Source organism: Aquarana catesbeiana, linkage group LG09, assembly GCF_042186555.1.
Source record: "Aquarana catesbeiana isolate 2022-GZ linkage group LG09, ASM4218655v1, whole genome shotgun sequence".
NCBI classification, from domain to species: domain Eukaryota; kingdom Metazoa; phylum Chordata; class Amphibia; order Anura; family Ranidae; genus Aquarana; species Aquarana catesbeiana.
The window spans coordinates 291,228,839-291,373,017 of record NC_133332.1 but is presented as its reverse complement, the minus strand read 5'-3'; the positions used below and the strand labels follow the sequence as shown (position 1 = coordinate 291,373,017).

The 144,179-nt window shown below is 44.7% G+C and overlaps 3 protein-coding genes across 7 annotated transcripts in view; 1 reads left to right on the top strand and 2 right to left on the bottom strand.

Moving 5' to 3' along the window:
* The window catches only part of EEIG1 (estrogen-induced osteoclastogenesis regulator 1), a 131,171-nt gene extending 129,197 nt beyond the window's left edge, over positions 1–1,974 (bottom strand). The window contains exon 1 of the mRNA XM_073600411.1: positions 1,760–1,974. The gene's annotated coding sequence lies outside the window, so the exon portion shown is untranslated. The remainder of the gene's footprint in view (positions 1–1,759) is intronic.
* A 52,623-nt stretch (positions 1,975–54,597) lies between these two features.
* Positions 54,598–75,165, bottom strand: NAIF1 (nuclear apoptosis inducing factor 1). The gene is made up of 2 exons (XM_073600410.1): positions 74,595–75,165; positions 54,598–55,475 (listed from the first exon to the last, which is right to left on the bottom strand). Exons 1-2 carry the CDS (start codon positions 75,034–75,036, stop codon positions 55,000–55,002), a joined length of 918 nt encoding a protein of 305 aa, XP_073456511.1. The 5' UTR covers positions 75,037–75,165; the 3' UTR covers positions 54,598–54,999.
* A 401-nt stretch (positions 75,166–75,566) lies between these two features.
* Positions 75,567–117,362, top strand: SLC25A25 (solute carrier family 25 member 25). 5 transcript variants are annotated; one of them, XM_073600405.1, is made up of 11 exons: positions 75,567–75,979; positions 105,227–105,353; positions 106,073–106,160; positions 106,399–106,434; positions 106,565–106,676; positions 107,384–107,542; positions 108,365–108,517; positions 109,189–109,296; positions 109,378–109,545; positions 111,283–111,433; positions 111,756–117,362. In XM_073600405.1, the coding sequence occupies exons 1-11, from the start codon at positions 75,704–75,706 to the stop codon at positions 111,938–111,940; spliced, it is 1,563 nt and encodes a 520-aa protein (XP_073456506.1). In that variant the 5' UTR covers positions 75,567–75,703; the 3' UTR covers positions 111,941–117,362. The 5 variants fall into 5 exon arrangements, with proteins under 5 accessions (XP_073456506.1, XP_073456507.1, XP_073456508.1 ...); XM_073600407.1 differs by lacking the exon at positions 75,567–75,979 and adding an exon at positions 97,738–98,242; XM_073600408.1 differs by lacking the exon at positions 75,567–75,979 and adding an exon at positions 103,672–103,908 and having other exon boundaries at positions 111,756–116,027.
* The last annotated feature ends 26,817 nt before the right edge of the window (positions 117,363–144,179 follow it).

Here is a 144,179-nt window from a genome sequence, read left to right as displayed (position 1 = left end):
GGGGAACCCCAGAAGTGGAGGATCGGGGTTGCTCTGTGCAAACTATTACACATAGCATGGTAAGTAACAGGTTTTGCATTTGTTTTTTTCTTTTCAATCCTGTTACAATCACTTTAAATTAGTGTTCGAACATAAAAGTCTATAGACATCTCCCCATGTGAACTATGAAGTTCTCTCAGGCTTGTTCCCCATAAAGGGTTAAAATGGCAGTGTGCTCTCTCTCTCTCTCTCTCTCTCCTTTCCCCACTCAGACCACAGTTTCAGCAGGACATCCTCATAATAGGCATAGAAATACAGAACACAAATAGACTGACATGGTGCTCACTGGGCACTTTATTTTAAAATAAAGAGAAGATTAAAAATACTTGCATCGGTAAAAAACTCTTAGCGCAATAAGAAAACAGCCACAAATATATCGGCTGAGAGAGGACACTCAGAGGGACCTCTGATGACGTCCCATAAGACGACGACACGCATACGGTGGGGTTCTGTCTGCTGATGAAGTCATCACGCTGAGAGATACCTAAGAACTGAGTTTGCAGCACATATTACCGGGTCCCCAAGTGTCTTCTTTCCTCCAGTGCAGGAGAGAACTTTGTGGTTGTTGCAGATTGTACTGTATATATTGTGTAGTGTGGAGACTGCATGGAGTATGCGGTCAGTACACAGACATATGGAGTATGCGGTCAGCGCACAGAGTATGCGGTCAGCGCACAGAGTATGCGGTCAGCGCACGGACACACGGAGTATGCGGTCAGCGCACGGACACACGGAGTATGCGGTCAGTACACAGACATATGGAGTATGCGGTCAGTACACAGACATATGGAGTATGCGGTCAGTACACAGAGTATGCGGTCAGTACACAGAGTATGCGGTCAGCGCACGGACACACGGAGTATGCGGTCAGCGCACGGACACACGGAGTATGCGGTCAGCGCACGGAGTATGCGGTCAGCGCACGGACACACGGAGTATGCGGTCAGCGCACGGAGTATGCGGTCAGCGCACGGACACACGGAGTATGCGGTCAGCGCACGGAGTATGCGGTCAGCGCACGGAGTATGCGGTCAGCGCACGGACACACGGAGTATGCGGTCAGCGCACGGAGTATGCGGTCAGCGCACGGACACACGGAGTATGCGGTCAGCGCACGGAGTATGCGGTCAGCGCACGGACACACGGAGTATGCGGTCAGCGCACGGAGTATGCGGTCAGCGCACGGACACACGGAGTATGCGGTCAGCGCACGGAGTATGCGGTCAGCGCACGGAGTATGCGGTCAGCGCACGGACACACGGAGTATGCGGTCAGCGCACGGAGTATGCGGTCAGCGCACGGAGTATGCGGTCAGCGCACGGACACACGGAGTATGCGGTCAGCGCACGGAGTATGCGGTCAGCGCACGGACACACGGAGTATGCGGTCAGCGCACGGACACACGGAGTATGCGGTCAGCGCACGGACACACGGAGTATGCGGTCAGCGCACGGACACACGGAGTATGCGGTCAGCGCACGGACACATGGAGTATGCGGTCAGTGCACGGACACATGGAGTATGCGGTCAGTGCACGGACACATGGAGTATGTATGGACTAGTCACCTCCCTGGTCTATGGCCCCCCAGCACTGGGCACACACAGAGAGCCCCCCGGGTGATTATACCGGAGACCAGCCATGTATATGGGGTGTACCTACCTACCTCCTCCTATCACACACTCTCATTAGCACAGTGAGGTGATAGTCGCCGTCACTTACCTGTCCCTTGTCTCCGCTCCGCCGTCCGCACACACAGCTCCCCTCACCTGACTTACGCTATTAGCGTTACCACCGGCACGGCGCCCGCACTCTCAGCATACGGAAAGCCTTTCGCTTACGCAATCTGCGTAATTGCCGCCAACTGTTCATCTTTCGGAATACAGGCTCTACGCAGAAATCAGCGCAGAGGTGACGCATGTCATGGAAGGCGCGCGCGGATTGGCTGTCACGCATGCTTTGGCCGGATTCTATTGGCTGGTAACAGGAGGCGCCGGTTTTGATTGGTTGGAGCTAGCTGCCTGAGGTCCCGCAATTGGAAGAAAGATCAATTGAAGAGGCGAGCGTGTGTTTTGGGCTCAGATACAGGCGCGTGACGTGTCTGCAGCTGAGGAGAATATTAGAAGGGGGGCTCAGGCACCTCAGTGGGGTTATCACAGGCTGTGCTGCTGGAAACCCAAAGAATTCACAATAAAGCAATTTATAGATATTATTTCATTATATTTTTCTTCACATTACCTGCAGACATATCCACCTTTTCTGTCCATGGTGTAAAGAAAACACTCTCACTAACCACTTAAAACCCTTTTGCTTCTCTATAATAATGCTTTTTGCTGCACCCTGTAATATAAATGTTCCTTTATACACATGTCGCCCTCCGAAGAGTGAACAGCGGTGGATTGCTTTTCAGAGGGCATTTGACATGCAGTGGGAAAGCTCTATTTCGCCTCATTGTTATGTTTTAACCCCTAAGAACCCGTAGCACCACACTGAGACTGCGTGAATCGCATGCAGTTGCCGGGCAATAGTGGCGTGGCCCCATGCAGTTGAGTAGGTTTTGTTTGGTAGGCAGTATTGCCTGCTGAACACGAGAGAGGATCATTATTGCCGCAATTTAAAGCATTGTGGTCATGGCATGTGCACACTCCCCCATCTGCCACCCGCAAAGGGGAGCAGCTGTGAGGACCGGGCATTACCAAAGACTGGCGCATGAGGGAAAAATGTTCCATTTTCTATATGCCTACCTAAATAGCACCCCTTACAGTAAAATAATAAATGTAGAGCACACTAATTCCTTCATTTTCTGCCTCGCTGCAACTGAGAGAATTGCACGCTGTTGCGGTATGGCCTCATTCAGTTGAATGGGTTGCATTTGTTGGGCAATATTGCCCGAAAATGGCCCCATAAAGCAAGTGTCAACCTAGCCCAAGAGGGTGGATATTTACCTCTCCAGCGGACAGCGAGTACATTTTCCATTCATTTGAAGAGCTATTGGCACCACCGTTACCTGACACTTCCCTGTGCGTCTATAGCGCATCCCCCGACCACTGGCTTAATGATATAGGAATCATGGCGCCCATTGTGGGACATACTATCTGACACACCCGGAAGTGTGAGGTAGAAGCGCTGTTGCTAACTCTGTGATAGAAGATTGGGCCTGCCATAGAGTTAACATTTCTCCTCTTATATCACAGGGTGCAGCTGCATGAGGGCTGGTTCACAATGGGATGCGGCACGCACTCCTGTGAGGTGCAATTGTGCCGCCCATTCATTTGGATAGTCTGAAATCGTACCACAACATAAAGAAACTTTTTAAAAAACACCACGCATGGTACTGCACTAAATCGCATGGTACTTCTGTACTATGTAATTTGGTGCCCGCAAATGCACTGCATTTGCAATCTGTGTTTGGGGTGTTATTTACATTGGCAGCAGACCACAAAGACAGTGTGATTTGAGCACAGTTCGGGAAAGGAGCATTAAACATACCTTTCCTGCACCACGTTCTGGTGTGAACCGGCCCTGAATGCTTTTGGAGAAGTGACAGGGCCACTTTATCATGCAGGCCAAAGTAACAAGCCTCCGGGAGGGAAAGGAAAGCCCTGCATAAGCTATAAATCGCAGGAGTCACAGCTTACAGAGCCTGTGGACTACCCCTGTGACAATGCTAAGGGGCCCATTGTTATCACATGGAATGAGTCACATGCTCCGGAGATAGCGGGCCAAGCACAGGTCCTCATTATCTGTCATCTTTGCAAAAAAAAAAAAAACTACCCTGCAAAAGTAGACATTTTGGGGGGTGATTAACGGTGGGGACTGCTCCATTAGGGGCGCCTCCCCCCCAATCCACGTGCCCGGCTCCTAATCTCCATGCAGGGTGCCGGACGCATGGATTTTAATGTTTTTTTTTTTAATTATTTAGAAGCACATGATTAGAGCTTGAGGCTCTAATTGGCTTCAAAAAAGGGTGGGCAGAGCACTGCGCCCTGAGACCACCCAGTTGTGGGACATTAACAAATTAATATTCGCTAATATCTTCCTTCTTCTCCTCCTGGCCAATCCAAAAGCGGGTCCTGAGACTTGACTGGGCAGGGAGTCTTAGGACTCCCGGCCAATCGGGTCTCAGGACCTACTTCCTGTTCAGCTGGGAGGAGAAGTAATGGCCTGTCTCTTCCCTTGGCAAGCTGAAGTGAGGTAGCTTCCTAGGCAGCAGTTTCTATAAATGTACAGTTGCATGTGCCAAAATAATGAGGCACTTGCGTTGGTGTTCTAATTTAAAACATTTCTAAAATATACAGCATTATAAAAATGACATAAATACAGCGACGATCAGCACTGCAGCAAGAAGAGGAGAGGGGGATGTGTATGGATGCCCGTGTAGCAATGCAGAAAGGAGAGGAGAAGATTTAGGATGATCTCAGCAAAAGATTACCTCAGATTTGCGCCAAAATGATTGAAATTTTTAGGCACATTCAAACCTGGTACACCACCAAACAATAAATTAGGGAATTGGGATGCACCATTTTTATTACTTTACTGCGGGAAGCAGGCATATAGAAATTGGTGCTTTGTTTGGCATGCACCAGTCTTTTTTATTCCCCTTACCTGTCCCGGCGTTCGTTTGTGGAATGTTCTTTCTTTGAGTAAATGTGTATATGTGTACATCTGACATACTTCTGTGGGTGTCGGATACCTCGTCTGCTGCTGCACACTATGGTTCCAACCACGACCCCTACATTGCTACTTTGTGTCAAAATCTGTCACTGTCACTTTTGCTGGACAACTTGACTTGTCATCTAATTCTATATCCTTTGGGCCCTTTTCCTATATGTGTAGTGCAATAACATACACGTGACCCTAGTTTTCTTAGTTCAATACATTTTTATTGAAAGTTTACAAAAATTTAGTACAAGAAGATAGAGCAATCGCACAGAATGCAGCATGAGGGGCCATACTGCCCCAATACCAGTACCAAACATTCCCATCAACACATAAGACACCACTGGTCCATGAGTCTAGAACCAAAGGAGTCGTACAAGTAAGGACAACATGCCAGACCTGGAGAAAATCAGGGTTCAGTGTCCAGCCAGGAGGGGGCACAGAGAGACCTATACCACTGGGGTATATCAAGGTATGACTCCCTATAACAGATAGAAAGGGGGGTAGGTACCGACACAGTTACTTTCATGGTTGGGTAACCGAAAATATTAAGGAATAAAACAGGTCAGAAACAAAAACAAAAAAGGGGGGGGGGGGGCTGGAAGAAAGAGGGAGAAAAAGAGGAGACGGAAAATAGATAAAGGAAGGTGAGAAAGAGCCTTAGAACAACACATTCGCCTGAACACACAATCCAAATTCTAAGGGGAGAGGGGAGGTCACAACTGCAGTGCTTTCTGGTCTGGTAGATAATAATCTATCCATGGAGACCAGATTTTCAAGAATTTGTCATATTTGTCTTTCAATATAGCCGTCAAGTTTTCATTGACCATGGTGGGTTTTTACTTTCTGAAAGCTAAGAGTGGGAGTCTTCCAAGAGTGAGCAATGGTTTGCTTAGTGACAATGAAAGGAAAGGTGATTAGTCTAGCCCAGCCTTTTTCAACCAGGGTGCTTTCAGTTTTCTTCAGGGATGCCTTGGCAAAGTGCATAAAAATTGCCCAAAAGTTGTATACAAGCCAACAGGTAAATAAAGCCTGCTTTTTAGTTACACAAAGCCACAGATTTTCATTGTGCACTATTACAACCTTCTAGCCGCTGGTGTCCTAACAACCAATCACATCATCAGTTGATGAGGAGGATGCTGGGCACCTGCAGAGCATCCTTGTTGTCCCTTCCACCTGTACCTTTCATGAGCACTGGGCTCACATCAGCTGAGTGAGGAAGAAAACAAATGGAGAAGAGACATTGCAATACTAGTCAGTAGGGATGAGCCGAACACCCCCCGGTTCGGTTCGCACCAGAACATGCGAACAGGCAAAAAATGTGTTCGAACACGCGAACACCGTTAAAGTCTATGGGACACGAACATGAATAATCAAAAGTGCTAATTTTAAAGGCTTATATGCAAGTTATTGTCATATAAAGTGTTTGGGGACCTGGGTCCTGCCCCAGGGGACATGGATCAATGCAAAAAAAAGTTTTAAAAACTGCCGTTTTTTCGGGAGCAGTGATTTTAATAATGCTTAAAGTGAAACAATAAAAGTGTAATATCCCTTTGAATTTCGTACCTGGGGGGTGTCTATAGTATGCCTGTAAAGGGGCGCATGTTTCCTGTGTTTAGAACAGTCTGACAGCAAAATGACATTTCAAAGGAAAAAAGTCATTTAAAACTACTCGCGGCTATTAATGCATTGCCGGTCCGACAATACACATAGAAGCTCATTGATAAAAACAGCATGGGAATTCCCCACAGGGGAACCCCGAACCAAAATTTAAAAAAAAATGACGTGGGGGGTCCCCCTAAATTCCATACCAGGTCCTTCAGGTCTGGTATGGATATTAAGGGGAACCCCGGCCAAAATTAAAAAAAAAAATGACGTGGGCGGGTCCTCCTAAATTCCATACCAGGCCCTTCAGGTCTGGTATGGATATTAAGGGGTCCCCCCAAAAATCCATACCAGACCCAGACCCTTATCCGAGCACGCAACCTGGCAGGCCGCAGGAAAAGAGGGGGGGGCGAGAGAGCGCCCCTCCCTTCTGAACCGTACCAGGCCACATGCCCTCAACATTGGGAGGGTGCTTTGGGGTAGCCCCCCAAAACACCTTGTCCCCATGTTGATGAGGACAAGGGCCTCATCCCCACAACCCTGGCCGGTGGTTGTGGGGGTCTGCGGGTGGGGGGGCTTATCGGAATCTGGAAGCCCCCTTTAACAAGGGGACCCCCAGATCCCGGCCCTCCCCCCTGTGTGAAATGGTAAGGGCCTACCATTTCACTAAAAAACTGTCAAAAACGACAAGAGACAGTTTTTGACAATTCCTTTATTTAAATGCTTCTTCTTTCTTCTTTCTTCTATCTTCTATCTTCCTTCATCTTCATCTTCTTCTGGTTCTTCTGGTTCTTCCTCTGGTGTTCTCGTCCAGCATCTCCTCCGTGGCGTCTTCTTCCCTTCTTCTCCTCGGGCCACTACGCATCCATGGCATGGAGGATCCCGCTCTTCTCTTCATCTTCTTCTCTTCATCTTCTTGTCTTCATCTTCTTCTCTTCATCTTCTTCTCTTCATCCTCTTCTCTCCATCTTCTTTTCGAGCCGCTCCGCATCCATGCATGGAGGGAGGCTCCCGCTGTGTGACGCTTCTCCTCTTCTGATGGTTCTTAAATAACGGGGGGGGGGGGCCACCCGGTGACCCCACCCCCCTCTGACACACGGTGACTTGACGGGACTTCCCTGTGGGGGGAGCCTCCCTCCATGCTATGAATGCGGAGCGGCCCAAGGAGAAGAAGGGAAGAAGACGCCGCGGAGGAGATGCTGGACGAGAACACCGGAGGAAGAACCAGAAGAAGAAGGAAGATAGAAGATAGATGAAAGAAGAAGCATTTAAATAAAGGAATTGTCAAAAACTGTCTCTTGTCATTTTTTAAATTTTTGACAGTTTTCTTATTAGTGAAATGGTAGGGGTACTTTTGTACCCCCTTACCATTTCACACAGGGGGGAGGGCCGGGATCTGGGGGTCCCCTTGTTAAAGGGGGCTTCCAGATTCCGATAAGCCCTCCGCCCGCAGACCCCCACAACCACTGGCCAGGGTTGTGGGGATGAGGCCCTTGTCCTCATCAACATGGTGACAAGGTGTTTTGGGGGCTACCCCAAAGCACCCTCCCAATGTTGAGGGCATGTGGCCTGGTACGGTTCAGGAGGGGGGGCGCTCTCTCGTCCCCCCCTCTTTTATGGGTTTTTTTTGTTTTCAATCTTAGTTTATTTTCAAAAGTAAGAACACAAAGAATATAACAGAAAAATACCATTCTTTACAGTTTGGCAACACATATAGTATACATAGAATAGTGAGGTGTACTTTACCCATGTATAAACAGGAGTGATCATTTTAACATACAGCTTTCGGTGAACTACTGGTATATCATATTGTATATTGAAATCTTTATTCTAAGAGAGGAATAATATACGGGTGGGGGCCAACATATAATGAACCTTGTAGTTTCGCGGGTTGGTGTTATCTGAGGGTTCCCTCTCAACGAATTAGACTGCTGTAGAAGTCTTTTATTCACCTATTATAGATAATCAAGTCATTTAGCTAGTCCAAAGATATGATCTTTAACTATATATGTGAGTGGTCGGTTCAGTACTTAACAAAGAGGAGACAGAAAAAGTCAGAAATAAGAACGTGAGTAGAAGTGTGGGATGGTACCTGAGGCACCAGGCACTCCAGCATGGCTAATCGGCGGGTAAGGGTGGGGTATCTCTGACCCAAAGGGAAAACTCATCAGAATAGCGAAACATGGACCATGAGGTCCAGGTGGCAGTAAACTGCTCCTCCTTTCCCACTTCCTCCGCCAACAGGCGCTCCAGATCTCTTATCTGGTCCACTTCAACCACCCATTCTCCCAAGGAAGGCACATCTGTCGTTTTCCAATGTCGGGGGATCACTGTCCTAACTGCTGCCAGAAAGTGGCGCAGTACATCTTTTTTAATCGACTTGAGGGGGCCTGGGAGTATAGATAATAGGGCTATCTCTGGTGTGGGTTTGATTGATGTCGCCATCAGCCTGCTGTAAAGATCAAAGACCTTTTGCCATAGTTTCCAGATTGGAGGGCAAGCCCACCAGATGTGAAGCATTGTCCCGCTAGAGGACAGGCATCTCCAACACACGTCTGTCAAAGAGGGGTTAAACTTTTTAATATCTACTGGGCATCTGTACCACCTCGTTAATAATTTAAACCCTTTTTCTTGGTTCTTGGTTGCCAGGGAAATCCTATGCGTTAGGATAAAGCTTTTTTGCCAATCAGTGGGGGAGATGGAGTGTTGCAGCTCCGCTTCCCATTTCTGTGTATATGTTGGAAGGTCAGGGGCATATTCGTTCAGTAGTAGGGAATACAACAGTGATACTACATGTATTGGTGGGTCTGGTTGTAAAAGCAGTTCGTCAAAGTCTGATGGGTCGGCCAGTATCTCTGAGATGGATGAGAAAGTGCGTATGTATGACGTTATTTGACCCCTTTGTAACCACATTGTTGAGGTCCCTAATTCCGTCCGAGAGGGTATGTCCGTTCTCAAGGATGGGTCAGCGCGTAAGACCTGTGCTAAACGTCTATGGCTATCCCTACTCCAGGGTCCAAATCTTAACTTGTTCGCTGCTGGGGGGAAAGCCGGAGTCCCGAAGAGAGGGGTCATTGGGCCCTGGATTTTAGACAATTTACTCGCTGAGATCATGCGGTCCCAAATCTGGAGAGTTTGGCGAGTAAGAGCAGTGGAGAATAAGCCGTCCCCACGCCCAGCCATAGGGGTCCATGGCAGGGCGCAAAGATCAGCCTCATTAAGATATTTCTCTAGTTGAACCCAAAGTTTGGAGGAAGAGTGGTGGAACCAATCCACTATACGCACGAGTACCGCTGCCTTATGGTATATAGAGGCATCTGGGACCCCCGCACCCCCCCTGACTTTCGGGAGAATCATTGTGTCATGTTTTATCCTGGGGCGACGTCCCTGCCATATAAATTTAGAGAAGATCTGACGGAGCCTTTTGAAGAACGAGGTGGGGATATAGATAGGAATGGTCTGGAAAAGGTATAAGAATCGAGGGAGAACATCCATCTTCAAGACATTCACCCTACCCAGCCAGGAGAGCTGTTTAGAGGCATATGTGGTCAGATCCGCTTGAGTTCTGGTAAGTAAAGGGGTGAAGTTGCTGGAGAATAGTTGGGATGAGACTGTTGGAATATGGATTCCTAGATAGCGGATAGATGTGGAGCTTGTCTTAAAAGGGAAGGAAGTCGTAAGCTGTTGTAGAACCGCTGTTGGGACTGAAATGTTGAGGATTTCTGACTTATTTAGATTAACTTTAAAATTACTAACCTCTCCATACCTCTGAAACTCCTGCATAATGGAGGGTAGAGAAATTTGTGGTTGGGTTACAAATATGAGTAGATCATCAGCAAATAGGGCAATTTTAGTGTGTAGTGGGCCTACTCTAACGCCATGTATGGCCGGATTGTTTCTAAGGGCAATGGCTAGGTGTTCCATGACAATTACATAAAGAATGGGGGACAAGGGGCACCCCTGCCGCGTTCCGTTGTGTATAGTAAACTTAGGGGATAGGGAGCCGTTTAGTCTAATCCTAGCGGAAGGAGATGTGTAGAGGGACATTATTCTGGAGATCATGTTTTGGCCTAGACCTAGTTGTTGTAATGATAAGCGGAGAAATTGCCAGTCGACACGGTCGAAGGCTTTTTCCGCATCGACTGTGAGAAGGCACAATGGGATATTGTGGGCCCGAGCATAATCAGCAATGAGGAGTGTTTTTAGGGTGTTGTCACGCGCCTCCCTTCCACTCACAAAGCCAACCTGATCTAGGTGTATTAAACGGGGTAACAATGGTTGCAACCTATTAGCTAAAATTTTTGCGTACACCTTTAGATCTACTCCTATTAGCGAAATAGGTCGGTAATTAGCGCAAACATTCAGGTCTTTGTCTGGTTTGGGGATGAGGGTAATATGTGCCTCTAAGGTTTGTGGTGGGAACACTGATCGTTCAGAGATGGAGTTAAATACTTTTGTCAAGAAGGGAGTAAGAAGGGTAGCAAATTGTTTATAGAATTTCGGAGTAAAGCCATCAGGACCCGGGCTTTTACCAGATGGGGTAGAAGTAATGGCGCGGGCAACCTCGTCTTCCGAAATCGGGGCCTCAAGGTCCTCTATCGTCTCGCCATCTAGAGTGGGTAATGCAGTTTGCTCGATGTATAAGGCTTGTGTTTCCGCTGTAGTGAGGGGAGGATCAGTGGAGCTCGCTGCAGGTATATTATATAGGGATTGATAAAAGTCCCGGAACACCTGTCCCATCTCGGAAGGTGATGAGACAGTTTTCCCAGAGCTGTCCCGTATATGAGGTATAAAGGAGTTAGGTTGTTTGGTGTGGAGGGTGCGAGCCAGGGATCTACCACATTTATCTCTAAATTTATATTGATGAAAAGCTAGTTTGTTCGCAAACGTGCGGGCTGATGCCTCATATAACTCTCTAAGCTGGGTGCGAGCAGAAGAAACCTCCGTAAGCAGTTCAACCGTCGGGGAGCGTTTATGAGTAGTTTCTAGTGTCCTTAGCTTATGTACTGCCGTAACTATCGCAGTTGAACGTTCTTTTTTCATGCGAGCACCCATCTGAATAAACCTACCCCGTAATACCGCCTTCAATGCTTCCCATTTCATGGGTGGTGAGGTGTCATCAGATGTGTGATCTGTGAAAAAGTTTGATATCGTCTCTGCTATCTGTGTTTCAAACCCTGGTTCAGTCAAGAGAGAGTCATTTAACCTCCATGTCCATTCTTTTATTGGTGTAGAGGGGATTGTAAGCGTCAGGAATATGGGTGAGTGGTCGGACCAAACCATAGGGTCTATTTCACAATTGGGGGACCAATCTAAGCAGCCGTGCTCGACTAAAAAATACTCTATACGACTGTATGATTGGTGGATGTTGGAGAAGTGTGTGTAGTTTCGTGAGTCCGGGTACAGTATTCGCCATACGTCTATGAGATGCATATTGTAGATGGTACGTTTTAGGGCCCGTATTTTTGGAAAGGATATAGACGAACGGGATGTCGATGAATCCAAAAGTGGATCCAGGGGAGTATTGAAGTCCCCTCCGAGTATGAGCTTGCCCTCCGTGAAACCCGCCAAAATCTTTAGGTATTGCAAGGCTGATGGGACTTGGTGTGTGTTAGGCAAGTATACGTTGGCAATTGTAAATTTAGTCCCCCATAATAAAATTTTTACAAAGACATACCTGCCTTGGGGGTCCGTCACCTGATCAAGCAGCTCAATAGGGAGTGTTTTATGAAACGCAATAGATACTCCTTTAGATTTTTGTGTCGGGTTGGTACTGTGTATCCATCTATTGAAATATCTATTGGAGCAGGAAGGAGTGGAGTCAGAATGGAAGTGGGTCTCCTGCAGCAAGAGTATGCTGACCTGTCTTTTGTGCATCTGATATAGAATTTGCCCACGTTTCGACGCTATGTTAAGTCCGTTTACATTATACGAACAAAGTTTCAGGTGTGGGCGCAAAGTCACCGTGTGAGCCATGCTGGAGTGCCAAAAGCTGTAAAAGGGAGAAAGTATTAAGATATGGAGGAAAGGTATAGGGAGCAGGAAAGAAAAAGAAAGAAGAGATGAAGAAAAAGATAAACAGACAAAGGAGGGGAAGAGAGGGAGGGGAGGAAGAAAAATGAAAGGAGCGTGAGGATAATGGAAGAAATACGATATAAATGAAAAGACACCTAAAAAGATGTGTCTGGAAAACTAATGTGTCCGCGAACGCAGAACACTGCGTGAAAATTCACGTTTTAGGCACAAACCGTGCCTGTCCTATTGTGGGGGAAAAGTCGAGATGAATGGGTCTGAGCCGTGTTCCCGACAGCATATCAGGCATGCAAGTAGTATGTGTGGCACACTTGATATTTAAAACGAGTGTGGGGCATAAGGCAGCTTAACCACAACAAATGATAACAATCAACCAAGTGTGTGCATTGGATTTAAATAAGTAACCCTGAGGTATATATAAAACTATTGCATTGTCTCATGTATATAAAGAAAGTTATTGCGCCAAGACAATTGGGTGGGTATATGGAGGGCAGGGAGAGTGGGGGATCCCTCCATGGGGGCAATCCTCTGCTCCATGTGTAACGTCCTTTAAACCCTATATTCTCTGTAGCAGAGACCGAGTAAAACCGGGTACCAAACCCCCCTCCGAGGAAGGTATCCCCCCACTCCCGCTACACCTCCCCCACTGCATATATCATCATGGGAAGGTGAGAGGAATCAATCTGAGACAATGCAAAACATCTTTAGAAAAACGTCAGATAAAAAGGAAAAAAGAAAAACACAAAAACATAGCATTGGTAGACATTCGCATTACCTGACGCTCTTCATAATGAGAGGCATAAGATTGACTCCAATCTATGTTCTCACCCGAACCCCAGCCAAATTGTAAATTGGCAAAGAGCAGGGAAAGAACCAGTGGAGACAAAACAAGCCATCAGTCTCTAATTAACTGTTGAGTTAATCTTCTGGGGAAGTAGGTCTTCTTATCCCTGGGCCAGAGGAAACTGATCTGGACCTAGGACGTCTGCGGCGCTGTGGAAGTGGACCAAGTCCCACCTGGCCTGATCTATCCTCTGGAGGGTCTAACCAGTTCAAAACTTCCACTGGATCTTGTTCGATAAAGAGGAAAAAGTCGGGCAGTTGGTCTGGATCAGAGAGCGTAAACCTGTTGCCGCCCCGTGTCACCTTGATGCTGAAGGGGTGACCCCATGTATAGGTAGCTCCAGCTTGCCGTATAAGGTCAAGTAGAGGGCGCACCACTCTACGCATATACAGCGTATTGCGAGATAAGTCAGGGTATAGGTGAATAGGGGCACCAAAGAAGTCAACAGGACCCAAGTTCCATGCCTTTCGCATGATCTCTTCTTTTAAAGTGTAATAGTGGACCCGACATAGAACATCGCGGGGGCGACCATCTCGGGCCCCCCCTGGTCCTCCTACTCTGTGAACACGATCCAGTTCAATTGGTGATGTTGCCTCTCTTCCCAGTGCTTTATTGAGGATAGTTATGACAGTGGGTTTCAATTCTGCTCCAGATGTTGCCTCCGGTATGCCTTGCAGTCTAATGTTATTTCTGCGACTGCGATTTTCGCTGTCTTCTATGCGGAGTTGCTGGTGACGTATGCGCCTAAGATGTGTCGCGGATGAGGATTCAAGGGCTGTTATACGTGCCTCGTGGTCATCCTGAGCCGTGGTTAAGACCGATACTGCTTCCTCGTTAGCTGTGACTTGTTGCCTCAGGGCGTTCAGCTCCACGTGGAGGGAATCTTCCATTTTGCTTGCCCAGGATTCGAAATCCATTCTGAAGGCAGAGAGGAGGGCAGCAGCTTCCGATCTAATAGGTTCTCCTGATAGGGGATGCGTAGCAGACTGGGATTCCCCGGTGCCTGTGTCGGACGATGAGACTGACCTTGTGGAGGAGGCTGAGGGCTCTCCCGTAGAATTCTGAAGTCTCTCATTATTGTCCTCTGCCGTGTGAGCTGCTGCTGAGGCGGGAGGCTTGGTCTTCCCCGGGTTGCGGCCGGGTGCCATCTTGTCTTTGGGAGTTCGGGGATCAATCGGCATAGTTCTAAGTAGATACCTCTGTATGGTGCCTTGTTGGGGGTCGGTAAGCTCCGTGGAGTGTGAGCTAGCTGCCGCCATGTATTATGTGGGTGTGCTATGCTATGTAAATAGCCTGTAGCTGTCGGGATAGCACGGGACTCAGGGGTGCGGGTCTTCAGCCATCCATAGTTAGTCTCTCTCCATCAAAACCTATCTTCCACGGAGATGAGGGGGACTGGGGAGGGTGACCAGGCCTGCGGGAGCAGCGGTGTCACCCTATTAACATGGGCGCAAGGCTGGGACACCGTATGGGTTCAAGGGGGAGAGCACCGTCCAGCCAGGGCACAGTTTCTGATAGTGCGGGCCCGTCTTGTAAGCTAGGCCGCAAGATGGTAAGATGGCGGCCGTCACTGGAAGTCTCTAGTGTTACCGGGGTCAGCGATGGGTCTGAGCTGGCTATAAACTTGTCAGATATGCCCAGGGGGGGCCACTTTAAGTGAGGGTGAATTATATGACCCCCTTACCTCCGGTCGTGGCGCCAAGATGCGGTGATGCTGGGGGCCTCACAGGCCTCGGGCCTGCCGCAAGCATCCAGTGCCTGCTTTCTCTGCCTTGTCTGGTGTCCCCTCCGCTCCGGATACAGCCCTCCCGGCCCCAGGGCCCCCGATCGCCCTCCGCGGCACCCGAGACCGGGGATTCTGTGTGTCTCGTAGGCCGCAAGATGGCGGCCGGCGTCTGTGGAGTGAGGCCGGCCGCGGCCCGAAAACAAGCAATCCGTCAGCCAATCTACTTAAATATTCTCAGGGAAGGACTCCTCCAGTGCCCAGTGGCTACCAGGTAGGCTTTGGGGCAGCTTTTGATGTCTGTGGAGGCCGGATGGCTGTAGATTGTAGAAGGCCGGCCGCGGCCTGAAAACAAAGTAGTCCGCCGGCTAATCTGCTCCAATGTCCTCAGTAAAAGGCTCTCCTAGTGCCCAGTGGTTATTAGATAGGCTTTGGGGCAGCTTTTGATGTCTGTGGAGGCCGGATGGCTGTAGATTGTAGAAGGCCGGCCGCGGCCTGAAAACAAAGTAGTCCGCCGGCTAATCTGCTCCAATGTCCTCAGTAAAAGGCTCTCCTAGTGCCCAGTGGTTATTAGATAGGCTTTGGGGCAGTTTTTGATGTTTGTGGATGCCGGATGGCAGTGGATTGCAGAGGGCTAGACAGAGCTCCTCTGCAGTGCGTCCATTCACCTCGCCATTCGGACACGCCCCCCCTTATGGGTTTTTTTTAACAAGGCCTCAATCTGGTCTTTCGTTAGATTACAATGCAGAATTGTGTCAGTCCGTGTATACACCCTAATCCATAGCCTGTGGACCTTTAGGCAGGTCCACCATATGTGAGTCATCGTGCCCTTCTGCTCATAGAACCTGAAAGAGGGGAATGTCCAGAAACAACTTTAGAGATGCAAGCCAGGTAAGACACCAGCGCATGAGGACTTTATAGGAAGTTTCAAGCCCTCACACATTCTGGAAGCATGTAGCTGTGGACGACCAAATTTCCTTTCAGTCTTCTTTCAGAATAAGTACACCAAATTCCTGCTCCCAACCTGCCATATAAGCTGTCTTTCGAGAAAGGGCAGAGGAGTTGAGAGATGGGTATAGAAATGAGATGAATGCGGGTTGGCACGGCATTTACTTTTAAACCAAGTAAGAGTGAGTAAGAAGTGGGTTTGTGCATGAGAAGTGATTGAACAAAATGTCTAAGTTGGATTTAACAAAAGATTCCCCGCCTCATATTTTTCTCGAAAATAGTCAAAAGACTTGAGTCCCTTAGAATCAAGAAGAGAATAAACATCGATAAAGCCTTTTTGGGTCCACCAGGGGAAGACCTGGAGGGCACAATGGGCAGTAAACCAAGTTCAAGAGCGGGAGAAATGAGGCCATTCGAGTATTTGATGGAGTCCCACACTTGAAGAAAGTGGGCCAGGGGAGTATCTAAAGAGGTTGGTCGGCGTGGAGATGGGAGCCAAAGCAGGGATGACAATGCTACAATACAACAATCTATCAGGTCCAGCAAAACCCAGATAGGGGTTTCGGAACTGAAATGAAGTCGGGTAAGTGGAATCAGCTGTGCCACCCTATAATAAGGAAAGAGACAGGGAACCCCCAAGCCCTGACCCTATTTTTCGAATGCAATGGATGGCAACACAGTACTGTTGCGTTAATGCTTTTGGATGCCATTATCGCAATGTGGTAGTGTAAATCCAACCTTACTGTATATCATGTATATCATACTTACAAAATTGTGCCTATTCTGGACCCAGGAGAGATCAGAATAAAGGGAACCATGGTTACATGCAATAACAGGGTATGCATTTTGTAGCAAAAAAAAAAAAAATGAAAAATGTAAAATATAGTGCATATCTGCATGTGATTTAAACCCACTATATATGTTAGAGCCTGATTGTACAATCTCCTTTAGGCTAGGTTCACATTAGTGCTATTTTGTGTGCTACGTTTGCCACGGGTACAGTAGCTCCTTTATTTACATGCATTCCCACACCTGTATTATTGTGAACCTAGTCTTAGATCATACTTTTAAAGGGTGCCAAGATGAAAAAAGGTTGAGAAACACTGAATAAGAATAGAGGGAATATCTTCTAATGGGTACACCAGTTTTGGTGACCCTGGTGACAACCAGAGATTCTTTTACTTTGGAGGGATTTCCGCTCACTTCCAGTTTTGGCTATGGTACGGGAAGTGAAGGGAAATCTCCCAAATGAAACACAGATGGCAAAAAAAAACAACTTCACAGGGGTTATAACCCTTCCTTATTCTAGGCAAAATGAAAACAAAGTTTGAACCTCTGTCAGTAATGATGAATCATTTCTGCTTTCAATACGGTCCCGGTATTGCTCCAATATGATCAAACAGTGATCTCAAATCTTCTGAAGATGTTGCTGTGTGATGACAAAATGCTCTAAGTCATTATTCCTGTGCGTCATTTCCTGTCCACAGGTGGAACACACGCCAGGCTATGGGCAGAATCCATCTTTTTGATTGTAATAGCGGACCATTTTGGATGATATCTAATGGAAGTTGTAGCGATTTTTAATCACTTTTAATAAACATACCAAGAGAAACATACCAAGAGTATTACTATGACAGGCTCCCTCTCTCCGTTTTTATTTTTATCATATTGCCTGTCCATTAATCTCATTGGAGCAATACCAGGACCGTATTTAGGAGAAGAAAGGATCCGTGCCAGGAAATCACCAGGAAGATCAGGATAGGTCTCTCAAATGACCTACGACTGGTAATGACTTCTCTTGTTGTAAAGCTAGGGGGTCACCGACATCTGGTGAGTGCGGTGTGTATCACTCAGCATGAGGTGGAGTATTCACTATAGGGGGCACCCTGGGAACCTGGCACTCAAGATTTCACAATTTATAAAGACATTTGCACTAGTTCACTTTAAGGATTTTTCCACATTTATGTATGTAGCACCCTGGTGCTTAGGCAGGGTTGCTCACAAATTTAGTCTGCCAGGTAGTAAGTGTCTTGGCTAAATTGTTAGAATATCGACCTAACTTTACCTTAAATCTGGGTTTGCTGCACTTCTCTCACTTTTGTCACTGGGTGGCAGTGTTCCAGATGACATTGGATTGACAAGGGCATAGCGAAGCCAGTCTATGAGTGGATAGGACGGAGTCAGGTGATCGCTGTTCGGTGCCACCTGGATGGCTGTCTGGGTGGACGTGTGTTAAAATGCTCCGGGTTGCTAGGCCAGAAGCCTGAGGGCTATCCCGGGAGCACCTGGCTTCTAGGCTGCCTGAGGCCTATTCAGGTGTAGAAGAAGCAGCGTGGGGTTGAGACTTCAGGCTTGGGAGTCCAACCAAATTGCAGAGGTTCAGCCGGACGGGGAACCAAGTTGTTGCTATCGGGAACAATCATTCCGGTTGCCAGCAGCAATCACGGATCAAGGTCAGAGGTAAAAGGGAAGCAGTCGCGACTAAGGGACCATCTCTCCTGTTATCAGAGGCCAGTTTATGGAAGCCTGAAAGAAGTACCAGAGAAGTCTTTTTCACTAGCCGGGCACGGTGAAGATGTGAAAAAGCTTCAGCAAGTGCAAAGCCAGGGACCCAGCAGGTTAGCAGGGGTGACGCTTGAGGAGTATACAGCGGGTTAGCTGTGGAAGAGCTCAGAGGATCTAGTGACGACTGGGATCTGGAAGTCTACTGAGAGACTGGAAGCTCAGTGAGTGAATATCTACAGTGGGACACTGTGAGATGTAAGAGAAGATCTATACCGAGTTACTGTGAGTTACGTGTAAGGATCTCTATTGACTGTTGCAAGTTCAGTTGCCATAAGAGACAGCAGTTCTACAAATACAGTGGCCGTATCCAGCTGGAAGGCCCTCAACCTGTCTGCCTATTAATTTGTCAAGGAGTCTGCCAATTACCATTGCATCTGCCTAAGGGTGTCCTGGCCCTAACCCTCTCTCCCCAATTCTTGTTAAGAGACAATAAGGACACTTTCACACTGTGGCGCTGGGGCATCGGCAGTAAGGCGCTGCTATTTTTAGTGGCGCATTACTGTCGTTTTAGCGCCGCTTTTCAGCCGCTAGCTGTGCAGGAGTGTTTTGAGGAGCGGTGTATACGCCGCTCCTCAAAGCACCTCAAATATACTACTTGCAGGACTTTTTTTAGCGTCCTGCCAGCGCACCGCTCCAGTATGAAAGTACTCGGGCTTTCACACTAAAGTGACAGGAGAGGCGCTTCGCAGGCACTATTTTTAGCGATATAGCGCCTGTAAAGCAACTCAGTGTGAAAGTAGCCTTAATCTCTTCTGTTCGCATCCAAAAAGTGACTGGCGCCCAATTATTGCATCTTGTATTACACCCACTATGCCTAGTAACTCACTCTACAAGGAAGGATGTCAGCTCTCCCTGATTCTGGAGGTCACTATTAGGCTTCTAGGGGTCAGGGCCAGCGCTACACGTGTGTATATATATATATATATATATATATATATATATATATATATATATATATATATATATATATATATATATATATATATATAATTGCAATTCTATACGTGCATTTTTTCTGTTGGCATTTTATTGTTTGATATTTGTAAGAATGCATTAAGGTACACTTTTGATTTACTGCATGTTAATGCAAGCGCTGCCTAGGAATAACTCTACAGTGAATGGTTAGCCTAACCCCCTCTGGTTGGTTGTGGTGCATTGTAATGTGTTTACTGTGCAGTACCATGAATCCCTATGGCAGATGCACCTACTGAAATCTGCAGTAAAAATGCAATGAGCAAGGGTTTCAAGTAACACTTCATTAAATCCATAAATGTGAATTGTACCAAAGTACTAACTTTTCCCAAAAAGAAATGTAAGACAGGAAGTGAGAAATTGTTCTAAATTTCAGATAGATATATCGGCGTTGACAAGGAATGAATCATTTTATATCCTCCTACACTTATAAATGATAAATGCATCATCACTTTACAGATTGTAACAGAAAATTAATGAACTATTCTTTCCTATTTGCATTGTGTCATTTCAGTTTTGGAGTTTTATTTTGTATATTGTGCATATATATATATATATATATATATATATATATATATATATATATATATATATATATATATACACAATATACAATGTAAATGTTATCTATGGTAAATATAATATATAATAACTCTATCTATATATCAAAATATATGTATCTATCTATTATATATGTGTCTATCTAATCTACTTATTGATCTACCTATCTAATATTGTTCTGTCTTTTCAAAAGGACAGGGTAGTAAACATGAAACCACCAACATAGATTAAGCATACAGACGAGAAAAATACAAATGCATGTTAACGTAAATGATCCAAGAAGAGTAATACAATCAATAATGTATGACACTGCTACGTTTGTGTAGAGGCAATTATGAGTAGGACAATTGGCCTTATTGATCTACCTACAGTATCATTGCGGTTTTGGAGTTTATTATGTCTATGTATACACTAATGCCGCGTACACACGGTCGGACTTTTCGTCTACAAAAGTCCGACAGCCTGTCCGACAGACTTCCGGCGGACTTTCAGCGGACTTGCAGCAGACTTTCTAACGAACGGACTTGCCTACACACGACCACACAAAAGTCCGACGGATTCGTACGTGATGACGTACACCGGACTAAAATAAGGAAGTTCATAGCCGGTAGCCAATAGCTGCCCTAGCATGGGTTTTTGTCCGTCGGACTAGCATACAGACGAGCGGACTTCGGGGTCCGTCGTACTTACGACGTAAAGATTTGAAGCATGCTTCAAATCTAAAGTCCGTCGGATTTTAGGCTAAAAAAGTCCGTTGAAAGTCCGGAGAAGCCCACACACGATCGGATTACCAGCCAGCTTTAGTCCGTCAGCGTCCGTTGGACTTTTGTAGACGAAAAGTCCGACCGTGTGTACGCGGCATTAATGTGTATGTTCTTTATAATATATACCATATAATATACTGTACCATCAATCTACATTTATGTATTTATTTCAGTTTTGGAGTTTATTATGTATATGTAGATATACATAAATATATTACATAATAAATCTATCTACATCTATCTCCATATTGCTTAAAGGGTTGTAAAGTCTCAAGGTTTTTCATCTCTCCGTGGGGGCTCCAGATGAAGGGGAGGAGTCAAAAGTGCTGACGGGGCACCCCAAAAGAGGTGGATCGGGTCTACTCTGTGCAAAACCCTTGCACAGAGCAGGTTAGTATAACATGTTTGTTATTTTTATTAAAAAAAGTGAACCTTTGCAACCCCTTTAAAGTGACAGCAGACTCCGGTTCTAAAATAAAATGATATTCAAGTATGTATTCTAAACTCAAAAAAGTCCCTTCTATTGCTGTCAGCCTCCTCCAAATCTCCTTTTCCCCCACAGCATGCTACAGTCCCTCCCACAGACTTGTAGGCCTTGTAGTAGGGTTGCCACCTTTTCTTCATACCAAACCCTAACACTTTAGTGGCGCATGGCAAACATGTTTTTAAGGGGGAACGCTGTGGACTCTTATGTGCAGGAGAACTCTGATGGAAGGTGGTTTCTGCTCACCAAATCTCACTTACACAGAGTCCACAGGGCACCCCTTACATCTAAGTCCCTCTTACCTTAGTGTACTCACTCGCTCGGAGGCAGAAGAGAGAAGTGAGGGAGACTTCAGTCAAAGACATTGGATTGTGAGCTCAGTCACCCGAGGATGGAGGCTCAGGTAGAAAGAGATCGAAAGCAAACATCTCCTCCATGCTGGAAGCAACAGGTCCTGGAAATGCTTTGTACAACTAAGTAATTAGAGAAAGTCCTGGACAGCCGCACTCAAATTGATATATTGCCTTTATTAAATAAAAGTCATAAAAGATACATTCCGCAGCAGAAAATGCAGGAAACTGACGCATTTCACACTGTAGTCAGTGCTTAATCATTAAGGCAATATATCAATTTGAGTGCGGCTGTCCAGGACTTTTTCTAATCACTTTGATGGAGGCTCAGGTGTCAGGGGCCCCCCGTCATGGATGAAAGGTGTCGACACCTTTCATCCATGATGTATCTGCCGGTTCCTGAACTTCAAATTTCCAGACCACACATCCCTTTGCTGAGGCACAGAACGCTGAAGATTGGAGCGTAGGTGGGCAGACAGAGGGGTAGGTTTGGGAGGAGGAGGAGCAGATCAAGCCTTTCTCCTCTCCTGTCTGTGTATGAGGATGGGGCCCATGTGCACCCCTATGCACTCGGCGGTTGTGGTTCTTGGTTACTTGGGGAGCCACAGTCCATTATGAATATTGTGTCCGGGTTTCAGGCAGTCTGAAACCTGGGCACACGATTCGAAACCTGGACTGTCCGGGTAAATCCCGGACAGGTGGCAACCCTACCCTGTAGTGACATACAAGCTGGCAGGAGAAACCATGGCAATATGGCAGGTGTGTTGAGTAGTTATAGCCGCTGGCGAGCAGCAAAGAGGCAGCATTTCAACAAAAGAGCTGCTGGAAATCAAAATATAATCACCGTTCTTTTAGCAGATACTGTGTGTAAGTCTTTATAAGGAGCCTTTTGCTGCCGGGTCACTTTAAACCTGTAATTCTGGAGCTAAATACAAGTTTATGTAAACATGTTATCTATCCCCAGCATATATGCGTGTGCTGCCAAGATATGTGTGTAAGCTAAATGCATGTGCCAAGAATGCCAAACGTCTTTATCTCTATGATGCTGCCAATGGTAAAGGTCAGGGATCTGCAATTAGCGGACCTCCAGCTGTTGCAAAACTACAAGTCCCATCATGCCTCTGCCTCTGGGTGTCATGCTTGTGGCTGTCAGAGTCTTGCTATGCCTCATGGGACTTGTAGTTCTGCAACAGCTGGAGGTCCGCTAATTGCATATCCCTGGTATAGGTCAATGTTGGTGATAATATATCACAGCAGTCAATACTACATAAGGTATTCCAGGTATTGATTGCTGTAGTGTAGGATGAGAAGGGAAATAACATCAATAAATACAACCTGGACATGAATAGAGGTACTTGCACATGGTACTGATGTATGAACATTAGATTCCTGGTGGAAAATTCCTGCATAAAAAGGGAGGATGGGCTTTATAGTAAATGCGTGAATCTGTGCATACACACATAAAAATTCTAGCTTTTGTTGGGATGTGTCATACGCATGTAAAATACTGCCCCAAAATGCAGATTGTTGTATTTTATTTTTTTACTCATCTATATGCAGCACATGTTTTTGTGCCAGTATGTGCAGACACATTAAAAATTAGCTGCATTTACATAGGTAAAAAAAAAAAAATGCCTGTATGCCTAAAAAGTTGCGTTAGACATCAGTGTGCAAGAGGACTTAAGCCGGTCATACATGGAGCGAATCTCTTTCCTGCAACCGCGGGAAATTTGCTTGATTCCCCCATTAACACAGACAATGTTGATGTGGGAATTCCTCCTGCCAAGGCATTGTCTTGGGGAAGCCGACCCAGTCGGAAGAAGACAGTGATTATTGCTGGTGGCTATAGCAGCTGCTAGCAATAATCGCAAGAGAATCTGGCAGGCTGATTGTACCCAAGTGGAACGATCAACTTGGTACATTCAGCTGCCCATTAACGGTTCAGATCTCATCCGGTTCCTGCTGAACTGGCTGAGATTCGAACCGTGTATGGCTGGCCTAACTGTACCTGTCAAGTTGGGGCATACTTAATACTGGCCATACATTATACAATCTTCTTTAGATCTACTGTAGCACCCTGATGTTTTTGGCAGGGTTGCTATTAAATTTATTTGCCAAGTGATAGTTGCATTTGCCAATTGTTAGGAGGTCAATTGATTTCGCCCTAATTCTGGAATTGCTGCACTTCTCTCTTCTGTCACTAGATGGCCGGGTGTCTGGTGACATTAGATAAGACAAGGGCATTGCAAGGACAGTTTAGGAATGAATAGGGGGTCTCAGCCAATGAGCAGGGATTTTCTTGGGTCCCTTGGCCTGCTGGGAGAACCTATTTATTTGGGTGGAGTCAGGTGATTGGGGGTTCTGTGCCACCTGGACAGCTGTCTGTGTGGACATGTGTTGTATTGCCCCGGGGAGCTAGGCCAGAAACATAAGGCCTATCCCGGGGACATCTGGCTGCTAGGCTATCTGAGGGCCTATCCAGTAGTGCAGGGTTGGGACTGCAGGCTTGTAGTCTAACCAGAAGTAACGGTTTCACCGGCCGGGGAACCAGTCATGGTCAGAGTTAGAGGGGAAGCTGTTGCCACAAAGGGACCATCCACCTTGCTACCGGAGACCACAGTGAGTGAGCTGAGGCCAGTACCAGAGCAGACTTCTTGCCAGCCGGTGACGGTGAAGAAGTGGGAAAGCATCAGCAAGTGCCAAGTCAGGAACCCAGCGGGACTGCAGAGGTGATGCTTGTGGAGTGCCAAGCCAGGGACCCAGGGCCGTTTTTAAGGCAGGGCAAAAGGGGCAGCTGCCCTGGGCCCTGTCATTGTTGTGGGGCCCAAAGCAGCTGCCTCATACTTGCCAAGTATCCTGGTTTAAATTACCTCGTCCCTTGAGGTTTTAGTCCTGTGCTGTGTCCCAATATCTCAGTGTGAAGTGCTGCTACTAATGCTGCCCAGCTCTCCCCTATTGTTGTGTACAGATGACTCACCTGCAGACCCTGTGTTTACACACAAATTACCGCCATTCATAAGTAAATAGCGGCGGCCAGCGGCATTGATATGTATATCATGCCCCCCTGAGGGTCATATCCACAGTAATCTTTAGCAACCAATCAACAAGCAGAAATTATTTGCTGTAACCTCTAGCAACTAATCAGTGAGCCATAATGTGTGCTGTAAACTCTAGCAACCAGTCAGTGAGCGGTAATGATACACTGTAACCTCTGGCAACCAATCGCAACGGCTGTCTGATCTTATTCAGTAAACTGATTTTGAGTCTAGCTGCTATTTATTGTATGTCTCAGAACAGGTGGAGAGTAAAACTGCATGGGGGGCCCCAAGAAAAGTTTTGCCCAGGGTCCAATCAATATTAAAGACGGCCCTGCAGGGACCTAACATGTCAGCAGGGGTGAAGTTTGAGGAGTATCTGTGAGTGCTAAGCCAGGGACCCATCAGTGAAGCGGGGGTGACGCTTGAGGAAGATACCGAGAGCTACATTGAAAGAGCTCAGGGGATTTAGTGGCTAGTGGATCTGAAGTCTAGTGAGAGAGACTGGGAGCTCGTTGAGTAAAGACCCACAGTGAGTGAGTGTGGGATAAAGAGAACTGTTCGTGTTGCAGATAGTTGAATACCTTTACCGTTAGTAACAGCTACAAAATTGTTGCCATAGGAGACAGCGGTCCTACCTATACAGAAGTGATGTCCGGCTGGTGGCCTTCACCTGTATAGCTGTCTACCCATAGAACTCTCAGAGTCTGCCAATTAACATTGCATCTACCTAAGGGTGTCCTGGCCCTAACCCTCTCTCCCACAGTTCTGTTTAAGAGACAATATATCTCTTTACATTCAAAAAGTGTCTGGCGCCCACCTGTTCATCTTGCATTACACCCACCATGCCTTGTAACCCATCTACACTGAAGGATGTCAGCTGTCCTCAACTCTGGAGTCACCATTGAGCTTCAGGGGCCTCAGGACTTTGCTACACTACCATCAACCAGGGGTGTCCATTAAGGGCGCATGGGCACAACCCCCCTATCCATGCCGCTGCCCCCCATATCCATGCGTCTGGCCCCTTGCAGGATGCATGAATTCCAATACAGGGGTTGTTTTTTTGAAGAGGCTCTAATAAGCTTCAAAATAGGGTGGGCTCAGGGTGCAGAGAATTAATTCCAAGCCCACCTAGGTGTGTTGCAATAGCGAATTAATATTTACTATTGTAACACTGATCCACTTCCCGGCCAAACAGGACACGGGCCTGAGACCCATCACCAGATTGGCTGAAAGGACAGGTGATCCTATCCCTAGAAGGAGGGGATGAGTCGCACGGATGATGGAGGAAAGGACACAGGAGCCGATGCCTGCTGCCCGCTGCCTAGATGGGGTATACGGTGGACCAGCCGGCAAAGAGCAAGCGGGGGGGCTGAGGTGCTGCCGGGGGGGGGGGTGGTCCCCCCAAGAAAAAACACCAGCCACCACTGCCTTCAACAATGCAATATAGGGGCCTTTGCATTTGGATAGAAGTTGATTGGCATGTATAGGGTTCTCCTCATATTACAGAGTTTTTATAACTGTAAATGAAACTGTACAGGGATTGTACAGTCAGATTGTAGTGAGTGGCCACTCTAAGAGCAGGAAGGGTGCTGTAGAGTGAGAAACTCTTCCCAGTGCCTGGTGTCATATTTTTAATGTAGGCATCCCTGTATGTGAACACCAAAACTTACTAGACTGCCACCATCATTAATGGAAATGTCAGCTGCAACACTGTAAGTTTTGGGCTGCATTGGCAGTAAGAATGCTGATTAACCACTTCAATACCAGGCACATTCCCCCCCTTCATGCGCAGGCCAATTTACAGTTTTCAGCGCTATTGCTTTTTAAATGACAATTGTGCGGTCATGCTACCCAAACACATTTTTTATCATTTTGTTCCCACTAATAGAGCTTTCTTTTGGTGGTATTTGATCACCACTGGGGTTTATATTTTTTGCTAAACAAATAAAAAAAGACCGAAAATTTGGAAAAAAAAAAAAGTTTTTCTTCGTTTCTGTTATAAAATTTTGTAAATAAGTAAATTTTCTCCTTCACTGATGGGCACTGATGAGGTGGCACCAACAAGGTGGCACTGGTGGGCACTGATGATGGGCACTAAAATGCAGCACTGATGGGCACTGATAGGCAGCACTGATGGGCACTCATAGGTGGCACTAATGGGCATTGATAAGCGACACTGATGGACATTGAAAGGCTGCACTGATGGGTACTTATGGGTGGCACTGATAGGCGGCACTGATTGGTGGCACTGATGGACACTAATGGGTGGCACTGATGGGCACTAATAAGCGACACTGATGGGCATTGAAAGGCTGCACTGATGTGTTCTTATGGGTGGCACTGATGGCCACTGATAGGCGGCACTGATAGGTGGCACTGCTGCCTTGGCCAATGAGGAGTGAGGGTCCCCAGGGAGCCAATGCTCTTGTGCACACCGCTGGATTGCGATGGGGCTCGGGTAAGTATGGGGGGGGGTACAGCTGGTGGGAACAGATTAATGAAAGGTGCAGATCTAAAAATGAAATTACAATAAGATATAAACAATTATATGAAATGTTTGTGATTGGGTTTAATCGGCTCTTTACCACGTGTTCAGCTGTGTCCAATCACAGCTGATCATGGTGTAAACAGGAGAAGCCGTGTAACACTGAATAAAGGGGAATACAGAAAACTCTGATGTAAGTGGGGCTCTGGTTACCAGAGACACCTTTACATCATAGTTCCCCTTTACATCAGAGGGCGCCAGTGGCGGTGCCAGGTGGGTGCTTGGGTGTGCTGAAGCTCCCCCAAAAAATCTTCAAGCACCCTCATAGCACCCCCAAAATTTCCACAGAGGTATTACAGTACAGTCACCAGATTTTAAACAAATGATTTGGTACCTGCTGTGAATCCTGTCTGCAAGAAGCTAGGGAGTCTTTTGTAAAGTGGAGGGATACAGCCGAATAAGCCGCTAACGATCAGTTAGACCCGGCAGGGGCTGGGTGGTGAGGAGCCTGCATCAGTGGCGGATTGATCCAATGCTGGTCTCCTGCATTTGCCACCAAAAGAAGAATTTGGATGGAAGCAGCAGAGAGAGCCCAGCCCTGTGCAGTGCCCCAGGAAACCTGGAGGAAGTCGGTGTCTTGCCGAGAATGTCCCCTCGAGGGATAAGTTCCCCCCCTGTACTGCGCAGGCGCAGCGCCTGCGCAGTACGGACTACTGTCAGCCGCCGGAGATAGCCGAAGCTCAAACGCTTCAATCAGCTGTACACGGCGCCTGCGCTCTGGGTCCAGGTTCCTTCCCCACCATCCAGGTGGACCTAGAGGGGGAATCTAAAAGAGCCGAGCGAAGCGAGGCCGTGCCCGAAGCATGGCAAGCGAAGGAGCCCGCGAGGGGCCCTCTTACAGGCGCCGTGTACAGCTGATTTTCAGTTATTCCGCTTCGGCTATTTCCGCCGGATCCTACTGCGCAGGCGCAGCGCCTGCGCAGTAGAGGGGGGAACTTAGCCGCCGAGTGGAACTTTCTCGGCAGAACACCGGAATTCTAAGGAGAGAGAGGAGGAGAGAAGCTGTGTTTACTTATATGGTGGGGGGAGGAGTGAGGGAGCAGAACGAAGCTGCTGCACTCAGTGCATTGCAGTCTGCAGGGCTTACTGAGCGTGTCAGTGTCAGAGAACAAGAGGGGTGTGTGTGTCATATGGTGTGTGTGTGTGCCACATTGTGTGTGTCACATGGTGTGGTCCGAGGGGGAAGGCTTAGGAGGAGCGAGGCTGATCGCAGCTGCAGGCATCCTTCTGTTTTTAATGTAGCTGCTGAGCCTGGAAGGGAGGGGGGCTTTCCAGTCCTCTGATCTAGAGCAGCGCTGCATTACACTGATTAAGGGGCCTGATCTGGACTGAGCAGTGGACACTGAGGGAAATCCTCTGATATCAGCCCTCTCATTGGGCTTGGAGACATGTACTGCAATCATTAGAATGCCACACAGATCAGGAGTACCTGTGCCTGCTACTTACAGTGCCCAAATGATGATCAGGTGTCCCCATAACAGTGCACCATTGGACTATGGGGTCACCGTTGTGCTGTGGGCACTGTGTATGGGGTCACCCTTCTGCTGTGGGCAATGTGTATGGGGTCACCGTTGTGCTGTGGGCAATGTGTAAGGGGTCACCCTCTTGCTGTGGGCACGGTGTATGGGGTCACCCTCTTGCTGTGGGCACTGTGTATGGGGTCACCCTCTTGCTGTGGGCACTGTGTATGGGGTCACCGTCGTGCTGTGGGCACTGTGTAAGGGGTCACTGTCATGCTGTGTGCACTGTGTAAGGGGTCACCATCATGCTGTGGGCACTGTGTTTGGGGTCACTGTTGTGCTGTGGGCACTGTGTATGGGGTCAATCTCCTGCTAAGGGCACTGTGTACGGGGTCACCGCTGTGCTGTGGGCACTGTGTATGGGGTCACCGTTGTGCTGTGGGCACTGCGTATGGGGTCACCGTTGTGCTGTGGGCAATGTGTATGGGGTCATCGTTGTGCTGTGGGCACTGTGTATGGGGTCACCGTTGTGCTGTGGGTACTGTGTATGGGGTCACCGTTGTGCTGTGGGCACTGTGTATGGGGTCACCCTCCTGCTGTGGGCACTGTGTATGGGGTCACCCTCCTGCTGTGGGCACTGTGTAAGGGGTCACCCTCCTGCTGTGGGCACTGTGTATGGGGTCACCCTCCTGCTGTGGGCACTGTGTATGGGTTCATTCTCCTGCTGTGGGCACTGTGTATGGGGTCACCCTCCTGCTGTGGGCACTGTGTATGGGGTCACCCTCCTGCTGTGGGCACTGTGTAAGGGGTCACCCTCCTGCTGTGGGCACTGTGTGAGGGGTCACCCTCCTGCTGTGGGCACTGTGTATGGGTTCATTCTCCTGCTGTGGGCACTGTGTATGGGGTCATCCTCCTGCTGTGGGCACTGTGTATGGGGTCACCCTCCTGCTGTGGGCACTGTGTATGGGGTCACCCTCCTGCTGTGGGCACTGTGTAAGGGGTAACCATCATGCTGTGGGCACTGTATATGGGGTCACGGTTTTGCTGTGGGCACTGTGTTTGGGGTCACTCTCCTGCTAAGGGCACTGTGTATGGGGTCACCGTTGTGCTATGGGCACTGTGTATGGGGTCCCCCTCCTGCTGTGGACACTGTGTATGGGCTCACTCTCCTGCTGTGGGCACTGTTTATGGGGTCGCCCTCCTGCTGTGGGCACTGTGTATGGGGTCACTGTCGTGCTGTGGGCACTGTGTAAGGGGTCACCCTCCTGCTGTGGGCACTGTGTATGGGGTCACCGTTTGTGCTGTGGGCACTGTGTATGTGGTCACCCTCCTGCTGTGGGCACTGTGTAAGGGGTCACCCTCCTGCTGTGGGCACTGTGTAAGGGGTCACCCTCCTGCTGTGGGCACTGTGTATAGGGTCACCCTCCTGCTGTGGGCACTGTGTATGGGTTCATGCTCCTGCTGTGGGCACTGTGTATGGGGTCATCCTCCTGCTGTGGGCACTGTGTATGGGGTCACCCTCCTGCTGTGGGCACTGTGTATGGGGTCACCCTCCTGCTGTGGGCACTGTGTATGGGTTCAGTCTCCTGCTGTGGGCACTGTGTATGGGGTCACCCTCCTGCTGTGGGAACTGTGTATGGGGTCACCCTCCTGCTGTTGGCACTGTGTATGGGGTCACCCTCCTGCTGTGGGCACTGTGTATGGGGTCACCCTCCTGCTGTGGGCACTGTGTATGGGTTCATTCTCCTGCTGTGGGCACTGTGTATGGGGTCATCCTCCTGCTGTGGGCACTGTGTATGGGGTCACCCTCCTGCTGTGGGCACTGTGTATGGGGTCACCCTCCTGCTGTGGGCACTGTGTAAGGGGTAACCGTCATGCTGTGGGCACTGTATATGGGGTCACCGTTTTGCTGTGGGCACTGTGTTTGGGGTCACTCTCCTGCTAAGGGCACTGTGTATGGGGTCACCGTTGTGCTGTGGGCACTGTGTATGGAGTCACCCTCCTGCTGTGGACACTGTGTATGGGCTCACTCTCCTGCTGTGGGCACTGTTTATGGGGTCGCCCTCCTGCTGTGGCACTGTGTATGGGGTCACCCTCCTGCTGTGGGCACTGTGTATGGGGTCACCCTCCTGCTGTGGACACTGTGTATGGAGTCACCGTTGTGCTATGGGTACTGTGTATGGAGTCACCCTCCTGCGGGCACTGTCGTGCTGTGGGCACTGTGTATGGGGTCATTGTCGTGCTGTGGGCACTGTGTATGTGGTCACCCTCCTGCTGTGGGCACTGTATATGGGGACACCGTTTGTGCTGTGGGCACTGTGTATGGGGTCACCCTCCTGCTGTGGGCACTGTGTATGGGGTCACCCTCCTGCTGTGGGCACTGTGTAAGGGGTCACCCTCCTGCTGTGGGCACTGTGTATGGGGTCACCGTTTGTGCTGTGGGCACTGTGTATGTGGTCACCCTCCTGCTGTGGGAACTGTGTATGGGGTCACCCTCCTGCTGTGGGCACTGTGTAAGGGGTCACCCTCCTGCTGTGGGCACTGTGTATGGGGTCACCCTCCTGCTGTGGGCACTGTGTATGGGTTCATCCTCCTGCTGTGGGCACTGTGTATGGGGTCATCCTCCTGCTGTGGGCACTGTGTATGGGGTCACCCTCCTGCTGTGTTCACTGTGTATGGGGTCACCCTCCTGCTGTGGGCACTGTGTAAGGGGTAACCGTCATGCTGTGGGCACAGTATATGGGGTCACCGTTTTGCTGTGGGCACTGTGTTTGGGGTCACTCTCCTGCTAAGGGCACTGTGTATGGGGTCACCCTCCTGCTGTGGACACTGTGTATGGGGTCACTCTCCTGCTGTGGGCACTGTGTATGGGGTCGCCCTCCTGCTGTGGGCACTGTGTATGGGGTAAACCTCCTGCTGTGGGCACTGTGTATGGGGTCACCCTCCTGCTGTGGACACTGTGTATGGGGTCACCGTTGTGCTGTGGGTACTGTGTATGGAGTCACCCTCCTGCGGGCACTGTCGTGCTGTGGGCACTGTGTAAGGGGTCACCCTCCTGCTGTGGGCACTGTGTATGGGGTCACCGTTTGTGCTGTGGGCACTGTGTATGGGGTCACCGTTTGTGCTGTGGGCACTGTGTATGTGGTCACCCTCCTGCTGTGGGCACTGTGTATGGGGTCACCCTCCTGCTGTGGACACTGTGTATGGGGTCACTGTTGTGCTGTGGGTACTGTGTATGGAGTCACCCTCCTGCAGGCACTGTCGTGCTGTGGGCACTGTTTATGAGGTCACTGTCGTGCTGTGGGCACTGTGTAAGAGGTCACGCTCCTGCTGTGGGCACTGTGTATGGGGTCACTGTTTGTGCTGTGGGCATTGTGTATGGGGTCACCCTTCTGCTGTGGGCACTGTGTATGGGGTCACCCTCTTGCTGTGGACACTGTGTATGGGGTCACTGTTGTGCTGTGGGCACTGTGTATGGGGTCACTGTTGTGCTGTGCACACTGTGTATGGGGTCACCCTCCTGCTGTGGACACTGTGTATGGGGTCACCCTCCTGCTGTGGGCACTGTGTATGGGTTCACCCTCCTGCTGTGGGCACTGTGTATGGGGTCACCCTCCTGCTGTGGGCACTGTGTATGGGGTCACCCTCCTGCTGTGGGCACTGTGTATGGTTTCATTCTCCTGCTGTGGGCACTGTGTATGGGATCACCCTCCTGCTGTGGGTACCGTGTACGGGGTCACCCTCCTGCTGTGGGCACTGTGTATGGGGTCATCCTCCTGCTGTGGGCACTGTGTATGGGGTCATCCTCCTGCTCTGGGCACTGTGTATGGGGTCACCCTCCTGCTGTGGGCACTGTGTATGGGGTCACCCTCCTGCTGTGGGCACGTGTATGGGGTCACCCTCCTGCTGTGGGCACTGTGTAAGGGGTCACCCTCCTGCTGTGGGCACTGTGTAAGGGGTCACCCTCCTGCTGTGGGCACTGTGTAAGGGGTCACCCTCCTGCTGTGGGCACTGTGTATGGGGTCACCCTCCTGCTGTGGGCACTGTGTATGGGTTCATGCTCCTGCTGTGGGCACTGTGTATGGGGTCATCCTCCTGCTGTGGGCACTGTGTATGGGGTCACCCTCCTGCTGTGGACACTGTGTATGGGGTCACTCTCCTGCTGTGGGCACTGTGTATGGGGTCGCCCTCCTGCTGTGGGCACTGTGTATGGGGTAAACCTCCTGCTGTGGGCACTGTGTATGGGGTCACCCTCCTGCTGTGGGCACTGTGTAAGGGGTAACCGTCATGCTGTGGGCACTGTATATGGGGTCACCATTTTGCTGTGGGCACTGTGTTTGGGGTCACTCTCCTGCTAAGGGCACTGTGTATGGGGTCACCCTCCTGCTGTGGACACTGTGTATGGGGTCACTCTCCTGCTGTGGGCACTGTGTATGGGGTCGCCCTCCTGCTGTGGGCACTGTGTATGGGGTAAACCTCCTGCTGTGGGCACTGTGTATGGGGTCACCCTCCTGCTGTGGACACTGTGTATGGGGTCACCGTTGTGCTGTGGGTACTGTGTATGGAGTCACCCTCCTGCGGGCACTGTCATGCTGTGGGCACTGTGTAAGGGGACACCCTCCTGCTGTGGGCACTGTGTATGGGGTCACCGTTTGTGCTGTGGGCACTGTGTATGGGGTCACCGTTTGTGCTGTGGGCACTGTGTATGTGGTCACCCTCCTGCTGTGGGCACTGTGTATGGGGTCACCCTCCTGCTGTGGACACTGTGTATGGGGTCACTGTTGTGCTGTGGGTACTGTGTATGGAGTCACCCTCCTGCAGGCACTGTCGTGCTGTGAGCACTGTTTATGAGGTCACTGTCGTGCTGTGGGCACTGTGTAAGAGGTCACGCTCCTGCTGTGGGCACTGTGTATGGGGTCACTGTTTGTGCTGTGGGCATTGTGTATGGGGTCACCCTTCTGCTGTGGGCACTGTGTATGGGGTCACCCTCTTGCTGTGGACACTGTGTATGGGGTCACTGTTGTGCTGTGGGCACTGTGTATGGGGTCACTGTTGTGCTGTGCACACTGTGTATGGGGTCACCCTCCTGCTGTGGACACTGTGTATGGGGTCACCCTCCTGCTGTGGGCACTGTGTATGGGGTCACCCTCCTGCTGTGGGCACTGTGTATGGGGTCACCCTCCTGCTGTGGGCACTGTGTATGGGGTCACCCTCCTGCTGTGGGCACTGTGTATGGTTTCATTCTCCTGCTGTGGGCACTGTGTATGGGATCACCCTCCTGCTGTGGGTACCGTGTACGGGGTCACCCTCCTGCTGTGGGCACTGTGTATGGGGTCATCCTCCTGCTGTGGGCACTGTGTATGGGGTCATCCTCCTGCTCTGGGCACTGTGTATGGGGTCACCCTCCTGCTGTGGGCACTGTGTATGGGGTCACCCTCCTGCTGTGGGCACGTGTATGGGGTCACCCTCCTGCTGTGGGCACTGTGTAAGGGGTCACCCTCCTGCTGTGGGCACTGTGTAAGGGGTCACCCTCCTGCTGTGGGCACTGTGTAAGGGGTCACCCTCCTGCTGTGGGCACTGTGTATGGGGTCACCCTCCTGCTGTGGGCACTGTGTATGGGTTCATGCTCCTGCTGTGGGCACTGTGTATGGGGTCATCCTCCTGCTGTGGGCACTGTGTATGGGGTCACCCTCCTGCTGTGGACACTGTGTATGGGGTCACTCTCCTGCTGTGGGCACTGTGTATGGGGTCACCCTCCTGCTGTGGGCACTGTGTATGGGGTAAACCTCCTGCTGTGGGCACTGTGTATGGGGTCACCCTCCTGCTGTGGACACTGTGTATGGGGTCACCGTTGTGCTGTGGGTACTGTGTATGGAGTCACCCTCCTGCGGGCACTGTCGTGCTGTGGGCACTGTGTAAGGGTTCACCCTCCTGCTGTGGGCACTGTGTATGGGGTCACCGTTTGTGCTGTGGGCACTGTGTATGGGGTCACCGTTTGTGCTGTGGGCACTGTGTATGTGGTCACCCTCCTGCTGTGGGCACAGTGTATGGGGTCACCCTCCTGCTGTGGACACTGTGTATGGGGTCACCGTTGTGCTGTGGGTACTGTGTATGGAGTCACCCTCCTGCAGGCACTGTCGTGCTGTGGGCACTGTTTATGAGGTCACTGTCGTGCTGTGGGCACTGTGTAAGAGGTCACGTTCCTGCTGTGGGCACTGTGTATTGGGTCACTGTTTGTGCTGTGGGCATTGTGTATGGGGTCACCCTTCTGCTGTGGGCACTGTGTATGGGGACACCCTCTTGCTGTGGACACTGTGTATGGGGTCACTGTTGTGCTGTGGGCACTGTGTATGGGGTCACTGTTGTGCTGTGCACACTGTGTATGGGGTCACCCTCCTGCTGTGGACACTGTGTATGGGGTCACCCTCCTGCTGTGGGCACTGTGTATGGGTTCACCCTCCTGCTGTGGGCACTGTGTATGGGGTCACCCTCCTGCTGTGTGCACTGTGTATGGGGTCACCCTCCTGCTGTGGGTACCGTGTACGGGGTCACCCTCCTGCTGTAGGCACTGTGTATGGGGTCATCCTCCTGCTGTGGGCACTGTGTATGGGGTCACCCTCCTGCTGTGGGCACTGTGTATGGGGTCACCCTCCTGCTGTGGGCACCGTGTATGGGGCATCCTCCTGCTGTGGGCACCGTGTATGGGGTCACCCTCCTGCTGTGGGTACCGTGTACGGGGTCACCCTCCTGCTGTGGGCACTGTGTATGGGGTCATCCTCCTGCTGTGGGCACTGTGTATGGGGTCACCTTCCTGCTGTGGGCACTGTGTATGGGGTCACCCTCCTGCTGTGGGCACTGTGTATGGGGTCACCCTCCTGCTGTGGGCACTGTGTAAGGGGTAACCATCATGCTGTGGGCACTGTATATGGGGTCACCGTTTTTCTGTGGGCACTGTGTATGGGTCACTCTCCTGCTGTGGGCACTGTGTATGGGGTCACCCTCCTGCTGTGGGCACTGTGTATGGGGTCACCCTCCTGCTGTGGGCACTGTGTATGGGGTCACCCTCCTGCTGTGGGCACTGTGTATGGGGTCAACCTCCTGCTGTGGACACTCTGTATGGAGTCACTGTTGTGCTGTGGGTACTGGGTATGGAGTCACCCTCCTGCGGGCACTGTCGTGCTGTGGGCACTGTGTATGGGGTCACTGTTGTGCTGTGGGCACTGTGTATGGGGTCACTGTCGTGCTGTGGGCATTGTGTATGGGGTCACCCTCCTGCTGTGGGTCCTCTAAAAGCACACTCCTAATCTGGGCACTCTAAGGGCTCACTCCTAATCTGGGCACTCTAAGGGCTCACTCCTAATCTGGACACTCTAAGGGCTCACTCCTGCTCGACCTCCACTGTATGCTGCTCACTGTTGTGCTGTGCTGGGTGTTCTAGCTGGCCCTAACATGTAATAGGGGTTGCCATTGCTGGCCCTTATACATGCTGGGGTTTATCATCGCTGGTTCCATTTGGGCTTGTTTTACTCTCACAATCAATCATGTGTGCCCGAAGGTCCTATTTTATCTATACAATGGGAGAGACAATGAAAAAACACACACTTTTTGACCACACCCACTTTTGACCACGCCCACAAGAGGGCGAAGTGTGCCGCATTAGCACCACCACTTATACTTTCAGCACCCACACAGCACCCCCCAAAAAGAAAAAAAATGTCTGGAGCCGCCCCTGGAGGGCGCAGTGTTCCCCCTTACATTAGAGTCCTCTCTGTGCAGAGTTCTCAGCATTCCTCATTAAATCAGGGTTACCAGAGCATCCCTTATGTCTCCCTTACATCAGAGTCTGCAGAGTCCCCCCTTACAGTGTAAGGGAACTCTGCGAGTTCAGATGTAAGAGGAAACTCTGAGGATTCAGATGAAAAAGGGAACTCTGTGGACTCTTGATTAACTTCATATGATTAGAAATGTTATTTAATCGCCAAATATATGTATAGTTTATACTATTAAAAAAATTGCTGCGCACCGCTAAAGTGTTCGTGTTTGACTTGAAGAAAAGGTGGCAACCCTATTGTCAGCTCTGAGATCATTCAGGCCCAGCAGCCACACACAGTGGCGAATTCCCCGGAGGTTTGCAGTCATGTGACCCCTTAGAAAAAGTTTAAAAAAAGATTTATTAGAGCAGTGGGGAGGCAATATTTAAATGGCCTTTGAACAGCAAGCTAAATCCAGCTGCCACCTATTTCTATACATTTTAAATTGATTAAAGGTAACTGAGAAAACGGTTTTGACTTTAGCACAGTTGCCCACCTTCCTGCCCAACACTATCAGTTTGTCAACAGCTTTCACATTCTCTTTGCAGCTGTTCTTTGAACAGATCCAAATAATTCTCCTCGCCCGACACATGTTTAGTAATTGTCAGTTACGACCACTTCAATCTATACACATGTAGCGTACGCGTGATTTATTCATTCTTTGTAGCTAGTTCACCTGGGCGCTCCATGTCGGCAGCACTTCTTAGAGAACACCCAGCATGTGTCTGAACTCATTAAAATGGAGTCACGCTGCCCTTTCTCTGCAAACATTCGATTGTCTAAATGTTAGCTGAAATCGCTCAGGTGTCCATAGTATATTCAGCGCAGGGTATTACTGAGTGCATAATAGATACCAGATCCTGAAAGGTGACACTCTTACCGACAGGTCACATGGTACAGAACTAATGACTAATGGGAATATAAAATAAAGAGAAAGCCAGAGTCTCAGACACGCCAAGCACAGGACTGAATTAAAGGATCTTGAAAATTTTATAGGACTGACATTTTTTTAAAGTGCAACCATAGGCAAAATAAAAAAAGGTACAGCATGGCCTTGTTCACATGGGTAACTGACGGGCACTAAAAACAGGTGGCTGAGCTACAGTTTTACTGCCCATCAAAAAAAGATCATGTTGTCGCTCAGGGATGTACATATGCCACGGCTGCAGCTAAAAGTATACCTGCGGTCATGTTCAGCAGGCAGTACCACTCCCATAGCTCCCAACTGTCCCTGATTTCAAGGGACTGTCCCTGATTTGGAACAATGTCCCTCATTCCTCCTCATTTGTCCCTCAGTTTGGTCTGATCTATATAGCTGTATATAAAATGCACTTTTTATCTATCAAAAAGTGTTGTCCAGCGCTAAACCTTTCATCTGATTTCTAAATTGCTGCATTTGTAAATTCCAAAAGCCAATATAAAGGAATAGTAGTGGTATAAAAAAAGCACTTGTGGGTTTAACCAATCTTGTTTTTTCTGTACAATTCTCCTTTAAGGGGGCGTGGCAGGGGGTGTGTCCTATGCCTGCATACTTTTGCTGATAGGTGTCCCTCATTCCCATCTCAGAAAGTTGGGAGGTATGCGACTCCAAGCACAACCCATTGATGCTAAATGATTGCCTTGCAATTGCAGTACTTACATATAAAATGTTAATTCAGCTGTCAAAAAAAAAACTTGTCAGATCATTACCCAAATAGCTAGTCCGGGGGAGGGGGGTATAAAACATCACATCCAAGAAGGATAGGAATTAAAAGAAAGCAATGGTGTTCCTAGGGGGGGCCAGAGGGGGCCCTGACCCCCCCAACATTATGCTGTGCCCCACCATGTGCCCCCCCCCCCCCAATTAAAAAAAAAAAAATTGATTTTTTGTAAAAGAAAAAAGTCTAAGAGGGAGAGAGTCCCCAGTCAGCTCCTGCGGGTGATTCCTCCCCCCTCCCTCTGCTCGCTGACACTGCATAATGCGAGCGCTCACACAACCACGGCCGCCCGATCTGCTCCTTCCCCTGCATCCTCATTGACAGGGAGAAGAGCGAGTTGCAGGAAGGACTCCACCAGGACTCTTAGATACTGAAAAAACAGACTGATTTCTCCCATCCTTAGGACAGGAGGACCAGCCTGTAAATTCCAAGAGATGCCAGACCAGAGCTGTCAATAGCAGGGGCAGGACAGCAAGAGGAGGCTGGGGAACCCCACAGTGGCAGAACACCAGCACCCGGTGGCAAGACAACCTTTGCAACCCTGATAGTTCTCCCACTGCTTTGGATCCTTATATTTTCTTGGTATGCTGGTGACATATATATCTTGTTTTCCGCCACCCTGGGGGGCCCCAATACAGTAGGAAGGGAGCTCACTGCAGAACATGTGAAAGGGCTGTTGTGGGGTCGTAGTAAAGGGCCCCAGGATATATATATATATATATATATATATATATATATATATATATATATAAATATAATTGCATTTTATAGTTGCCCCCCTACTTTTGTCCCTGTCCCCCCATGTGCCCCCCCTAAATATGAAAGCTGGAGACGCCACTGAAAGAAAGGAAGAAAGAAAGTATATAGAATATTCTGTGTGATGGAAAAGCTCAATACCAAGGTTCCAGGAATGCTTTTAAACTCTAGGTGCTCCCTGAAAGAAGCATCATCGAAGCCCTGCCAAAGCATCATCGAAGCACCGCCAAAGCATCATTGAAGCACCACCAAAGCATCATCGTAGCACCGCCAAAGCATCATCGCAGCATCATCGAATCGCCGCCAAAGCATCAAAAACACATCAAAAAAGCATGTTGAAACAGTAGGCGCTTCAATGTGTGTTGAAGTCAAAGCAAATTAAAATGAACGGTAAAAGAGCTTGGTTCCATCACAGACTAGCTCTGAGCAAGGAGAGCCATAGCTCCATCTAGTGGTAGAACAACTATAGACACAAAACAATACATCACATTGTATCGTATGGCAAATGTCAGTGTCAGGTAAAGCTAGATATATCAGTGGTGGCCGGTCGATAAGGGGCCCGACCCCCCTAGTTTGCATGCAGGGTGGTGGATTAATGCCTTTCTAAGAGGTCTGTCATTTTTTTTCAAGCACATGATTAGAGCCTGAGGCTCTATTTGGCTTGAAAAAGGTTGTGATACTAGCAAATCAATATTCGCTGTTGGTTTCCGACTTCTCCTCCCGTCCAATCAGGACAGGAGGCGGATCTAAAAATGACCGGGTTAGCTGGGAGGAGAGGCCAGGGAAGCCGCGGTGCCGTGACTGCTGGAGAGGTGAGTGTGGACCTAGGGGGTTGGCTTGTGGCCCCCCAAAAATGTTTAGCACCAGCCACCACTGATTTAGATGGTTCAAAATTTAATTAGATTTCACTCTATCTATAGCTGTTCCTATTCAAGAGGAGTCGATCTTATGACTGACTCCTCTTAAACGGGACTGTTGGTAAATTTTAGTTGGAACAGCACTGAGCTATGATTAAGCATCTATATTGATGTGAAACGCGTTAGCCTGTCTGTAACTTTCATCACCATGATGTAAGAGATTTTGGATCTTCTACACAGTTTTGCCACGAATAAAAGGTGTTATTCGGAGTGCAGCTGTCTTCTTCCATTTTTAACACTGCAGCTAACCTTCAATATCGAAAAAGGGCAGAAGAAAGGTAAAAAGAAAAAGAATTCAAGTGAAAGGGAAAGAAAAGGAGATGAAAAAGGGGGGGGGGTTGAGAAGGGAGAAGGACTAAAAAACAAAGGAAGTGGGGGTGGTGGAATGAAAAATGATAATAAATATGAAAAAACACAAAATCCGCCTTTGTGGTACTATACCACCCACAAGACAAACCTGCTAAATTTCAAAACCATGGAGAACATATCAAACATTAAAATAAAAAAATTAAATATATTTTATTAATCTTGCATTGTAAATAACAACACCCCAAGGAATAACAGATGTTGAAAAATTATACAATCATAAAGCCTCTGTGCCCATCATATGCAGCCTGTGCCCATCATACAGCCACTGTGCCCATCATATGCAGCCTCTGTGGCAATTATACAGCCACTGTGCCCATCATATGCAGCCTCTGTGGCAATTATACAGCCACTGTCCATCATATGCAGCCGCTGTGCCAATCATACAGCCACTGTGCCTATCATAGGCAGTCTGTGCCCATCATACAGCCACTGTGCCCATCATATGCAGCCTCTGTGCCAATCATACAGCCACTGTGCCCATCATATGCAGCCTCTGTGCCAATCATACAGCCACTGTGCCCATCATATGCATCCTGTGCCCATCATACAGCCACTGTGCCTATCATACAGCCACTGTGCCCATCATATGCAGCCCCTGTGCCAATCATACAGCCACTGTGCCCATCATATGCAGTCTCTGTGCCCAGCATACAGCCACCGCGCCCATCATATGCAGCCTCTGTGCCAATCATACAGCCTCTGTGCTCATCATATGCAGCCTGTGCCCATATGTGCTGGGGGTGCTTGGGGGGGTCAGATATGTGCTGGGGGGGGCACTTTGTGAGAGAAGAGGGCCAGTGCAAGGGGGAGGGGTGGGGGGGGGGGGTAGGATATGTGCTGGAGGGGTGCTTTGGGAAGGAAGAGAGATAGTGCTAGGAGGGGTTGTCAGATTTCAAATCCAATCCACACTTCTAGCATATCTTCCTCCTGCCAAAGCCCCCCCAGCACATATCCTCCTAACTACTCGATCACTCCACATATTTTCTACCTTATCCACCTTTCCAGCCGCTCTCTCCCCCTCCCTTCTCCATCTACAGAGCATAATAAAAACTTTCTACAGACCTGATATCAGCGCATCCCTGCTCCCCCCTCCTCTTTGTGTGTGTACAGAACGAAGGAGGAGGAGGAGGGGAGGAGCTTTGATACACTGACCCTCTGCTCTGCTGAACCAAGCTGCTGTCAGGGAGAGGGGAGACATGTCACTCTCGGTGTAGTCCGTGTCAATGATGTGTCTGGGTCTGGGGCAAAAATAAACCTGAACACATCATTCAAAAACCGGACTGTCCAGGAGAAAAACGTACAGGTGGCAACCCTACTGGCGCAGCACAGTGTACTTGCAGTTTTTGTGCAGGTTACTCACGTTTCTCATAGACTTCCAATATGTCACATATTTTTGGTGCATTTTCTGAAAGCGCACTAAAAGTCCTGCATGCTACATCTTTGGTGCTCTTTCAGCAAATAAGCTCAAAGCTCAGGACATAATACAACCCCAATTCCAAATAAGTTGGGATGCAGTGTAAAATCTACATAAAAACAGAATTCAATGATTTGCAAATCTCATAAACCCATATTTTATTCCCAATAGAAAATAGAAAACATAAATGTTTAAACTGAGAAAATGTACAATTTTAAGGAAAAATTAAGGCAATCTTAAAATTGATGGCAGCAACACGTCTCAAAATATTTGGGACAGGGCCATGGTGTAGCATCCCCTCTTAACAATCTGTAAACGTCTAGGAACTGAGAACAGTTGATGCATTTGTGGAAACAGGAATGTTGTCCCATTCTTGCCTGAGCATATGCTGCTCTAAAACCTGGATATTCAGTATCTTTCAGCATTGATGGTGCCTTTCCAGGCGTGCAAGCTGGCCATTCTATAAGAACTAATGCACCCCCATACCATCAGAGATGCAAGTTTTTGAACTGGTAACAAACCAGAAGGTCCCTCTCCTCTTCCCTCCGGAGGACGCAGCACCCATGATTGTCAAATTTTCGATTTATCTAACAACAGGACAGTTTTCCACTTTGCAACAGACCATTTTAATTGATCTTTGGCCCAGAGAAGATGGCGGCACTTCTGGATCATGTTTAGATTTGGCTTCTTCTTTGCATGATAGAGCTTTACCTTGCATTTTTGGATGGCACAACCCAGACTGGGATTTTTGGAAGCATTCCTGAGTCTATGCAATGATGTCTATCACAAATCACTGGCATTCAACATTGTGTTTCAGCCTTGTCCCTTGCGCACAGAGATTTCTTCAGATTCTCTGAATCTTTTGATGATATTATGTACTGTAGATGATGATATATTTAAAAAAAACCTTGCAATTAAAAGATCAGGAACATCATTCTGAAATAGTTTGATAGTTTTTAGACACAGCTTTTCACAGATTGTTGAACCTCAGCCTGTCTTTACTTCTTCTTAGACACTCTAATGCCCCGTACACACGGTCGGACTTTGTTCGGACATTCCGACAACAAAATCCTAGGATTTTTTCCGATGGATGTTGGCTCAAACTTGTCTTGTATACACATGGTCACACAAAGTTGTCGGAAAATCCGATCGTTCTAAACGTGGTGACGTAAAACACGTACGTTGGGACTATAAACGGGGCAGTGGCCAATAGCTTTCATCTCTTTATTTATTCTGAGCATGCGTGGCACTTTGTCCATCGGATTTGTGTACACACGATCGGAATTTCCGACAACAGATTTTGTTGTCGGAAAATTTTATCTCCTGCTCTCCAACTTTGTGTGTCGGAAAATCCGATGGAAAATGTCCGATAGAGCCCACACACGGTCGGAATTTCCGACAACACACTCCGATCGGACATTTTCCATCGGAAAATCCGGCCGTGTGTACGGGGCATAACTCTCTTTTTATATCAATCATGTTACTGATCTGTTGCCACCTAATTAGTTGCAAAATGTTCTACCAGCTTTTCCTTGTTAGAACCACTTACTTTGCCAGCTTTTTGTTGTCCTGTCCTAACTTTTTTGAGACATGTTGCTGCCATCAGTTTAGAAATTACCTTTTTTTTCCCCTTAAAGCGGAGTTCCACCCAAAAGTGGAACTTCCGCTTATCTGCTTCCATCACATTTGGCTCGGCCGGGCCAGTTAGAAAGCGCAGCGTGCTTCATGCATGCGCAGTAGGGAACTGGCTGTGAAGCCTTTTGGCTTCACAGCCGGTTTCCCTTTACGCCGAATGGCGATGGCAGCACCCGACAGCTGATCCGAACAACGGCTGGGGTGCCGACATCGCAGGCTCCCTGGACAGGTAAGCGTCTATATATTAAAAGTCAGCAGCTAGTATTTGTAGCTGCAGACTTTTCTTTTTTTTTTTTTTCCCCCAGGCGGAACACTGCTTTAAATAGTACATTTTGTCAGTTTAAATATTTGATATGTTTTCTAATTTCTATTGTGAATAAAATATGGGTTTATGAGATTCTGTTTTTATGTAGATTTTACACAGCGTCCCAACTTTTTTGGAATTGGGGTTGTAGAAGTGTATGTGAAAGTTCCCTAAGCGTACTGCTTAGGCATAATTAACATTATTACATATTCACTATAACATAGCAATTATTCGCTTCAGGTCAACTTTAATAATATGTAGAATGATTGCTTTACCTTATTCAGTTTTTTTTAACACACATTTCCATAGAAACAAAGACGTAGCATGGGTGTATCCATGGGTAAAGCAATAAGCAAAGGTCATAATAAAAATGTAGTCTAACAATTGTAGTGTGCTTAAAATAGGATAGGAGTGTTTGTGTGTCTAATCTAATCTTATATTGCCACCTAGTGGACAGAAGCATCATTTTAGGACTGAAAAGTTGGTATAGCGCCATCTAGCCAATAGAAGGGTGTACAGTTTATACATGTGTAAATAATAATTTTATTCAAGTAAAAAATAAAGCCCATTGTGTGCCGTATTGTCCATTTTGATAAATCTCAAATGTTTGTTTTTTTTTCACTTTGCTCTTAACATTTATCCAATACATATTTACCTTTACTTACATTGCGTTCTTTGCAAATGGTTATCCATCCTTGACTTCTGACACTTACTTTCTTCCAAAACCCTGCATTCACTATATCTTGCTAGTTAACAATGCGAAATGTGAAAACATACTTTTTACAGTATACTATAAGCTTATACTGTATATGTAGTAACCACTTCAGCTCAGGTTTTACCCCCTTCCTGACCAGGCCATTTTTTGCGAGATGGCACTGCGTTATTTTAACTGACAGTTGCACGGTCGGCGGAGCTTTACCCAAACAAAATGTATGTCCTTTTTTTCCCACAAATAGAGCTTTCTTTTGGTGGTATTTTATTACCTCTGCGGTTTTTATTTTTTGGCTATAAACAAAAAAAAGAGCGACAATTTTGAGAAAGAAAAACAATATTTTTTACTTTCTGCTATAAAACCCCCCCAAAAAATATAAGAAACCAAATGTCTTCATCAATTTAGACCAATATGTATTCTGCTACATATTTTTGGTAAAAAAAATCCCAATAAGCGTATATTTATTGGTTTGTGCAAAAGTTATCTACAAACTATGGGATAGATTTAGGAACGTTTTACTTTTATTATATTTTTTATTAGTAATGATGGCGATCATCGATTTTTAGTGGGACTGCGACATTGCGGCGGACAAATTTGACAATAAGTGAGACTTATTAGGGACCAATGACACCAATACAGTGATCAGTGCTAGAAAAATGCACTGATCACTGTATAAATGACACTGGCAGGGAAGGGGTTAACATCAGGGGCGATCAAAGGGTTTAAATGTGTTCCCTATTAGTGCTTTCTAACTGTGGGGAATGTGCTTTGACTAAAAGAAAACAAGGGTCTGTATTTCTGCTTAGCAGAAACACAAGATCTCCATTTTCCTCTCTGGCAGAATGGCGGTCTGCCTCTCCTGTGAATGATTATGGGTGACCCGCTGAATTGGCTCCCACTGTGTCCAATCACAGCGGGAGCGGGGCTTCGGTGGTGCGCACGCGCCCCAGAGCGATCACAGGAATCACATACAGGTACGTGATTTTGCACTTAAGGGCCACCCTGCCGCAGTATGTGTATGTGACATTGAAAATTAGATTTAAAATTAGATTACCATGTTAAGGTTTTGTGAGATTTTAGTGATTGGGTTAAAGAGGAACTAAAGGGGGTTAACACTCACCTTTCCAATGGCTCCTCACTGATGCCAGCATCTTCTCCCGTGTGCCAGTCTTAGGCCATCTTCATTCACTGGTGCAAGAAGAAATCACCACTGCGCATATGCAGCAGGCTGCCATTCTGGCACAGAGACTGGCCTGGCGCTGTAAGCTGAGCTGTCCATGTGCAGCTCAGTTTACCATGTCGGAGAACATAGCGAGCAGGCACGCAGGGGCATTTTATTGCAGAAAAGACATTGCTCTCCTGCAATAAAAGCTTACGTACCCACTGTTTGTTCCAGCAGAACTTCAGTGGCGCTTTAACCACTTCAGCCCCGGAAGGATTTGCCCCCTTAATGACCAGGCCATTTTTTGCGATACAGCACTGCGTCACTTTAACTGACAATTGCGCGGTCGCGTGATGTTGTAGCCAAACGAAATTGACGTCCTTTTTTTCCCCCACAAATAGAGCTTTCTTTTGGTGGTATTTGCTCATCTCTGCGGTTTTTATTTTTTGCGCTATAAACAAAAAAAGAGCGACAATTTTGAAAAAAACAAAAACAACATTTTTTACTTTCTGCTATAACATCCAAAAAAAATGTAAAAAAATGAATTTCTTCATCAGTTGAGGCCAATATGTATTCTTCTTAATAATTTTGGTAAAAAAAAAAAAAATCGCAATACGCGTACATTGATTGGTTTGCGCAAAAGTTATAGCGTATACAAAATAGGGAATAGATTTATGGCATTTTTATTTATTTTTATTTTTTTACTAGTAATGGTGGCGATCTGCGATTTTTAGCGGGACTGTGACATTGAGGCGGATAAATCGGACACTTATGACACTTTTTGGGGACCACTGACATTTATACAGCGATCAGTGCTATAAAAATGCACTGATTACTGAATAAATGTCACTGGCAGGGAAGGTGATGACACTAGGGGGCAATCAAGGGGTTAAGTGTGTTCCCTAGGTGTGTTTCTGTAAGGGGATAGGACTGACTAGAGGAGGAACCAGATCACACGATCTGTCTCTCCTCCCCTGTCACAACAGGGATTTGAGTGTTTACACACACAAATCCCCGTTGTGGCTCTCGTGCCTGCGATTCGCGCAGCGGCACCACACAGCCGCCCTATATCGGCATGAGCCGGTCAGCAAGTGGTTAACTAATACTTAAAAATACAATTTAATCCAATGTGTTATCTAGCATGTTCAAAAGAAACTAGTGTTGTTCAAGTAAAACAGATCAGTGGAAAATATAAACCCAAGAAAAATAATAAAGATGGAAAACTATTTAAAGCGGTAGTAAACTGCGGCTGTTTAAAAAAAAAAAAAAAAAACACCTGTAAAGCAGTTGCATAATGTGCTAGTATGCATACTAGCACATTATGAAATACTTACCTTGGAACGAAGCCTTCCTGGGGTACACTGAGAGGGCTGACATCTTTGCCCGTTCTTTTTTCCGGGTTTGCACGCTCCGGCCTCGGTTCCGACACGAAGATCTGAAGGTCTGGCAAGGGATGCTGGACCTTTAGAGCACATGCGCCGGTAATGTCACTGGCTGCATACAGGGTGAATATCTCCTAAACCATGCATGTTTAGGAGATATTCATTTTACCTACAGGCAATCCTTATAGGTTTATTATAGGCCTGTAGTATAGTATAGATTCAAGGTTAAAAATAAAAAATATTAAAAATAAAATATTAATCTTCAAATAAACCTACTAGGCTGATCATTTTTAACAATATATTTTACCCGGAAATAATTTTAGCAAAAATGTGTATTTTATCAAATGTGTGTATGAGAGACTTTGAGATTACTATGATGAGCACCATCTAGTGGGAGAAAGAAGGTACTGCCATCTGGAAAAAGGATATTTTCCTATGTATAGGCATATATGCCTTATTAATTTGAAATAAAGCAGTTTAAGTCAAAATAAATGTTACGTCCTTTTGGCTGGAGAGTATTGAGCTCAAAAATCATTTTGATTCAATTTTACTTAGCTGGTTAATTTTATTTGTACCCCTCCAATGAGGTTGATATTTTTCTATCGCCCAGAATAAGAGTAATATAGGATCCTTATCATGGTGTTGTGCAAAATACCTTGATATGCTATGTTTGCTAAAGCTTTTCTGGATATTTTGAACATGTTTAAGAAATCGATTCCACATGGGTCTTTTAGTTCTTTCTACGTATTGCATCGTGCATGGACATTGGAGAACATAGACTACTCCCTCTGTCCTGCATAATATAAAGTCTCTAATTGGGTATTCCTTTCCAGTAGAGGTAGATGCAAATGTGGTACATTTTATACCATTTCTATTGGTTTTGGTACACGCAAAACACCTCCTGCAGGGAAAAAAAAAATTTTCCCTGAAAGAATGTAAAATTCCTCTGATTGTTTGGGGGGTCCGAGACATTCTTGGCTTTTATGTCTCGTAGTCTCGATGCCCTCCTATAGATAAATCTAGGTTGCTCAGATAGGATCTTTTGTAGCTGGTTGTCAGCTCTCAAAATCGGGCCAATGTTTTTTTAATAGTTTTTCCTCTTGCTTGTGTTGTAAATTTAAATCCAAGGTGATTGGGAGATTTTGCATGGTTGTCTCGTCTTTCACTTTATCTTTCACCAAATCTGCTCCTTCTATCTTAGATACTGTACTTCCTGAATTTTCTCTGCAATGAATTCTTCGTTGTATCCTCGTTCAATGAACCGTTGTCCAATCATTCTAGCTTGTGTTTCAAAATCCGTATTCTTGCTACAGTTTCTTCGTAGTCTTATGAGTTGACCCTTTGGGATGTTTAAGAGATAGGAGGAAAAATGGCAACGGTCTACTGGAATATAACTAATTTGGTCAACATTTTTAAAGAAGGTTTTCATTGTTATGAGGTTATTCTCCACCTCAATATTCAAATCCAAAAAATTTAGTTTTTGTATGGTTCTCAAGTGACAGTCTGATGTTTTTCTGGTTATCATTTAGTTTATGAAAAAAACTTGTTAAGCTGTCCTCATCACCTGCCCAGATGGCAATCAAGTCATCAATGTATCTTTTGAGTATCAACTCTTTGGGCGGTTGTGCATAAACTTCCTCCCATTGGGACAACAGATTATCGATACTGGGCCCATATTTGGCACCCATTGCTATGCCCCAAATCTGCCTATAGAAGTGTGTGTTGTACCAAAAATAATGATGGTGTAGGCCAGGGATAGGCAACCTCGGCCCTCCAGCTGTGGTAAAACTACAATTCCCATGAGGCATTGCAAGACCCTGACAATCACAGGCATGATGGGACTTGTAGAGTGCCAAGGTTGCCTACCCCTGGTGTAGGCCATAGTCCAAACATTCAAGCAAATATGACTTCTGTCTACTTCCCAGATTGCTGGACCTATCCAGGGGCCACTTGGTTGCATCTATCGCTTCTTCTTGGTTAATTATCATGTATAATGAAGATACATCAGCTGTTGCCAACAGGTATTGTTGATCCTCTAGTCTAAGTTCTTGTATGATATGTATGAGGGGTTTCATGTCTTTCAAATAATCTTCTTTAATATGTCTCTAAACCACTCCCACTTTTCATTGGTGAGCTTTGTTGCAAGAATTTGATCCTTTTTAAGGTCATGTAGTATGGAGAACAGCTTAGTAAAGTTGTCTCGTTTGAAATTTAGTGTCCATCCCCCACCCTCATGTCTATTTTTCCTATAATTTATGGCAAATAGTAATTACTCTGTGATCACTCTCTTCCACATCTGTAATCATCTCGCTGTTATTTGTAATTAGTAGGTTCAGCAGAACATTATTTCTAGTTGGAGCTTCCACCATTTGACTCATGAAAAAATGAAGAGCCTTAGCTGAGTAAGCAGATCTCACTCAGATTAGCCAGCAACCTCTTTTGGTGATTCCTCAGTCCTTTTCACTAAGCCATCATACTTGTGCATACACATCATTTTCTCTAAAGTCTGTAATAGGACAGACATCTTCTTTTAGATATGCAAGTTGATCTTTTTTTTTTTCTTACCCTTTTGGCCTATGGAGAAGCAGCCATCTAGAAAAATGAAGAGGACTGAAGAACTGCAAGAGTAAGTGTAGGCCACAGCTAGTGAAGGAGGTTACCTGCTGATCTGAGGTCAGTACCATATAAAAGTACAAATAGCCTACCTTATGTCAGAAGAACACGGTTTATTTGAGATGGTGATGTCCCAACATAATTAAATTTAATGTAGCCCTTGAATATATTTTTACATACTATCATTCCCACCTGAACACATTCAGTATTTGTATTAGTGTCTGGTAATCCCCTGCACATCAGCACCCAGTATTACACTCACGTGTTCCACACTCCAGCACCGGAGCCACCGGCTTCCGGCCAATCAAAGAGGGGACGTGCCATTGCCCACCCTTCAACACCTGTGTAATTCTGTTAGCCACTTGTTGCTATCACCCGCACACTCCTTGTTCACATTGTGCTTCAGTGTTCATATCACTTGCCTGTTCCTGCTTCCGGTGTCCCGTGTGATTATGTGCAGCTCTACAATTCCCAGTGCCCATGTTACATACATAGTAGGTGAGGTTGAAAAAAGACACAAGTCCATCAAGTCCAACCTATGTGTGTGATTATATGTCAGTATTACATTGTGTACCCCTGTATGTTGTGGTCATTCAGGTGCTTATCTAATAGTTTTTTGAACTGTCGATGCTCCCTGCTGAAACCACCGCCTGTGGAAGGGAATTCTGCATCCTTGTCGCTTTTACAGTAAAGAACCCTCTACGCAGTTTAAGGTTCAACCTCTTTTGTTCTAATTTTAATGAGTGGCCACGTGTCTTATTAAACTCCCTTTTGCTGAAAAGTGTTATCCCTATTGTGGGGGTCAACAGTACAGTATTTGTAAATTGAAATCATATCCCCTCTCAAGCGTATCTTCTCCAGAGAGAATAAGTTCAGTGCTCGTAACCTTTCTTCATAACTAATGTCCTCCAGACCCTTTATTAGCTTTGTTACCCTTCTCTGGACTCTCTCCAGTTCCAGCACATGCTTCCTGTGGACTGGTGCTCAGAACTGGACAGCATACTCCAAGTGTGGCTGGACCAGAGTCTTGTAGAGTGGGAGCATTATTGCTTTATCTCTTGAGTTAATCCCATTTTTAATGCATGCCAATATTCTGTTTGCTTTGTTTGCAGTAGCTTGGCATTACATGCCATTGCTGAGCCTATCATCCACTAGGACCCCCAGGTCCTTTTCCATCCTAGATTCCCCCAGAGGTTCTCCCCCCCAGTGTATAGATTGCATTCATATTTTTGCCACCCAAATGCATTATTTTAATTTTTTCCACATTAAGCCTCATATGCCATGTAGTTGCCCACCCCATTTTTTCAGATCTACTTGCAAGAAGTAATTGCCCTGCTTAGCATCATCCGCAAATACAGAGATTGAACTGTTTACCCCATCCTCCAGGTCGCTTATGAATAAATTAAATAGGATTGGTCCCAGGACAGAACCCTGGGGGACCCCACTTTCCACCCCTGACCATTCCAAGTATTCCCATTTATCACCACCCTCTGCACTCGCCCCTGTAGCCTGGTTTCAATCCATGTACTCACCCTATGGTCCATGCCAATGGACCTTACTTTGTACAGTAAACGTTTATGGGGAACTGTATCAAATGTTTTTGCAAAATCCAGATACACCATGTCTACGGGCCTCCCTTTATCTAGATGGCAGGTCACCTCCTCATAGAAGGTTAATAGATTGGTTTAGCAAGAACGATTCTTCATGAATCTATGCTGCTTACTGCTAATGACACAGTTTTCATTACTAAAATCCCCTCCAAGAGCTTGCATACTATTTATGTTAGGTTAACTGGTCTGTAATTCCCAGGGATGTATTTTGGCCCTTTTTTAAATATTGGTGCTACATTGGCATTTCTCGAATCAGCTAGTACCATTCCAGTCAGTAGACTGTCAGTAAAAATTAGGAACAGTGGTCTGGCAATTACTTGTCTGAGTTCCCAAAGGACCCTTGGGTGCAAGCCATCTGGTCCCGGTGACCCGATGTTAAGTTTTTCAACTCTATTTCTAATTCTGTCCTCTGTTAGCCATAAGGGTGCTTCCTGTGACGTGTCATGAGGATAAACACTGCAGTTTTGGTTACTGAAGCTAGAGCTGCACAATTAATCGTTAAATTGTGATCTCGATTCAACCCCCCTGACGATCTCTATAGCAAAGTTCGCCGATTATTTCATATAACAAGCGGAGAGACTTATCTGATCACTTAGCTGTCAAAAGAAAACATCCGGGCAGTCTGCCAAGTTTTTAACATGAAACATTGTAACTAACTCTCCTTCTTAAACCAAAGGGATAAACTTCTGTGTAAAGAAAAAATCCAGGCAGTCTGCCAAGTTTTTAACAACGTGTAAATGCAGGAAGTTTGACCACTTAAAGTCTAAATCTTTTTCTGACACTTGTTTCAAATCAATATTTTTTGCTAGAAAATTACTTGGAACCCCCAAACATTATATATATTTTAGCAGAGACCCTAGGGAATAAAATGCCAATTGCTGCAATATTTTATGTCACAATGTATTTGCCCAGTGGTCTTTCAAATGCAATTTTTTGAGAAAAAATACACTTCGATGAATAAAAAAAAAAAAAAGAAACAGTAAAGTTAGCCCGATTTTTTTGTTTTAATGTGAAAGATGATGTTACGCCGCAAGAATCGTGAGAGAATTGTGATCTATCTTCTAAGCAAAAAAAATGTGATTCTCATTTTAGCCAGAATCGTGCAGTTCTAACAGAAGCCCCCTGATTCCCTCGTGAATGTGTATTTGTGCATAACTGCCTCCTTGTGCTACCCATCAACCAGTGAGTCCTGCACTCCCATGCTGCTAAGGACTCCATCAAGGACATTCCATCAAACTTCTCTCAGTTTCCAGAAGCTGCTGGTGAGTCAGAGGGCCGCAACCTGGTCATTGCCTGCAGCAAATCCATCTGCACCATCAGGAGCGATGGTAAAGGCAAGGTGGGCTCTCACCTACACTACTGTGCAGGCATGTTGGGTTCTCAGGAAACAAGCCAATCCCAGACTCCTTGTGGCCACCTCTGTCTCCTCCGTGGCCAACGCCACTGCTTAGTCTGCTGCTGCTACCAACTCCTGGTTGCCCAGTATGCCCCTAAGTGGGAGCAGATTCCCTAATCTGTGACACCCAGACTTGGAGGAGTAGCACTCTCCAATGCTGCATACGCACGATCAGAAATTCAGCCAGCAAAAAAACGATGAGAGCTTTTGGTCGGAAAATGAGACTGTGTGTATGCTCAGACTTTCGCTGGCCGAATTCCAGCCAGCAAAAGATTGCGAGCATGTTCTCAATTTTTCGGTCGGAAAAAGTTCCTATCCGAAAATGCGATCGTCTGTAGCAATTCCGACGCGCAAAATTCCTACGCATGCTCAGAAACAATTTGATGCATGCTCGGAAGCATTGAACTTCATTTTCTCGGCTGGTCGTAGTGTTGTACGTCACCGTGTTCTTGAAAGTTCAGCGAACTTTTGTGTGACCATGTGTATGCAAGGCAAGCTTGAGCGGAATCCCGTCGGAAAAGCCATCATATCTTTTTCCGACCAAAATCCCGATCGTGTGTACGCGGCATTACAGGTCCTAATTGCTTTTGCACTGTACTCTTGGTACTTGGTGAAAATTATGTTTTTTTTTCTTTAAGAATGTACAGTAATTTTATGCCCGAGTCTTAATTCATGTTAGTATACAAAGCAGGAAACAAGTACTTCAAAAAATAGATATATGATTTTATTATAAAAGATTGCATGTTGACAAAAAACTAGGTATGGATTGAGATGTAGAGGGAATTGTAAACAATTAATCCTAGAATAACTTAAAGGGAAAGTCACACAAATGTGTAGTGAGCACATGCTTGAATCATCCTTTTTCTAAATCTGTCCATATACCAAACATATAAAATGCTTCATAGTTCTCATGCCAACAGTTAAAACAAGAAAGTTCTCCATTTGAGACAATTTGATCAAGCTGCATGGCAGCCGTTGTAAGTTTATCTTTTTCTTCTGCTCTTTAGACCAGGGTTTCTCAACTCCAGTCCTCAAGGCGCCCCAACAGGTCATGTTTTCAGGCTTTCCATTAGTTTGCACAGGTGATTTGATCAGTTTCACTGCCTTAGTAATTACCACAGCTGTTTCATCTAAAGGAAATCCTGAAAACATGACCTGTTGGGGCGCCTTGAGGACTGGAGTTGAGAAACACTGCTTTAGACAGTAAACCATAACATCACGAAGTTCTGTTTAGCTAGCCATACACGCTGGTTTCCCATTGGTCATTATTATATTATTTGACCATCAAAAGTTCATTTTTGTAGTTACTCAATACACATTTTGCATAGGCTCCACAGAAACCAAAGCTTCTAACATATGTAGGCGCAGAGGCAGAATTCACATTTACAACCTGACCACCTCAATTTTTTAACTTTGCACATGATGGGTTTTTGTAGCAATAGATTCTCCCTTAAGGTGCACCTATTTTTTTGATCAGGCAGGCCGAAGCAAAAGGTTCCCTTTAGACTTGCCGCCCCACAGCTCTTTATATACCTTCCTTTCACTTCCCTCCACTCCTTTGCTTGTTAGAGTAAAGAGAAATACCTAGTACTTCAGGGTTTTGGGGGGAGAGCATGTGACTCAATCTCCTTCTTCTCATATGACCATGACAACTGACTTCTTTGGTGCCACTGCCATCACATGGGGCAGAGGAAGCAAAGTTAAGGTAAGTATGAGCAACTGCTTTAAAGTGAGCCTATTACTTTGTCCTGTATGAGCACTTTAAATGCAGATCAGTAGTTAAAAAATGTAAAACATTTTTCAGTTCCGATGAATTTTTCAACAAATATGAACACCTTTACTGCCTTCTTTGTTAGGGGAAATTGAAGTAAAAGCACCCTGGGGGAAGAAGCTTTATAGTCACCTTTCTGGCAGGCCGTGAATGCCCTCTCGAGGATCTCTGTGTGACGCTGCTATCAAATACCTCCTGCATTAGACAGGTTGTCCTCCACCCTGTGCTGTGGTCCCGATGACCACTATGGACACAAGGGGAACCACAGTGCCAAGTGAAAGACATATTATGGCACATGAAAATCTCCCTCTACTCCTATGTGACAACGATGGCATCTGAGCAACTAAAAACCTTTTTTGTTTAAGTTTTTGATAAAATGGGGAAGGGTTAAAACTCTATCAGGTTTTTTTTTTTTTTTTTTTATGCCTCTATTCTATTGGGGAGGTTTTCTTTTAATTCCTGTCCTGCAGACATAAAAGGAGGTGATAAGAAATTCTACAACATGAGAGGAATTGTTCTCTTAAACAGTTGTCACCAGAACAGGTTGGAACACCTCTTCTTCAGATACAACTCTAAAACTTTGGATTTCCTTTAACTTTCTGTCTTGGTGACTACATTCACCAGGACAAATATAGAGGGTGAATCTAGCTAAAAGGGACACGGACAGCAATTTAAATTGACAGGGGTTCTAGTCCTCCCCTACTCTATTCAAATACAGTATATACACTCGTGGCATGTGAACAGGCAAGTATAAAGATTCTCCTTTCACAACGTGCTTTACTTTCATCTTTTGTTTTCATTGGCAACAAGCTCACTTTAGATTCACTAAGGTAATATCTTGCTTTCACAATGACATTACCAGTCATTGACTGATACTGTTTGATGGTCCATTTTGAGTCCCCTGGTCACCAGCTTCATTGGCGGCTGGAGACTCCGTGTTTCGACTTTGTAGTAACTTGCGTACATCTTTAATCATAGGTCGTAATACCTGAATAAGGGCATTCAGGGCCGCCTGAGTTCCCTCCATGGCCTGGGCTTGACGCTCCTGAGCACTAGCTTGGACTTCTTGGGACCGGCGTATCATCTGCAAGATATCATTCTGTTGCTCCAGGTGTTGGGCAATCTCCTTCACGTGCAAGTTCGTCACTCTCTGCTCCTGTAGCAGCCGTGCTGAATTTAGCGCAATTCTGTTCTTTAGTTCTTGAGGTTTTCCCGTAACTTCAGCTGAAGGAGAGATCATTTCTACAGGGGTCTCAGAAGTAACTGTCGTGGGTGTTTCTGTTGTGCAATACTCCACCACATTTTCTTCTAAAGTATGGTAGGTGGTCTCTGTGGGGACTGAAAAAGAAATTGATTATACTTACAGATCCTTTGTCCACTACAGTTAAAAAATAAACTAACAGTCTAAATGTTTAGCAGGACATGCCAAGATCTGCAATTTCTATGTGTAAAGGTATTCACAGAAAAAGAGAATGTTTACTCAATTCCTCCCCTTACAGTCAGACAGGGAACCTTCCTGCATTTGTATTTTCCCCCAAATGCCTCCTGCCTAAGGATGCTCAGTAAAACAGTAACTAGGACATTATGGATTTTCAAGACCAGTAGATATTGCTTCACCTAGGGCCGGATTAGGAGCATCATGGACCTTGTGCTGAGGTTTTTCATGGGCCTTTTTATGGAAATGAATAAAATGAAAATGCAAACAATTTTTTGTGAAAACAAATTAAATTATTAGATAGAGAGAGAGGGGGATGAGGGTGAGAAAAAGAGGAAGGGTGAGACAAAAAGTAAGGGTGAAAAAGAGAAAGGGTGAGAGAGAGGGGGTAAGAGTGGGAGGGGTTGCCCTACATGCAATGCATGGGAGTTTACGCGCTCTGTCACATCTGCATGATGTGAATGGAGCCTTACACATATCAAGCATGTAACGGGTATTTATATTGACAGACCCTTCCCTGCCTCTCTGCTAATCTCTGCATCTTTATCCACCTCCTCTCAATACACCTGTGCATTCTTCCCCCTGCTAACCTCTGCTCAAATTTGCACCCAGCCCCCCCTGCACACACCCTCTTTGGTCCGGTTTGCCCTCCAAACTGTAAATCCTTCTCTTTTTATCTCTGGATAACCACCCCCCCCCCCCATCCATCTGCTCACCTTTGCAGTACAGACTGATGGCAGGCTTAGTGACTGTGGCAGGCAGGGCTTGTTACATATACCAAATGTCGGCACTAGGGATGAGCTTCGAGTTCGAGTCGAACTCATGTTCGACTCGAACATCGGCTGTTCGCAAGTTCGCCGAACAGCGAACAATTTGGGGTGTTCGCGGCAAATTCGAATGCCGCGGAACACTCTTTAAAAGTCTATGGGAGAAATCAAAAGTGCTAATTTTAAAGGCTTATATGCAAGTTATTGTCATAAAAAGTGTTTGGGGACCTGGGTCCTGCCCCAGGGGACATGGATCAATGCAAAAAAAAAGTTTTAAAAACGGCCGTTTTTTCAGGAGCAGTGATTTTAATAATGCTTAAAGTCAAACAATAAAAGTGTAATATCCCTTTAAATTTCGTAGCTGGGGGGTGTCTATAGTATGCCTGTAAAGGGGCGCATGTTTCCTGTGTTTAGAACAGTCTGACAGCAAAATGACATTTCAAAAGAAAAAACCCATTTAAAACTACTCGCGGCTATTAATGAATTGCCGGTCCGACAATACACATAGAAGTTCATTGATAAAAATAGCATGGGAATTCCCCACAGGGGAACCCCGAACCAAAATTAAAATAAAAAAATGACGTGGGGGTCCCCCTAAATTCCATACCAGGCCCTTCAGGTCTGGTATGGATATTAAGGGGAACCCCGGCCAAAATTTTAAAAAAAAAATGACGTGGGGGTCCCCCTAAATTCCATACCAGACCCTTCAGGTCTGGTATGGATTTTAAGGGGAACCCCGCGCCAAAAAAAAAAAAAAAAAAGGCGTGGGGTCCCCCCAAAAATCCATACCAGACCCTTATCCGAGCACGCAACCTGGCAGGCCGCAGGAAAAGAGGGGGGGGGACGAGAGTGCGCCCCCCCTCTCCTGAACCGTACCAGGCCACATGCCCTCAACATTGGGAGGGTGCTTTGGGGTAGCCCCCCAAAACACCTTGTCCCCATGTTGATGAGGACAAGGGCATCATCCCCACAACCCTGGCCGGTGGTTGTGGGGGTCTGCGGGCGGGGGCTTATCGGAATCTGGAAGCCCCCTTTAACAAGGGGACCCCCAGATCCCGGCCCCCCCTCCGTGTGAAATGGTAAGGGGGTACTTACCCCTACCATTTCACAAAAAAACTGTCAAAAATGACAAGAGACAGTTTTTGACAATTCCTTTATTTAAACGCTTCTTCTTTCTTCTATCCTCCTTCATCTTCTTCTGGTTCTTCCTCCGGTGTTCTCGTCCAGCATCTCCTCCGCGGGGTCTTCTATCTTCTTCTCCTCGGGCCGCTCCGCACCCATGGCATGGGGGGAGGCTCCCGCTCTTCATCTTCTTCTCTTATTCATTTTCTTCTCCGGGCCGCTCCGCATCCATGCTGGCATGGAGGGAGGCTCCCGCCGTGTGACGGCGTCTCCTCGTCTGACGGTTCTTAAATAACGGGGGGCGGGGCCACCCGGTGACCCCGCCCCCTCTGACGCACGGGACATGACGGGACTTCCCTGTGGCATTCCCCGTGACGTCACAGGGAAGTCCCGTCAAGTCACCATGCATCAGAGGGGGCGGGGTCACCGGGTGGCCCCGCCCCCGTTATTTAAGAACCGTCAGACGAGGAGACGCCGTCACACAACAGGAGCCTCCCTCCATGCCAGCATGGATGCGGAGTGGCCCGGAGAAGAAAATGAAGAAGAGAAGAAGATGATGAAGATGAAGAGAAGAGCGGGAGCCTCCCCCCATGCCATGGGTGCGGAGCGGCTAGAGGAGAAGAAGATAGAAGATGCCGCGGAGGAGATGCTGGACGAGAACGCCGGAGGAAGAACCAGAAGAAGAAGATGAAGGAAGATAGAAGAAAAAAGAAGCATTTAAATAAAGGAATTGTCAAAAACTGTCTCGTGTCATTTTTAACATTTTTGACAGTTTTTTAGTGAAATGGTAGGGGTAAGTACCCCCTTACCATTTCACACAGGGGGAGGGCCGGGATCTGGGGGTCCCCTTGTTAAAGGGGGCTTCCAGATTCCGATAAGCCCCCCCGCCCGCAGACCCCCCACAACCACCGGCCAGGGTTGTGGGGATGAGGCCCTTGTCCTCATCAACATGGGGACAAGGTGTTTTGGGGGGCTACCCCAAAGCACCCTCCCATTGAGGGCATGTGGCCTGGTACGGTTCAGGGGGGGGGGCGCTCTCTCGTCCCCCCCTCTTTTCCTGCGGCCTGCCAGGTTGCGTGCTCGGATAAGGGTCTGGTATGGATTTTTGGGGGGACCCCGCGCCGTTTCGGTTTTTTTTTTGGCACGGGGTTCCCCTTAAAATCCATACCAGACCTGAAGGGTCTGGTATGGAATTTAGGGGGACCCCCACGTCATTTTTTTTTTATTTTGGCTGGGGTTCACCTTAATATCCATACCAGACCTGAAGGGCCTGGTATGGAATTTAGGGGGACCCCCACGTCATTTTTTTTTTTTTAATTTTGGTTCGGGGTTCCCCTGCGGGGAATTCCCATGCCGTTTTTATCAATGATCTTCTATGTGTATTGTCGGACTGGCAATGCAATAGCCGCGAGTAGTTTTAAATGGGTTTTTTCCTTCGAAATGTCATTTTGCTGTCAGACTGTTCTAAACACAAGAAACATGCGCCCCTTTACAGGCATACTATAGACACCCCCCAGCTACGAAATTTAAAGGGATATTACACTTTTATTGTTTGACTTTAAGCATTATTAAAATCACTGCTCCTGAAAAAACGTCCGTTTTTGAAAAACTTTTTTTTGCATTGATCCATGTCCCCTGGGGCAGGACCCAGGTCCCCAAACACTTTTTATGACAATAACTTGCATATAAGCCTTTAAAATTAGCACTTTTGATTATTCATGTTCGTGTCCCATAGACTTTAACGGTGTTCGCGTGTTCGAATGAACTTTTTTCCTGTTCGCATGTTCTGGTGCGAACCGAACAGGGGGGTGTTCGGCTCATCCCTAGTCGGCGCCATACACCAAAGGGGATGGTGGACCAGGGCTCAGGGAGTTTGGCATACCTATGAATGCTCTAACAATTTACATATTAATGCCACCGTAATTTACATATCAATCGTGTACACTGCACACACAGCAGGGCTGGGCAGCATTAGTGACTTACTCACACCACTGGGCTGGGCCTATGTTAAGGAAGGGGCCAGGACCTGCAGCTCCAATTGCCCCTATGTTAAGCCTGGCTGCACCCTAAGATGCTTGCCTAGAGCCTTTCCTTTGTCTTATTCATCGGTGCCTGAAGCCTTTCCTCTGCCATCTCTATAGGCACCAGCAGCCTTCTCTCTGCCCTCTCTATTCTTTTTCTCCCTCCCCTACCCCATCTCCTCCACCCCCCCCCCCCCCCCCCATCACACCCGTCGCCCATTTGAACGCTATCTGACAGTATATGACTTTTTGTGACATGTTTTTGAAGTAATGCTTTCAGGGTAATGCAGCGTCATGCATGATGTGATGTTTCGGGGTATTATTGCTCTGCACAACACATCAGGCATCATACCGCAGGATGAATGTAATTTATTTGTATGCTTGGAAATGTATTGTTATGTAGTGTATTTATGCGCTGCGTCGCAGTACAGAGATGGAATGTACCCTGTTGAAGTATTTGTTTTTTTGTATATTTTCTTGCAAAATAAAGTATACATTTTCAATCTGCCCTCTCTATCGGCACCTACAGTCTTCCCTTTCCCCCTTGCATAGCCACCTGCAGCCTTCCCTCTGCCTTCTACATAGACACATGCAGCTTTCTCTCTGCCCTCTCCATAGGCACCTGCAGGCTTCTTTCTGCCCTCTTTATAGCCACCCTCTTTATAGGCGGGAGGAAATATTATGAGCTTGGTTTAGGATAGATTGAGTTTGAGGAAGTGGTGTGACATCCGGTCGGATATGTCTGTTAGTATATCAGTAATACATGAGGAAACTGATGGGTTGAGTTGAGTGGTAGAGAGATAGATTTGGGTGTCATCAGCATAAAAATGGTATTGGAAGCCATGGGTGGTTATCAGCTGACCCAGGGAGGAGGTATAGGATCGAGAATAGGAGATGTCCAAAGACAAAACCTAGGAGGACCAGGCGTAGGAGAGGAGGAAGTAGAGTTGTAAGTGACACTGAAGGTGCGGTGAGATAGGTAAGATTCGAACCAACGGAGAGCAGTTATGAAGATCAAGGAAATTTAGTTTTTTGAGGCAGTGGGGATGGTCAACTGTATTAAAAACAGCAGAGAGGTCCAGGAATAGGAGTACAGAATAGTGACCATTGGTTTTAGCTTTGTTAGTAATTAATTTGTTAGTTTTAGGAGAACAGTTTCTGTTGAGTGTTGCAGGTGAAATCCAGACTGAAGGGGATCAAGAAGGTTATTCTCGATGAGGTGGCAGCTCAGCCGGTTGAAGACTAGACATTCAAGGAGTTTGGAGGTAAAAGGGAGTAAGGAGATGGGTCGTTAAGATTGGTGGAGTCCAGTGAGGCCTTTTTAGGTATGGAGGTGACTAGTGCATGTTTTAGAGCTTTGGGGAAGATGACAGTAGAGAGGGAGAGATTGAAGATATGAGTTAAAGAGTGTAGGATAGAGGCAGGGAGTGACCATAATATTTGCGAGGAACAGGGTCCAGGGGGGAGGTGGTTAGGTGGGTGTTAGAAAATAGTTTAGCTAAGCATCTTATGCCCTTCAACACACCTTTACATAGGTGTTGTCTGCCCTGCCCCAGTCCTCATGAACTCCTATTCAAAGATGTTTGCTACCTCACTAACACCTCTCCAGAGGTATTTTCATACCATCACTCTCCATACCCATTTGGCTGGACATATTTTGTGTTTGGGACGCACACCAAGAGTGAAAAACTGTTCAAACCATTCAGAACTTGCCACCATTATTTTCCTGCTGAGGTGGATGGGATATAATGTAAAGCTATTATATTGTTTATAACCCCTGATTTTTAAATAAGCTAACCTTGTTCCAAGAAACACATAAGAACCTTTACTTGGGGGTGATTATTCTTTGCTGTTTATGTGATGGTATATTACACTGGTCATTGTGCATAGCTGTTACAAATTAACCACCTCCATAACGGGCTAATTCTGGCACTCCTCTCCTACAGGTAAAAATCATAATTTTTTTTGTTAGAAAATTACTCAGAGCCCCCAAACATTATATATGTTTTTTAGCAGAGATCCTAGGGAATAAAATGGCGGTCATTGCAACTTTTTATGTCACATGGTAATTTTGCAGCAGTTTTTCAAACACTTTTTTTTGGGGGAAAAAAAACTGTTTCATGAATTAATAATCAAAACACTAACATTATTCCATTTTATTTATATAATGTGAAAGATAATGTTACGCCGAGTAAATAGATTCCAAACAAGTCACGCTTTAAAATTGCGCACACTCGTGGAATTGCGCCAAACTTCAGTACTTAAAAATCTCCATAGGTAACGCTTTGAATTTTTTTTACAGGTTACTGGTTTGGAGTTACAGAGGAGGCCTTGGGCTAGAATTGATTGCTGCTTCATGTGTTTTTAATATTTTTAAAGAATGCATTCAAAAATGTAATAACATTGATATAAACATTGCAATGTTAATACTTTGAGATACAGTATATTTTAATTATTTAAAGTTCCCCCTTTTTTCTTGTATTGGTATATAATATAGTGGCTATAGGCGAGATGGCACTCTTGGCTTCTAGCCTACTGTTCCCTCAAGATAAGCAGCTTCCTTGTCTGTAAAAGATATGAAGGTTTGCTTGCACTGTGTGGACATCTCTCTGCATAAGTCCTTCAGACATAGAAATAAAGGGGTCAGGAGCCTGGTCCCCAGCCATGTCTCACCAAGAGAAAGAAGGGGCAAATGGACTATCTCGGTACAATACAATTATTATTATTATTATTATTATTATTAAGGATTTATATAGCGCCAACAGTTTACGCAGCGCTTTACAATATAAAAGGGAGACAATACAGTTATAATATAATACAATACAATACAATAGGATTAAGAGGGCCCTGCTCAGAAGAGCTTACAATCTAATAGATAAGGGTAGATTCACATGTGTGAACAATTGTATAGACATAGAAGTTGGTAGACAGATAAATCTGTTCCATCTTCCTAAGACTGAAGGACAAGCTTTGGATGGACTGTCTTTTTAAAACTGTCAATTACTATTATTTGGTATAGTTTTGATTACAACTCTCATAAAAATATTTTAACTATTGATTTATCAAAGCTGAACTCCTGAAAAACGTTCATCTAAATAAACACCAGGTGCATTAGCAAACCCAGATGCTACCTTGAAAAATAGCAGTGACATCATCACCGTGCTGTACACAATCTGTACAGAGTGCAGAGCTGTAGGCGAGGCCTAGCAGGCTCCACCCACTACCGGCTGCCTGCAGAAACTTACAGGAAGGGGCGGAGACAAGACCAGTCACCCTGCACATGGAGAGATAGCAGCAGTGACCGGTCTGTATTACAGGAAGCTCCTTCACAAAGGTAAAGTTTCACACTGAATTAATGCATAGATCTGGAAGAAATACACAAAGCAAACAAAGATTCAAGGAAGAATACACATGGTGAATGTATTTGGATAGAATTTTCTTCTCCTGGAGTTCAGCTTTAAATCTTATGATTTAGGAAACAAATAATATCTGTCCACTTATTTATCTTTGCTTTATAAAAGCATGATAATAAGATTTGGACCTAAAAGCCACTCTGTGGTTTAACAGCTGCTGCCCTATCAATTGACTGAAAGCACAGTCGTCCCCACCCCTTTTCCTGACTGGCCGGGCTGCATGCTCGGATAAGGGGCTGGTATGGACCCGGGGGTTTTTTTTCGGCGTAGGCGGTTCCCCTTAAAATCCATACCAGACCCGAGGGCCTGGTATGCTCCTGGCGGGGGAACCCATGCCGTTTTTTTATTTAAAATTTGGCGCAGAGTTCCCCCTCAAGATCATCTGAGCACAAGTCGCATGCCAAAGTCGGATCAAGAAAGACGGCGATCCGACTTTGATCCGACTTCAATGATAGTCATTGGGTTGAAGTAGGATCAAAGTCGGACCAAAGTAGCACAGGGAGCAATTTCAAAGTTGGACCGACTTGTGTCGGACCAGTTAGGACGGCTCCCATAGGGAAACATTGATTTTCAAACGTCATGTGACATGAGCTCCCAATTTCGGAGGGTTTGTTGCACTAGTGTGAACCCGGCCTAAAACCTGGAAGCTGATTGGTTACTATGCACAGCTGCACCAGTTTTAGTATATCTCATCCAATGTACGTATGATTTTCTCATACCTGATGGGCCACTGTGGATGTTGACAACCATTATAGTAGTTGGTGCTACTACAGTGATTACTGCAATCTTCCAGGTCCTGCTCAGACTCTGTGCAAGTGGCTTCCCCTCTGCACACTGACCACAGAGGGTCGATCACTTAGCACTGCTGCCATTTATAGAATGACTTGTATTTTTTCAGTGGTGTACACCGATTGGATGAGGTGCAGGTTGTTACAACACTGCCCCTTCTCTACACCCCATCCAATTACAGAAAGCCTTGAATTCACTGAAAAAATACAAGGCATTCTATGAATGTCATCAGTGTCAGTGTGCAAGGGAAAGCCGCTTGCATAGCCTTTCTCTAATTGGATGAGGTGGAGGGAATGGGCAGTGACATCATGATCTGTACCTCATCCAATCAAAAAATGCCTTGTACTTATTAGGGTTGTCCCGATACCGATACTAGTATCGGTATCGGCACCGATACCGAGCATTTGCCCAAGTACTTGTACTCGGGCAAATGCTCCCAATGCCTCCCCCGATACCTGAACTGTCAGCTGTGATCGGCGCGTGGGGGAGTTACAAGATTCTCCCCCGGCGGCTTTCACCAGCTTTAGTGACAGACAGCGGTGATCGCTCACAGCTGACTGTCACTGCATCCTCCTCCGTGCCCCCTCCTTTCCTCTGTCCCTCTCAGCTGTCCCCCTCCGTTCTGCTCTTATCTGTCCCCTCCGTTCTGCTCTTATCTGTCCCGTCCGTTCTCCCCCTCAGTTCCTCCGTCCCCCTCCTCCTTCCTTTGTGTATGGATAGAGTCAGCTGACTCTGTCCATTCACATAACTGAAACATTGTAATCTCCTGTGATTACGATGTGTCAGTTTATGAATGGAGAGAAGCTGCGGTCTTCTCTCCATTCATTGTCAGTGCAGCTGACGCTGCAGAGAAAGGGACTGGGGAATCTCTATCCTCTGTCTCTTTCTCTGTCTCAAGGGGGAGATATCAGAGGTCTGTTAAGACCCCTGATATCTCACCAAAGCCCCCCAAAAGGGCTGATTAAAAAAAAAAAAAAAAAAAAAAAAACAATAAAGAATAAAAGAAATATTATTCTAAAAAATAAAAATTGTAAAAAAAAAAAAAAAATAACACACACATACAACGTTCACCCCCTCCCCCCCCCCAAAAAAAGCAAGCACTGTTAAAAAAAAAAAAAAAATGAAAAAAAAAAACACTGTCACGTGACATTAAAAAAAAAGTATCGGTAATCGGTATCGGCGAGTACTTGAAAAAAAGTATCGGTACTTGTACTCGGTCCTAAAAAAGTGGTATCGGGACAACCCTAGTACTTATGGAAAAAAAAAATATTTTTCCTATAACCTTAATCGATAAAATCCATTTCTTGGAGTACATCACACAGAGACACAGAGCAGGTTATAATCATTACTATCTGGGTTATGTTCCACCTATAGGTGAGTGGACAGGCAGGTCAATTAAACAGGAAGTCCTCCCCTCTATAACTCCTCCTATACAGGAAGTACCTCAGTTTTGTAGCAAGCAATAAATTCCCAGAAAGAGGGGAGGGACCTCTGTGTCCTGTGATGTACTCCAAGAAATGGATTTTACAGGTAAGTATGTAGGAAAATCCAATTTTCTTTATCAATCATCACAGGACACAGAGCAGGTTATAACAATTACTATCTGGGACGTCCCGAAGCAAAACACTTGAGGGGAGGGAGAAACAATAACAGAAACCGTCACCCGAGAAGGACCTATTCTGCCGCTCGTAACATACTGCGGCCAAAGGCAGTATCCTTTGTGGCTCTGACATCCACCTGGTAAAACCCTGTAAATGTATGAACCAAAAACCATGTAGCAACCTTGCAAACCTGAGCCCCTGATGGCAGATAGCCCAAGATGCCCCCACACACCTGGTAGAGCGCGCTCTCACCAGAAAGAGTGGGACCTTGCCCTTTCAAACCATAGGCTTGAATGATTAACTGGCTGATCCAATGAGAAAAATTTTGACCTGGATGCCGCCTGCCCTTCCTGGGCTCTTCTGGCAGCACAAACCAGGATTCCTGACCTGCGCTGACAACTGAAGTAAATTCTGACCACCTGAACCATTTCCACAGTATGTAGCAATCTTTCCCCTGACGACTGTGGATTAGGAAAAGAAAAAGAAAGGCAAGACACTGTACTGATTCAAGTTACATAGTTAGTCAGGTTGAAAAAAAGACACAAATCCATCTAGTGAAAACTAGAAACCACGCTAGGCAAGAAAGCTGGATGAGGACGCAACATCACCTTATCATGATGCAAGACCAAGAATGGCTCCTTACATGAAAGGGCTGCCAGCTCTGACACTCTTCTTGCTAAAGTGATATCAATCAAAAAAGCCACCTTCCGAGTCAAAGGACTAACAGAGTTTCTCGAATTGATTCAAAAGGTGGCTTCTGCAAGGACAGTCAAGACCAAGCTCAAGTCCCAAGGACACAAGGGTGGCCTGAGAGGCAGGGCTGTCTGCGTTACACCCTGCATGAAGTACGAAAGGAGTAAGAAACAACGGTCTTCAGAAGAAAATGGATAGAGACGAAATCTGACCCCTATTGATACATATAGCCAATCTTATTTCCTCTCCTGATTGGAGAAATGAAAAAAATCTCCCACTCACATATTTCCACAGGTGCCACTTCCTGGCTTCACACCAGGCATATAAGATTTCCAAGTTCTGTAATAGAAGCTCCCTGAAGTCGGCTTCCTGGCGCACGGAGATAACAGGACCCAAGACCATAGGTCTGGCTGGACCGGAAGTGTCCAAGGAGCGCCCCCCTGCAAGATTCATTATGTCGGTGTATCAAGCCCTCCGAGGCTGGGCCAGGTAACACTATTATCAGTGTTACCATCTCCTGGATTCTTCGCAAAAGAAGTGTAAAATCAGGGGGAAGGCATAGATTAGGGAGAAGGGGTTACCAGTGCATCTACCCACTATTGCTAGTGCGACTCTCATACCGGACCCAACCTGTCCAATTTGTTATAGAACCTGATATCCAGTAGATCCACCTGCAGAGTTCCCCAATGCTGGCAGATTGCAGAGAACGTCTCGAGATGCAAGGACCACTGTTCCAGTATTAGTCGCTGATGACTGGGAAACCCCCCTACCAGTTTCTATACCTGGAATATGTACTGGCGACAGAAGGCACATGCACAGACAGAATGTGGTTCACCTTCCTGAGGCGCTCGATTCTTGGTGCCCCCCTGGTGGTTGATATATGCCACTGCATAAAAGTTGATCCAGGGAAAATCCGATTGCCTCTCGGGGGATTACAAAGGAATTTTTTTCCTCTGCTGTAGCAAATTGGATCATGCTTTGCTGGGGTTTTTTTGTGTATATGGGATTGTATGATTTTTTTATTGGTTGAACTAGATGGACTTGTGTCTTATTTCAACCTAACTATGTAACTATGACACTGACTTCAAACCTGTGCAACTGATTAGTTTAATAATCCAGAACAAGGTGTACCGCCTGAAGTTCCAAGATATTGACAGGCAGTATTGTCTGCTGTGGAGACCAAGTCCCCTGTACTGTAGCCACCTCAAATCCAGCCCCCCCAACTGGAAAAACTGGCATCAGCGGTTATCTTCCATATCATTGGAAGGAAAAAATTCCCCCTTCTCCAGATTCCAAACAATCAACCACCAATTCGAACTCTGCAATACTCTGGGGACAGAGCCTTCCGGCAATCCAATGCTTGGACCTCCATGTTCCAAACAGAGAGAATGTTCCTCTACAAAAGACCTGGAGTAGATCTGCACATAGGGAATTGCTTCAACATACAGTGGGGACGGAAAGTATTACATTTTAAATTAAATTTTTCACTCTTTGTTATATTGCAGCCATTTGCTAAAATCATTTAAGTTCATTTTTTTTCCTCATTAATGTACACACAGCACCCCATATTGACAGAAAAACACAGAATTGTGGACATTTTTGCAGATTTATTAAAAAAGAAAAACTGAAATATCACATGGTTCTAAGTATTCAGACCCTTTTCTGTGACACTCATATATTTAACTCAGGTGCTGTCCATTTCTTCTGATCATCCTTGAGATGGTTCTACACCTTCATTTGAGTCCAGCTGTGTTTGATTATACTGATTGGACTTGATTAGGAAAGCCACACACCTGTCTATATAAGACCTTACAGCTCACAGTGCATGTCAGAGCAAATGAGAATCATGAGGTCAAAGGAACTGCCTGAAGAGCTCAGAGACAGAATTGTGGCAAGGCACAGATCTAGCCAAGGTTACAAAAAAATTTCTGCTGCACTTAAGGTTCCTAAGAGCACAGTGGCCTCCATAATCCTTAAATGAAAATTGTTTGGGACAACCAGAACCCTTCCTAGAGATGGCCGTCCGGCCAAACTGAGCTATCGGGGGAGAAGAGCCTTGGTGAGAGAGGTAAAGAAGAACCCAAAGATCACTGTGGCTGAGCTCCAGAAATGCAGTCGAGAGATGGGAGAAATTTGTAGAAAGTCAATCATCACTGCAACCCTCCACCAGTTGGGGCTTTATGGCAGAGTGGACCGACGGAAGCCTCTCCTCAGTGCAAGACACATGAAAGCCTGCATGGAGTTTGCTAAAAAAAAAAAAAACACCTGAAGGACTCCAAGATGGTGAGAAATAAGATTCTCTGGTCTGATGAGACCAAGATAGAACTTTTTGGCCTTAAGTCTAAGCGGTATGTGCGGAGAAAACCAGGCACTGCTCATCACCTGTCCAATACAATCCCAACAGTGAAGCATGGTGGTGGCAGCATTATGCTATGGGGGTGTTTTTCAGCTGCAGGGACAGGACGACTGGTTGCAATCGAGGGAAAGATGAATGCGGCCAAGTACAGGGATATCCTGGAAGAAAACCTTCTCCAGAGTGCTCAGGACCTCAGACTGGGACGAAGGTTTACCTTCCAACAAGACAATGACCCTAAGCACACAACTAAAATAAGGAAGGAGTGGCTTCACAACAACTCCATGACTGTTCTTGAATGGCCCAGCCAGAGCCCTGACTTAAACCCAATTGAGCATTTCTGGAGAGACCTAAAAATGGCTGTCCACCAACGTTTACCATCCAAACTGACAGAACTGGAAAGGATCTGCAAGGAGGAATGGCAGAGGATCCCCAAATCCAGGTGTGAAAAACTTGTTGCATCTTTCCCAAAAAGACTCATGGCTGTATTAGATCATAAGGGTGCTTCTACTAAATACTGAGCAAAGGGTCTGAATACTTAGGACCATGTGATATTTCAGTTTTTCTTTTTTAATAAATCTGCAAAAATTTCAACAATTCTGTGTTTTTCTGTCAATATGGGGTGCTGTGTGTACATTAATGAGGAAAAAAATGAACTTTTAGCAAATGGCTGCAATATAACAAAGAGTGAAAATGTAAGGGTGTCTGAATACTTTCCGTCCCCACTGTAGATATTTCCTCCTGCAGAGATCGAGATATTTCACTTTGCGTCATTGATAAATATGGACACCCGAAATCTACCTCTTGCAGAGAGGCCAGCACTGATCGGACTGACCCCCATGTTACAAGAAGGATGAGTAGAAACGTGTCTAGTGCCTTGAGATCTAAGATAGACCTCCTGTCTAGCGGTCGACCGATATATTGGCCGATATTTGGCTTTTTTTACTCAATCGGCATACTTCAGCGGGACTTGCAAATGACTTCTGTAATAGAAGTCAATTGCAAGTTGTCTGAAGTTTTCTTCTCTCCTCCCTGGGCAGCCTGCCAAATCTGATAAAAAGATACATTTGTATCTCTTTGGGTTCTTTTATCAATAGACTGAACTCAGTGTGTAGAATTTCTCAGTTTAACCATTTAAAGACTAAATCTTTTTTGACATTTGTTGCTTACAAGTAAAAATCCGGTATTTTCTGCTAGAAAATCACTTGGAACCCCCAAACATTATATATATATTTTTTAGCAGAGACCCTAGGGAATAAAATAGCGGTTGTTGCAATATTTTATGTCACACGGTATTTGCGCAGCGGTCTTTCAAACGCAATTTTTTTTTTAAAAATACACTAATTAAAAAAAAAAAAAAAATAAGCAGTAAAGTTAGCCCATTTTTTTTCGTCCAAAAGTTTTGATTACCTGTTTTTGTGTATTTAATATTTAAGATATCGTTATTTTTTTTGTAATCTAAATTATACACACAAGTGAACTGATTGGAGGTTTGTTTTGTTCAATAAATGTTTAAATTTAAAAAAATTTCTGTATCACTGATTACTTAAGGTTACTTTCACACTGGAGCAGGCATGCGTTGACGGTAAAACGCTGTTAGTTTTAGCGGCGCTTTACCGTCATTTTAGCGGCGCTATTCGGCCAGCTAGCGGCCGAGGAAGGGGTTAAATGAGCCCCTGAAGTGCTGCTGCCGAAACGCTTTGCAGGCGCTTCAGCAGCGGTGCGCATTCATTTCAATGGGCAGGAGTGGTGGAGGAGTGGTATACACTGCTCCAAAGATGCCGCATGCAGGACTTTTTTTTTACATCCTGCCAGCGCATCGCCTCAGTGTGAAAGCACTCGGCATATCACACTGAGACTGTAGGGAAGCCGTTTCACAGGCACTTTACAGGTGCTATTTTTAGCCCAAAAGCGCCTAAAAAAACGCCCCAGCGTGAAAGGGGTCTAACTGTTAGACTTTATGAGATGAAGGGGGGAAAAAAAAAAAAAATCAGCCTAATATATCAGCCCAAAAAAATCGGCATCATATATCGGCCATCGGCCACCGCGATTTCTAAATATCGGCATCGGCCAGAGAAAAACCCATATCGGTCGACCTCTACTCCTGTCCCCATTTGTTTTTGTGGCCGCTACCGATTGAGTGTTTACAATAATGAGCCCACAACTTCTGCCCCAAGTGCCAATGCAAGGCAAAAGTCTGATGACTCTGTGGCAGACCAAGGTCCCAATAGGTGTACTTAACCTACCAGGTTCCCGCTGGCTAAAGACGGAGCGAACCCCCTCAGAGACTGCCCTTAGCCAGCATGTGTTCCCAACATGAGATCAGGCAGTTAACACAGGGCCTCTCAACTCCAACCTCCTGCTCCAGCGTTGGCCTAAGACAATGTAAAATCTTCAAGAGTAAATCTACACAATTAAAATAAAAATAAAAGTCTATTCAAATTCTTACACAAGTATATCTATAGGCAAAACCTTTTTCTGGTTTTGTGTAGAATGTAGGGGGATTAGAACACCTGTCAGGTTTTTATCGCTGCGTCCCCTTTAGGGAGATTCACCTTCTCCATTTGTCCTGGAGACCATTATCATCGAAAGAGAAAGAAAATCCCAAATCTTGGGTTGTCACCAGAACAGCAATAGAGGGGAAATCTTCCATTAAGCACACTAGTTCTGGAGACAACCAGGAATCTCCCTGGCTTTGGAGGGATTATCTCTAATTCCTGTTTTGGCAATGGGACAGTAAGTGAAAGGAAATCTCCAGAATAGGATAAGATGGTAAAAATAAAAACCTGACAGGGGTTATAACGTTCCCTTTTTCTATCCAAAATAAATAATAAAAAAAAGGTTTTCCTTCAGTTCTAATTTAAAGTGTTAGTTTACCTTGAGGCTGGGTTCACACTGATGCGAATTGGATGTGAGTTTCCCCGCATCCAATTTGCATGACAGGAGATTGTGACCCACTCTCTATGGAGCCGGTTCACACATCTCTGGGGCGGCTGCGGAGCAGATTGCACAGGGGTCCTGTGCGTCTTTGGCTCCTTTTCAGGGCCAAATTCAGGCAAAAATTTGTCACCGATTTGTCCCTGAAACGGAGAGCAGGGATGCACCGGACCCCTGCTGCGAGCCGCATGTGGCTTAGATGTGAATACAGCCTTACAGAAAAAAAATGTAAAGGTGAACACCGGACACCCTCCCAATTTTTTGGCTCATTAGTCCTATTGGGAGTATCAGCGCTCACATATCTTATTTTTGCACCATAATACTATGCACTGCACAGAAAGAGGCACTTCTGATTTATTTGCAATGATAGACTTATTCCTTCACACTAATACCAACCACGTGAACCACATACACCTGCTACCTCTTTACACTTAATGATTGACTACCAATGATGCTTAAATACTCCCCATACGCATGATTTCCCTATCCCCATGACTAAGCTCTGAAGGGTTGAATGAAACGTGTTGGGGGCGTGGCCTGGTTGGAGTCCAGGCTGGGGTTGCCACTCTATTCACCTCTCTAGGACATCTCAGATCTGCGACTTCCAGGGGCTACCCTTTTATTTCTTAAAAATAAAAAGCTGGCAAAGGTTATAAGGCCTATTCTATCCAAAATGAAAAAAAGGCTTTGCCTTTAGTTCTAATTTAAAGTGTTAGTTCACCTTTACAGAAAAAATGTAAAGGTGAACAATGGACACCCTCCCAATCCCCCCCCCCCCCCTTCCCGCTGTACTTACTTCCACATTGCTGAGCTGTTAGTACCCCCTCCGCAGCCAGTCCAGCGGTCTGGGGATTCGAAACCTCTTCTCTTCTACGTCAGCACCTCCAGGATGGACCAGATGGATTCTGACTGGTCAGCACCGTCACACTCAAGTCACATTGATGGTGCTGAGCAATCAGAATCCATCCGGTCCATCCTGGAAGTGCTGACAGAGTGGAGATAGAACGGAGAGGATTTCATATCGTCGGACTGCTGGAGTGGCTGCGGGGGTGCTGAAAGCTTGACAACCCCAGAGGTAAGTACTGGGGGGACGGGGGACGGGGGGGGGGTGTCCAGTGTTAGTTCACCTTTACATTTTTTCTGAGGCCCCATTCACAAATCCGCATAGCAGTTCTCGTACTGTGTTTTTTTGGGGGGCGTTTTGGAGTGTTTCTACTTGAATGGACTGCCGTATACGTGACAAATGCGCCAAAGAAGCTCCCGAATTTTTTTTTAGAATGGAGCGAGAAGCCTTTTTTGCCACACTTTTTGGTGCGCTTTCAGCTCGTCTGTTATGCGGCAGATGCGCATCTGCTACCCGCACTTGGAGTGCCATTACCTTTTAATAGCAATGCAAGTGCAATGTGGGTTTGCAGCGCATTTTCAAAATGGGTGTCAACGCGCGCTTTTCCTGTGCAGTTTACTGTGTGTTCGGAACCATGCAGCTCTGAATGGTGCCTGAGGGCCAGTTCCTGTCCGAATGCACAGTTCGCACTGCGATCTGATCTGGTGGTGTCATTAACTTTGGATTGACACTTCCAGTGGTTTGCATCGGGCAGTGTGAACCGCCGGTGATTCAGGTGTGATGTGGGAACCGGCACTGGATTTGCAGGGTTTCCGCATTGCACCAGTGTGAACCGAGCCTTAAAGCGGAGATCCACCCAAAAATGAAACTTACGCTTTTCCAGCTCCTCCCCCTCTCCGGTGTCACATTTGGCACCTTTCAGGGAGGAGGGGAGAGCAGATACCTGTCTAATACAGGTATTTTGCTCCCTCTTCCAGGCATAGATAGCCGAGCCACCCGCGGGTATCTACGCCACTCCCCCCCCCGCTGTATTCTGGGAGACACACGGGTCCCAGAAGACAGCAGGGACCAGTGGGATTGCAAAATGTGAGTCGCACATGCGCAGTAGGGAACCAGGAAGTGAAGCCGCAAGGCCTCACTTCCTGATTCCCTTACCGAGGATGGCGGCGGCAGCACCTGACAGCCGAGGGATAGACTGACTTCGGGTGCCGACATTGCGGGCGCCCTGGACAGGTAAGTGTCCATATTTTAAAAGACAGCAGCTGTATAAAACGGCGGAACTGCGCTTTAACCACTTGCCAACCGCCGCATGTACATATGCATCTGCAGAATGGCACGGCTGGGCAAATGGGCGTACAGGTATGTCCCTTTGAATTTGCCGCCGTGTGGTCACGTGCGTGCTGCCGCAGTGCAACCCTGCCGGGAGCTCTGTGACTAGGATCGCGGGTCCCACGGACTCGATCGCCCCGGGGATACCCGTGATCGTCTCACGGAGCTGAAGAACGGGGAGATGCTAATGTAAACAAGCATCTCCCCGTTCTGCCTAGTGACACTGTCACTGATCATAGCTCCCTGTGATCGGGAGCTATGATCAATGAAGTGTCATTCGTAGCCCCTTCCCCTAACAGTTAGAATCACTCCCTAGGACACACTTAACCCCTCCCTGCCCCCTAGTGGTTAACCCCTTCACTGCCAGTGTCATTTTTACAGTAATCAGTGCAATTTTATAGCACTGATCGCTGTAAAAATGCCAATGGTCCCAAAAATGTGTAAAAATTGTCCGATGTGTCCGCCATAATGTCGCAGTCATGATAGAAATCGCAGATCGCCGGCATTACTAGTAAAAAAAAAAAAAATTAATAAAAATGAGATAAATCTATCCCCTATTTTGTAGACGCTATAACTTTTGTGCAAACCAATCAATAAACACTTATTGTGATTTTTTTTACCAAAAATATGTAGAAGAATACGTATCGGCCCAAACTGAGGGGAAAAAAAATTGTTTTTTTTATATTTTTGGGGGATATTTATTATAGCGAAAAGTAAAAAATAATGTGTTTTTTTCAAAATTGTCGCTCTATTTTTGTTTATAACGAAAAAAAAATAAAAACCACAGAGGTGATCAAATACCACCAAAAGAGAGCTCTATTTGTGGGAAAAAAAGGACGTCAATTTTGTTTGGGAGCCACGTCGCACGACCGCGCAATTGTCAGTTAAAGCGATGCAGTGCCGAATCGCAAAATGTGCTCTGCTCTTTGGCCAGCCAAATGGTCCGGGGCTGAAGTGGTTAAGGTGAACTAACACTTTAAAGAATGGTCTTAAAATGTGTGCGTCATTTCTTTCCCAAGCTCCATGAATTTAAAGCTGCAAGAGGGTGAAAACAAAGAAGGTTGTAATTATTTCCGCCATTTTTTCTAAGGGTTCTTTTTGTGGCCGGCGCCGTACAGACGCCAGGCCATGTTAATCATCTGTGCCCACTCACTTTGTGCCAGGGTTACGGTGTCGGGTGAACTGATGGAGACTTGTGTGGGTATTTCGGTGGCGCACTCCTGGGCGGGCAGGCTGAGGATGGCGCTTTCCCCCAACAAGTTGCATATGCGTTGTTGCAGAGGGGTGAGCATGACCGGCGGCGTGCCCACGTCCCCCTCGCCTTCCACCGCAGCGCGCGCCTGGGACATCTTCCTGCGCACCTCCGTCTTCAGATCCGACCACTTTTTCTTCACCTCCGCCAACTCGCGGTGGCACGTGCTGATGGCGTTGACGCGCTTCAAGATGTCGTACCAGGTGTTGCTTTTGGTCATCAGGGGCACCCCAGCGTTGTAATGGTTAATCAGGATGTGTTTCTGCTTCTCCATCTCCTCCATGATGATGTCCACTTCTTGCTCCGAGAAATTGGTCTTTCTTTTCTTGGCTGGCGTAGCCATCGCCGCTCCGCCGGTGTCGGGAATAACGCCGCAATACGCAAACTGCGTAAGCCGGGGCGGCACGGAACCTACGCAGCGTAACGGCTTCCAGAATCTGCCTCTTTATCGCGTGTCTACGCAAGCTTGCGGAGGGAGGACGGGGTACCGCCCCCCGCACGTGCGATTGTAACACTGGATTGGCTCATTTCGGAGCCAGTATCAGCTCCGCCCCCCCTTAGGGTTCTAATTGCGTAACAGTCCCGTCAATCACTAATACAGCGCCACCATTGGTCGGTGTTCATTTAAAACGCTAAAAGAAAGCTGCTTTGTGAAAATTAGAAACATTGTAGTTTTACGTCGGATTAATGGTGTTTAATATAAAAACTGCGCGTGGATTTCAAGCTGAGGAATGCTTTGTGTTTTAATTTGAAGTTAAGTTTCCCGCTCAATGCCCGAGCAGCGATTGGTTGTTGAGTGTGTAGCGAGCCAATGGGCTCTGCGGTGTCGTCACATTGGGCGGGGTCTACAGAGCGATGTGGAAGGGGTGTGACGCCGACGTCAGAGGGGGTGTGTGAGGTGACGCGCTTCCTGTCGCCATATACCGGTGTTTGACGAAGAGAGCTGTGAGGTGTTCCGATAGAGACCCCCGACCGACAGACTGAACGCTCTGGATCCCGGTGTCCCGTCTATGGCCCGTCCCCGCTCGCTGGTGTCGCCGCTGCTGAGCGGAGTGTTCTGTCAGTGTGATACATTGGGGGGCGCTGCGCACACCCACGAGGCCCACCCCTCCCCCCTGTCCGCCGACCCGTGCGGGGGGCTCCTGTGCGGGGGGCCCGAGCAAGAGAGACGCCTGCACATCCTCTTCCAGGTGCTCGACGTCAACAAGGACGGCGCCATCTGTGTCAATGACCTGGCCGAGGGCCTCAAGAGGCTCGGGGTACACCGCACCGAACTGGAGCTCAAGGTAAGAGAGCGCTGATTGGCTGAGGAGGGGCGAGGACTACAACTCCCAGCATTCCCTGCGGGCTCACCGCCTACATAGCACCCTGGGGCTTGTAGTCCTGGCCATGTACATGGCTGTCTATGGGCTCTATGTCCAGATATAGGAATGTGATCAATGTCTGCCTCCATTCACTGACACATCACAGGCAGGATTTGTGTTATCACATAAATACCACAAAGAAATCATCGCTTTGCTCCATTCACATCTGAGCGTGGCGGTTTAATGGTGTTTTTTCTTGAGGTGTGTTTTTTTTTTTTTTTTTTTTACCACTTCAATACCGGGCACTTACACCTTCCTGTGCCCAGGCCAATTTTCATCTTTCAGCGCTGTAGCAATTTGAATGACAATTGCGCGGTCATACAACACTACGCAGAAAATGGTTTTCATTCAATCTTCAATGATGGGCACTAATATGGCTGCACTGATGGGTAGGGCTGGGGAAAACGAGTTGAGAGGTCAAATCGATTCAAATTTTCAGCAAATCGATTTTTAATTTTTTTTTTCCCCACGCCGGTCCTGAGGAGCTGCGGGCAGGAGTTTTTAGGTGAGGCTTCGGCCTAGTCCGCGAGGCCGGATGCCACAGACTAGGCCGAAGCCTGCGGCCTCACCTAAAAACTTCTGCCCGAGGAGCGGTGTCCATCAAAAAAAAAAAAAAAAAATGAATCGAGGTGTGTGTGTGTGTGTGTGTGTGTGTGTGTGTGTGTGTTTTGTTTTTTTTTTTTTTTTTTGAAAATCGCCCAGCTCCACTTATTGGTGGCACTGATGGGTGACATTGCTGGGCATCACTTAATTATTCTGTTACATAATGGTGCCAGTCAGTGCCCATATGTGGGCACTGATTGGCACAGATTTGGCATTAGTTTGCACATGTGGATGGCCATGGGGCATGTACCTGGCCATCCACATGTTATTTGCCTCCCTGGTGTTCCTGGCGGCTTCCCTGGTGGTCCAGTGTGGGCATCCGAGTGGGGGGGCTGCACTGATAAACAATCAGCGCAGACCCCCCTGTTAGGAGAGCCGCCGATCGGCTCTCCTCTACTCGCGTCTAGCAGCAGAGGAGAGCCGATCACCGGCTCTTCCTGTTTACATTATGATAAGCCGTGATTGGACACGGCTGATCACGTGGTAAAGAGCCTCCATCACAGGCTCTGGACACTGCGCCGGTCCTGAAGATCTGCGGGCATGAGTTTTTAGGCGAGGCCGTGGCTTCGGCCTAGTGGACTAGGCCGCAGCCTCGCCTAAAAACTCGTGCCTGCAGCGCCTCAGGACCGGCGCGGTGAAGAAAAAAAATCGATTTGCTTAAATTTTTAATCAGTTTGACCTCTCAACTCAAGATTTAAATCCGTTTTTTTATTTATTTATTTTTTCCTCTCCCCAGCCCTACTTTCTGTTGTATTATGTTGTATTCTAGATGTTTTTGGTAAAATTGCAGTAAGTGTATATTGATTGGTTTGCGCAAAAGTTAGTGTCTGTGTGTGGTGTTTAACACCCCCCCCCCCCAAAGAATCATGGTAAAACCATGGAATGCCTGTCACTGGGGGGGGAGGAACTTGGGGGGGGGGGGGGGGGGGTTGCTGTTTGAGCGTCTTACAAGGTTTTTTTTTTTTTTTTTTTTTTTTTCTGCTCAAGTCAGGCATTTCTGTGGAGTCTGAGGCTAAAGATGCCTGTAATCTGCCAAAACGAAGCTCATGTACATTTTTAAACTTCAGGCAACAGAATACTCAGATGTGAATAGGGGCCATTGAAACAAATGGGATTTGGCTTTTTGAGAGTTTTGAGCCACAAGCAGAAAATCGCTCAGGTGTGAATGGGGCCTAAAAACCCGCACTATTCATCTATCTTCTGGTCCATCAGCCGATGTAGGAATGTACAAAATGCCAACCAGGAGAACTCTGCACTGAGAAGAATACAATGTATCCATGTGGAAATCTTTTGTCCTCAGTGGATACATTGTAATCTTCCATCTGAAGGAAATGGTTCTATGATTTCTAATGGCACCCCAATCGCAACGCACTACACTTGTTGCTCAAAAAGGAAAATGAGCATCTTGGGTGACCAGTGTGTAGTGATTTCTCCTGCGCTATCGCTGTGTTTGGGCTGGAATGAATTAGAAGTCCAGCTGCTGCAAACACTCAGTAGCTTATCTGTAGTTTCTATAATTTGTGAAATATATGAAGTGAATGGTGTTGCACAGCACCATTCACTTCATATTCTTTTGGGCGACAAAATCACAGCACGATTGGGCTGCCATTAGAAGTAATGGCATCCCAGCATTTTGCAGCGATTTGGAATTGTGGAAGTTCCATCCACGATCAGAGGTGAATTGGAGCCTAAAGGTGCACTAATCAGACTGAGGACTCAATTCACTAAAGAATATCTCATGACGTTGAATCCTGTGGCACTTTTTCTTTTTTTTTTTTTTTTTTTTTTTTACTATTCTCTCATGAGATAGTGAAATGACATTTTCAGCATTGCCTCATGAGTTATTTACATCACGAACCAAAATCTCGCTGTATATAACTCATAAAACAGCATTAAAATCTATTTACCTAGGCTCCATTCACAGCCAAGCGCACTGGAATCGTGGCAAAACATGGTCCGCATTTGCGATGCCAATTCTTCTTCTTTTTTTTTTTGGTTTTTTTTTTTTTTATGGAACCTCAGACATGGTGCAGTTTTTACCGCTATTAAGCAACAAAACGCGGCAAAAATCGCAACGCCAAACGCACCTGGCTGTGTGCCAAATTTGGTACATATGAGCTTCTTTGGTGCATTTTTTTGGAGCAGAGGGAGGCTCATTCAAATGAATGGCGCCGCTCCAAAAATGTGCCATTAAAAAAAAGTGGTGCTTTAGTACACTTAGGTGTGAATGGAGCCTTAGGCCCCTTTCACACTTGTACAACTTGTCCCACGATATGTGACTGCAAAGTGGCATGACAAGTCGTTCCCCATGATTTCCAATGACAACCATTCATATTAGTATGATTTCAAAGTAGTCCCTGCGCTACTTTGGTCTGACTTTGATGCCAGTTACACAAGCATTCCCTAAAATCTCTGCAAAAATCACACCCGTGCATCGCAGAAAATAGCAGGTACAATCACGCGACTTAGAAGTCGCAGTAGTTTGAAAGGGGCCTAAAGGAAATAAATGCATGAAGTAAATAGTGGTCCAGGTATGAGGTATTTAAGGAATGTAAAAATATAATTTTGGAAGTCTCTTTATTTTTTTTGATCAGTTTCTCAACAGTAATGCATAGATACCTAAATATGGAAAAACACAATCATTGAGGCTTAATTACTTAACTCTTGCGTTGTAACGGCAGGGGGTATTGCACACAATCCAGTGGCCGCAGCCACCGGGATTGTGCGTGACTGACAGGCACCTGCCTGTCAGGTGAGAGCGTGCGGGCAGCTCCGCTGCCGCCCCGATCGCTCTCACACACTCCCGGTACGGCGCGAAGGAGGAGACCGGATACACGTCCGCTCTCCTCCCCTTACAGTGACCCGGAAAGCGATGTTTCATGACTTTTGGGTCACTTTCTCGGTGTCCCCGGCTCGCTTTGCCGGTGTAGGATTTTTTTTTTTTTTATTTTTTTTTTTTGCAATGCCATCTGCATTGCAATGCATTCGGTGAAATACAGGAGAGAGTCCTTTAGACCCTGCCTATCTCAATAAAGAGAACTTGTCGCCAAAAAATAATCACATAGGGGACAAACCTATATCATAGTTACATCCCCTATGTGATGGAAAAAAAGTTAGTGAGTGACACTAAAGGGGTTTTTTTTTTTTTTTTTAACGAACATATCAAACTTGCCTCCACTGTGCAGCTCATTTTGCAGAGTGGCCCCAAACCTGCTCTTCTGGGGTCCCTCGGCGGCTCTCGCGGATCCTCCCCCCACATCAGATAACCCCTGGGAGAAGCGCTCTGCTGGGGGGGGGTTACCTTGCAGGGGCGCTCCAGAGTCCATAGACGCCGAATGCAGGACTCGGCCCTGCCCTGGACCGCCGCGTCATTGGATTTGATTGACAGCAGCGAGAGCCAATGGCTGCGCTGCTATCAATCTATCCAATCAAGAGCCGAGAACCCTGGGCAGAGAGAGAATGCGTCCCCGTGGGACAAGTTCGGGGGTTCAGGAAGGTAGAACGGGGGCTGGGGGCCGGTCACTGACAGGTGTTTTTTCACCTTAATGCATAGGATGCATTAAGGTGAAAGAACACTAACCTTTACAACCCCTTTTAAGTTTGTTTGTTTTTTTTTTTTTTTTTTGCCTCCAATCGCCTTTCAGGACAACCTTAGAGAGAGCGCAGCTCTGCCCATTTTCCATGAAACACATGCAGCTTTTAAATCCCTCCTCTTCCACCATGGCCTCAGTTATTATTTCCTCCGCCATGGTGGAAGTGCAAGCTGGAACTAGGGGCTGCACTCTCTCCGAGGAAGTAGGGGAAAGGGCTTACCTCAATGTTTGGCTGCTTGGAGTGCAGAGACCATCCCAGCATCTCCCCACCCATCCCCCCCCCCCCCCCCCCCCCCCCCCCGGTGGCTGGTAGCTGGGTGGATCGGCGGTGTGTTTCCGCATTACGGTTCTGGGTCCTGGCTGGCGGGTGACGTCATGCCCAGTGACGCAGATTCCTGTAGGGGCGTGGCGACAAGTGATTACAGTCGCCTGGAACGCAGAGGCCAGGGGGGTGGGTTGAACAATCGGTGCTTCCGGCCCGCACTGATGGTGCCGGAACCGGGAAAAGTCTGTTTTTTTTTTTTTTTTTTTTTTGTTTTTTTATCATTCCCCACTGCACTCTCTGCTACGATGGATGAGAGACCGTCAGCCACGGTGGAGACAGGCACTGGTCAGGCCCAGGTAAGAAGGGCACAGTGGTGCCTTTTATTCTTCTCCGTATGGGCTTTTGCTGTGACCCTGCAGTTTAATGGTGGAGGTTTTGCTATGATTGGTTTCAACACTAAGGGGATCTCTCTCTTTTATATTACTGGTGGTGGTCTGTGTTTTTCTTTAGCACTACAGGGCAGGAAAGTGTTCAGCGTTTTAGTAAGATGCTGTCGCTCTCGTTTCAGGAAAAAGTTTTAGTAAAAACGAAACCTTTTAACCCACCAAATCAGAGGAAATGCCCTTCATGCAAGAATCCTCTGAGACTCTTGGCAAAAGGCCATGTGCAGATCCTGCATTAAGGATCTTATCGAAGAGGAAACATCCCAGCAATATAAAGACTTGTTTTCCTCAGTACGTCAACTCACAAATTCACTAAGTTCAGTTAAATATTGCCGGTCCAGCCAGCAAGCCAGGTTGAAACCCAGAAACCACCACCTAGTCCTAGGGCATCTTCCTCTAGGCCTGTAGAGGTTGTGGACGAGGGGGCAGGTACTCTTCCCTTTCTCAGGGATTCGGAGGATGAGGAAGATGACAGCCGAGGCTCTAGGTACAAATTGTCTTTAGAGGAAATGGATGACCTTTTGAAGGTGATTTACACAACCCTCAACATTCAGGAGGAGAAAGTACAATTGTCGGTTCATGATAAAAATGTACCAGGGTCTGAATGACACCAAACACAGGGTGTTCCCAGTCCTCAGAGTTCTATCGGATGCTGTCAAGAAGGAATGGAAGGACGCTGAAAGAGGCCCCTTCCTTTCCAAAACCCTCAAGAGACGGTTTCCCTTTGAAGACAAAGAGTCTGAAGTGTGGAATAGAAAACCGCGTGTGGATGCGGCTTTTTCACAAGTGTCCCGTCTTTGAGGACATGGGGGAGCTGAAGGATGCAATGGATAAAAGGGCAGACTCCCTCTTGAAAAAGGTGTGGGATTCCACCTCAGCCAGCCTTAAACCAGCTATGGCTTCCACGGTGGTGACAAGAAACCTAGAATGCTGGGTAGAAAAACTGAAGTCATGTAGAGGCGGGGACGCCACGAAAAGATCTTTTGGAATCCTTTCCGTTAATTCTAAAAGCAGTAAAATACATGGCTGACGCATTGGCTAAATCTATAAAGATGGCAGGAAGGTCATCAGCTCTGGTGAATTCAGCCAGACATGCTGTTTGGCTAAAAACTTGGTCAGGCGACACGGCCTCCAAGGTTAAATTGTGTGGCCTACCCTTCTCGGGGGATCTTCTTTTTGGTCCAGACCTGGTAACCATCTTGGACAGGACAGCTGACAAGAAAAAAGCTTTCCCTACCAAAAAGAAACAAACAGCTAAAAAGAATTTTCATGCTGTTCAGCAGCCCCGTAAGATTAGAGAAAACAAGAACCATTGGGCCTCCCAAAAGGTTAAGGCTAGAGGAGGAGTTCTCTTTAGATCTCCCCCAGACCAGCCCCCTCAAAAAAGTGAGTCTTGTCCCAGTAGGTGGGAAGATTGTCTGCCAGGACATCTTCAAGCCTGTTCATAAGGAATGTTATCTCTCAGGGTTACAGTCTGGAGTTTTCAAAGGGCCACCCCCAGCAGGTTTTACGTTACAGCTCTTTCAAAGGATCGGGACAAAGCTTCAGCAATGACAAACCTATTAAAGGATCTGATCCAACAAGAAGTAATAGTCCAGGTCCCGAAACATCAGGAGGGCCGAGGCTTCTATTCCCACATCTTTCTGGTGAAAAAGCCTTCGGGGAAGTATCGATTGATCCTGAACCTATAAATCCTAAACGGATCATTTTGTCACAAACATTTCCGGATGGACACAATCCATTCAATAACTGTTGACTCCAGACTGCTTCATGGCATCCCTAGATTTGAGGGATGCTTACCTACATGTCCCAATTGCTCAGGCTTCCCAACGTTTCCTCCGATTGGCCCTCAACCTGGGGTCATCGTATTGGCATCTTCAGTTCAAAGCTCTGCCTTTCGGACTCTTCCTTCCCCCAGGATTTTCACAAAAATAATGGTGGAAGCCCTGGAGCCTCTGAAGTTAAGAGGATTTTCCGTCATTCCATATCTGGACGACCTGTTCTTTGCAGACTCCAGGGAGCAAGTGGTGACAAATCTCCAGGTATCACAGGCACACCTCAGGGGCCTAGGGTGGCTTCTCAACCTGGAGAAATCAAATCTAGAACCAAGTCAAGAAATTATGTTTCGGAGTTATGCGATAAATTCAGTGGTCCAGAAAGTTTTCTTACCACAGGTGAAGTTGGAGAAGATTTTTTTTTTTTTTTTTTCCTGCAGTAAAACAAATTCAAACAAATATCTCAATCTCAGTCCATGGCAGTATTAGGCCTTCTCACGGCATCGATCCCAGCTGTACAGTGGGCCAGATTTCATTCCAGACCACTCCAGTTGAACATCTTACAGACATGGTTGCATCAGGTTTCACTGGAAAAGCAGATCAGACTTACCTCAAAGGTAAAACGAGCACTCTGGTGGTAGAGGGACTCAGCCAACCTGACGAAAGGTCTTTTCTGGGTCTTTCCACTAGACAAGCGTCTAACGTCTCATGGGACTTGGTCCAAGACAGAAGCCCGCAGATCATCAAACTGGTGGGAACTAAAAGCCATCTTTCTCGGTCTTCTAGCTCTTCAACAAGCAGTGAAGGAACATCACGTTCAGGTCCTTTCGGACAATGACCGCTATAGCATACGCGCTTAAGCAGGGAGAAACCAGGAGCAGAGGACTTGTGGAACTAGCCAGTCAACTACTTTCCTGGGCAGAACAGAATGTGGCCTCTGTCGGCAATTCACCTAAAGGGTTCTCAGAATTTGCTAGCAGACCTACTCGGCAGGAGGAAGGTGGTGGAAGCAGAGTGGAGTCTGAATCAAGAAGTCTTCTTGATGATCTTCAGAACATGGGGGCAACCCCAAGTAGACCTGTTCGCCAGCCAATAGAACTCAAAGGTTCAGAACTTCTTTTCTCTTCACTGAGGAGAACAAGCCATAGGCATGGATGCTCTCGCACATCCATGGCATTACCAACTGTGCTATGCCTTAACCCCCTTTCCTCTGATACCGATGGTCTTAAGGAAATTCAGAGAAGAGAGAACCAACATGATCCTGGTAACTCCCTTTTGGCCAAAAAGACCTTGGTTAGCCACACTACTAAATTTGGCCACAGAGCCTCCGTGGAGGCTGCTGCTCAGGAAGGACATTCTAACACAGGGCTCTGTGATTCATCCGGAAGCAGACCGATTACATCTAACTGCTTGGCGTCTGAGGAAGATCTCCTAAAATCCAAGGGTTTATCCGATAAATTAAATTAGTAAAGGCCCTACTTTCCAGCAGAAAAGAGGTAATTTGGGCCATATACCTAAAGGTCTGGAAGAAATTTTAATTCCTATTGTACCTCCTAAAAGCTTTCAGGTAAAAAGCGTTGTATCAGTCCTTGAATTTCTCCATGATGGAATGGAAAAGGGACTGGCAGCCAGCACCTTAAAAACACAGCTGGCAGCTTTAAGTTTATTTTGAAAGGACTCTATCCAGAGAAGTTTTAATTTCAAGATTCTTCAGGGCACTAGCACGAAATAGGCCGGTGGCCCTCAAAAATTTTCCCGGTTGGGACTTATCTATTGTTTTTACAGGGTCTCACGGGGGCTCCGTTTGAACCCTTACAGGAAGAATCCTTAAATTTAGTTCTGAAAAGAATCTTTTTAGTGGCCATTACCTCGGCAAGAGTTTAGTGAGCTCCAGGCCCTGGCAGTCAGGGAACCTTTTCTTAGTTTTTCCAGACCAAGTGGTTCTTCAGACATGCCCAGCTTTCCTGCCCAAAGCTTCTTCAAATTTCCTTAGCTTTTAGGAAATAATTTTGCCCACTTTCTCCTCAGTTCCTGCCAATACAGGAGAAGAAGCTTTCCACACTTTGAACGTAAGGAGATGCCTGCTTCAATTCTTATCAATCACTACGGATTTCAGAAAATCAAATGCGCTTTGTGGTTTTCTCAGGCTCACGTAAAGAGGAGAAAGCTTCTAAGAGCACTCTGGGCAAATGGCTTAGATGGGCGATTATGGAGGCCTATGAAGCTAAAGGAGAAATACCCACTCAGGTATTGCTGCTCATTCCACAAGATCAACGGCAGTTTCCTGGGCCAATGCTATGTCTGATCAAATTTTCAAGGTAGCTACTTGTGTTAGTGAAATTTGGTTGTACGCAAAGCACACAGCCAAATCTCCTGTTTCTAATCATAATAACAATTTCGTCTAATGATAAAATACCATCTCACCTTTTGATCATATGTCTCTCCTCTGGTGTGTGTCTCATGCTTACAAATAGAATCGCAACACATCCTTCTTACACTCATCTCAGCAAGACTGCCCTTACAGCTCTGTCTCAGCTGTCTGCGTGAGCCACTTTATTAGCATATCAATAGCAAGTCCCAAAGCTTGAGGGTTCCGCCTCCAACAGCCAAACACCTCTTACAAAGCTTGTGACCTCACAAGAAATGGACACAGGATATGACCTCACAGGATGTAAATGACCATATAAGGATTTAACACAGGAAAATGCAACAACCAATGAACAATGACTACAGGAGTCTCATGGGTGTGTCTGAGCAGAGACAGGGTGCATGTATGTTTTTAGAAGCCACATGGCTTTCAAACATTAACCCTGTCTCCAACCAGAACCCAAAAGACTCCCGTATTTCCGTTTGATAGAAATCCCTATTATACATTGTTCCAGAGAACAATGTATACCTGGGATTATTCTACTGTCTTTGTGGACGAGAAATTATCGGCAGGCGTACACTCATTGGGCCACAAATGTGTTGATCAGGCACACAGGCAACATGAGAGCACACTCGTTAATCCGATAATGTCTTTGCAGAGCGAGCACATCCCCACCAGACGATCGTTCTGTGCATCGCACAGGGGCCCTTAGCTGGCGGACATGTCCCCACTCCAAAACATTTCTCTACGTCCCCAAAGAGCTTTTCACTACCAAACGGATCTCAACCAGGGTTGGCCTGCCCCAGTCAGCTATTAGAGCGGGCTGTGATTGAACACACACACTGGGAGACTTATGACAATACATTAATATAAAATTTTCCACAACACTTGGTCCAACTACTCAACATTTCTCCGACATTATAGGTTGGACTTACTGTCCGCCGCAGATCAAGCCTTCGGCAGGAAGGTATTGCAGGCAGTAGTCCCACCCTAAGGTAAGTTTCTCGGTTATCCTCTCCAAGTTTGTCCTGAAAGGCAATTGGAGAAAGGCCTAGTTAGACTTACTGGTGACTGTATTTCTAAGAGCCTTTCAGGACAACCGCTATTTCCCTCCCTTTGTATCTTAGATATACGTTGGCACAATGGCAGTGGTGGGCAAATGGGTGTACCTGTATGTCCCCTTTAATTGGTGGGGCCCGCCGCGTACAGACCCACTGACTCGATGTCTGCCAGCGTTCATGTCACGGAGACGCAGAATGGGGAGATTTAAGCAAGGCATTTCCCTATTCTGCCTTGTGACATGACAGATCACTGCTCCCTGTCATCGGGAGCAGTGATCGCTGTCATGCGAGTTGTAGCCAATATCACTCCCTAGGACACACCTAACCCCCTTCATCACCCACTAGTGTTTAACCCCTTCCCTGCCAGTGTCTTACACAGTAATCAGTGCATTTTTATAGCACTGATTGCTGTATAAATGACAATGGTGTCCAATGTGTCTGCCATAATGTCGCAGTCACAATAAAAATTGCAGATCGCCACTAATACTACTTTATTTTTATTTAATTTTTTTTTTTTTGCCATAAAATTATCCCCCATTTTGTAGACTCTATACCTTTTTTGCTTAAATCAATTTACACTTATTGCAATATTTTTTGAGGGGGGAAAAAAAAAATTATGAATACATATCGGCCTAAACTGAGAATTTTTGGGGGTATTTATTATAGCAAAAAGTAAATCATTCTTTATTTTTTGCGCCAAAAAAAAAAAAAAAAAACACTGCAGAGGTGATCAAATACCACCAAAAAGCTCTATTTGTGGGGAAAATTTTGTTTGGGTACAACATCACACGCCCGCGCAATTGTCAGTTAAAGCGACGCAGTGCCGAATCACAAAAAGTGGTCTGGTCAGGAAGGGGGTAAAATCCGGGGCTGAAGCGGTTTAATGTGTGGATGGGAAAATCTGTTTGTTTTTTTGTTTTCATTCAACCTGCTATTACTGTATAATGACATGCAAAGTAAAACATACTATTGATTACAAATATATCAAAGGCTTTGCTTACTCATTTCCTAAGTGTTTGATGACTTTTGGAAAGGTTTCTATAGAAACACTGATTATTTCTTTGTTTCTTAGTGATTTCAATCCTCTAATCCTGGTTTGTGGCACCAGTTTAATTAGCAAACACTGACTAGCCAAGTGTATGGTAGATTTCACACACCACCCAACCCCCCTCTTTTATGTCTATAGAAGTAATTACATCAATACTGGTCTCCTAATAAACAAAACGAGAATTTTACCAGTATAGTTTCATATAACGTGACTTTCAGCCCCCTCTTTCCTACAGGGATGAGTCACTAGGACTGCAAGGCCACAACTAGACACATTACTGGAAGTGTTGTGGTGTGAGGGGTTTTTTTTTTTTTTTTTTTTTTTTTTTTTTTTTCTTTGTTTTTGTTTTCTCTTGGTAGACTAAACAAGCCTACTTCTGTTCTTTGGTTCAAATAGTTTTTCCTCAACAATGTCCAAGCTGCATTAACTAATGGCTGTCCATTTCTTCACTTGTGGATTGACATAATTTGGTGTTGGAAGACTCATTTAAGGCTTGGAAGTCTTGAAGGTTTACATTGGACCTGATGTAAGGTTTATTTCATTAGAGAAAGCTCATTAAATCCAAAGGTAGTCTGCTTATTAAAGGCTTGGTTATTTGTACACTGGGGCAAAGGAAGCATGACTATCCATAGCAGCTAATCTGACATGTAGTGTCTTAGTTTATATTTATACAACATGCGTCTTATTTCTTTCTTCTTCCTAGTAGAGGCTCGTTGCTCCTCTGTTAAAGTGATTGTAAACGATCACCTGGTTTAAATCCCAACCACAACACAATCTGCCTGGAGTTTGCATGTTCTCCCTGTGCCTGTGTGGGTTTCCTCCGGGTACTCCGCTTTCCTCCCACACTCCAAAGACATGCTTGTAGGTTAATTGGATCCTGTCTAATTCGTCTTTTAGTATGTGTATGTATGAATGTGTTAGGTACCTTTTTTAGAGTGTAAGCTTCTTGAGGGTAGGGACTGATGAGAATGTACAATGTATATGTAAAACGCTGTGTAAATTGACGGCGCTATACAAGTACCTGAAATAAATAAATCGCCTTGTGAAACAATCCAGTTTAAAATGGGAATGGGAGGCAAAAAATTTGCGCATAGATGTAAAAAAAAATCTTCCTTCTTCCTCTTTTCCTTTTTTCTTCCTCTTTCCTCTTTCCTCTTTTCTTCCTCTTTCTTTTTTTCTTTTCTTTTTTCTTTCACATTCCCTCTGTTATCAGCATACAAGCTGGGGGGGAGAAGCAACAGTGTACTGATCTTCCCAGTGAATGGCTGCAGTGGGGGTGTATTGGGACAAGTCTCAACCATTGGAGGAGAGCAGGCTGAGCTCCCAGCATAGCTAGAGAACTGACCAAGCTGTGCTCCCTTGCCTAATGTGGTCAGTTTTTAATAGGAAAGCCTAGGGATTTCACAGAAAGGAAGCGATACAAAGAGAACAGGATACTTTCTCCTACAAGTACATAGTACAGCAGGCACTTATCAGGAATATGAAATGCTGGGGTAACAAACACTTTAAAATAGTATCTAATGTGGGGGCATATAAAGACATTATACTATGTCTATAACATATAGCAGCCATATTTCTCTAGTCCAGGTTGAAAGTGATCTAGTTGCTATGAAGATTTGTTATACAGTCCTTATAAATGGACAGATCTCTTGCCTTCATTTCATGTGGCATAACTTTGCCCATATTACTTACACAGCAGTGCTGATTTATGCAAACTAACCAGGAAGGTTTCGGCTTTTTATTCAGTAAAGTGAAAGTCTGGTTGTTGGATCGCTGCTTCCTTTTCTACCTGAGCAGTTTTACCGGCTTCTAGGGCCTAAATGAATGGATGTTTGTAGAGTGACAGATGCTGGATAAATATCGGCTGACACATCAGCTGTGATAGGTTAGGAGTATGCAGTTCTTTGTTACATGCAAAGTAAACCTTGCTATATCAGCACATCAAACATTCCATTATCTCTCAGGAAAAATGTTTGCATCAAAGTGACTTAGGCCTCATGTACACCGCTGCTGGTAAACTGACATTTTGGAGCAGTTGGGCATTTTTTTCAACCGCCCCTGAAATCTCCTCTGTTATCTTATCAGTACATGTACACAGGGTCCTTTATAGTCCTTTCTAGGCAGTTGTGTTTAGAGGCTTTTTTTTTTTTTTTCTTGGAACCCAGAAAAATGCGTTCAGAAGCTGAGTTTAGAGGCATTTCAAACACGGTAACTCCCATTTAGCCGTGTTTCGTTTACAGGCATTTTTGGCTATTTTGAAGAGTAACTTTTTTTTTTTTTTTTTTTCTTCAAACGCGGCATGTAAACGTGGCTAAATGGCCATTTTTAGACGCCGGTTTCTAGCTGTTCAGGAGAGGTTGAACAACGTCCCATGTACATGACGCCTAAGTTTGTTGCTGCACTGAAAACCTTGATCACCAAGAAGTCCGTTTCCCCTGGAGCCTAGCTGTGTGTGTGTGTGTGTGTGTGTGTGTGTGTGTGTGTGTGTGTGTGTGTCTCATGTGAAGTAATGTTAATAGCCTCCTTTCCCTAAATAGTATTAACAACATGATGTGAGGATGCCCCAGGGCTTCTCCAATTCCAGGGATGCCTGAAATAACATGGAGATGACTCCATTCATTACCATAGGAAATGCTAATAATTCACCCTCCCACCCTGCTGAAACACACACAGGAGTCTTTCTATACATGCAGCAGAATACAGGTATCTATAGTTCAAAGCATTGTTTCTCAACTCCAGTCCTCAAGGCGCCCTAACAGTTCATGTTTTCAGGCTTTCCATTATTTTGCACAGGTGATTTGATCTGTTTCACTGCCTTAGTAATTACCACAGCCGTTTCATCTGAGGGAAATCCTGAAAACTTGTTAGGGGCACCTTGAGGACTGGAGTTGGTCCAGAGTTCTAAGGGGAAGTTGTGTGTAACTGGAGTGATAATTTTGGCAATCTTTTATTGCACAAGGCCCTTTCCATGGCTTGATTGTGTAATTGGCCTTATGTGGGACCCTTGTGTCTAGTTTGCCATAACTTCCTCTTTATGTAGTTGTCGCTAAAGGTTATTTATATATTGGTTACCCTTGTTGTAACCCATTCTCCTACCCTTGCTGTAGCACCTTTTTGTAGTATGTTGTGCTCTGCATGTATACCAGAACAATCCGACTGTGTGAAAGGGTCCTAAAGCTTTAAAGCATAACACGGCAAAACTTTTTTTTTTTTTTTTTTTCCCTGAATAGTGTGAGGGATTCCAAGGGACATTAAGCGGTTACTATATAATTTTTTTTTTTTTTTTTTTTTTTACTGCACACTGCTTTCTACTTGGTATGCTGCTATACACCATCAATTTGGCGATTTTAAAAGTAATGGGCTGAATGCAGGCATGTTGATCTCTGGTGAGGAGTAAAAACATGACTGTTTGCGATCTAGTCTACTGTAGGTGTCACAAGAAACTCAATGGGTCGTGCTCATGTGCAACACTAATTACACTGACTGTGGTTACCTGCTGAGGACATCCTGCTCCCACCTGCTGGGTTTGCGTTTGTTTACTGTGATGGAAGATACTTTGTTATGCGCACACAAATGGGCTCAAAATCACATAACAGTCGCTATCTGACCATGGTGGCTTTTTTTTTTTTTTTTTTTTTTTTTCTTCTTTTACTGGAACATAGTGCTGGGAGTTTTTCTTAAAAAAAAAAAAAAAAAAAAAAAAAATTTGAATCGAGGGGGGTTTTTTTTTTTTTTTTTTTTTTTTTGTGGACACCGCTCTGATCACGAGGAGCTGCGGGCAGGAGTTTTTAGGCGAGGCCGCGGCTTTAGCCTAGTCCGCGGCGTCCGGCCTCGCGGACTAGGCCGAAGCCGCGGCCTCGCCTAAAAACTCTTGCCCGCAGCTCCTCAGGACAGGCGCTGTGGAAAAAAATCGATTTGCTTACATTTTGAATCTATTTGACCTACTCGATTCAAGATTTAAATCTATTTCTTTTTTTTTTTTTTTTTTTTCCCCCTGCCCTACTGGAACATAGTAGAAAAAATATTGATATATGAATAGTCTGTATAGGGAGAGACTAGAACTGTAGTTTGACTGCAAACCAAGAAGCAAAGCCTACATTTGTGGAACATGGCTGTCCCATTCAAAGGGTTTTTTTTATTTTTTGTAACAGGTCTATGGTCACATCCTAATTTTATAATAGAAATATTTGACAATCCAATATAAGCTTACTTGAAAATACTCCTCCTTTCATGAGATCTGCTGGCTGTCTTTCCCCAACTTCCTGGATTCCCAGCATGATTTGCAGCTTCTCTGTTTCCTGTACTAACTATGCCTCCTGAAACTCCTCCATTCAGCACGTCTGTAGTTCAGATGGCAGGCTCTGAAATGTGATGCAGCAGTGATTATTCACAGGGCATAGTGAATCCAGAATTCAAGGAGATTTTTGGGGAAGTTCACACAGTAAGTTAACATGATAGCAATTTACAAATATCTCAATGGTAATACCAGCATAGGAAAAAAAAAACGATTCGGTCTCAGGGAGTGTAAGGACACGGAGCCACACAATGAGATTGGAGGAGAAGCGGTTTAACCTTTAAGTTGCGCAGGGGGATTTCACTGTCGGGGCGATAAAAAATATGGAACTCTCTCAATTGGCGGTGGGGAGTATGGGTATTTTTAAAAGAATCTTGGATGTGCATCTTAAAGAATACCCCATATGGGAAATAATTCTATACACTGACACACGTACACCTACACAAGTTGAACTGGATGGACTATTGTCTTCAACCTCGCAACTATGCAAAAACATAAATATCACCCTGGAACCTAGGAGTAGGGAAATATAATTTTGACTAAATATTTTACACCAAACTGTTCTTTTGCATTTTTCTGAAACCTCAAAAACCAAGAGTTTTTTTCATGAATGTAAAGTATACTGTTATATCTAACATGAAATAAAATGCTTTCCAGATGCCCTAGCACAGAAATGTACAAAATAGTGTAGCGCGACTAATCGTCTCAATTGTAAAAGTCCACTATACACAGTCCATAAAGTGGTAGTATAATCAAATTGCCACAGTGACACGTGAATTGTCCATCTCTTTGATAGGGTCGTGTGTGTGTGTGTGATTCCACTGAACGAGTGAATTGAATGCTCACCTTAGTGTTTGACCTCCATAAGAAGGGTGTTTCCCCATCTCACCACACATAGCTTTCCCCCTCCTATACACGTTACGTCCTGTGACTGGACTTCCTCAATGGGTCTTACTGTGGAAGTCCAATCACCAAATGTAATGCATATTGGGGCGGAGCCCAGCCCATGACCTCCTCTTGCAGCCATCTTGGAGAACTACTATGTGGTGTGCTGGGGAAACACGTGGATGTATATCAGCACATGCATTTTTGAGCTATATATTCCTGTAAGTGGTTTTTAATGCACTGAGAGAATAAATTCAATATGGAGAGAACTATTGATCTTTTGTATTCTGTATATGCCCATGGCTTTTTTTTTTTTTTTTTGTTAAGTATATGAGGGCAAGTAGTTCCTGAAGTGGGGGTGGGGGAGCGGCGCCTAGAAGGAATGATCAAAGAAGTGAGCTATTCCAGTTATTGCCTTGGGATGTGTTGTTGCGTTGTTTGACCTTTCTTTTAAGGTGAGCATTCAATTCACTTATTTACTGGAAGCACGTACGCCACTTACCACTTACAAAGAGCTAGACATTTTTTCACTGATTTGATTGTACTACTATTTATGGACTGCTTATAGTGGACTTTTTACTATTGAGCTGATCATTAGTTGTGCTACGTTATTTATTTTGTATGTCAGTTATTGAGGGTGTGTTCTGGAATCGTCTGCACAGTGTTTGAGCTACCAACTATAACTTTATTTTTGTTGTATGTATGAGATTACAATCATTTTTGTCCACTTATACTAATTTTGATTAGCACAGAAATTTAGTCTGCTCCTAGATGGCCAGATTTCTGTACCTCCTTTTTAATTGAATGGTTGGTTTAAGCACTGGCACCTAGCAGTGACAGTAGTGCATGCACTGAATTAGGCTGGTCATACTTTATACGTTTAAACTTGCCAAAACCATCTAAATATGAGGTCAAACCTAAACACTATCAATTTGTATGCAATCAGAAAGGCCCTTGCACTACATAGTTAAAGAGAAATCTGAAGGAAATTGAACAAGAAAATTGTAGAATGTATGGCCAGCTTTATAGTCAGAGTGAAGAATATGACTGTTTGCCAGGAAACTTTCCAATAAAATCTGCTGACATGACAAAGCACACCATGCCCTGAAGATGTTGCTTATCCCATAAGAGTTCAGAAATGGCTTAATTGTTGAGTGTTTGTTTGTTTTGTGTGTTATATTGGCTCCCACCATGAAGAGGGTCGTGGTCCCCCCCCCCCCAATCAGATTTTGGTTAATATAAACTTTTGGAGTTCCTTTCATCTGGAGGTCACTTTCCTGGCATTCTGTGTTATCTTGCTGGTATGGTGCTGTATATTAAGATGAGATCAGTGTGTGAAGATAAGCCCTACTGATGTGCTTTGTACTTCCAGCATTTCTTTAATCCATTTAAGATCTTTACATACAATGCTCTATTTCCTCATCACGCGACGCTCTTCTTACCCTTTTCTATTCACAACCATCTGTTCAGCAGTTTGTGTTCTTTGGGTTAGTGGTCATTTGGCAGTAGATAGAACATTCTGAATTCAATTGTCATTTCATCCATGCTTTATTTGTCTGTCTGTAAAGCACAGATATTTGATATGCAGAAGGCTTTCTTTCAGAACCGAATACTTCTGAAAGACCAGGGCAGAGGCCATGTGTTATGCACCACAGGTTGAAGGAAAGAAAATTGCTTGATTTGGGAATCCTTCCCCCACAGTGCTATTGTGTTCTGCCAACGGAGAGCCAACAGAATACAATGGTCGCTGCTGGTGGCTTTAGCCACCAGCAGTCATCAGGCAAAAAAAAACAGGCTGGTTCTGGTTGTAGTGAAGTTGATTGACCCCAGTACAACCAGCCTGCACATAGACTGATTGAAATTTTAATTTTAAATCAGTCTACGGCAAGCTTAATTGACAAAGCAGAATTCCGACACACTCAGGCCTTCAAAAGGGCTCCAGGAAGACCTTGCAAAGTTTTGCTGACCAGAATGCTTGAATGTGGGTACTTTATTACCTTGGGATATCTTTGACCTTCTTTTTTTTTTTTTTTTTTTTTTTTTTTTTTGGAATGCACAGTACATAAAGATGCATGCTCAGGCACGCTTCGGTCATTTATGAGATGACTGACTTGTAGTCTGCACATCATTTGCCCAGCTTATATTTTCCCTAAAGCTGTATTCCCACAGTCCCTAAAAGAGGGTGTGTGGCAAGTGTTTTCAGTGCCTTCAGGGCACCCCCAAATGTCAGGTGTACTGAGTAGCATCCAAGTCTACTTTCTTGTTAGCTGGTCATCGCCTCCATAATTTGGAGAGCCACATAGTGTGATCCCGCACAGTTTCTTTTTGGTCTAGCAAGGAGCTGCATCGGGCAGCCTATAATAAATGAGTGGAACCGCAGCAGCCGTATAGATAACTGCACGGTGCAAGGAGACGGCTGCATGGCCCCCGCTGCTGAGACTTCCCACGAGCAACTGGATGCATTGAAAGCATACAATCCATTAGTTGAAGAAAAACTTTAAAGAAACAAGAACTAATTCGCCTAACATGCTATTCCAGTCTCCCAAAAAATAGAATATGAAAAAAAAATTCATCTTTTCATCTGGTTTCAGTACCAATCATAGAACATAGTGGATTAGGGCATAGGGTAGGGGGAATTTGAAGAGGTTGGATCAGTATTCAGCGAGCCGTGTTCCAATCTATTCCCCCCCCCCCCCCCCCCCCCTCCACACTCTGTGTGTTTTTTTTTTTTTTTTTTTTTTTTTTTCTTCTTAGGTGCTAAACCTTTCATAAACGGCTCTCCTGCAGCCCCCTAAATATTTACCTGAGCCCAATCTCAATTCAACACTGCCCGAGAGCGGCATCGCTACTTCTCATCTCCTCACAGGACATGGAGGCAGCAGTGGGAGCCATTGGCTCTTCCTGCTGTTGATCAAATCCTATGAGGTGGATGAAGGTTTTTGGCCAAGCCACGCTGTGGTATGTGATGGTGGCACACAGCCCAGCTCGGGATCAAGCCACAAGATCAGGGGAGATCTTCCAATGGACTCGCTTGTCCCTGAAAAAACTATCTAGGAGGGGACTTGTCTGTCCTTGGAGAGATTTCATCCTGTTTGCAGAGCAGGAAGTGAAGGAAAATCTCCTTAATGGGACACAAATTACCAAAAAAAATTAAAACCATCAGGTTTTAACCATTGCTTACTTGTTTTGGCTTTAAATACATTGGGTTATTTTGTAATAAAGTAGATTATTGCATTTTGTGAAGAGAGAACTTGGCTTTAGCTGCATCCTCTACCTTTTTAGAGGCTGATGGTAACTGAATTCTTTGAATGTCACTGCGACTTGGCAAGTGGCCGATCTGTTTCCAGCTCCTTTTCAGAGGACTGGCTTCCTGAAAGGGAAACGCTGGGCCTCATTTATACAAGTGTAGGAAAATAGTCGCCGTTGCCAGCTATTCATGTAGATTTCAGCTTTTGGCTAGACAGCTGGTTGCTAGGATCCATCACACTGTTTGATGCTAGATATTGCATCCTATTTCTAATCAAGGCTTTAAGAATGTATTTTGTGAAAATGATTTTTCTAGAGCAGTGGTCTCCAAACTATCTAATCAAAGGGTCAGGTTACTGTCTTTCAGAATTTAGGGGGCCGGACCATCGCCATTGGGAGTAGAAAAGGTCCTGACGTCAGTGGGGGGAAAAAAATGATGCCCCATTGTTTCAATGGGAGTAATTATGCCCCATTGTTGGTGTCAGTGGGAGGAGATGTCTTCCATCACTGGTGTCATTGGGAGGAATAGTGCCCCTTCATTGGTATCCAGCGGGGAGGGTGGGGGAATTATGCCCCATTGTTATCAGCGGATAAAATGGTGCCCCAGGGGCCAGATAAAAGCAAGCAAAGGGCCGCAAATAGAGCTTTCTTTTAATGGTATTTGATCACCTCTGCGATTGTGGGGTGTGGGTTTTTTTTTTTTTCTCTGGTTTCTGTTAAATTTTGTAAATAAGTATGTTTTCTTCAATGACGGGCAAAGATATAGCTGCACTGCTGGGCATCACTGATTTTATTTGTGCCAGTCAGTGCCCATTTGTGTGCACTGATTGGCATATGTTGTGCATTCACTTGCACATGTGGATGGCCATGGGGGATGTACCTGGCCATCCACATGTTGGGTGCTTCTCTGGTCCAGTGTGGGCATCCGAGGGGGGCTATGCTGATAAACAATCAGCACAGACCCCCATGACACGGCTGATCACGTGGTAAAGAATCTGTCAGAGGCTCTTTACCGAGATCGGTGTAGCGGTGTCAGACTGAACCGGTCCCTCCACAGCTCAGTGCTCCAGTGAGCTCTACTCGGGAAGCTCTGACAACCGAGTGATCGGCAGTGTTCAATCGCTCGGTTAGAGGTGTTGGGACAGATGTAGCATCGGACCCATGCTGCATCCACCTAGGCAAGTATAAATCTGCAAAAAAAAAAGTTTACTTTCTCTCTTAAAGCGGGATTCCGGCCTAAAAAAGCACTGTAGCTGCTGACTTTAAATAAGTACATACCTGTCCTGGGTGCCCGCGATGTCGTCCGCCCGAGGCCGACCCATCCCTCAGCTCTCAGGTCCCGGCACCGCCATCCTAGGTAAGGGAAACAAGCAGTGGAGCCTTGCAGCTTCACTGCCAGTTTCCTACTGCGCACGCGGCGCTCTGTGAATGGCCCCGTGGTGTTCTGGGAACACACACAGTTCCCAGAAGACAACGGGGCCGTTCACCGAGGAGCAGAAGATGCCGCGGAAAAGGAAGAGGCAAATTAGGAAGACTGCCTAGCAACAAGGGTTTATCAAGTTTAATTTTTTTTTTTTTTTTTTTTTTTTCAGGGTGGCCCTCCACTTTAACCTCCAGGGTTGCTGAGCAGTGAGCACCTCAGCAGCTGGTTCATAGATTGAAATCACCTTCTCTTCTCCATGCAGTGCTTCCAGGATGGGCCAGATTGATTCGCTGTGATGGTGCTGACCAACCAGAATCTATCTCGTGTATCCTGGAAGCACTGCATTGAGAAGAGCAGGGGATTTCAAATCCCCAGATTGCTGGACTGGCTGCCAGGTTTTTTTTTTCTTACATCACATAACTTTTACCTCATCACAAGTATCAGATTTTGTTACAGGGGTTTCAAAAACCTAAACACATTGACAGCATTTACTTTATGCTTCTCTTTTATGTATTTTATATAGGATAAACATCTATAGGAAATGAGTTCCACTTTAAGAAAAGCTGTGTCATCTCTGTAGCACAGGATGCTGTATAGATCACCCTAAAGCTGCAGTTTCCTCCTCTTGGACCATGAGTGATGCTGGAATTTCCTTCTGGCTTGCTGGATGCTGACTGGTCTGACTTTAGAGCGTGTTAATGTCCACAGCTGTGATTGGCTATACCCTGCTGCAGTGTGAATGCAGAGTCAGAGCAGCCGGCTTCAGTATTTTTGGTGTGAACATTTGCAGAGTGAGGGCAAGGCAGACTCCAGGTGTTAAACTGTATTGCATGATGCTTGCTGTACAGCTATATTCCTGCTCCTAATTCCAGTGTTCTATTTCTTTTTTGCTGTCTCATTGAAGCAGCCTTTGTTGCAGAGAACCATCCAGGTCTTAAAAGGGTGTATTTGAGGTTTCTTTCCTCAATCTTCACATTTCTTCTTTGCTAACAAAAGGAAGGATGCTGAAATCAGTCTGGGAGTTATTAGGCACGTATATTCCCTGGATAGCCTGCAAAGGCTCTGATGGTGATAATGTAAATGGTCCCTCTATTACGGAGGGGGCAGATGTGAAGGAACAGAGTGATGCTGAGGGCCAGATTGTCCTGATGGTGGTGGCACCCTGGAAGGAGCTGCAGCAGGTAAAGTTTTCTTGTCCATGAACCATCATAGCATGTCAGTGGATGCCACTCAGCAGAGGAGTATGGAAAGTCACAAAACTGCAAAACTGAGTGACTTTGAATTGGGAATGGAATTATTGCTCGGGGTGTACCTGCTGCCGTCTATAGAGGGCTTGGAATTTTTAGTTCCAGGACCACATCGAAAGAGGTTTAATTGCAGAAATGAATCTGATTTAAAGGGAACATGTCATAAGAGCTACCATTGCTGACCTCTTGCTTCCTCTTTCCTAATAACTCCTTGTGTTGGTACCATTTTAAATCACTGACTTAGAACAATGATGCAGCTCCAGAGTTCGGACTTCACTGGCTGCATGCTTGTTCTGTTACTCAAATTATTTGAAGCAGCTTTTTCTGAGGTTTTAGCAATGGTTTAGCATTTGTTGCTCATGACGTTTTTCCTTTAATGTATTCACCTTGCATGTCTAATAGTTATATGAAGTAATTCATAAACCTGTTTTATTCAGTATGCGTGGGCTGGGCAAACTTTGAGTCAGGCAAATGTCTTGCCTTCTGACACTAATGGCTTTTTATATTTGTCCTCTATATTTTGCTGCAGTATGCTCTCTTAATTGCATCCCATAGCCGTCCTTGAATTGCATTAAACACTAACATAAGAGTCTGCCTGGGCAGGTCAGTTCCTCTATTTTTCTGTCCTGCTTTTAAGGATGTCTTTTTGTGCTTGTACTACATAAATGCAGCATGTGCTTATCTTGCATTGTCAGTTTTTTGGGCCGCTTTCATTGCCATGTAAATTGAGTTATGAGCAAGTTCACATTTTATTAGCCATGTTTTGCATGGGCGAGGCAGCCTATTAGAGTGGGCTGCCGTGCCTCCTGAAATGCACGGAAAGGGTCCCTGCGCCATTTCTGGAATCGCAGCCCGCACGGGAACTGCATGTGCATTGCGGGTGTGATTTCCAGTGCATGCTGCGTGCTGTTAGGATTATTGGCACCCACATGCATTCATCGTGTCTTTCTGTGCGGGTAATTGTGGAAACAGGTGTGGACCTGCAGTGGAAATTGCCCACACAGATGTGAACCTAGCCTGAATGTCGTTGTGCAGTTTGTATGTGAGAGACTTGTAGCTGAGGAATGATTTATTCTGAACAAGGTCACATGTGACTTGATTCTCTGCATTCACTGTAGCTAAGCCTAAACTATTTTGACACCTTTCAGAGGTGAATGTCCTGAATAAGCAGCTACTGAGCTACCAGTGAAGCCCAATGGCTGTCACTGATTAGTCCTGGATTCTGAGCAGGTGGATATCGGGCTGCTGTTGAATAGGTTTCCTACATATAGGTCTTTACCCTGGGTGGTTCAGTATTTTTAGTGGGGCTTCTGTCAGTATATTTCTGTAATTTAAAAAAAAATAAAAAAAATCTAGGACATGTTGCGTATATTATCATTGATATTTTTAATTCTAATAAATTTATCTAAGTTCACTGCATGCTTGTTTTGGGTCAGTGACAGAAAAACAGTAGGACCAGAGGCAGTAGGCATTTTTGGAACATGGTGGACATTTTTGCAGTAATATAAAGGAGTGTTTTGTAACTTTGAGCCTTTTTTTTTGGTCATGGTCAGAATGTACCGGGCAGTGTGGGGTTGTTGGCCAGGCTTTAACATTCTTGGTAGCAGCATTGATGCAATACGCAGAGGACAAACTCACGTTGACCTCCGTGGTTGCGGATCTGATCTCTTATCTATCATTTGTCTAATCTTCATTAGCTTGCATCAGAGGCTTTATCTCCCAATTATTAACCATCCTTGTGTCGCATGATTTGCAGTCTGTTCCAGTACTTTTATAGAAGGTCCTTGTATTTAGATTACCTGCCTTGTGATGGGTCTGGTTCCAGATTGGATAATTATTCTTACACCCCCTGTTACCTGCAGTTTTTGCTGCACAGTTAAAACAAACCTGGTCACATTGTACTATGCAACAGCTGTCCCAAACAAGTCACAACCACTTATACATAAACTGTTAAGCATATTCTGTGGCTAAGTTTGGACATGTGGCAGTGCTTGCTGCCCCTCTATGAGCAGAAAAAGGAAGGGGGGGTGTACTTGTGCTGCTTTGCGGTTACGCTAAAGATGATCCATCTGTTGCATTTGGTAGTTGGTACCGCTGCCAAATGAACCCATTCAAGTGAATTGGCCAACAGCACAATGGTGTAGCATTTATTGGGTTAAAATAAGTGGGTAAGGAAGTGACCCATCACCGCAATGGATGGCGTTAAGAGATGCAGGAGTAACAGCCGCACGTACTGTAGTACCAAGAGCTGATAACTATACGAAAAGCAGGAATCCCGTACATGCATTGAAATTCATTATTGCTCTTTTCATTTGGATCACTTCAAGTTTCATATTAAAGGATGCATCTTATAAAGCTATAAAACAGTACATTTTGGTAAATGCCCAAGATCTCCCCACAGTTTCTTTATCTAGACCAGGGCTCTCTAAACTTTCATAAGCAAGTGTCCAATATACTGTCATTTAGGCTGGGGGGGGGGGGGCTGTACTGTGGCTAGTGAGTGTGGGGGGGGGGGGGGGGGAGCCCCAGCATCCATGTCCACCATTGGTTTTTAATGAGAGAAATGGTGCCCCATTATTGGTGTCAGTTAATGGAATAATGCCCCAAGGGACAGATACAGGCAAGCAAAGGGCTCAATCTGGGCCACAGTTTGGAGACCACTGATCTAGACCAAGGCAATCTCTCTCAGCTACAAGCATCATACATTTTTTTTTCATTAAAACAGCGACTAGATCAGGCTAACAAACCTCAATCTACATGTATGAATACCAGAAAAAAAACATTCGGTTGGCGATCAGGTGGAATCGGGAATCCCTTTCTCGAGTCAAATCCGCCTAATCTGCGTGTGGCATCCAAACAATTTATACAATATGGCTGCAAAACTCGCTAGACACGCCTACCACCTGTACCCAGGCCCCCATCCTCCTCCTGGTGATGTCATCTCTGTTCAGCCAGAGCTAGTGATACTCGGTCTATCTTTTGCACCATATTTAGGGTATAGCTTGGTATAAATGGGACCCCTCCCAGATTCCTGCAATCCACTGATTTGCGGGTGCAATGCTTTGCAAGCTTGCTTTTTTTTTCTTTTTTTTTTTTTTTTTTTCCTGCAAAGGTGGACCTAGTCTTTACATTTTTATTTTCACCAGAGACATGGTTCTATTACAACTGAATAGAGGCTAGAGCCACGGGAGGGGGCTGTGTGGCCATGACACGGGAGGGGGGGTGGCCAGAGAATGTAGATGCCCCTAGGGCCTTAAAACTGTGCCGAAAGGTGGCACCAGAGGTGTTTTTTTTTTTTTTTTTTTTTTTTTTTTTTGCTTGGATCAAAATAACTATGCATATACCACGCCTGTAGGAACCTGCTGGAAGCAGGCAATCGTAGTAAACGCTGCTGCTGCAGTGATCTCTGCTTAGCACGGTTGCCATTCAGGGATTCTGATTGGATGAGGTGGAGAGAATTCCCTGAATGGCACCCATGCTGAGCAGCCAACCTCCTGTGTTCTTAGTGCAGCACAGAAGATGCTTGGCACGGGACCAGCTTTCCCTGTTTCCTTTCACTGCGATTAATAAACTTGATGTATCATTGTGAGTTGTACTCAATATTGGTCGCACCTGCAGAGAAATCACATTGGTAGGGTAGATAATGAAACCAATGCCCACCTGAATTGACCTCTTACGTGTTTTAGTAGCCCCAAGACCCTGCTTTTTAATTACATAAGATTATTATTTTACTTGCACTGGTGTCCTCAGTCTATTTCCGGGGTTACTGAGAATGGCTTCTTAAGCTGATTGTATATACTTGAATCTGTTTTAAGCCAATAATGTACTAAATGTGTAGTTTGAACTTGCACAGCAGTAAAGCCTAAAAGCCTAATTGTAAGAAGCTGCTTGTTCCCTACTTCATGGAGTTTTCATGGCTGGCAAGAGATCCTCCAAGTTTGGGAAGGAGGGGGGGGGGGGGGTGGTGCTGGGTTTTTCTATGGAGTTTAGCCAAGCTGGGATGCTGGAAAGCACCCTTCTCCAGTAAAACGTAGGTTTTTTTTTTTTTCCTTTTTTAAATATTGTGTTCAGAATTTCTCTACGTATTTAATGTATGTTACAAGTCTGGTAAATGTTTCCTTTTCTGCATAAAAACTAATTCGCTCAAAATAAAACTTTTCTGTGCAGTCATACTGATTGGTGTGCCCATGGCAAGTAGGTGTTTATAGGTCCTAGCTTTGCTTTAGTCTGTACCCAGGCTGCAGTTATAGGCCCTTATGCCTGGTTCAGGTGCATTTGCCTAGTATGGCTATTCTTTGTCAGCACCCAGTACATTTGCATCCAGTAACTTGCACCCACATTTGTACCCAGTACATCATACGACATCCTTGACTTTGTGCAGGTATATCTGAATGATGGCTGTAGCGGCAGGCATCATTCAGATATACCTGCACAAAGTCAAGGACGTCGTATGATGGCGGGCAGGAAGTGGTTAAGAGGCAGAGGATTCAAATACACCTTAATAAAGAGACTAAGGGGTTGATTCACTAACACTGGAGAGTGCAAAATCTGGTGCAGCTCTGCATAAAAGCCAATCGGCTTCCAGATGCTTGTGGTTTGACAAAAAAACATCTGGAAGCTGATTGGTTTCAATGCAGAGCTGTGCCAGATTTTGCTCAATCCAGTTTTAGTAAATCAACCCCTAAAGATACGTTTTAAGGAAAAGCTGCTCCAAAAAGTAGGCTGCCACTGGCAAACCCCTCTGCCAGTTGGCTGTTTCTGAGCCTCAATACTTATGTCAGCGATGCAGGGAAGATTTTATTTACTGGTAGACATGTATAGAAAATATGGACAATAAAGGAACACATTTTAAATGTTTTGCATTTAGATGTATTATGGGGAGGTATTTTGTGTCCTCCTTTTGTGCAGCCTTTCTATTTTTTTTATTTAGTACTTTTCCTCTTTTTTTTTTTTTTTTTTTTTTTTCTCTATTGAACTTATGAGCACAGGCTTATTATAACAAAGCTCAAATATAAGATCTATTTATATATGTAAACAAGTGTCAGGTCTTTCCATGTAATTGTGCTTCTGAATATACACAACATTTTAAGCAATCCACCTTGTGATGTGTTCTATAGTTGGTCACCAGGGGGTCTTCTTTCCCTTTGCCCTGATAATCTTGTCAGCTGTTGTCCCATAGCAGCATTCCAGGGAGTTAATGTGTGTCAATTTATGCGGCTGGAGAATCCTTTGTCCCATTCAGTGACCTCGCTCCTCTGGGATTGGTCGGCTGTAGAAGGCTGGTTCTGCCAGTTAGGCAGACTTCAATGGGAGGGGGCTGGTCTGTATCGGCCAATAGAAGCTGAGCACAGGCACCTAGTCTTGTAACCTGCCGGTTTCAGCATTTACTGTGGAGCTGTAGAGGAGTCCAAAGAGCTGACGCAGGTGTAGGCATCTCCAAGATGCTTTGTCTGTGCTTGTATGTGCCCGTGCCGGATCAGTCGCAGGCAGAGTTTCAGTACTTTGAGTCCAATGGATTACCTTCAGAGCTGAAATCCATTTTCAGGCTAAGCCTTTTTATTCCATCTCAGGAGTTTTCAACTTACAGGCAGTGGAGACAGGTGAGCTTATGGCTGCTTTACATTGGATGTAGTTTTGTCTAGCTCATGTAATGGTGCAGGTGTATTTCACAAGATCTCTTGTAGAGCTAACATTAAAAAATCCTATTCCTTGGGGTGTCTTTTTTTTTTTTTTTTTTTTTTTTTTTTTTTTTGTTACATGGTCATAGCTCTCCATACAAATACCTGAAGTTATTTCAAATTGGAGGGGGATTGTGTAGGTTTGGTAAATGATCAGTTTTTTTATCGGTTTATATTGGGTGCCAGTTTTTATGAAGTAGCACTTGATTTGGTCACCTATTTCATATGTACTCCTTGTACAATTTTATTTTGTGCAAATGTTGACCATGCTGATTTGGCTCCTATAAAAGCTAAAATACCGCATCAGATTTTTAATTTAGGATTTGCTAAAACCCTGTAGTGATGGCATGAATTACAGCTGGGGTGTATGTATTGCTGCTTGTGGTTCCGACCTTACAGTAGTTTGGAGTGCTTCAGTGTCTATGGTTGATGTGATCATTTGCTTGACAATTAATAAAGGTGTGCAGGGTTCAGGGCTAGATTGTAATCTACAACCATGAAGTTAGCAGGTATTATTTTCCAGTAGAGGAATCTGTACATTTTGCTACAATTGGAAAGTATTTATATTTTTGGTGTTATTTCTTACCTGCTCTATGGTTTATTCAATTTACTATATTTGGTTTTTTTTTATGTGTAAAATGTACATAGTGTCTTTTGGTATGTGTTTGACATAATCTAGTTTAACAATCTTCATGAATCTGTAACATTATCCCCATTCATGATTATAGAATTGGCTTAAGGTAAACTGTGTGCCCGCTGGCCAGCATGTAATGTCACACACCCAGCTATCTTTAGCTGTCAGCACTCTGTGTCCTCTGATGGAGTCCTGTGACTGCAGCTCAGACAGTTTACAAAGGTCACTAAATCTCTGCTGATCTCGCTCATCCTCTGGTGGCATTGCAATTGGTGCCGATTAACCCATCAGCCTGCCCTGTGTACAACAGCTTCTCACCTAGTCAGTTAAAATCATATGATGTCCAATTTTGGGGGACACACCTTTCCATCATTGTTATAATCTAACCTTTTCAAGTCAAGTTTGCATAGTGCTGGCTTCCCTGAGGTGTGTTCTGTTCCTGTATGGCCCAGATAAATGATTTCTGTTTTGTAGATGGTTTCTGTAAAGTTGCAGCTTATGCCCTTTCCAGTTCTATCCTGCACTTTCCAGAGGCAGTATGCCAGTTAATGATGATCATACATACAGAATGACCGTTCAAATCTGTTTCTCCTTCTTCTGTAACAGAAAATAGTGAAAGCTGGAGATAAGGACCAGGATGGGCAGCTAGACTTTGAGGAGTTTGTGCACTACCTTCGTGACCATGAGAAGAAGCTCAGATTGGTCTTCCGCAGTCTGGATAAAAAGAACGATGGTAAGTAATGCAGGTTGTCTTACTGAGGGATCACCAGAGGCATAATGGTGAGGCAGCTTGCAGCTGCTTTTCTAACCTCACTTGCCAAGGAGTTCTCCTCCGTTTTTTTATAAATAGGTTTACTAAAGCAGTTTGTGTGTGTGTGCGCAACATCAGCAGCCATTGCGACTATGAAATAATACTGGCACAAAATATGGTGTCTGAACCTTGCACCCCCCCCCCCCCCAAAAGAGCTTTATTACACCTAGATCAGGCTTGCTGGCTGCTGAAGTTTACATTTCGTCATCCTAGTTGCATGTATTGAATTGATTTAAGATAGTTTTGTCAAGTCTTTGGCCAGGCTAAGATGGCATTGCTTTCTGTTTTCTGTGCTATTTTATTAAATGCATATCATTCTTGAGTACAAATACTTTTTTCAAATATACTGATAATAACCTCATCCATTGAAGTTGTAAATCGCAATCTGGCAGTTTAATATTTCAGTGGGCTCCATTAAAGTTCTGCAACATGTCGTCCACTTATGAACGTCAGCAGTCCCTGAGACTTAAGTCAGAGCAAGGCCAGGCTGGTAGACTTGGTCTTCACACAGGCCAGGTGGTTGAGGTTACGATCGCTTTGCCACCATCTGCTCAGACGTTGGTCGTTTTGGTTTTTGTTTTTTCCCCCTCCTTTTGATCTTAAAACAGGATTTTTATTTTTTTTTTTTGCTCCTCTTCTAGGTCGCATTGATGTGCAAGAAATAATGCAATCTCTCCGTGACCTTGGTGTGAATATCTCCGAGCAGCAGGCAGAGAAAATCCTTAAACGGTGAGTACACAAGATATACCTATTACAACCAAGTTTATCTTCAAGTTCTGTAGTCTGTCCTATATTGTGTAGACTCCTCCCTTCTTGTGTTTTCTCTTCTGGACAATATCTCCTCCTCCCAAATATATACAATAAAACAATGTAGTAATCCCAAAGTTGCCCACTAATACTTTCTGGCAGGGAGTAACTGTTTTATCTGTGCTGTCTTTCCTTTTGCTTCTGTCTGTGTGGCTGTCAGAATTAGGACGGGCCACCAATGGGGCCCTGTCGCCCAGTAAGTATGTTGTCCTCTTGTACCCTTCCCACTGTGTCTTGTGACTTGCTGTGCTTGTGCATGATTGCCTGCATTTGTGGTGTTCTTAGAAATCACTGACCTCCATGCCTTGGCCTTTTTTGTCTTTCAGCATGGATAAAAATGGTACAATGACTATAGACTGGAATGAGTGGAGAGATTACCATCTCTTACATCCTGCTGACAACATTCCTGAAATCATCCTTTACTGGAAACACTCTACAGTAAGTGAAAATTACTGTACTGCCTTGTCACTGCACACTTTGACCTGGTATTAAAATGCTTTTCATACTGTCAAATGGCATTAAGTATGTGTGTGGCGGAATGCTCAACATAAGCAGGGCTTGACTATTTTAGGGGTATTAGTCTGTGCTTTAGGGTTCAGCAATACGCCAAGTCTTGTATGACCAAGTTGTCAGCCAAGCCAAGGAGACGAGTTTTTGGTAAAATGGGTTCCCAGCTGTTTCTAGTGATTAGTGGACCATGAGCTAATAAACTATTCCTGTGCAGTAACAACCGAATGCTGTTGTTCACCTATTTGGCATTTTGCGGTGTATTAGAAATGTAACTGGCATCCTTCAGAGGACCTGGATGCAGGTCTAAGGAGCCCATGTCTTGTCAAACTTGCTGTATCTGCTATTAAGTGGGCAAAACCTAAAACTCCGGCACCAAATTGCATGCAGAGTATGACTGGTCCAACTCGGCCTGTGCTGGTTTGTTCCACCCCCCTGTAGCCTGAAGCTATAGGAACCGGATGTGCTTCCCTTTTTACATATCCTTCTGCAAAAAAATTATTTTACCAGTCTCGGCTAAAGTACTTGTAGGGAACAGGCATGACCGGCAGCTCTAAAGCTGCCTAGGGTAGAGCATGGTTTATACATACTGGCTGGATAGTGCCAACACTGATTCCATTACTCTGCTCCCTTTGCAGATCTTTGACGTTGGAGAAAACCTTCTTGTGCCTGATGAGTTTACCGTGGAGGAGAAACAAACTGGAATGTGGTGGAGGCATCTTGTGGCTGGTGGCGGGGCTGGCGCTGTGTCCCGGACATGTACGGCTCCCCTAGATCGGCTGAAGGTTATCATGCAGGTTAGTAGAATTTATGGGGCAATAGCACCACACATGTAGGTATTTTGACATAGTTAATGATGCAAGCTCTGTCACAACGTTCGATGCATTTTGTTCGCAAAGGCAAAGAATTGTGTAATCTTGGTCAGAGATCAATGCAGGAATGCTGAACTTTGTCCTGCACATTATGAATGACATCTGCCTTTTAGCTCACTGTGTGCCAAAGAGCAGTACAGGTTCTTTCTTTGGCATTCAGCCATTTTTGGGGTTGAAATTTGTGTAGAAAAGATCATATGAGAAGCTTTGTGGCGGCTGTATTTTAGTGCAGTAGGATCCTTATGCTTGAGGTTTCCTTTTAGTCAGAACGGCTTTACAGGCCTTATGTCGTTGCTGTCCTAATCTGCTGTGCTGCGTTTTTAATCCGTTAAAACGTAAAGCTTGCGTTAGAAATAAGAAGGAAGACCTAACCAGGATTGGCGGGGGAAAAAACCTGCTATATTTAAAAAAAAATTCTTAATTGGTAAAAAAAATTTTGCTTACTAGTGTTTTGTTGGAGTTCTTTCAACTCTGTGTGTGGACTGAGTAGCTTTTACTTGTAATTGGCTTATTACCATCAACGCCAGCTCCAGGTCCATGTGTTACAGTTGTTAATCATGGTTTTCTGAAAGATGTATTATAGCAGTGACGCACTAGCAGCTGAGCAACATGTCTTTAGATGAAGTACTGTGGGTTATTATGCATTCCTGCTGAGATTACAAAGTCCTCCACAAAAAAAAAAAGCAGTATCCATTGTGCTGGGATTAGAAGTGATTTCTGAGCACATGCCTCGTGTTTCTCTTGCAGGTCCACGCTTCACGCAGCAACTCAATGTCCATGGCAGGGGGCTTTGCGCAGATGCTCCGTGAAGGAGGCTACCGCTCACTGTGGCGGGGAAATGGCATTAATGTCATTAAAATTGCTCCAGAGTCTGCTATTAAGTTTATGGCTTATGAACAGGTGAGTTTGTCACAATCTGCTATGTAATAATGCTGGCAGAATATGAATATATTTGAATGCAGAGTGCAGACAGATTGAGTCAGTTTTGCGTAGACTTGAGCATTCTTCCAATGTTAGAAAATGAGGGTGCTTCACCTAGTGCTTACTGTTTAGAAACCTACTTTATTAAAAACTCACATGAATCTGTGTACAATGTTACCAGTACCTATACAGGGGAATTGTCTTGTTCCATACTGTGATACGTTGTGCAAAGATCCATGTGTGTTGTGGGGGTTTTATTTTTTTTTTTTAGTTTTTAAATCCTTGTTTAACAGTAAGCACTGAGGTATATTTATAATTTTGACACACTTCCCTAATATACATATGAAGGAGACAAATGTTTAAGCAAGGTGATGTGGTACAGTTTGATTTAGGCACATTATACACAGTGAGTAGATCAATCACAATTGGTTTATTTTCAGATGCTCATAATCGGATCGTAGTTTTGTCACATGTATAAGTAGAACCGTGGTAATTTGTAGGTACCTAGTATTTGATTTACTTTGGGATAGTGTGAGAACACATTAGCGTGTTGGCAAGCTATCTACTATTGCCATGAAAGTGTGGTAGAATAAGTGTTTTTTACTTTTTTTTTTTTTTTTTTTTTTTTTTTTCCAACCTGCTTTTTCCAGATTAAACGTTTCATTGGGAGTGACCAGGAGATCTTGGGTATTCGTGAGAGGTTGGTGGCCGGGTCTCTAGCTGGAGTGATTGCCCAGAGCAGTATATACCCCATGGAGGTGAGGACATGAGCTGCTGGAATTGTGATCCAATCTGTGGTTGTGAATTTGGCACTTATGCACTTTTCTTAATGGTTGCAGGTTTTGAAAACCAGGATGGCTCTGAGGAATACTGGCCAATATCAAGGGATGTTGGACTGTGGCAAAAAAATTATGCTGAAGGAAGGGATGTCTGCTTTCTACAAGGGATATGTTCCCAACATGCTGGGGATTATTCCTTATGCTGGCATTGACTTGGCAGTATATGAGGTAAGCCACTAAGGCCCTATATTTATAATGTGGCTGTAAGAGGAGCAAATGTACAGTGCCTTGAATAAGTATTCATTCCCCTTAAAATTTTCCACATTTTGTCTTGTTAAAACCAAAAACGTAAATGTCTTTTTATTAGGATTTTATGTGATGGACCAACACAAAGTAGCACATAATTGTGAAGTGGAAGTAAAATTCTTAAATGTTTTTTACATTTTTAAATTTTTTTTTTTAATGTGAAGTGTGCATTTGTATTCAGCCCCCCGAAGTTTAATACTTTTGTAGAACCACCTTTCACTGCAATTACAGCTGCAAATCTTTTTGGGGATGTCTCTACCAGCTTTGCTCATCTAGAGTGACATTTTTGCCCATTCTTTTTTGGAAAAAAGCTCAAGCTCTGTCAGATTGGATGGTGAGTGTCTGAACAGCCATTTTCAAGTCTAGCCACAGATCCTCAATTGGATTTAGGTCTGGACTTTGACTGGGCCAGTCTAACACATGAATATGCTTTGATCTAAACCAGGGGTCTCCAAACTATGGCCCTCCAGTTCAGGAACTACAATTCCCATCATGCCTAGTCATGTTTATGAATGTCAAAGGTTTACAATACCTCATGGGACGTATAGTTCCACAACAGCTAGAGCAGCGTTTCTCACTTCCAGCCCTCAAGGCTCCCCAACAGGTCATGTTTTCAGATGAAACAACTGTGGTAATTACTAAGGCAGTGAAACTGATCAAATCACTTGTGTAAAATAATGGAGAGCCTGAAAACATGACCTGTTGGGGAGCCTTGAGGACTGGAGTTGAGAAACACTGAGCTAGAGGGCCGTAGTTTGGAGATCCCTTGTAGCTCTGGCTGTATGTTTAGGGTCGTTGTCCTGCTGGAAGGTGAACCTCCACCCCAGTCAAGTCTTTTGCAGACAGGTTTTTTTTAAGCTTGCCCTGTATTTGGCTCCATCCATCTTACTGTCAACTCTGACCAGCTTCCCTGTCCTTGCTAAAGAAAAGCATCCCCATGACATAATGCCACCACCCAGCCTGTCAGTTTAGGTGGACGGCCATGTCTTGGTAGGATTGCAGTTGTGCCATATTCTTTCCATTTTCGGATGATGGATTGAACAGTGCTCCATGAGATGTTCAAAGCTTAGGATATTTTATTATAACCTAACCCTGCTTTAAACTTCTCTAACTTTATTCCTGTCTGGTCTGTTTCTTTGCCTTCACGATGTGGTTTGTTCACTAAGGTTCTCTAACAAACCCCTGAGGGCTTCACAGAACAGCTGTATTTATACTGAAATTAAATTACACACAGATGGGCTCTATTTAGTAATTGGGTGACTTCTAAAGGCAGTTGGTTAGATTGTATTTGGGGGGTATCGGAGTTTAAAGGGGGCTGAATACAAATGCAAGCCACACTTTTCAGATATTTATTTGTAAAAAAAAAAATAGAAAACCATTCAAGGAGTGTGAACACTTTTCAAGGCACTGTATCTGCAATTTTTGGGATTTTGCACAGGTGAATCCAGGCTTTGGCTATTCGCTTAACCATTTACCTATACATTGTCCAATACCAACATTATTATGACCGTACTTGTAGAAATGCCCAGCTTTTCCCTTTATTTAGTAATGTTAGTAAAACACTCCTTTTATTATAATCTGCTTTAATGAAACTTTTTCTAGGCAGTGATATTGTTTGTAGAAAGTTTCTAATCCATTTTATTTCATCTTTCTTTGAAGACTTTGAAGAATGCCTGGCTAAGTCGTTATGCCACAAGCAGTGCAGACCCTGGTGTCTTTGTGTTACTGGCCTGCGGGACCATATCCAGTACATGTGGGCAGCTCGCCAGCTATCCCCTAGCTCTGGTCAGGACACGCATGCAGGCACAGGGTGAGTACACTTGTCGATCTGACAGGATTTGTATGTGTAGGAACCTCTGCATATGTCCAAGCTAATGATACAAGTGCGCACGCCCCATATATCGGGTCGTGTGCGTGTTTTTTTCTTTAAGTCATTTTAACTGGTGACAGATTTGTTTGGAAATGTGTAATTTTTACATTACTCATATATGCAGTCATTTTTGTAGGGAAACCTTGTTAATTGCAGTAGTGTGTGGCATGCTGTCTTGGATCTCTGTACTAACCAATTTATCTCTGGTTGACCTATTTATAAATTTTTTTTTTTTTTTTTTTTTTTTTTTCCCCCTCTGCAGCTTCCATTGAAGGAGCTCCACAGCCGACTATGAGCAGTCTCTTCAAACATATTATACAGACTGAAGGAGCTATTGGACTGTACCGGGGTCTGGCCCCCAATTTCATGAAGGTGATCCCAGCCGTCAGCATCAGCTACGTTGTGTACGAGAACATAAAGCGCTCACTGGGTGTTACTTCGCGGTGATGAGAAGTGGATGTCATGCTATTGCTGGACATTTGGACTACATTTTTGGGGTATAACTCCCTGGATGTTAATTGTCCTGTCTTCATTCTGTGAATGTGTTTAACACTAAAGCAATGGAGTAAAGCTGTGATAAGCCCAGAAACAGGATGTGAGGCCTCTGTGCTAGGAACTTCTCACCTAATCGAAGACTGGTCTCATTCCATGCCCCTTGCTTAGGGGGACCAGTAGCATCTTCCACGTTGGAACTGTTTACATTTTGTTTTTTGTTTTTTGTACACTTGGCTCATTTTATGTATTGAGCTTATGTGGCAGCATGAGTTCTCTGAATGTACTTAATTATATGTAATGTAGCATGCATATCAACCGTGCTATTGCTGAGGCAGCAGTCAGAGATGAGGACATATAACTATGCAGGGCTACTGATTCTCTTGTATGGGCTTTGGGCCTGGGCAGCTGACTAGCTGAAAGAATTGGATTGTGGACAAGGAAAGTGATTGGCGCAACAACAAATTAACTGGAACCGATCTGCCTGATGGTTCTGAAAGCAGACTTCTCCACTTCTCCTTCTAGCTTTCAGCTGCTGCAGGAAGAGCCACATCATGGACCTGTGTCATATTTACTGGCCTCTTCCTTTTCTGAATGAACACAATGAGTGATCAGTACTAATCACTCACTATGTTGATAACTGAATCATAGTATACGGTTTACTATGCATCAGTTTGTGAATGAAAAGTGAGCCTCAATACAGATATGCCCTGTTCAGCTGCAGTGCTCAATTTATTTTTGTCTATTTATACCCCTGATATTTGACCAAAGTCCAAAATGAAGGGCTCATTCACACAGGTTCTCTGGGCCATACAGTGTGAATAAGTGGTTTGTTTGGCTTGAGCTGCCTGTTACTCTATGGGGATGCAGCGGCTATAAGGAACACAGATGCAGGTCCTAACTTGTTAGGCGTGGATATCTGGTCCCGAATGCACACGGTCTGTTCAGTGCCATACACCTGCACCCACACTACTGTCAAACTGGAACATGTGGCTGTTTGTACAGCTGCTGTGTCCCAATAGCGTAACATAGGCTGCCTGCAATCCAGCCACAAACAATGCACAGTGCCCACATGACTGAGCCTGGGTTCACACTAGCGCGATCTCAGATTGCATGTGATTCGCACCCGCACTGCAGGTGCCGATCACATGCGATCTCTGAGCGATGCAAGTTCAGCTATACAGTTGTATGGCTGAACTCGCATTGGATTCGCACAGAAAATCGTGCAGGGACTTGTTTTTCCCCGCACTAGAATCTAATTGCATGGGTGTTCTCACCTATGCGTTCCAATTCATGTGCGAGTTCAGTTCGCACTGGGGGGTGTCACAACTTTGTTAATGACACCTGCAGCGGTTTGCACAAGGCAGTGTGAACTGCCTGCGGGAGAGGAGTGATGCGGGAACCGGCACTGGAATGGCGCAGATTCCTGCATCGCACTAGTGTGAACCCAGGGTAGACCTCATTCACACAGTTGTGTACTCAAGAGGGTTTTTTTTTTTAAGTTTAGTTAGAATTTTGTAAATGGTGTTACATTTGTGTCCACAAATTGATTTTAGTGTATTTTAGTATTCACTTTTTTTTTTTTTGGATGGGAAGGCTGGGGCCTGTCTATTCTAACAGCAGCCCTGACTTGGCCTGGCCCAAATTCCAGGCAGCCAATTCCCATCATTCTACTGAGTTCTTTGTAATTTTGATTGGATGAGGCTCACGAGCATCTGCTTGGATTACAAAATTGGCACCTCCAACAGGTCCCTGACCCGCTAAGACTCACCTCTGGCTTCTTAGCTGCCTCACAGCTGTTATAGCATTTTACTTTAGTAAAGTAACCTAGCAGCAGCACAGTGTCTTAAGTTTTGCAAATGCTGTTGTCCCACACAAGACCATAGTCTGTGTCCATCCAGGGCAGCGTTTGCTTGCACATTCCTCCTTTTGTGTGTTGTTTTTCATGGTTTTTACTGCATAGCTTGTATATTTATTATATATTTATTTAAAAAGAAAATAACTGATATTTTTACAGATGTTTAATTATAGATATAGTATTATGGCCTTTTTATTTGACTAACTTGTTTTTATTTTTTTGCTGAGTATACAAGTGTCAGACCATATAGTAAGCAGTTGGGGTACTTTGGTCAAATACAGTCGCCTCTGCCCTGGTCTTCTGTTCTTACCTAAGAGCTGCTCCCTTCTGATCAGTGGACTCTAACCTGTTGGGAGGGGGAAGTAGCTGGCGTCACGTTTCAAAGTCAGTGCTTGTTAGTAGGTTTTGAGGTCATTGGGAGCAAAGGAAATGTTTATGGGATCCACAAACAGATAAGCATTCTGTTTAGACCTCAAAAAAAAATTGCACTTTAAATAGGATGTGAGAATAAAGAGTGAATGGTTTGGTACTTTATACACTCCCCCCTTTTTTATTTTTATTTTTTTTATTTTTTAGGTTTGGTCCACTTTAAAACAAACATAATTAGATATAGATATTGTTTTAAGTAGATGCTGGTGTCAAGTCCTCTCATCTTGGGGTTTCCATTGGTGCCATTTGTACCCTTTTTTTGAGCTCCCTGCTCTCATCTGCTGTGCTTATGACAAGGACATATTTCTTCCTGTTAATTTAATTAGACAATGTCTACTACAGCTGGAGACTTTATTCGGTTTTGGCAGCAGAAATAGAGTAACTTACAGAATGACCTTGGTACTAGAAATCCCAAGAAGTGGAGAATTAAAAAAAAAAACAACTTTTTTTTTTTTTTTTTATTAAGCAGGGTGGGTGTACATACATACAGGGGTGTATTTTTTTTTTTTTTTTTTTTTTTTTTTTTTTTTTTTTTTTTTTACAGAAACTCATAGATCCCTGTAGCCACACAAGCAAAGTGGATGTGGGGGTCTTACCTCCTCTTGTCAGAATACTAAAGTCAGGGCTGCAAATTCTGGTTTTCCAGCATGACTGTTCAACTGAAGCTGGTCTAATGACTGGTTTCTGTTGAAAAGAGGAGTACACATACCAAAAGCTAGCTAGTTCCTGCTGAATCATCTAACTTTTGCTACATGTGTACCTAGCTTCAGATTTTTCATAGTCAAAGAAAGTAAGTGCATAACCACATATAGTATATCATTTGAAAACCATATTGTACCAGCCAGTTATATATAGCATTGTATGCCAGGTTATCATACATGCCTAATAATAAGCCCATACAATGAAAGTGACCTCTTAGTTTCAACTTGTATGTGTTGATACGCCAAAAAAGTATTAACCAAAAACAAGATAGTTGTGCTATTGCTTTAAATAAAAACAACTTGGACAATTAAACATTACAACTTTAGTGATAAAGTGCATTAAACTAGACGCAAAAATAGTCTGGCGTATTTTGTGAAAACCAGTTGCTAACATTCCACTGTGTACACTTCAGTTTTCCAACGCCGCCACCTTCTTAGCAGGTGATTTGGTACTGAGGTCAATTGCACTTGTGTGTAAATGTGTTTCTTAGGCAGGCTCAAAGATGGATGTCATCCCCTCCATACCACTTCAGGATCAGATCACAGCAGCAGTCAGCCCAGGCGTTCTCTCACTTTGGTGGGCAGCTGGTGATGTTACTCTTAAAGCACAGTAACTGCCTGTCCAAATGATCTGGAGAACAAAGGCGATACAGTGCAATAACTTTTTCTAAAGTTGCTTAATGTAGTAAAGATACTTGCAAACAAGGTAAAACTGCATGTAGCATCAACGCAATGCTCAATCCTTGTGTGAGGACATCCCTAAAAATTTGTTTTGTCACACCAGACGTCTTCACAGGACAGGAACTGCTGGCAGAGCAGACCACATTGTTTCTCCTCCATGTAAAAATCCTCAGGCACCAACTGGAATGTGGTGAAGGCATCTTGTGGCTGATGCTGTGTTGTGGACATGTTTGGCTTCCCTACATTGGCTGAAGGTATACATGTGCCTTTTGTAAAGTTTTATTGGGCAATAATGCCACACATGTAGGTATGTGGACGTTGCTTTTTTTTTTTTTTTATAGGGGGAAATGTTCAGGATTGATTCAAGCTCGATCACAACTTTTCATTGCACTGTGTTCAAGAGGGCAAGGAGAATTGTGTAATTGCGGTCAGAGATAGGAGGAATGCTGAACTTTGTTCAGTGCATTTATGAATGACATCTGCCTTTTCAACTCACTGTGTGCTATTTAAGAGTACAGGTTTTTTGGCATTCAGCCATTTTGGGGTTGAAACTTGTGTAAAAAGGACATATGAGAAGCTGCGGGGCAACTGTAGTTTTAGTGCAAGAAGGATCCTCATGTCGTCCCTTAAATTTTAGGCTTTTCTTACAAACAAGAAAGCAGACATAGCCAGTGATGGGGAATAAATGTTATATTTAAAGGTATTTTTCAATGCGTAGAGAAATTGGTGTACTACTTCTAATGTATTTCAGTTTTAACGCCTTCGTTTTTCCCCTGGCAAAAGTGCCATATGTCTTTGAACAGCATTAGTAGCTTCTTCTGGTAATCTGTTGGCTTATTGCAGTCAATTCCAGGTCCATGTGTTGCAATTATTAATGGGTTTTCTGAAAGATGTATTATAGAAGTAACGCACTAGCACTCCCACTGAGAAAACAATGTCCATCACAGGGGTCTTTGTGCAGATAGGTCATGAGGAAGGCTTTCGCTCACTGTGGTGGGGAAACTGCATTAAAATTGCTCCATGTTGTGTGAGTTTGCTATACTCTGGCAGTATTGTTACACAGGAGCAGATCATGCCATAGGTGGATGCAGACAGTTTGAACATTACTGCTCTAATACTGAAAGTTACATAGGATGTTAATTATAAACAATTTCATGAAGGTGATCCCAGTCATCAGCTGCATTTCTGATTATAAGAACCTGAAGATCACACTGGGCATGACCTGGCAGTGATAAGCAGATATTGTACTGCATTCTTGGTGTAAATCCCTGGATTGTATGTGCTTAACACTAAAAACGGAGTAGCATTATAGTGGTCATCCAGCACAATCAAGCAATGTGGTTTTGCCTTATTAGTATCTTAATGATTTTGGAAAAGTTAATCTACTATTGCACCTTTGTTCTTCTCCGTGTCATTATGGGCCCATTCTGTTGTGATTGGTGGGGGTGCTGGTGACAGCTCCTGGACTGATTGACAAAGTGGTTTGAAGGGGATGACCCCCATCTTTGAGGCTGCCTGGGGCATGTGTTTATACACAAGTGCTATTGACCTCAGTACCAGGTGGTCAACTCATCTGATCCACAAAAGGAAGCAAGAATCAATGCAAAAAAAAGTCAATGTTAAACCTGCCTGTTGTAAACGGAATGCTTGTCTAGGGTCCGTTTAATAAAGTTCTATATATTGTAATAAACAACATTTTTGGTTTCTATTTGTATCTCTTGTATAAATTACCCCTGCAAATTCTCAGAATTCTGGATTGAGTACAGTACTTGCCTCACGACACCTTATCTCCAGTCTCTCCTACCTAGAACCGGATCAACCAAACTCTAAACTAGCCTCCCCAAGCCTTGGAAATCTTAGATGTAGCTGGAAGGAGCTGCCTGTTGAACATTAACTAGCAGGGAGTGGAGACTTCATGAGAATGAGTTGGCTAAGGCTGCAATGCTATAACCAATAAGAGTACAATTTACTGCAATACTTTGTGCTTTACCATCTGATTTTCTCAGTTATGGGCCTTTTCTGATTTACAAGAAAACTTGAAGCTAAACAAATACTGATTAAACCTTCTAGATGTTCTGCCTCAGTCCAAATTGACAAGGCTGTTGGTCATCTTTTTTTTTTTTTTTTTTTTTTTTTTTAGGGTTATAATCTTAGGTTTTGATTTGCTGTTGTCTTTGTCTGGTCATTGGGACAGGAATGAAGGGGAATTTTTCTTGCACAGGATCACACATTGCAATTTTAGCAGAATGAGGATCAGAAGTCTGCCTAAGGCCAGTGGGTTTTTTGTGTTGACCCTGCATATTATACAGGATTTATATATCGCCAACATTTTGCGAAGTGCTTCTCAACATGAGGGCAGACAGTACAGTTACAATACAGGAGGAATCGGAGGGCCCTGCTTGTTAGAGCTTACAATGCAGGAGGGAGGTTGTTCCTGAAATGGGGGGGGGGTGTGCAACAATATAGAGTTTTGGTGCTGTGAAAGGCAAGGTCAATTTTAATTAAAAATCTTGGGTATGCCATTTATTACAGGTACAGCACTGTCAATTTACGCAGTGCTTTACACACATTACATTCACTATGGGGTTTGCAACTTAAAGCTCAGTTGATATATGAACACTCCTGCTTTAGAATTTTCTCCCCCGCCCCCCCAGTCTTCTCACTATACAGTACACACTATTCTGCTTACTGATAAAGCCACCATTGAATGAATGCCAAGTATGGACAGGCAGCCCTAACATGAGTAAGGGAGAGAAGGAGCTCTATTCCTAAACTAGAATAATCGTGTATTTGAATGTTTGCGACTTTTATATCTTGTATTGGTATCTGCATAGTGATAGAGCTGGCCTTACATTATACAATTTTTCTTTTAGATTTAACAAAATCATAGAATATGGTCAAACCTTTAACCATTTTAATTTATATGCAATCCAGCAGGCCGCTGCACTATGTAGTTGAAGGTAAATCCAAAGGAAATTGAATAAGAAAATTGTATAATGTATGGGTTTGGGGTCCCCCCCATTATACTTGGGTGGATGCAGCATCGGTTCCCCAGCATCTCTGCACTGAAAACTGACCCATCGAACGTTGCCGATGGCTCGGTTCTCACAGCTCTCTAAGCAGAGAGCTGCTTGCTCGATCGGCGTCTCTCCTGCTCTGCTCCTCCACGCTCAGAGAGACTGCCATCAGTCCAGACACCTGGCGGATCCAGACTGTCGGGATGACATCAGTGGAGAGTGAACTTCAGACCGCTCTCTGCTGAAAACGGGTCACAAGAGTGTAAAACTAATTGCACTCCTGTGACCCATAGGAGAAGCCCAGCTGAATGAGCTCAGGCTGGACTTCAAGGGCCAGTTCACACCATAGAAATGCAGTCCAGATGCGTTCCAGGTGCTTTTCTGCATGCACGTTTTTGATGCGTTCCAGTGTGTTTTATGTAGTCCAGTGCAACCCCCCCCCCCTCTTTTTTTCTTAACCTTAAATAAGGACAAGTGTGTTGCAGTACGTTTTTGATGCATTTTACAGCGTTCCAGTGCAGAAAAAAGGCAGCATGTTCTACTTTTAAATTAAGAATTATTTAATAAGCGGGAACAGACTTTCCTGCACAAACTCCTATAGAGTAGTTACAGCAAAAAAAGTAAATCTCTGAAGGGAGGACACTGAACTTTTAACCGTGCTTAAGGATGAAAAAGGTAAAATCTGTTTTTTTTTTTTACAACCTTTTATTTGAACAAACCATTAAATACTTGTTTACATAAATAAAATGATCAACTCCCCTTAAAAGCAGTGTTCTGCCTGAAGGGGGGAAAAGAAAGTCAGAAGCTAAAAATGTAGCTGCTGACTTTTAATATATGGACACTTACCTGTCCAGGGAGCCTGCCATGTCAGCACCCCAGCTGATCTTCTGATCACTTGTCGGGTGCTGCTGCTGCCATTTGTCGTATCCGGCGTACTGCGCTTCCTAACTGGCCCCTCGGCGGGGGGGGGGGGCGCAAACTTTCAAAGAACAGCGCTGTCCTTTGAAAGTGGGGAAGGGTGCCTGTCAAACCGGTACTAGTCTCTCTCCACAATATAAAATGGGGGGGAAAAAAAAAAAAAGTCAAAATGGACTTTCAACTGGAGACTGCGATCACCCAACTATGGGGGAAGATGTGGCCTTCCTAGTGCATGGGTGGAGAAAACCTGTCTCCACGCAGGATCAGTGTGGTCACTTTCTATGCCTTGGGAATTCTCAGGTGGCTTAAAGATGTAGTCTGTACAAAGAGGGCACATAGTTTGATTGGCAGAGGCACCCAATGAAGTGCTTATCCTTTCCACAACCTCAAGGGGCGTCTCTGCTAATCGAAGTAACTACATGCCCTTTTTGCGCCGATTTTCTACTATGTTTTTTTCAAGGTTTGTTAGAAGCTGAACCTACATTATGAAATCAGACATGGTGTGATCAAGAACTAATGGGACCATATCATTAACCACTTCAGCCCCAGAAGCATTTACCCCCTTCCTGGCCAGAGCATTTTTTGTGATACGGCACTGCGTCGCTTTAACTGACAATTGCGTGGACATGCGATGTTTTACCCAAACAAAATTGATTTCCCCCCCCCCCCCACAAATGTTTTTTTTTTGATGGTATTTGATCACCGCTGCAGTTTATTTTTTGCGCTATAAACAAAAAAAGTGACAATTTTGGGGAAAAAAAGCAATATTTTTTACTTTTTGCTATAATAAATATTCCAAAAATATATATAAAAAAAATCAAAATTTCTTCCTCAGTTTAGGCCGATATGTATTCTTCATACTTTTGGTAAAAAAAAAAAAAAAAAATCGCAGTGTATATTGATTGCTTTGTGCAAAAGTTGCAGCATCTACAAAATGGGGGATAGATTTATGGCATTTTTATTTATTCATTTTTTTTTTTTTTTTTTTTTTTTTTTTTTAAGTAATGGTGGTGATCTGCAATTTTTATCATGATTGCGGCGGACAGATCAGACACTTTTGACACTATTTTAGGACCATTGACATTTATACAGCGATCAGTGCTATAAAAATGCACTGATTACTGTATAAATGTCACTGGCGAGGAAGGGGTTAAATGTGTTCCCACTGTAAGGGGGATGGGCTCACTAGAACATGACATCACTGCGAGCAGTAGATCCCTGTCATGTTGCTAGGCAGAACAGGGAAATGCCTTTTTTTTTTTTTTTTTTTTTTTTTTTTTACATAGGCATCTCCCGGTTCTGCCTCTCCGTGCCACGATTGCGGGCTACCAGCTGACAGTCTGCGGAACCCGTGGGCACGGGCCCACGATTTAAAGGGGACGTACGGGTATGTCCATTTTGCGCAGCTGTACCATTCTGCTGACGTATATCATTGTGCGCTGGACAACAAGCGGTTAAACCAGTCGGAGACCAGCACTGCTGGACCAGAGTGACTCCCCTAGCTGCCAGGGGGATGACTCTTCCAGTGAGGGTGGGGGTGTAAAGCCAAGGGAAAGGAAAGACAGATTCTGGTGGTAGGGGACTCGATTCTTAGGACAGAGAGGGTAATCTGTCATAAAGACCTGAAGCACCGAACTGTATGTTGTCTACTGGGAGCTTGGGTTCGGCACATCACAGATCTGGTGGACCGATTACTGGGAAAGACCCGGCTGTCATGATGTACGTTGGCACCAATGTCATAGTGGAGTGTCCTAAAAATGATTTTAGGGACTTGGGAGCTAAATTTGAGGAAAAGGACCACCTCGAGCCCCACCGGAAAGGCAGAGGGAGATTAGGTAAGTAAACAAGTGGCTGGTGTAGAAAGGAGGGGCTTGGGTTCCTGGAGAACTGGGGCGACTTCTCAGTTAACAGCTCTATAGAAGGTACGGACTGCACCTAAATGGGAAAGGTGCAGATCTGTTCGGAGTGAAGTTGGCCGAAAAGTTAGAGGGGTTTTTTAAACTGGGGGGGGGGGGGGTTGGGTCCAGAAGTAGAGATAGCCAGCACTGAACATATTCCAGGGGGTAGTATTGGGTGCATTAGTGGTAGGTTGACTAAAGCACCTAAACCTGAGGTAAGTATAGTAACAAGTCCTATTTGCAACCCCAGAGCGCCCAATAAGGAGATAGTATGCCACCGGTCTAAACTATGTGGCATGTTCATCAATGCCAGGAGTCTGGCAGACAAGATGGGAGAATTAGAGCTACTGCTGTACGAGGAGGATTAAGATTTTGTAGGAAGTACAGAGACTTGGTTTGACAGCTCTCATGATTTGCTGGCAACCATTCAAGGGTATTCCCTATAATTGCAGGGATAGAGAGAGTAAAAAAGGGGGAGGGATATGCCTGTATATCAATGATGTACAAATGAATGTGAGAGATGACATTACTAAGGGAGGTGGTGGAATCCTTATGGGTAGAGCTACTAAGGGGAATACTGGGAGTATGCTATAGGCGCCCTAACCAGGAGGAGGCAGACCTCCTATCACAATTTGGATTAGCAGCAAGAATAGAAAGTGTCATTATAATGGGGGATTTTAATTATCCAGACATAGATGAATGCACAGTTTCTTAAAGCTTGCCAGTTCCTAAATGTCTTGCAGGACAATTTCATGGGTCAGATGGTAAATGCACCAACTAGAAACAAAGCATTACTAGACCTACTGATTACCAACAATACAGACCTGATCACATATGTGGAAATACAGGGCAATGTAGGAAACAGCAATCACAGGTTAATTTTTTTTTGTATAAATCACAGAAATAGGAAACATAAGAGGAATACAAAGACACTGAATTTCAAAAGGGCCAACTTCCTTAAACTAGGATCCTTGCTAGAAGATGATAATAGGGATAAAATGTTAGGAACAAAGAACACAGGGTTAAAATGGGTATGCTTTAGGGCCTGATTCACACCTATGCATTTTTAGTGCATTTTGCACGATAGTCCATTTAACATGGTTTTTGATGGAACATGTTCTGTAGTGCAAAAAGTGCATAAGTGTGAATCAGGCATAAGGGTATTAGTCAGTGCATCCCAATGGGAAAAACATTTAAAAGAGCTAATAATAAGTCCTGGGTGGGTTAACGCCAGCGTAAAAATGCATATAAAAGCAAAGGAGAAGGCCTTCAAAAAAAAAAAAAAAAATACAAGGCTGAGGGATCATCAGCATTCCAACTTTACAAAGAATGCAACAAGAAATGTAAGGGTGCAATCAGGGTGGCTAAGATATTACAGAAAAGGCAGAAAGCGGAGGAGAGTAAAAAAAAAAAAAAAAATCCCAATAAATTCTTTAAGTACATAAATAGTAAGAAAGGGAGGTCAGATGACATTGGTCCCATAAAGAATGATGAAGCAAATCTAGTTACTAAGGATGGAGAGATGTTGAATTTATTCTTCTCCTCAGTCTCCACGAGGGAATCGGGGGGGCTTCAGTAACCAAAACTGCTATATTTATCCTCATGGTTAACAGAGGACAGAATTATAATTAGACTTAAAAAAAAAAAAAAAAAACTTAACATTAATAAGTCACTGGGACCAGATGGCTTGCACCCGAGGGTCCTTAAGGAACGCGGTCAAGTAATTGCCAGACCATTGTTCCTAATTTTTACGAACAGTCGACTGACTGGAATGGTAGCAGCTGATTGGAGAAAAGCCAATTTAGCACCAATATTTAAAAAAAGGGCCAAGATACATCCCTGGGAATTACAGACTGTATTTATTGAAATATCTGACAGCATACAGGGATATACAATGTAATACTGACATAAAATCACATACTTAGGTTGGACTTGTGTCTTTTTTCAACCTCGCCTACTATGTAATAGTTCATTCACGTATGGTTACTGAAGAGGTGGTGAACCCAGAGTTAGAACAATTTAGATCACTTCTAATGGTTTATATCTCTCCTACATAAAGAGAACAAAAAAGACAAGGGATAATCTAATTAGGGTGGTATGACAAAATGAAGAATAAATTAAATAGACTTAGGATAGGGGTCTTTGCCAAGATGTTCTCATATGAAAGATTTTATAGTTTATGGAGTCTCTTCATTTACCCTGGTGGTATCAGGGTTCAATAATTTCTCAAAGGCTTAAAGCCAGCTCAAACCGGGTCCCATCTGCAATTTGAAACCCACCCTGATATGCAACACACACACACACTAACTAACTAGTGTCCTCTCCCCCCTTCCCTCCCATTGCAGTGTTCCATTGCATCCTACCTGTGTACACAAGACCGAGAACCAGTACAATTCTAGACGGGGGGCAGGAGCTGGCCGAGTGACTTTCCCAAGCTGGTGATTAGTTGCTTAGGACCTAGCAACCAATCACCTGCAGGTTACCTAGAAAAGTTAACTTAGCCTGTTCCTCCGCCCCCCTGTGCTGCCTCTTGCTCTCCGCTGTTCGCTGATGACAGCGGCGGTGCAGGCGGGAGGGAGTGAGGAGGACCGAAGGCTTTGCGGAGACGCAGACTTGTCCCGGTCTACCTGTCACCTACCCGTGTTCGACAGGATGCAGACCCCCTGATCTAGTGCCATAAATGACATACAGGAAGTTGTTTCTTAGCCCTGTGGGGGAGATTTACTAAAACTGGAGCACACAATCTGGTGCAGCTGTGCATAGTAACCAATCAGCTTCTAACGTCAGTTCAATTAAACTTTGACAATAAAACCTGGAAGCTGATTGGGTCCTATGCGGAAGTGCACTAGGTTTTGTGTGATCCAGTATTCGTAAATCTTGCCCTATGTTTCTTGTAATTTGAGTCACCATCTTCCCATTGGAGGTATAATATATCTGATCTACATGATCATTCCTTTGTTGCCTAAAATGTCTGATTGTCTTCCCTACATAGAATACCTACTGACTTGTACTACTACTTTATAGATTGAATATAGGTTATAATTTGTGGTTATCACCTCATTTGTGTGTTACATTTTTCATCTGCTGCAGTTCATAGTTCGTGATGTACATGTAATGTGGGAACTTTTAGACCCCTTTCACACTGGAGGTGTTTTTCAGGTGCTACAACGCTAAAAATAGCGCCTGAAAAAAGCCTCAGCTGCAAACCCAGTGTGAAAGCCCGAGTGCTTTCACACTCGGGAGCTGCGCTGGCAGGGTGTCACAAAAAGTCCTGCCAGCAGCTTCTTTGCAGCGGTGCCTGCTATAGTGTGTTTGGGTGGTGTCGGCGGGTCTGGCGTAGGCAATGCCTGAGCGTGTTGTGCAATGTCATGGTACAAGGGAGCGGAGCTGCTGAAACCTCATGTGCGGGTCTGCAGGATGGAAGCAAGACAAGCCGGGAGCGGTCAGTCAGTGCTGTCTGGGCTGGAATGGGCTGAAGGGACCACCTGGCATGGAGAGAGATTGTCACTGACTCGTGTCCTGAGGTGTCATCATCATCTGTGCTGCTGCACACTGCTGTCAGTGTCACTTAGAATGTGTGCGTGCCTGTCCATTCTAATTTCTTATCCTCCTGAGTCCTGTCCCTGAGCTACCTACTTACTATATTGAAAGTAAGAAATCTGTTCTTGCCTTAATATCTGCCTTAAATCACATTGCTCATTGCTTATTGTACTTGTTTGTAGCCTAAATACTGAAATTTGCACTTAAACTGTCATTTTGTATCTTTTGGAAATGCCAGTAAAATTTTGGGCGTCATGTCAGTAAATTTCAATCTGGTAGGTTGGCAACACTGCTGGGACCAACCGTTGCCCCCTGTACTGCACATGGGAGGGAATGGGGGGCTTTCAAGAGAATCTGCCACTATCCTATGAATGGGTAAAGATTGATTGTAAGTCTGACTCAGAGTATGCAAATATATAAAATAATCTGCACACCTGTTCTAGGTCCATTGACTTGCATTAGCAAAGCAGTTGAGCAACTGGCATTTTCAGAAGGTTCAGAAGTCTCATGTTCCCCCCTATGAAAGGGTCACAAATTACCAGGGTTTTTTTTTTTTTAATGGTTAGATTAAGTGATAGGGTACTTTAGTGTAGGGATTCCTTTGTAGAACACTGGGCATCTACAAAAAGCACATTAGTTCTTTGCAGCAATAACCTCATTCTGACAACCAGTGCCAGGCTTCTGTCACAAAATAAATGTGTTTGGATTCTGGACACGCTTCCACTTTAACACTATATTGTCTTGTGTTCACAGTTCAGTTCCCTAGAAGGAAATGGTTAGCTGGGAAATGTGATTAGCTCAGGCTCTTACAAAAGCATTGGACATGAGTCATTTTCTAGCAATTGTAAAAGCAAAGTGTCAGAGATCACATGCTGCTTTGCACTCTGAATAAACATTATTATTAAAAAAAAAAAAAAAAAAAAAAAGATGCATTTTAGCCCAACAATAAAATAAGGAATGAGAAAAAAAAAAGAAAAAGATGGATAAAATATTTGGCCCCCTGTTGGGATTCTCACAGACAGAAAAAATAAAGCTTGAAAGAGTCCACAGGATCAGAAAACCGGCAGAGATGGCAGGAGAAGTGCCGAGAGATGTGATTGTGCGATTTCACAACTACAAAGACAAAGAACAGATCTGGGTGACTTTAAAATCCACCCAGCCCCTTAAATATGAAGAGACTAACTTACAAATATTCCAGGATCTGGCCTCAGAGACCCTGACTAAGAGAAGAGCTTTAAAACCTCTGTTGGAACAAATGAAAGCACATTCAATCCAATACTCTTGGGGTTTTCCGGCCTGCCTGATCGGGAGAAAGGAGGGGAGATCAGCCACACTTAGATACCCAGAAGATACGCCCAAATTTTGCAATAGACTGGACATGACACTAATGGAAATTCGAGGCTGATGGGAAACGAAGGACAAAATATCTAACAGAGGAACAGCGACAATGGAACCCTAGCCCTAGAAAGAAAAAGGCAATGAAGAAGAAGACTTGAGGAGGAAGAAGATGAGGAGGGGAGAAGGAAAAGAAAAAGGGGAGGGGAGGACTGTGGGAGGTGAGGAGGGGAGAGGTAAATACATGAAATGTGGAGTGGAGTGGAGTGGATACAGGGGTACCCCCTATTGGGGGGGGGGTTGCGGCTTGGTCTGGGGCACAGTATAGGAGCACCACCTCAGGGGGAGAACCATTGGCTTGAAGGAGTAGGAGTGCCTTGAGTTCACCGATTATGGGGAGATCGATACCCCCAATAAGGTGAATGGGGTGGGGTTAAGGGAGGGTGGGGACACCTATCTGAGACAACAAAAGCAATGCACTAACCGTAAAGAAACCCAGGAGACTATCAATATAAGGGGCAGACTAATACCCAGGGCAACCGGCTCCCAATGTCATACACCAATAAGAGAACATTGAAATTAGTGTCGTACAATGTACGTGGGTTAAAGTCTCCTGTAAAGAGACACAATATATTAAGAGAATTAAAACATTATAATGCAGATATAGTCTCATTACAGGAGACACATCTTACTGGGCTCCAACTGCAAAATATGGTCAAAAGATAACCCAGTTTGGTATTATGGAGACTCCTCAACAAATAGGGCAAAGGGAGTGGCCATAGGATTTGCAGGGGGGGTGTAAGGTTTGTCCTGGAGGCGAGAAATGTGCACCCGGAAGGGTGCTACATATTCCTGAGAGGGAAAATAAATTAAGTGGAGTACTCCCTGGCAATTTATATTGCCCAAATAAAAATTCAATAAAATATCTACTAGGGCCTATAGAGAAATTCTCTGAGTTCAAGTGCGGAAGGGCCATCATGGCAGGGGATTTTAATCTATGTATGGAACCGGGGATTGATGGTACTTCGGACAGGGGACTGGAAATGCACAGATGAAGAAGCTAATTAAGAAATTACATCAATCATCAATTCATGATGATTGGTAGAGCTCCAAAGGGATGAAGCTAAGGCGAAATAATACTGGGAGTATGCTATAGGCCCCCTAACCTGAGGGAGGAAGTGGAGACGGATCTCCTATCACAAATTGGATTAGCAGCAAGGATGGGAAGTGTTATCATAATGGGGGATTTTAATTATCCAGACATAGACTGGGTGGAGGGAACCGCGCATTCATTTAAGGCTTGCCAGTTCCTTAGTGTCTTGCAGGACAATTTTATGGGTCAGATGGTAGACGCACCAACTAGAAATAAAACATTACTAGATCTACTGATTACCAACAATACAGACCTGATAACAGATGTGGAAATACGGGGCAATTTAGGTAACAGCGATCACAGGTCAATTAGTTTCAGTATAAATCACACAAATAGGAAACATGAAGGGAACACAAAGACACTGAATTTCAAAAGAGCCAACTTCCCTAAACTACAAACCTTGCTAAAAGGCATAAATTGGGATAAAATATTAGGAACAAAGAATACGGAGGAGAGATGGGTTTGCTTTAAGAGCATATTAAATAAGGGCATTAGCCAATGTATCCCATTGGGTAATACATTTAAAAGAGCGAACAAACATCCTGGATGGCTTAACTCCAATGTAAAAATGCATATAAAAGCAAAGGAGAAGGCCTTCAAAAAATACAAGGTTGAGGGATCATCCTCAGCATTCAGAATTTATAAAGAATGCAATAAGAAATGTAAGGGTGCAATTAGGATGGCTAAGATAGAACATGAAAGACACATAGCGGAGGAGAGCAAAATAAATCCCAAGAAATTCTTTAAGTATGTAAACAGTAAAAAAGGGAGGACAGACCATATTGGCCCCATAAAGAATGAGGAAGGACATCCGGTTACAAAGGATGGGGAGATGGCAAAGGTATTGAATTTATTCTTCTCCTCAGTCTTCACGAGTGAATCGGGGGGCTTCAGTAACCAAAACTGCAGTGTTTATCCTCATGACACAACACAGGAAGCACCTACATGGTTAACAGGGGACGGAATTAAAATTAGACTTGAGAAACTTAACATTAATAAATCACCGGGACCAGATGGCTTGCATCCGAGGGTACTTAGGGAACTCAGTCAGGTGATTGCCAGACCGTTGTTCCTAATTTTTACAGACAGTCTATTGACTGGAATGGTACCAGCTGATTGGAGAAAAGCCAATGTAGCACCAATATTTAAAAAGGGCCCAAAAAGCATCCCTGGGAATTACAGACCAGTTAGCCTAACATCAATAGTATGTAAACTCTTGGAGGGGATGATAAGGGACTATATACAAGATTTTAGTAATAAGAATGATATCATTAGCAGTAATCAGCATGGATTCATGAAGAATCGTTCTTGCCAAACCAATCTATTAACCTTCTATGAGGAGGTGAGTTGCCATCTAGATAGAGGAAGGCCCGTAGACGTGGTGTATCTGGATTTTGCAAAAGCATTTGACACAGTTCCCCATAAACGTTTACTGTACAAAATAAGGTGCATTGGCATGGACCATAGGGTGAGTACATGGATTGAAAACTGGCTACAAGGGCGTGTTCAGAGGGTGGTGATAAATGGGGAGTACTCAGAATGGTCAGGGGTGGGTAGTGGGGTTCCCCAGGGTTCTGTGCTGGGACCAATCCTATTTAATTTGTTCATAAACGACCTGGAGGATGGGATAAACAGTTCAATCTCTGTATTTGCAGACGATACTAAGCTAAGCAGGGAAATAACTTCTCCGCAGGATGTGGAAATCTTGCAAAAAGACCTGAACAAATTAATGGGGTGGGCGACTACATGGCAAATGAGGTTCAATGTAGAAAAATGTAAAATAATGCATTTGGGTGGCAAAAATATGAATGCAATCTATACACTGGGGGGAGAACCTCTGGGGGAATCTAGGATGGAAAAGGACCTGGGGGTCCTAGTAGATGATAGGCTCAGCAATGGCATGCAATGCCAAGCTGCTGCTAATAAAGCAAACAGAATATTGGCATGCATTAAAACGGGGATCAAATGCAGAGATAAAACGATAATTCTCCCGCTCTACAAGACTCTGGTCCGGCCGCACCTGGAGTATGCTGTCCAGTTCTGGGCACCAGTCCTCAGGAGGGACGTACTGGAAATGGAGCGAGTACAAAGAAGGGCAACAAAGCTAATAAAGGGTCTGGAGGATCTTAGTTATGAGGAAAGGTTGCGAGCACTGAACTTATTCTCTCTGGAGAAGAGACGCTTGAGAGGGAATATGATTTCAATTTACAAATACTGTACTGGTGACCCCACAATAGGGATAAAACTTTTTTGCAGAAGAGAGTTTAATAAGACTCTTGGCCACTCATTACAATTAGAAGAAAAGAGGTTTAACCTTAAACTACGTAGAGGGTTCTTTACTGTAAGAGCGGCAAGGATGTGGAATTCCCTTCCACAGGCGGTGGTCTCAGCGGGGAGCATTGATAGCTTCAAGAAACTATTAGATAATCACCTGAATGACCGCAATATACAGGGATATGTAATGTAATACTGACAAATAATCACACACATAGGTTGGACTTGATGGACTTGTGTCTTTTTTCAACCTCACCTACTATGTAACTATGTAACTATGTAACAATTAGTGGATGTATGGAGAATACAACACGCCAGAATACATGACTATACATTCCACTCCTCTGTACACGGGACGTACTCAAGAATTGATTTCTTCCTGATTGAACACCGGCTATTGGAAACGGTATCTAGTACGAATATTGAAATCAGGACTTTCTCAGATCACACCCCAGTAACAATGTGAATAAATAATGAGGGGGTGCAGAGAAGGACTACCATATGGAGATTAAATGAGGACCTGTTACAGGACAAAGCGATAGAAGAAAGGATAAAGGTAGAATTTGAGCAGTATTTTAAAATAAATGAAACAGATGATTTACCTGAAGCCAAAGTCTGGGAAGCACATAAAGCCTATATCAAAGGTATCTTGATTGCGATAGGGGCAGAACAGAAAAAAAAAGAGAAGAGAGAAAATAGCAATAATAACTAAACAAATTTCCAAGCAAGAACAGCAACATAAAATAACGGGCAAACAAGAAATAAATTCGGCATTTATCATAAAAAGGGAGGAACTGATAGATCTATTCAAACAAAAAACCCAATCGGCCTTTAATAGAATCAAAAAAGAGAGGTACCAATAGGGAAATAAAACAGGGAAATATCTCTGGCCAAAATACTTAAAGCGGGGTTCCACCCAAATTTTGAACAATATCTGTATGTGTTCTCTTCCTTGCCTAGATGCTGACATGCCGTTTAAAAAAATTTAAATCGCCGTAATTACCTTTTATTTTTCTATTCTTCTTTGCACTTCCTGGTTCTCCTCCCATGGGAGTAGGCGTGTTTCTAGCCTCTCCCAGACTCCTGGGAGCTAGTCTCAGGCTTCCCAGGATGCCACTGAGCATGTGCGGGAACGAGCGGTGAATGCTGGGACCACAGCATTCACCACATCCAGGAAATAAATGCTTGTGGGCTTCAAATGCCCACAATGAAGATGGAAACCGCCTGCAGTGAATAATAAGTTATCCTTTCCGACGAAATCTGACACAGGCGGACATATTACATACAATATGTGAGTATGTAATGCTGAGAAGAAAAGTTTGTGAATGAACTCAAAAAAAAAAAAAAACGATAGATAGGTGGACCCCCGCTTTAAAAAGAAATTATCTGTAAATTATATAGAGAAAATACAAACTAGTACTGGAGGAACAGCATATACAACAGCAGAAATAGCAAAGAATTTCCAGGAGTATTATGGTAAACTATATTCGATTAATCAAAAGGACTTACCTGAAAAGGATAAAGAGAGGAAGGAAAAAAATTAAAGTATTTTTAGACGAATTAGAATTAAATAAAATCTCGGACGAGAAATTTAAAAGCCCTAGAGGAACCTATAACTGAAGAAGAGATTAGAAGAACCTTAAAGGGGTTGTAAAGGTAATTTTTTAATTTTTTTAAAAATAACAAACATGTTATACTTACCTTCACTGTGCAGCTCGTTCTGCACAGAGTGGCCCCGAACCTGCTTTTCTGGGGTCCCTCGGCGGCTGTTTCAGCTCCTCCCCGCAAGAACTAACCACCTCAATGCGAGCTCCCTCGCATGGTGGTTAGTTGTTGCGGGCGCGCTCCCGTGATACAGCCGGCGGCTATAGCCGTTCGCTGTATCACTCGGCCCCGCCCCCCAGCGCGCCGCGTCATTGGATGTGATTGACAGCAGCGCGAGCCAACGGCTGCGCTGCTTCCAATCCATCCACTGTTGCCAATCAGTGGCCAGGCTGAGCAGCAGAATGGATGTCGGGAACGAGCAGCCGACTTTCGCGGGGTCAGGTAAGTAAAACGGGGGAGCTGGGGGCGGCGGTATTGTCAGTAGTTTTTTCACCTTAATGCATAGAATGCATTAAGGTGAAAACATTTTTACCTTTACAACCCCTTTAAATATTCACCGGGAGAGAAAAGCCCAGGCCCCGACGAACTGACGGCACTTTATTAAAATAAATTTAAAGACATTTTAATCCCCAAATTATGCTCCTACATGAATGAAATAGGGACTAATTGGGAGATGAGAAAAGAGGCTCTGGAGGCCGCAATTACCATTATACCAAAAGAAGGGAAAGATATTTCATTGTTTTCGAGCTATAGACCTATCGCACTGTTAAACGCAGACACAAAGTTATTTGCAAAAGTTTTGGCAGGCAGAGTGAAAACAGTTATGAATGAATTAGTGCACGCAGACCAAGTGGGGTTTATACCCGGAAGGTAATGCAGGGATAACGGAATCAGAACGCTTTTGATGGTGCAGAAAATAAAAGAAAGTGGAACCCCAGGACTGCTTCTGTCAATTGACGCCGAAAAAGCGTTCGACAGAGTATACTGGGGTTTCATGCAGAACACAATAGAGGCAATAGGTCCTAAAATGATCAATTGGGCTAATGCACTATATAATCATCCAATAGCTAGGGTGTCCCCCATGACAGAGGTGTCCCCTATCCTCCTTGCTGTTTGTTCTGTCGCTAGAACCGCTTTTGGCAGGGATTAGACGGAATCATGATATCATGGGTATTAAGATAGGGGAGGAATAACATACGCTAGCGGCTTATGCCGATGATATCCTGTTTTTTTAACAAACCCTAAGATATCCCTTCCCAATTTAATTAAATAATTAAAAAGTTATGGAGACTTTTAAAATTTTAAAATGAACCCATCCAAGTCAGAGATCCTGAATATCAATGTACAAAATGAGGAGGAGCAGACATATAAAAATGAGTTCCCATTCACTTGGAGGAAAAAACAGCTAAAATATTTGGGGGTTAAAATAACATCATCAACGGCGGCATTGTATCAATCAAACTTCATCCCGTTATTAAATGACATCAAATTAGAACTTAATAGAATCGCATCAAGACGGGTGTCGTGGATTGGAAAAATTAATATCTTCAAAATGGTGATATTGCCTAAGATCATTTATAAGATGCAAATACTTCCAATCTCTCTCCCACAGGTATACTTCAGAACATTACAATCGCTACTCCTAAGATTTATCTGGCAGAAGAAGAAACCGCAAATCAGCTTGACAGTGTTGACTAGGGATAAGGGACAAGGAGGCCTTGGAGTGCTTGACCTCAAAAATTATCACAATGTTATCTCACTTAAGTGTGTTAGAATGGGTAAAAAACAAAGAAAAAAGATGGGTGCATGAGTAAGGTCTCACTTGGGAAAATAATCTGGTTAACGGCACAATTTAGAGAATTAAATGTGACCACTCACAGTATAACACAGACTGCACTGGGGATTTGAGGGATACACAAAAGAGGAAAATGGGAATATAATTCGCCACTGATACCATTAAAAGACACCAATTATTTTGCACCAGGGATAGGGACACTGTTCGGTAACTGGATCAAGAAAGAAAGAAAATGCACAACTAATAGATGTAATGGTTAAAGGTAAAATATGCACTTATTAGGAATTAAAACAAAAAAGAGACATTGTGGATATAGACAAATGAGCTGAGACACTTGATAGAATCATTACCACAGCCAATCATATCTAGGGAAAATCTTCCACTGAAGCGACTATGTACGGCTACAGGAAAGAAGAGGGGGATCTCAATGATCTATAAAGTATTGTTGGATTTGAAGGGGCTGGAAATGCCGCCATTTTTGGGTAAATGGGAAAAAGAAATGGGAATGCGGGTTAATGACACACAAATGGGGAAGATATTGTGGAGGGCACACACGACGTTAATAGATTGCAATATGATAGAAACGAACTATAAATGCTTGACACAATGGTATATAACCCCAGATAAGGCACACAAAATGCAAAGGGAGAGTTCACAATTTTGTTGGAGGGGATGTAAGGAACTAGGTACCATGACCCACATATGGTGGACCTGCCCAAAGATAAAAAATATACTGGGGGCAGGTTCGATAAATAATTAAGGAGATAACTAATATAGAAATACCAGAGGACCCGTGGGGGTGCCTGTTCCATGGGGATAAATCCCCAACTAAACTATATATGAGGTCATTAGTCCTTCAGTTACTAAACGCAGCTAAAAGTTTAATTCCTCGACAGTGACAAGAGTTGGAATGTCCCACCATAAATAGTTGGGGTAACAAAGTGAATGAAATTTATGATTTAGAATATCTTAGATACAGTGGCAAGGACATAATGGAGGAGTTCGACCTGAACTGGAGAGACTGGAAAAAATATAAGCAGACAAAGATTTGCAGAAAGTATGGGGGCACAGGAATGAGGGGTAGAAGAGAATAGGAAAGGATAGGAAAAGTAGGTTAGCTGATCAGTCTCAGTGAGGTGGTGGTGGGGATGTTTTCTTTTTACTGTATCAATGAACTTTGTGATGTAAGGTCAAGAAGGCACTCTTGACCTTTTTTTTCCCTGTTTAATTTTTGTAAGATACAAGAAAACTTAATAAAGAAAATTGAAAAAAAAAGGAATGAGAAATTGTTTGCTAGATTACACTATACCGCCCAACTGCCTTTCTTCTGGACACAGATGTTGGGTCCTCCTCTAAAATATAGAATTGCATAATTGAGTAAGCTGTATACCAAAAGTGTTTATATTGCTCTTAACCTCTACAACCCTGATGCTGTCCAGCCTCCAGGCTCCAGCAGCTAGTAATCAGGGCTTTCCTTGCTTGTGTGCTAACTCAGGGACAATGAAGTTAAATATTCATTAACTGAGTTCTATTTGCTTAAAGCTGAATTCTTGAGGAAAAAAAAGACCCCTGCATCTGGGCTATGCACACACAAATACATAAAAGGACATAAAAAGCCATAGCTCATTTCAAGGGACTGATTTAGAACAAAGTCTCTCTGTCCCTGTTTCATCCTTATTTGTTCCTCATTTTGGTCTGATCTATATAGTTGTATATAAAATGCACTTTCAAAAATTGTTTCCCAGTGCAAAATATTTCATCCAATTTCTAAATTGCTTCATTTGTACATTTCAAGTATTTAGTGGTTTAGTATAAGCCAGTATAAAGGAATAGTAGTAGTAAAAATAAATAAATTAAACATTTTTTAAAAAAGCACTTTTATTCTCATTTTATGGGGCGTGGCAGGGGGTGTGTCCTATGCCTACACACGTTTGCTAATAGGTGTCTCACGTTCTCATCTCAAAAATTTGTGAGGTATTAAAAAGCAACTATACTTCCCTTTTCCTTGCTCCTGCATGCTTTCTCCCAGCTCTGCAACAGGTCCCTCAAAGCCACTTCCCCTTGTTGCGCCGTTATTCCAAAGCACTCTGACATCATAACATACACTGCAGACCAGCAATCCCGCATTGATAGTGAGGATGCCCATAGCCTGCCCCCAAGCTTAAGGGGGGGAAGGACAACACTGGCTGCCAATGGAGCAATGAAAAAAATAATAGTTGCTATTTCGATTCCTCCTAGATTAGTGGTCTCCAAACTGTGACTCAGGGGCCAGATGTGGCCTTTGCTTGCTTTTATCTGGCCCTTGGGGCACCCCCCCCTGCTGTCAGCAACAGTGGGGGTACAGTTCCTGCCACTGACACCAATTATGGGACACCATTTCTCCCACTGACACCACTGATGAGGCACTATTCCTCCCATTGATATCAACAATGGGGCACTATTCCTCCCATTGACACCACTGATGAGGCACTATTCCTCCCATTGACACCACTGATGAGGCACTATTCCTCCCACTGACACCACTAATGAGGCACTATTCCTCCCACTGACACCACTGATGAGGCACTATTCCTCCCACTGACACCACTGATGAGGCACTATTCCTTCCACTGACACCAACGATGGAACACTATTTCTCCCACTGATACCAGCGATGAGGCACTATTCCTCCCACTAATACCAACAATGAGGCACTATTCCTCCCACTGATACCAATGATGAGACACTATTCCTCCCACTGATACCAACGATGAGGCACTATTCCTACCATTGATACCAATGATGGGGCACTATTCCTCCCACTGACACCAATAATGAGGCACTATTCCTTCCACTGACAACAACGATGGGCACTATTCTTCCCACTGATACCAATGATGGGGCTCTATTCATCCCACTGACACAACGATGGGGCACTATTCATCCCACTCATACCAACGATGGGCTACTATTCCTCCCACTGATACCAACAATGGGGTACTATTCCTCCCACTGATACCAATGATGGGGCACTATTACTATAACTAGAAAAAGGGACCCTGAAAAAAGGGACACTTGTACGCCTCGGTACAGCGGGACTTTATAAGCGAACAAAGAGAATTTTATAAAAACATTATTTATTTGAAATTTGCTTAAAAAAGCATTAAAACAGAGTATAGAAGTTTTTCCATAACTGCATAGAAAAGTCTTTATCCATAAGTGTTTCCTATAAACTTTTAAATGGAGATAAAAAGCAGTTAGCTCTGTTATATGAGATATGAGAGAGGCAGTTTTTTCCTCAAATATTTTCTGCTAAATATTTAAATGGAGATTAAAAGTAGTCAGCTCTGATGCATAAGATATAGGAGAGGTAGTCTTTCCTTATAAGGTTTTTTGACATGTATATTTTTTCAAATCATATAATTAAATGTAACAAACAAAATTGTTTAAATTATCCCTCAGTGCTCTGCTGTGGGTGTGGTGGGGGTCGCCCTTTTTCTTGGGGCCTTTGTGTGGGCTTTTCTGAGCCCGGTCGGAGCCCATCATCCCCTTGATGGACAGCTGGCGGTGGAAGTCTATTTTATCTTCCAAGAAAATTTTCTGTACATGTTCTGTGTTTCTGTTTTCTGTACATTTTTTAATACAATTTTCCCTATAAAATTCAATATTGGTATGTATATTGGACATTTCCAGATGCCATAGTGTTGATTTTGCCCTGAACAAGATGTTTATATTAAGGTTATTTTACCTGTTTTTCAGAATGCATCCATGTTTCTCTCCTAAAAGCGCCTCTGAAGAAGGGACATCATCCTGAAACATGTCAGGCTAATGGAGAAATATGTGTTCATATTTGTAGTTGTAAAAAATACACCATGTATATAAAAAAACTTCTATACTCTGTATAATATTTTGTATAGACTATTACTTTGTCTAAATCTCTATCATGTTTTTATGCTTTTTTAAGCAAATTTCAAATAAATAACATGTTTTTATAAAATTCTCTTTGTTCGCTTATAAAGTTCCGCTGTACCGGGGAGTACAAGTGTCCCTTTTTTCAGGGTCCCTTTTTCTACAATATTTTGGGATGTTGGCAACGCTTTATTAGGAAATTAAAAAATTCTTTCTGTGGTACACCACTATATACATATTACTATAACTAATACCAGCAATGGGGCAATATTCTTCCCATTAATACAGTTAATGTTTGGAGACCCCTGCCCTCGATAAGGACAGCATCTACTGTAACCACTGCAATGCAGGAGGAGCCCAAACACAAAGGTATTTTAGCTTTATTGACTTGGATTATTTCTTTCACGCTTTATAAAAGTTGAAGAAAAAAAAAAAAATAATGGATGGCATTGGTCTGTTCAGTAGAAACCGGTCGACATTCGACCCGTGTGTACTGCAGTTGGTGTGACAGGAGCCGGTTTCTGTAGAAGGGGCTTAAAGTGGTTGTAAAGGCTTGTTTTTTTGTTTTTATAAAAATAACAAACATATCATACTTACCTCCACTGTGCAGCTTATTTTGCACAGTGTGGCCCCGATCGTCCATTTCTGGGGTCCCCCGGCATCTCTCGTGGCTCCTCCCCGCATCAGATACTGCCCTAGGAGAAATGCTCTCCCAGGGGGGGTTACCTTGCAGGCGTGCTCCCGAGTCCAGCATTTGCGTCCATAGACATGAATGCCAACCTTGGCCCTGCCCCCGCTTCATTGGGTTTGATTGACAGCAGTTGGAGCCAATGGCTGCGCTGCTATCAATCTATCCAATCAAGAGTCGGGATCTCGTGGAGAGAGGGACAACGTGTCCTCGTCGAGGGAAATACGGGACTCAGGTAAGTTAAACTGGGGGGTTGGGGTGTTTTTTCAACTTAATGCATAGGATACATTAAGGTGAAAAAACACGAGGGTTTACAACCCCTTTAACCGAAAAATTGAATGACACAGGGGAAAAGGATTAAACACGCTAACTGAAATTTAATACTTGGTACAAAAGCCTTTGTTGGTAATGACGCCTCCTGTATGGAGAAACTAGTCACATGCATTGCTCAGGTGTGGTTTTGGCACAGTCTTCAAATCTCAAAGGTTCTGTGGGCCTCTTCTATAAACTCAGATCTTTAGATCTTTCCATAGATTATCTGTTGGATTCAAGTCAAGTGATTGGCTGCGCCATTCTAGCATCTTTATTTTCTTTCTTTGAAACCAGTTGAGAGTTTCTTTGGCTTTGTGTTTGGGATCATTGTCTTGCTGAAATGTCCACCCTGGTTTCAGCTTCATCATCCTGGTAGATGGTAGCAGATTTTTATTAAGATCACTTTGGTACATTTTTTCATTCATCCTTCCTTCAATGACAGTAAGTTTCCCAGTACCGTATGCTGAAAAACAGCCCCACACCATAATGTTCCCACCTCCAAACTTCACTGTTGGTATGGTGTTTTTGGGGTGATGTGCAGTGCCATTCGACCTCCAAACATGGAGTTTATAATGGCAACCATAGAGTTCAATTTTGGTCTCATCTGACCAAACTGTATTCTCCCAGTATTTCACAGGAATGTCTAAATGTTGTGCAGTAAACTTTAAATGAGCTTCAACATGCTTTTTCTTCAGCAATAGAGTCTTGAGTGGTGAGTGTGCATACAGGCCATGGCGGTTGAGTACATGATTTTTCTTTGAAACAATTGTTACCTGCTAATTCCAGGTCTTTCTGAAGCTCTCTACAAGTGGCCCTTGGCTCTTGGACAACTCTTCTGTAAATTATTTTCACTCGTCTGTCAGAAATCTTGCGAGGAGCACCTGGTCGTGGCCGGTTTATGGTGGAATTATGTTCTTTCCACTTCCGGATTATGGCCCCAACAATGCTCACTGGAACATTCAGAAGTTTAGAAATCCTTCGGTAACCAATGCCATCAGTATGTTTTGCAACAATAAGGTCGCAAAGGTCTTGAGGGAGCTCTTTGCTTTTACCCATCATAAGATGTTTCTTGTGTGATACCTTGGTAATGAGACACCTTTTTATTGGCCATCAGTTGAGATTGATCCAGCTGATATTAAGCTGCACTGACAAGAGACAGGATTGCTTTCTAATTATTGATAGATTTCAGCTGGTGTCTTGGCTTTCCATGCCTTTTTGAACCTCCCTTTCTTCAGGTATTTAATACTTTTTCCCTGTGTCATTCCATTTTATTACACATAACTTAATTTCTGAACCTATTTGTTTTGGTTTCTTTGTATGTATGTATGTATTGCATGGGTTGTTACAGACGTGGTGAAAATTGAATGTCAATAGCACCTTTAGAAATATACTGACACCATTATGATGTGTGGGTTGCTTTGTGTCACGCCTGGAAGCCCCACTGCCCTTGGCCACATCTCTTGTAGCCTTATGCAAAAACCCCAGGCTCAAGTACACTGCTGTCAATTAAAATAAAATCTTGATATGCATATAGGTAGCAAAGAACACCAGCTGTGTACTGTAGTTCATCCAGGTCCTGCTGTATTGCTCCAGTCAATTCCACTTACTCCTGTCAGTAATCTGAGAACCTCTGCTTGTGGAAGAGAAGAATTCATGTAGACACTAACTGCCGTGCCAGCTCTAAGAAGTTTCTCTTAGCCAGTGATTAAATTCAAATCTGCAATGATGGTGCAAATGTATAGCACAGAAAACCTGTCTACTCAAGAAACCTGTACTGAGTGCATAAGAATATCATTGCTGACCTCCCCTTTGGGCTCATTCACATGGGTGCAGTGGCCCGTACAGTGTGAAGAGCTGTTTGTTTATGCATCTGGAGCAGAGCGGAGCTGTGTGCAGGCAGCCTATGTTAGTCAAGGAGATGCAGGGGCTATACAGACTCACCTGCACATCTGTGTTTGATAGGCATGCCGAGATGGATGAATGATGCGTTTAGGGCTGTCCACCCATTACTGTATGCCTGTAAAGTGGTTCTAAAGGAAGAAGGTTTTTTATCCTAATGAATTTTATACATTAAGATAAAAAACCTTCTGTGTGCAGCGGCCCTATCAGCCCCCCTAATACTTGCCTGAACTTCATCTTGTTCCAGCGATGTTGCAAGAGAGCCTCGGCTTTATCTAGGGACTCTCCCTCCTCATTGGCTGAGATAGCAGGGGGCACCACTGGCTACCACTGCTGTCCAAGTCAGTGAGCCAATGAGGAGAGAGAAGGGCAGAGCCAAGCCACGGCCCCGTGTCTCAATGGACACACAGAGCCGCAGCTCGGCTCAGGTGCCCCCATAGCAAGCTGCTTGCTGTGGGGACACTCTGCAGGAGGGAGGGCCAGGAGCACTGGTAAGAAACCTAAGAGGAGGATCAGGGCTGCTATGTGCAAAACCACTGCACAGAGCAGGTATGTATAACAGGTTTGTTATTTTTAAACAAAGAAAAACAAGACTTTAATATCACTTTAAACTAAGGTGAGTGTGTACAGCCGCTACGTCTCCAATAACGAACATAGGCTGCCTGAATGCAACTCCACATCTCTCTGGATGCATAAAGAATTGTCTCTTGGATGCTGTACAGGCCTCAGAGCCCCTGTGACTGAGCCCTTATGATAAGAGTGCCTTGTTGATTCAATTATTTTAATTGAGTTACTAACTAAAACAAAGGCATTGTAGTCCACCAGTCCATTCCACTTCCTACTGTCCATTATCTGAGAACCCCTGCCTGTGATGTAGCAGAAGAGATCCCAAACACACCCACTTCAATGTCGATATCTCCCAGCTCCAATTAGAATAAAATCTGCAGTGAAAAGTGGAAACAGTATCAGTGGTACAGGATCTGTTCTAGAGAGAGAGCTTCCTACTTTCCTGCTCTTGATTAGTGACTGAAAAAGTATCCAAGCCAGGCAATCAGTGACCTGAACCGGGCGGTCTCAGATCTCACTTCTTTTAAGGCAGATGAAGTTACTGTGAGACATTCCCCTGGTGACAGATCTAAGAGGAAATAGTAATTTAAACTGGTTTGAACAATGACTGTTTTCTCCTTAATTGCCCACATATATACTTTGCCTCAGAAGCCATTCACACAATGTTTTATCCTTCCTGCATGTTTATTGTGTACTTTACCCACACATGAAGGCACATTTTCTATGCATGATTTTCATCATGTGTCCTACAAAGGGAGTAACCTTTATAAATAAGAGACCCTCCATGTTACTATATGTGCATTTTTGCTCATCACCCCTCCATATCTCAGTCTTGTTTTAAGCATGTCAATGTGCAGAATAATTTAAGGAGGCTGAGGGCTGCTGATACAGGGACATCTGATATGCTCTGGGTATGCTCTGGGTCAGTGACTCATCACATAGTGAAGATTGAGGTTGACAGCTCTGGAGACCAGATTACAAGCAGGCCATATGCATGGACATCTAAAAAATACATTGCTGGGTGATTCAATAGAGCAGTTGCGACACGTTTCTGGCCTAATGGCCCCTATAAAACAGCCTGCGCCTAATTTATGAAAACCTGCCGACTATTTCGATAAGAGTTCTGATGAGTGCAACAGATTCAGGTAGTTCTTAATTGCGCCACTTTAAGAACCTGTTTCTATGACTGCAACATATTCAAAAAGAATTGCCGCCAATTCACAGATTAGGAAACAACTGGGGGAATCCATAGTGGAGAAGGATCTGGGGGTTTTGGTAGATCATACGCTCAATAATAGCATGCAATACCAAGCTGCGAGCAAAGTCCTTTCTTGTATTAAGAGTGGTATGGACTCCAGAGAGAGAGATATAATTTTGCCCCTGTAAAAATCATTAGTAAGACCTCATCTGGAATATGCATTTCAGTTTTGGGCACCAGTTCACAAAACGGATATCAGGGAACTGGAGAGGGTGCAGAGAAGGGCAACCAAACTGTTAAGATGCATGGAGGTGCTCAGCTATGAGGAAAGATTAGAGGAGCTGAATTTATTCTCTCTTGAGAAGAGAAGATTAAGGGGGGGATATGATCAATATGTACAAATACATAAGGGGTCCATATAGTGAACTTTGTGTAGAATTATTCACTTTAAAGCGGCGTTTCCCCCAAAAGTGGAACTTCCATGTACTCATTCCCCCCCCCATCCAGTGCTACATTTGGTACCTTTCAGGGAGATGGGGGGGAGCGGGGACCTGTTTTTGACAGGTCCCCTTCCCCACTTCTGGAGACAGTGCCGCGGCGAAGCTCGGCCCCCCTCCTTCTTCCTCTGCCGCCAGGCCAATCAGAAAGTGCAGCGCACTTCGCCCATGCGCAGTAGGTTCTCTTACCGGCAATGGCGGTGGCTGCACCCGACAGCCAAATCGAAGATCGGCTGGGGTGTCAACATCGCAGGCTCCCTGGACAGGTAAGTGTTCATATATTTAAAGTCAGCAGCTACAGTATTTTCTAGCTTTGGATGGAGTGGGGAAGCTTACATACCTCCCAACTTTTTAAGATCGGACGAGGGACATCTATTAACTAAAGTATGGTATAGTAGTAGGCAAAGGACACACCCCCTGCCACCCCCCTAAATGAGAAATAAAAAAAAAAGGAAGAGGTTAAACCCACAAGTGCTTTTTTTACTACTATTCCTTTATACAAACAGCAATTTAGAAATAGAATGCAAGGGTTAGCACCATGAAACTTTTTGAAAAATAAAAAGTGCATTTTATATACAACTATATAGATCAGACCAAAATGAGCGACAAATGAGGATGAAAGAGAGACAGAGGGACTTTGTTCCAAATCAGGGACAGTCCCTCGAAATCAGGGACAGTTGAAAGATTTGAGCTTAGGAGATCTGTCAGTTATTTTTCCCCCACTGGGGAGATTAACCATTTCTTTTTCTTCTGGTGATCACTGTCCATAATCCATCAATTTAAGTTTGTCACTGGAACAGGAATAGAGAAGTGAGATTTCACCTCACATTGGGAGAAATGCTCTCTCATTTTCAGCTGTATCTCCAGCAAAGACAGACAGAGAAATTCACACAACAGCTGAACCTTGCTTTGGAAGAAGAGTAAACTTTCACTGGTGACAGGGGACTTTAAAGCTCCTGAAACATATTGTCTTATTATCCAGAATTTTTATGCTAAAACAAAAAGATTTCTGCACTCTAAAACCATTGGGTTGGTGCTCTTCTTTCCTTTACCTTCCAGAAAAGCAACTACTCTTTCCAACAAACACAAAAAAAAAGTCAAGAGGTACACTAACATTTAAAGGCTGTGTAAACCCAAAAGATGTTTTAGATTTGGATAGAGTAGATAAATGTTGGAACCTATGTCAGGTTTTGCTGACCATCTGCCAATGGGGACTGCAGTATAAAAGAGGATTTCCCCCAGTTTCTCTTATTACCTATTGTGTCGTTGAGTAAGGAAGCAAAGGAAAAACTCGTCAATATTGAACGGAGAGGAGAATAATGCAGGAAGGCATTAGCATAGCTGCCAATAGTCACAGATTTCCCGGGACATTCTCGGGAAACTGACACTTGTCCCGTGGAGAGTGTCCCGGCGAGAATCCCGAGAAATGCTTGATGTCCTGGGCAGCAGCCAGCCTAGTGCAAAACCCCGCTGCAGCTTTTTTTTTCAGGTCCTCCCCCTGCCTCCTCCTCTGCAATAAACTTAGCATGCAAGGAGGTCAGGGGGCACTTGCCTGTCAGTGATTGGCCAGGACACGGAGAGGGGGCGTGGCTAGCCTTGGAGAGGTGAAGATGAATGTGGCAGGCCGACCAGAGCTGAACTGCAGCATGTGTGTGCATCCAAGCAGAGGTATGGTTCTATCCTGCAGTCTGGGCTCAGGGCTGGTTCTAACACTAGGCAAACTAGGCACCTGCCTAGGGCGCACTGCTGCCTAGGGCGCCCAGCCACTGGTGTTCCTACTCCTCTGCAGCAAGCAACTAAGTCTCAGCATCAGCAGGCAGCTGATAGTGTCAGAGGCACAGCAGCGGCGGAGGCCTGTGTCTGTGTCCTGACTCCTGAATGAATGGAAGCAAGCAAACATTCATTGATGGGCACAGGTAGGCTGCATTGATAGGCGCTGGT

Coding starts and splice junctions, on each gene's coding strand:
- NAIF1 (XM_073600410.1), bottom strand. CDS start 75,036: ATGGCTACGCCAGCCAAGAAAAGAAAGACCAATTTCTCGGAGCAAGAA. Junction 55,476..74,594: donor CACCGTAACCCTGGCACAAA/GTGAGTGGGCAC, acceptor TTTCTTTTTCAG/TCCCCACAGAGACCACCTAC.
- SLC25A25 (XM_073600405.1), top strand. CDS start 75,704: ATGGCCCGTCCCCGCTCGCTGGTGTCGCCGCTGCTGAGCGGAGTGTTC. Junction 106,677..107,383: donor TTTACTGGAAACACTCTACA/GTAAGTGAAAAT, acceptor CTCCCTTTGCAG/ATCTTTGACGTTGGAGAAAA. Junction 109,546..111,282: donor TTGACTTGGCAGTATATGAG/GTAAGCCACTAA, acceptor CTTTCTTTGAAG/ACTTTGAAGAATGCCTGGCT.